Here is a 144,179-nt window from a genome sequence, read left to right on the forward strand (position 1 = left end):
GAAGGTACCCTACTGTTTTCGCAACCGACCCTATATCCATGGTTTACGGAAAAGAAATGAAAGTAGTCGAATTTCTTCCAAGAAATTCTCAATCTTTTCGGTAAGATAATCGAAATCCACTGTATTTTAATTGCTCCAAGAATCCCATAAACGTATGATTGTATTGCTTTTTCATGAAAAATAATTGAAATTCACTATTTTTACAGTTATCAAGAATGAAGAATTTCCGAATTCTACGACACTACATGATCTCCTTGATTAATTTCCGTAATCCAAGACTCCACTGGGAAATGCATTGGAGAAAACATGGATGCTACACCATTTTACCCTTAAGAAGCTATTTTGAAAAGCTTTTGGAGTTATCAATGAATCACATTGACACAATTGACCGAATCTTCAAAAATTTTGGTAATTTTTGTAGTTTTGATTTTTTATGTCTTTTGGTTGATTTAATATGCATTAGAGTAGTTCTGATTTAATATGTATTTTTAAAACATATTATAAAATAAAATTTATATTGTTCACCTATAAATTATGGTATGCTTAGGATTTGTCATTGGGGGTGAAGCTTACCGAATATGGGATTAAAATCTTATTTTGATAAAATCTTGGAAGTTTCAATCAATCGTACTAATGATCTTTATAATTATGATCTTGGACGGTCCATACTTTAATAATTAACGTTGTACGCCGTTTTTAATTTTATTTTCCGGATTTTATCTTAATAATACTTAACAACCTTAGCTTAATTATTATCTCATGAATTACAACTAATCTTATTTTTGATATTATCTATATATTAATATAGATAATTACGTAGAGAGAGATTTGGGGGTATTATATTATAGGCCTCCTAAGTTCCTAGAGAGTTCTACTCTAGAACATTCTAACCTCCTCAAATGGAGGGTCCTAAAATCTTAGTTTTCTAGATATTTCTATACAATTCTGAGTTCCTACTCTTATGTACATCATTCCGGAGTATTCTATACTACTCTAGAGTTACAAGAATGTATAAGAGCAACCTAGAAAGTTCTAGAAGCTTCCGAACGCATCCCGGGACTCCTATCATGTTCTGGAATGTTCCAGACCTCTCCTTGAAAATCTGGCTGCACCATTGTCTTCATTGGGCCCAAAAACGGTGGACCCCTAAGTTTGGGCTCATTTGGAGTTTATTTGGTCCCCAAATGATCCATTATTGTGTTACTGTCAATGTAGTATTCATGCACTCATGGGCATCTCCCTTGACCCAAGTTGCTGCCTACTGCCTATGCGACCGCATTGATGCTATTAAGGGTGTGGGACATGAGTCGTGACAACAGACTTCCTTATAATTTCATAGTGAAATTGTAAATTCTTATTATATCTGAATGTTGATGGTGTTCAGTGGAATTTTTTTGATCTTAACATTGTTTATCTCAAGCTAACTTATACACTCAGCTCCACTGTCAAAAAAAATAAAAAATAAAAAATTAACTTATGTACATCTTTGACTCTATGAGCTGACAATGCCTCTTATATACTCCTATTGTTTCAAAAACTAAGTACATTACAATAAATAGCGGCTTCTTGACAATTATGCTATTTTTTGAGCTTCTTTGACTCTTTGTACACAACAAAATACCGAAAGCGATGGGTAGGGAGAGAATTTTATTGGTTTTATAATGCATCAAATCCTTGCTGTGAACACTTAATACATAAATATGGAAGAAATTAATTCATTGGAGTTGTAATCCTATTGATTAGTGATCAGTTGAGTTGTTGATTTGTGAGGTCGTTATGTTGTTTATGCTGAGGAATTTCATTCCAGCATTGCGATTATAGGATATGGAGTATTATTTGGGGATATGAGAAAAGAAAATTATTTGATGATAGGGGTATAACCGTATAAGTTCTATCAACAAAAAAAAAAAAAAAGGGAATATCTGAACGGTTACCCTCAACTTTTGCTACGCACCAATGGTAACCTCCTCTTTCTTTTATTATACAAAATGACCTTAGTTAAAAATTTCATCTCACTCATAATCTAATTTCATTAAATATTAACTATAGTTAGATTTATATCTTAAAAAAAAAGAAAAATTAAAAAAATTAACCCTAACCACCAAAAACCACTCACAAACTGCCCAGCCACCATCTCCCTTCCGGCACACCACCCCAAGTTCCTCCGATCAGCGGTGATGCAACTCAGACTCCTCCGACCGCCGGTGCGCCAACTCCACCTTAAACACCGCCAAGCCAAATTCCCAAATCCCCTGCCACAACCCTCCTTCCCTCTCCTCCTTCTCACCGTCACCCCATTAGAGCGCCGATCTCGGAACCCCGACCACCCCCACACCGCTGAACCCCATACACGAATTGGATTTTGTAGATCAAATTAGGAGCGACTGCTTCAATGGAATTAGCGCCCGCTCTAAAGGGTCTTGTGGTGGCTCTGATGTGGACTGAGTGCGATGGTGGCTGTTGTGGTCGAATTGGAGGTGCTGGTGGTTAATTCGGCGGCTAACGGTAGAGGTAGGGACGTGGGTTGGTCGCGGGCTGCTGTGCGAGGGAGTTGTTGCCTGGGGTTCGGCGGTTTGGGTGTGAGGTTGGTGTTTCAGACGAGGGGGTTGGGTGGGAGGTGGCTCCGATGAGGGTGGAGGTGGTGGTGCTGGCTAGATCTGGTGGGATGAGGGTGGAAGTGGTGGTTTTTCTTTTTAGTTTTTTTTTTTTCAAAGCTAACATAGTTAATTTTTTTAATTATTTTACTCTCATTAATGTCATATGTGAGATAAAGTTGATAATTGTGGTCATTTTGTATAATTAAAAAAAAGGAGAGGTTACCATTGATGCGTAGCAAAAATTAGGGTTACCGTTGAGAATTTCCCAAAAAAAAATTAATGAACCATGATATTTTCACTCTATTACTCTCCTTCTCACCCTTAATTCTCTCTCTTGCGTCTTAACCCACCTTTCACACCAGTCTGAACCAGCACAGGCGCATGTACCACGGTTGAGACGCATATTACAAAGACCCATTCCGTGGTTTATGCGCTTGTTGTACAATACAGAATCCTCCAACCAAAGGTATACAATAGGTATTGTTTGATATAGCTAAAGGGCCTGCCCACCAACTGTTTGTTAGAAGTCCTCACTGAAAAAACTTGCCTAAATCCCATGAAAAGCAAAAGGGGTTTTAATTCTTGCACTTTGTACTAAATTTTGAGCTGAATTTAGTGTTATTAGTGAGTAAACACCATTCCTAAAGTAGCAACTTCGTGTAGAAGACAGAACTTCAAAGGGGACATTTGCTTATACCAGGGTGTTGTATAGCTTGATTGAAGCCTTGAAGGTATCTTGAGATGTATATAAGAGCCATTATTTTCTGGGGTTTTTAGAGGATTCCCAAGTGGTTAACAGATGATGTACACGGATTTCGAACCGAGTTTCATGGTACATCTCCTAGGGACTTTGCTAGCTGACATTCATAGAATGCATTAAAGTACAATGCAAATGCCAGACTTCAAAGCATGGAGTGAACTTATAAGGGCTCAATCTATTGGTGGGAGACATGATGAGGTTCTATCACTTTTCCTTTCGAAGTTACGATATCCATTTGGTTTTAGGCCTGATCACCTTGTGCTGCAAGCTGCTTTAAAATCATGTGCAATTCTCCCAGCACTTAATGTAGGCAGAGCTATTCATAGTGTTGTTGTTAAGCTGGGTCATCTTTCCTATCTTTCTGTATCTAAGGGACTGCTTAATGTGTATGCTAAGACTAAGGCCTTTGAGGACTGCAAGAAATTGTTTGATCAGATGCCAAAACGCGATACTGTTGTTTGGAACATTGTATTGGCCGGGTTAGCTGGGTCCCATGTTCATGACGATGAAGTGATGAGATTAGTGTATAGTATGCATACTTGTCAAGAAGCTGAACTGAGCCCTGTAAGTATTGCTATCATTCTTCCTGTTTGTGCCCGTTTGAGGAGTTTAGATACTGGTAAAAGCATACATTCTTATGCTGTTAAATCTGGATATGCTTCTGAAACACTTGTGGGAAATTCACTTGTATCTATGTATGCGAAATGTGGGCTGGTTTATGATGGTGCATATGCATCCTTTTGTGAGATATATGATAAAGATGTAGTCTCATGGAATGCACTAATTTCTGGGCTTACTGAGTGTGGGCTCTATAATGATGCTTATTTACTTTTTAGACGTATGTTGTTGGGGCCTGTTGCGCCAAACTATGCCACTCTTGCAAGTATTCTACCTGTATGCACTACTTTAGACAGAGATATTGCTCATAAATTGGGGAGAGAGTTACATGCTTATGCTCTTAAACATAGTGAGCTGCAAAAGGATGTTTTTGTTGTCAATGCTCTTATGAGTTTTTACCTGAGGATGGGTGTGTTGGAAGGTGCAGAAGCTTTGTTTGCTGGGATGACATCACGGGATCTAATTTCCTGGAATGTCATTATTGGCGGATATGCCTCAAACAATGAGAATTCTAAAGCAGTCCACTTGTTTCACAATCTAATTTCAGGGAAGATGCTGGAACCAGACTCTGTTACTCTTATTTCTGTCCTCCCTTCTTGTGGCCAATTGCAAAATCTGCAGATGGTTAAGCAGATTCATGGCTATTCTTTCCAATATCCAACTTTATATACTAACACAGCAGTTAGTAACGCCCTGATAAGTGCGTATGCTAAGTGCGCTGATTTAGATTCATCTTTGAGGACATTTGAATTCATATCTCAGAAGGATTTGATCTCCTGGAACTCGATGCTTGATGCTTTTGCTGACAGTGGATGGGAATCACAGTTAGTCAATATGTTATACCAGATGTTTGAAGAGGGGTTCTTACCTGATTCCATCACTATATTAACCTTGATCCGGTTTTATGGAAGTGTTTCCAGATTATATAAGGTTAAAGAGGCTCATGGTTACTTACTAAGGGCCTGTCTTTGTCAAAATACTACTCAACCTACACTAGGTAATGCTTTACTAGATGCTTATTCTAAATGTGGTTGTGTAGACAATGTTGGTAAGATTTCTAGAATAATATCGAGTGAAGGGAGGCTGAAGTGGGATTTAGCTAAGCCAGGATCTTTGACTTGCAATTTACAAGCTCAAGCTGGACCTTGTAATGTTCTGGAGTGTATGTCTCAAACAGATCTTATGACATATAATTTAATGATCCGAGCCTATGTGGAGAACAATTGTCTTGAACAGGCTGTTGCTCTGTTGTTTGAGTTACAAGTTAAAGGTGTGAAGCCTGATGCTACAACTATTATGAGCATTCTACCCATGTGTGCGAACATGGCTTCTGCCCATTTGTTGAGGCAATGCCATGGATACATGGTCCGAGCTTGTATTGATGATATTCAATTGATAGGAACCATGATAGATGTATACTCAAAATGTGGCAGTTTGAGGTTATCTACAAAGCTTTTCTGGTCAAGCTCCCATAAGGACCTAGTTATGTTCACGGCTCTAATTGGTGGGTATGCCATGCATGGTATGGGAAAAGAAGCACTTGTCGTGTTCAATCACATGCTTGTGTTGGGTGTGAAGCCAGATCATGTAGCTCTCACAGCTATTTTGTCAGCCTGCAGTCATGCTGGACTTGTGGATGAGGGCTTAAAGATTTTTCATTCCATAGAGAAGGATTTTGGAGTTAAACCTACCATGGAGCAATTTGGTTGCATTGTGGATCTTCTTGCTCGAAGAGGCAAAATCAAGGATGCATATACTTTTGTCACTGAGATGCCTATAAAAGCAAATGCAAACATATGGAGCATATTGCTTGGTGCATGCAGGACTTATGATGAGGTGGAACTAGGTCAGATTGTTGCTGATCACCTTTTTAGTTCAGAAGATAGTGATATTGGGAGCTATGTGGCAGTGTCAAATCTTCATGCCACTGATGAAAAGTGGGATGGGGTTTTGGAGATCAGAAAACTGATGAAGACTAGAGATTTGAAGAAGCCTGCTGGATGCAGTTGGATTGAAGTCAATGGAAGGAGAAGAATATTTGTATATGGTGACTCTTCTCATCCCGAGACAGATGCAATATACTGCACATTGATGGCCTTGGATAGAAAAGTTAATGAGCCACTCAATAGTGGTTAGAAGGTATTGCCTTGGAAGCTTGGACCTTGACTGACGAATGATGTTATTCCTTATACTGCTGATCCTCAATCCTATTTCCTTGGATAACCTTGCCTATCATATTCTCTTCTCTAGAAGGGAGACAATCTCAATCAAATTGCTTAGCTTGGATCATCACGGCTTCATGCTGACGTTTGCATATGGCATTGAGAACAATTAGAAGTGAGTAAAAGAAGCTAGCTCATGCATGAATTGAAATACTTTGCATTGGGCTGTTTAATAGAAGTTTATGTTATATGTTGACACGTGACTGTTGCCAAGGCTGGGAAATCTACCCGCTACACTAACACAAGTATCCCACCCCTGCCATACAGGAAGCCATTCCTACTGCGATTTTTGTCTGGAATGTATCCTTTGTTTATACAGTTTTTTGGATGTGGGGATAAAACATGGAGTTTGAAGCTCGATTCTTCCTCATGAAAAAGAGCAATTAAATATTTCACAAGTCAGTTGTAGAAATTGTTCTTTCATTGTGTTGCCATTTCTTTTCAAAGCTATTCATCCCTGAGAACCAAATCTAACGTTCTGTTGAACATATTCATTTTATCATAGATTCCTATCATCTTCAGAGCCTTCTTCTCTTTTTGTCTAGTTTCTGTCTTCCTCTCCATCCTACTAACCCTAGGGTAATGCCTGAGTAAAGAGGGTACCTCACTTGTTCAATTGTCTTGGGAGAAATCTACATGTGGTCTTGCCTGTCTATCCTGTGTTATGTCTTTACTTTTAAAGTAATAATGTGGTCTGCCCCATGATTCATCACTTAATGCTTATTCTTCCATTTGTATTTTCAACTTACATCTCCATCATCAAACAATTTAATAACAAAAATTTAATTAGTAGTTCTTTATGCATACTTGGCATTTACTGATCATAATGGTACTAGCACATGCAATAATGATACAGGATGTGTTGTTCTCTGCAGCAGATAATAGTTTCTACTGAGTACTGATGACACTGTTTTTCTTCACTCGTTGGCATATTTTTTGAAAATGTTCCAAGATTAATATTATGGGTTGTAAATCTTGTAATGTATATTTGCTTAAAATGTCATCAAGATAACCTAAGCCTTTTGTCTATTTGTTTTAAATAAAGTAGCTAGGTTATTCAGTTTGATTTGATATATGCAATAATTTATTTATTGGAAATACTTGGATTGCTAACCTTTTGAGCTCTAATAAATTTAGCTGATTTGACTTGCAGAATAGCTTATGTGGATGATGTGTGAAGACAACAATCAACTGAAGCCCACAACTATCAGCCATGTGTAAAAGGTCATTGGTGATATGATTTGTGGCAGGTAAAGTTTAAATATCAGTTCAATTGTGCAAATGATCCATCAGATACACATGCCACTATTAAGCCTGAATGCTTGTCTATATGTTCTTTCTTACTACAACTAGCTATCGATTTTGGCAAATCAAAGATATAAAGAGATACAGGAAAATACAGGTGCTTTGCTAAAAAAATATACTTGTTACACAAATCTAATACAAAATGAAACAGAGTAAACATTCATAAAAAAATTTAACTCTCAAATATCTCAAAGTTTAATATTGTGTGATTACATAGAGTTGGGTTAAGCAGTGGGTTACAAAAAATATTCAGTTATCTCTATCTGCTGAATTCAATTAGGTGATTGTAGGAAGATCCTCTAGGTTTTGGCCTAACAAGAATGTTAACGAGTCTTTTCCTGGTAGGGTGAGAAAAAGATACAATAAAAGCAGGAAGTCAGAAGGAGGAGATAAGAGGACAGCAGTCTGCCTTTTCATGTCTTACTTGGCTAATTTCTGACTCTTCAGTCTTCACCTGTTTTGGGAGATGTTAGAGGGAACAAGCTGAGTAATTCTGGCTCATTAAACCCAGGTTTTGATCTTGGGGAGGGATGTAGGTAAAATCGTCTCTCTCTGATAGCTTTCTCTTCTTCTTGTGTATTCAGGTCAGAAGCCGCTTGTTCACCTCTGCTTTCTCCTAAAGACAGGCTTGAGAAACATTTGGTTGGGGTGGTCATAGGACTCGTTTGGCGAACTTTGTTCCCTGATGCAGAGGGAGAGAATTTCTGTTGCTCTAACGATTGAAGCTGCTGCTCCTGATAGTATTGCTGCATAACGGCTGCTCCTTGCTTAATACTCAAAGGAGGTTTGATTATCTCCAACTTGGCCTTGTATTGTCTCCTTTCATGGAGCTTAAATTCTGGCTTTTTAACACCAATGTTACCTTTTGCAGTCGTTACTTCATGTGCTGCTGCTTCTGACGACCCTGTAAGCCGTTGGACAACATCCTTGAAAGTCTCGGTGTCAGCTTGCACAAATGTTGTTAACGCCTTTGAATCATTCACAGTCTTTTTTGTTGGCACCTCCATGCCGGTGCATCAAACGCAGAGCAATCCTCTATCTGGTAACCCCGGTTTCTGTAAGCAATAGAACTTTTTAGCACAATTTTAGTTTTGTTGTTGTAGAACTTTTTATTAACCTAAAGTAACTTCTAATATAAGAAATGTCACAGCATTTTGTATTCTTTAGATAACATTTGCTTTAAGCTATTGTGTTTGACTTGACTTGCCTAACTCAATACACAAAAGACCAATCTTTCCTACTCTACTAAGAATGTTTTTGCTTAAAGATATGCCATATTTTATTATTTTGTTACACAAAACCTTATAAGTTCATCCAACTTTTGTGTATATTACAATATGTTTTCCTGGAAATTAATTATTCATTCTTGCCTGTCTTGAATTTAAGGCTTTTGATCTGTTTTCAGTCGGCAGAAAGCCATAAAGTAACTATGGTGGGGTTCATGGAATGATTTAAGAAAAACCCTTTTTTGACTTATAGATAAACCTTCTAAACTTTAAGAATACACCATGTTCTATTGACCTGACATGAATCTGACCTGAATTCTCATTCCTTTCTTCATGGACAGGCAAGAAGTTCTGATTGGGCGTACCTCGAAAACTGCTCGAAAAAAACCGGGAGCCTAGGAAGCCGAAGTTATGCCTGCATTTGGCGGGAATGTATACAATTATCCAAAACCGAGAACGAGGAGGAAGAAGGAAGCAAAGAGATGGAAGAGAGACAGAGGGATAAAAAGGAGAGACAGAAAGATGAAACAGCAAGGGTAGCAACAGAGACGTTGAGAATTCTTATTACAACTCAAGAAGGCAGTTGAGACAAAGCAAATGCAACCGCAAAGCAATGGAACTATTTGCTGTGCCCACATCACATGTTGAAAGAGAGGGAAGCCTTTTTCCGCTTTTTTGGTTATATTTTGGTTGCCATATATAGTTGGTATATTTTTTTTCTTTTTTTTTTTAAAGAAGTATTTCGGTATTTCTTATCAAACAACTACACCAAGCCAACAATGCAACTCTCTTACAAGTTATAATCTCGCGTAAAATAGGGAGATTTGGAAATTGGATTGAGAGAATTTCAAATAAATTTCCAATTGGTAGAAAAATTGGAAAGGTAATTGGTTGCGCCACATAAGATGTGAAACGTGCTGATGGGGTAAATTAGTTGTTGAATATGAAAGTTGCCACCTTAAATTAGCATAGTTGGCAATGAGTTGGTTATGTGTGGTAAAAAGATGGATGGGAACAGCATGGGGTTTCTATTTTCTAAATATGTGAGTAGTTTGAGCCGTTAAGGTTATGATGTTGACTCATTTTGGATCCTTTTTAACCGCAAAAGAGTTCTTGTATGGGGCTAACAATAGTTGACAGACAACTTGCCAACCATCAAGTTTAGCTGTCTAAAAGCAAAGATTTTGGTAAAAAAAATTGTTTAATTTACAATAATGAACTTTTAAAAGATTAATTATTCCTTAAAATCCTTTGTACAATTTGTCAAAGAGGAAGTTGATGGCTCTAAGCATTTACTGGTTCCTATCTATATTAAAGAGAAGATGCCGATAGATATTTGATAGAAAAATGAGATTGCTTAAAGTTTTAAGCTTTTAGAAAGAGTGTATTTCAATTGTAATAATATATACGAATGAGTCGTACGTACAATCAAAACTTTATTTATTTATTGGTTTATAAAATTGCTTGGGCAAGATTTAAATGACCAAAAATACAACGTGTAGTGCAATCATGTTATTCAAATTTGCCAATTTGAATAGCAAATTGTCAAAAGGGATATACCATATACCATACAAAAAGATAGATAAAGATAACAAATAAAAGAAATTCTTTGCATGTTTTTTTTTTTTTTTTTTTTTTTTTTTTTTTTTTTTGAAAAGTAAGATACATGAAGGAGATTAGGTACGTCTTCTCGCAAGACCATGACCTAATCTATCAAGGAGTAAAAAATAAGAAAATTTACTATCTAGAAATGGATCTATATCTTGATGAGTCGGAGTAGAATAGCCGAGAGAGGCAACATAATCTGCTGCCCGATTTCCTTCCCGATAGATATGTCTTGCCTGAAAGCTCGAAAAAGAATCCAAAAGAGTCTTGATATCTGCCATAAGAAGATGTAGTTTCCATGGACAACTGAAATGACCCTGCAAAATATTAATAACTGTTAGATTAGATTATCACCTTCAATATAAATATCGGAAATATTATAATCTTTAGCAAGAAGGAGCCCATTGCGAAGGGCAATGGCTTCTGCAAGGAAAGCCGGACAAGAGCCTAAATTAGCCGGACAAGAGCCTAAATTCTTTGCATGTTACTATGTTAGTATGTTAGCTGTATAATTAGATTTTGTCCACTTTGACATTTTATGGGGTAGACCAATAGTGCCCATATGTAACATACCTATTTCGTTACATTAATTGTCAAATTAACTATTAACTATCAACTATCTAATTCTATATATAGAAAACAAATCTATATCTATACTTCTATATTAAAAAGCATTCCTAATACAAGATATGTGCCACGTGTATTAGAAGTATGTCACATCACCGTAATATGCCACATCATCCATTCATCCATTGTAATATGAATATGAATGAACATGTTTCAATTGCAATAAAAATGTTTATGACAAGGTTTGAACACAAGACCAATAACAAATAAAGTAATGTTATTACCAACTTTCCTATCTTTACATTGTGCTTCATATTCAATAATAATACAATAAATACTTTAATTTGTACTTTACAAGACATCAATTTGAGAGCGTTTATTTAATTTCATTAGTTATTATTGTCCACTTATTTTTTGTAATTATATAGTTTATGATTTTATAGCCCAAATAATATATGTATTGATATTCAAAGCAAAACCCGGTGCATCGCCCGGCGCCTCACACTAGTTATGTATATAAATGTCAGATATTCTCACACGTACACCACATGCAACAATGCAATTTTATTTTATTTTTATCACCTATATAATTAAGAAAATAAATTATAGTCATGGTAAATAGTTAAATATTTTCATTATAAATCAATATATCTATATACTTCGTGTGTAGTTAGATGTGATTGCGTTTGCATTTATTAAAATTAGAAAGTTTACATAAACATATTTAGTTATATTTATTTTGACATCTAAGTGGTTATATAGTGATGAAAATATATGATTGGTAACATAGATTGATAAACTTTTGAAAGTTTATCCGATCCATATGGTGCACGTACATGTGAACAGTGAACGGATTACTGGATTAGACCGGTGTAGACCCCGTACACAAGGTTCTTTGCCACCTTGAGGCGCAAGTACCATAACTGTGTATGCAAGAATACGAAGGCAATGTGAAGAAGAAAGACCAAAGTTGACAAAGAATTTTCAACAATTGTGATAGAGACTTTTACCATTGTGAAAGCGAGTTTTAGTCAAGCAATTATGAATTTGAATTAATTCGAAATTTCAAGATACAAGTCAATTAATCAATGTTGCGTATTACATCGTGAAGCTAAGCTTGCCTTTCAATTATAATGGACAGCAAATGCATTTATTAAGAAGCCTTTGCAACCTCGTTGATTTTTTTTAAGGGCAATGGAGCATCTAGCACGTATATCATGTTAGGGACCATGCATAACCAATCTTTAAGGCAAGGGAGCTCTTTCAATTTGTTTTTTCATATTTATTGAGGGGAAAATGACTAGTGAGTAGGGCCGATTCTTATGAGCTGTGAGTACACCATCGTACGAGACCCTAGTTAAGCCTTCTAATTTTAAAGACCAGATTGTATCCGTGTATTAGCACGAAAAAAAAAAATCTAATTTACAATGAATGATTATTTCGATTGGAAATGTGAAAGTTATATATAGAGAAATATCTTCTTAGGAGGAAAAGGGAGTGTTTAGATCTTGAGGATTACTTATTGCATCTCAAGTTAACTAGCATAATACTCCTTTTTAATTATTATATCAAATTCATTGCAAAATTATTATTACAAACCAAACTAAGGAGATACTACCTCCATTACATATTAGTTGTAACTTTGTAATATTTTATGTCTCACAAATAATACCCCAAAGTTGCAACTAATATGTAACGAAGGTAGTATGTTAATATCTAATACGTGCATATCATCGAAAACATTGAAATTCAGAAGATTTAAAAAAGGAAATTTTGTGTAGAACTACCCTAAAGATAGGGTCATTTGTGAACAACTACTCATTTTTTTTATTTGTTTAGAACTATCCGCAAGTTTAGAAAAGTTTCGGTAGCACTACCCACTAACGTTTTTCATCCAATTAAAATGTTATTTTGGCCCAATTTTCACTTTTATCAATTACAATGGCCAATTATTGCTAAAATAAGCAAAAACCCCAATTCAATTAAATCCCCAAACCTTAGAAATCAAAATCCCCAAATAATATTAAACTCATGAACCCTAAAATGAATTCTAATTAAAACCCTAATTAGGTTATTTAAGGTAAATTAAAACCTTTATACAAATTGGGAGAGTTAATTGGGTGGGAAAAGTGAAAAAAGTGGGCTCCGATAACGTCTTAATTGGACGGAAAATGTTAATGGGTAGTGCTACCCAAACGTTTTCAAATTTGTGGGTAGTTCTAAACAAATAAAAAAAAATAGGTAGTTGTTCACAAATGACCCTATCTTTAGGGTAGTTCTACACAAAATTTTCTTTAAAAAATATAGATTGAATTATGTGTCTCATGTTTCTTGGCATAGACGTCAAGATCCACTTAGGAAGAAAAAAAGAGGAACTAACTAGATACATACTAATTATACTTCAATTATCCCACGACCATATAATACCGTAAATATCTAGCTAGTACAATCGTTGTATATCTGAGTATCTTACTATACTTAGCAATCAAACATCGTTTTAACATTTATTCCATTTAATCGACCCAATTCCTCCATGACCCTAATTTTCTTTTCGTGTTACAGTTAAGTTCCTAAAAATTAAAAGCGCAACCATTACATAGAAAATCTCCCGCTATTAACGCAATTGACTTTAATTTGAATTATCGTTGTTCATAACAAGCACGAAAAATAACATATTTCACGATCGATCAACACATACGCCGCCCGACCTCTCTCCACAAATCCCACATTAATGTATCTTATCTAGAACCTCGAAGGGCAAAGGTACTAGTAGTTGTTATAATAATTTATAGGAAGCATTAACTCCATGGACCGACTAGCTAGAAGTTATACGTTACTTCACAATTTATATCATTCACCCACAATTTTAATTATAACGTCCAAACCTATTCTTTCATACTCGATCTCTCCGACCAATTCGGCGCTAACCAAGTTTAATTTAATCTTCTATTCATATCTTATATTATATATCATCATCATTATATAATTTCCATCAATTTTATTACATATACTTAGCTTAAATTTGCTAAGAAAATAAACATGTTTTCATACCCTAGTACTAATACTAGTAGTAGTAGTATAAGCAACGTTGAAGAGTTTAGTTTTCCTGTTATTTCTAATAATAACCCATTATCAAATTTCATGTTAACTTCTTCCTCATCATCATCGTCTTCATTATGGAGGATTTCGTCGAGGGTTTACCATCATCCAGAAGATTGTTATTATGAATACAATGAAGGGGTGAATAATGTTGTTGTTGATGATTATCGAATGGAAGTTCGTAGTATGTGTGAAGAGATTATGCCTAGTAGGAGAGAAATCGAAAGGAGCGCGAGTAGTGTGAGTTTTCAAAGCAAGGATTTTGATGTTGAAGAAAGCATGGATTATTTGTGGGAAGATTTTAATGAAGAAGAGAGAAAGGAGTTTAATAAAGGAAGAAAAAGTACAAGTGAAGATATGAGTTTTATGCAAGTGAACAAAATTGGTAGGAAAACAAGTAATGGTATACGTAGTAGTGGTACAAAATTGTTGGTGTTAGGGAAGTTGATGAAAGGGCTTGTTTCAATTAGGAAATCAGCTCAACTCAAGCTTTCAAAAGCAAGATTTTGAAAAAAAAAAAAAGGTCCTTCGATGATTTTGAGGCAATGATGTTGGTAAGTTTTCGTGATGGATTTAATTTTAAAGGCGATATGTACTGATAATCTCGAAGTGATTTTAGTTTAACAAAATTTGTTATAGTGATGAAATATTGTGCATTGAAAAAATCATACGTAGTAGTTGTTTGTATTATATAGGTTGGTTAACTTTTGTAATTTTTACTTTTAGGATTAGCTATATACTTTTCACTTATAACCAAATTTTATTATACTTTTTGCTCTTTGATTTCACTTGTGTATTATTAACAAGAACAATAATAACAAAGTTTGTTTCTTTTGGTGAAATTTCAATTCTTCAATGGTTGTATTTTGTATTGGAGGATTTTATAATGATTAATTATGTTGCTGGGTTTTATCTGTTCTTATAGCTGAAGAACAAGCTTTAATTTGCAAAATGTTTGCAAAAAAAAAAAAGGTATGAGGTATCATATATATACAAATACTTTCTTGTTGGAGATTTTAAATCAAGATATAAGGTATAATATATAATTTAGTTTCTTATTGGAGATAAATAATCTAGAGATGAATATTTAAATCTTCGATTATTTATACATTATAATTTTATTTTATTTTTTTTTTTTTTTTTTTACGCAGTATCAGTTATTTTGTACCCATTAGAGATTTACAAGCTAGGGATTAGACCAATTTGAAAATTATTTGATAATGGATGGAGTAACGATCTACACGAGGGGGTTGGCTAATGAAACAATACACGTACATGATACACTTACACAGGTGTGCTATTCTAGTGCAACACCAACACCTATATGATTTATGACTTGGTCATTATACAGCTCTAAGGGGCTTGCTAACTAACCTTGTAATAATGGCAAAATTAGAGGTTTTTGTTAGGCTATTGTTGCTTATTTTGGAGGGGACCAGGGCACCAATTCTATGCAGATCAATGTGGCTAGTGAAACTCTAGTTGTTGATAATATAGTAATCATACGAAGCTTAACCGTTTTTTACATACTCTTTTGGACTTTTTATTGGCACAATGATGAGTGGATAAAAAAAATATTGATTGAAATTATATATATACAGTATAAAATAATAATAAAAAAAAGCGATAATGATAAATTTGGAGTAGATTGGATTATACGTTTATACTGTCTTAAAAAAAGAAGAGTGACTTGTCAGCTAATTTTAAGGTGAATGTTCGTTACACGAATTTCTTCTCACAGATATCAAACTATTCTTTTAATTAATCCTCTTAACTATTGAATCAAGAATCAAAATTCATTTATGGGGTTGGTACAGTATGAGGGGAATAATTACATTACCTTATCGTTTAACTGGCCCAAATTCAATTAAAGATCCCAATTATGAGCTCAGTTTGACTATCATCTATACTTTATTATATATTAAAAAGCGTTCCTAAAAACGTTTATGTTCCATGTAGATATACACTAATATTGTGCCACATCACTGCACTTATGCCACATCACCACTAGCATTGTAGCAATGATTTCATGTCACTATTGAGAAAAAAACATCCCATAAGATTCGAACATGTGACCTCATGTATATGAGATCACATTCTTACCATCTTAACCAATAGTAACTCATGTCATTTATACACACATAAATTACTATATGTTTAAGTAAACACATAAATAATTATAAAGCGTAGAGAAAAATTAATAAAAACGAATAGATTCAACAAAATTAAGACAATGTTAAGTCTTTTTTTTTTTACCAACATTATGTCATTAAAAATATTTAAAAGTAGTAATCCGGTTCAACGCCCGGGCTACACACTAGTTTCATGTCAAATATGAACCATAGGGTGCATGCATGAGGCTTATTGAGTTATTGCTATGCTATAGATCATGATAACTCTACTGTACTATAAGTTGTAATATATTGATATGATTCAAACGTGAAAATGATATCGGACCTTAAAATGTTAAATCCCCCAAAGCCCCAAAAGGTCATTTTTTTTTTTTTTTTTATGGAAAACATGATATATTTACAAACTCGTAATAGCAAGTTACTCCCTCTGTCCTTATTTATTTGCCCATAAGAAAAATGTGCTTTGGTTTAAAAAAAGAAAAAAAAAAAGTGAGCTTGTGGTGGAGATATGTATTTAAGGGGAATTCAAAAATGAAACATAGGCCAGGGCAAACAAATAAGGATATAGGGAATGCCAACTTACTTCTAATCACACACACACAAGGGTGTAATAGTAAACTCGTGACAAATATGTTTGTAACAATTTTATCCTCTATTTCACGTTGTTTGAAATTGTAAATGGGACTATATATGAAAAATCTCCGACGTATTACATATTTTTCGTCCAAGCACACTTGACTATGAAGTTTTGACATATAGAATCCAGTTTATTAGTGTAGGTATGATCGCACCAAGTAGAGAGAACGTAACCACTATTCTAATACGATATCAAATACAAATTGAGTATTGACAACCTTTTTTAATTTAATTTGGCTACACGGATCATGATTCTCCAAGTTTACTAATATTTTATTGTAACAATACAAGTTCCATGGAGTATTATTAACAGTTAGCTAACTATGAGGTTGTAGGATCAAATCTATCAGAAGCATTTTGAGGTGGAAATTCCCTTATCCTTTCCCCTACTTTGAAAGTACCTAGCTCACTAACTCGGATCAGGAGGACTTGTGACTTTGTGAGGGGTTCCGGTAGAGATGTAGGGCCCTTCTCTTTACCAGAAACAGGGAAAAAATAAAAATTAGGCTGATGAGGTGATGAACATGTAGTTTCGCCTAGTCATCACTCATCACTCTCTCAGTGAAAATTCATGAAGATACAGTAGAAGTTTGTTAGAAGGGAAGAAAAAGCTGTCTGAAGAAAGTTGGGAAGAAGATGAGTTTCAGAGCTGCTGCTGCTTCTCTATTCTTCACTCATGGCGGTATTTCTCTCTCTCCTTTTCATTTCTTCAAGTTTTCCCCTTTTCAATTTTATTCCCGATTATATTCCCATCATTACCCTGATCATGCTCATACATTTGATAATCGTCACTTGTTTCTTCAATCAATTACCGAACAATCAAAATTAGGGTTTTCCGATCTTAAATTTCCCCTTTTTCTCTTCGATCAAATGATTAATTTGCGTCCTCTACCTTCTGTTGTGTATTTCAATCAGTTATTTACTGCAATTTCCAAATTGAAACGCCTTGAACCTCATTCCACCATTATATCTCTTTTCCGGAAGATTGAATTACTTGGAATTTCACATGGTATGCATTCTTTAGGTGTTCTTTCTAATTGCTACTGTCATTTGGGAAGAGTTGATTTCGGCTTCTCTCTCCTGGGTAAAAGCCTAAAGCTTGGTTATCCCCCCAATTGTTATACCTTTAACATCTTAATCAATGGCTATATTCACTCTCATAAATTCTCCGAAGCTGTTCATTTGTTTAATAAAATTGTCAAGCTTGGTTTCCAACCCAACGTAATTATGTATAGTACTATTGTCAAAGGCCTTTGTAGGATTGGCGACAATGTGTCTGCTCTCACTTTTCTTAAGAAAATGCAATCTGGTTCTCATTTTAAGCCTGACATTGTTTTATACAGCACTATTATCGATAGTCTTTGTAAGGACAGATTATTAGAAGCGGCCCTAGACCTGTTCTCCTCCATGAAATCTGAGGGTATTGAACCCGATGTTGTCGCTTATACTTCCTTGTTTCGAGGCCTCTACAATTCCGGCTGTGGGGATGAGGTTCAGCGTGTGTTGACTGAGATGTTACAGAGCAACATAGCACCAGATGTTAAGACCTACAGCATGCTGGTTGACATGTTTTGTAAAGATGGCTGTGTTGATCAAGCTCAGTCCATTCTACATCACATGCTTGAGATAGGTGTGACTCCTGACATCATTACTTACAGTCCATTACTCGATGGTTATTGTTTGCGTGGTCAGATGGAAGATGCAGGAAACCTACTTGATCTCATGGCCAAAAATGGCTGTGAGCCTAATCTTTTCAGTTTAAATACTATAATTAATGGATATTGCAAGGCAAAAAACATTGACAAGGCTCTAAACATATTCCATCATATGGTTCGGAGAGGGATAACTCCTAATGTTGTTTCCTATAACATTCTTATTGATGGGCTGTGCAAATCCAATAGACTCCCATTCGCGCGCAAGCTGTTTAAGGAAATGCAGGCTCATGGTATTGCTCCAGATGATGTCACCTATGCCTCCTTGCTTGACTGCCTTTGCAAAAGTACCCGGCGTGATGAGGCAGTGAATTTACTTGAAGATATGGAGGATAATGGTGTTAAGCCTGGAAATTCTATCTACAATATCTTGATGAACAGCTTGTGTGAGACTGGACAACTTGAACATGCAGCAAATCTCTTCTCCGATCTTGTATCAAAGGGTCTGCAACCTAATATTAAAACATACAATATATTGATCAAAGGCTTCTGCAAGAAAGGGCTCATGATTGAAGCTGCTCCAGTGTTGAGGATAATGGAGGAAGATGGTTGCCCACCTGATGATATAACCTATAATACACTAATCAGAGGCTATATACTCAATAATGACATATCAAATGCATTATACCATTACGATCTTATGGTTGGAAAAGGATTTGAAGCTGATGCAAGCACTTTGTCATTGTTTGTTGGCCTCTCTTCTTCTGATAACTTGAGTGACTTAAAGAAGAAGCTGCTACAGAAATTTATCAGCTGAATTCCAGTTAAAATGTATGCAAAGCTTTTGTACCTTGTATATGTTTTCTGCAGAGAAGTTTGAGATGGAGTAGGATGCTCCTAGACAATCTATGAATAACAGACCGCTGTTAGCTCCAATTGACATAATTCTTGTGTGAAGTAGTAGTGGACTTTTATTTTATCTTATTATTTTTTGTTAGGGTGGAGTAGGGGGGGCTACCATATGTTGAGTTTGGTGACAACTATACTTCTGGCTTACACTTAGGTAATAAGTTATAATAGGATAGCTAATGTTTTTATTACTTGGGATATACAGAGATGAGAAGAGGTTACTTCAGATTATGTATACACTTGTTGAATCTAGCTATGACATAAATTATGCAATGATATGTTATTGCTGCAGCTTTACTACTTTTGTTATTTGTTGTATAGTTCAGACTTGGCTGTTGGTGTTTCATTCTCATTTTTTTTTTTTTTTTTTGCTTTGCTTCTGATGTCTGTATCATGGTATCCCTGGCGATTTTACATGAACAACTCTGTAATCTTGGCTTTATGCAGCAGGTGAATTCAAATAATCTCTCCCTTTTTATGTGAATTTTCGTCCATCAGTTTAGTCTACATGTTTGTGCCAATGATGTAGTCTTAATTCGGATACATTGGCGTAGTTTCTTAGCAAATCGTTTTATAGACATTGATGATGAATTACAGATGTCATTTAATGCTATAGTAAATTGTTATACTCCACATCAGTATTCTTATTTTATGGAAAGGGGAAGCTTTCATTGTATTAGACTACAAATGTGCTCAGTACACGCTATTATATGGAGCTTGTTCACTGAGGGCCCTGGTCATTGTGCCCGGTAAGATCATTTATAATGGCAGTAGCAGGGTTCGATTGGATCACTGAATGTCAGAATATTGTTGGCTTGGTTTTGTTTCCCTGGCACTATACGTGTTTGGGGATCTGAAGGGAAGAGCTGTGAGTTCGGGTTATGACTTTGAGTTGGGTTATTTTCGTGAGCTAAAAATAAGCTTCCTCCTTAAGCATGATTGGCATGATTCGAAACACAATACACCATATAGGCGTATATTATGTTGCAGAGCTTGTAGCATATGATGAGTTACTCATGAGCCTTCCAAGTTGTTTGAGGTAGGCTTGTTTAAAACGAGCATGAAGTTTGAACAATATTTTAACTAGCTTTTTGGTTTGTATGTTTGGTGTTCATGAATGTATTGACACATTTGCTAACCTTGTTTTCTTTAACCTCTTTCATTTCCAGATTCTATAAAGAGACTTCAAGGGGAATTGCACATGAAAACTCAAGTACCACAGAAAAACTACTTTATTTCCCTTTTTTGTCTTCACACTTCAGATCACTTGGCTACTTCTGGTGAAGATGCGGTGGTTGGGTTTATCGGCTGAATGTAAATCTGACTCAGATGGTACAGTATCAATAGAAGCTTGTGAGATGGAAAGCAGACTTTAATTCAAACCAACAAGCGAACAACAGCTATAAGCATGTTGATTTGAACATAAATAGCTTTAAAGTGCTACTTGAGCAGGAGATTACTGTTGAAGCTAGCAACTGTAAACTCTCTGATGTGTTGCTGGATCTCACTAGCTTCAGCATGCTTGTAATGAGCTCGCAGACATGCTGGAAGCTCCTGCATCAACTCCATCAACTGGGAAAGAAGCGGCGATTTTTTCATGGACCAGTCATGCATTGCTTTGAACAGATATCCTAACAACTAACAAGATCCTTAGTCTGTCTACTTATAGTCTTGCATTGAATAACTTGTAGTCTTATCGTTGAATAGACTATCTACCACGATCACTGCTTGTGAATTGTGATACGAGTAGTAGCATTGACGTGGAAAATTTAGCTTAAGTTTATGCCACCAGTTTTATTGTACTTGGTAGTTGGTACTAATCGCGATGTATAGTAAAGAAAACAAGGGAGAAGAAATAACTAAATAATGAATAAGGGATTTTGGCTTTATGTTATTATATTAGCTTAGCCATAGCCAAGCCTTGCAAAGTTGCAGAACTTCTTCGTGTTGGCTGAGATTGTAACAAACTAACGACTATTATGATACATAATCATTATTGATACGGGCCATACGGAGTAGACGAGTAGTATCTCTCATTAATTGTTGCGCTGTTTCAAAAGAAAAAAAAATAAAAAAATATTGCGTCTTTTTAGCAAATATGATGGTACTTTGGCTAAATATAAATCAATTTTATGAGTAGTTTACTAATACAAATTATTAAAATTAAAAATGAAATAATAAGACCAAGTTATTAAAATTGAGAAAAAAAATTATTATTGATTAGGTGTGGTAAAAATATTTAAAAGTAGTATACATTATATTAAATAATGAGAGAGTGAGGGATAGCTCAAGTGGTTAGAGCTTTTCTCCCGATTTCAGGAGATCTTGAGATCGATTCTCACCCCCGCCCTCGTGGCTCTCTAAAAGCTAAGGTTTTTTTTTTTTTTTTTTTTTATTTTATGAGGGAATAAAATAAGCTAAGTAGAATAACAAAAATAAGAAAAAAGAGTATAGATGACATTATATATTGTTTTGGCAGAAATTTTTAATAATAGCTTGACATAAAAATGATGTAAACATGTTTTGTTGTAATATTAATTTATAGATACGTCACTCAATATACAAGCAATCAATCAATTGGCTGTTGATGTAGTATGGAGTAGTGAATTAGACTACATTTGGTAGGGAGATTCGTGTTTGATCCTCTACGACAACAATTGGGAGGGTTGGTGGAACCTAACCACTCATAACTGATCCTACGGGACTACGGGTATTGTTTATCGGTGAGATTAATGGGAGACATGGAGACATGCTGAAAATACAGTAAAATGCCATATGTATTTTTTTTGGTAGGTGTAAAATGCCACATTTACCGAGTATTAATTTATCCAAAGAATTGTGTCAAAAGAAATAAAAAAATTTGTCTGAAGAAGATGAATTTCAGAGCTGCTGCTGCTTCTGTATCCTTCTCCCATGGCGGTATTTCTCTCTCTCCTTCTCATTTCTTCAAGTTTCCCCCCTTTCATTTTCATTCCCGATATTATTTTCCTAATCATGTTCATACTTTTGATAATCGTGACTTGTTTCTTCAATCTATTACTGAACGATCCAAATTAGGGTTTCAAGACCTCAAATCCCCCCCTTTCTCTCTTTAATCAAATGATTAATTTGCGCCCTCTTCCTTCTGTTATCTATTTCAACCAGTTATTTACTGCTATTGTCAAATTGAAGCGCTTTAATCCTCATTCCACCGTTATCTCTCTCTTCAACCAGCTTGAATTGTATGGTATTAAACCCAATAAGCATTCTATTGGTATTCTTACTAATTGCTACTGTCATTTGGGTAGAGTTGATTTGGGATTCTCTCTCCTTGCTAAAAGACTTAAGCTTGGTTATCCTCTTAATTTTGTCATTTTTAATACCTTAATTAATGGTTTTATCCACTGTGATAAGCTCCCCCAAGCTGCTCATTTATTGGATAAAATCGTCAAGCTTGGTTTACAACCCGACATTATTGCCTTTAGTACTATTGTCAAAGGGCTTTGTAGGATTGGCGACAATGCATCTGCTCTCACTTTGCTTAACAAAATGCAATCTATATATCATTTTAAGCCTGACATTGTTTCATACAGCACTATTATCGATAGTCTTTGTAAGGACAGGTTGTTACAACAGGCCCTGGACCTGTTCTCCTCCATGAAAACTCAGGGCATTAAACCCGATGTTGTCACTTATACTTCCTTGGTTCGAGGCCTTTATAATTCCGGCTGTGGGGATGAGGCTCAGCGTGTGCTGACTGAGATGTTAGAGAGCAACATAGCACCAAATGTTAAGACCTACAGCATGCTGGTTGACATGTTTTTGTAAAGATGGTTGTGTTGATCAAGCTCAGTCCATTCTAAGGCACATGATTGAGAAAGGTGTGACTCCTAACATCATTACTTATAATGCGTTACTGGATGGATATTGTTTGTGTGGTCAGATGGTAGATGCAGAGAACCTACTCAATATCATGTCCGAAAATGGTTGGGATCCTAATCTTGTCAGTTTTAGTACTATGATTAATGGATATTGCAAGGCTAATAACATTGACAAGGCCCTAAACATATTCCAAGAGATGTTTCAGAAAGGGATAACCCCTAATGTTGTTTCCTATAATACTCTTATCGATGGACTCTGCAAAGCCAATAGACTCCCATCTGCACGTAAGCTGTTTCATGAAATGCGGGCTCTAGGAGTTACTCCAAATGTTGTCACCTATGCCTCCTTGCTTGACAGCCTTTGCAAAAATGCACGGCTTGACGAAGCAGTGAAATTACTTGAAGATATGAGGGATAATGGTGTTATGCCGAATCTTGTTATCTACAACATCCTTATTGACAACTTGTGTGAGGCTGGACAACTTGAAGATGCAGCAAATCTCTTCTCCGATCTCGTATCAAAGGGTCTGCAACCTGATATTATAACATACAATACATTGATCAAAGGCTTCTGCAAGAAAGGGCTTATGAGTGAAGTTCCTCAAGTGTTGAGGATAATGGAGGAAGATGGTTGCCCCCCTACTGATCAAACCTATAGTACGATCATGAGAGGTTATATAATCAATAATGACTTGTCCAATGCTTTATACTATCGTGATCTTATGGTTGGAAAAGGATTTGAAGCTGATGCAGACACTTCCTCATTGTTTGTTGGTCTATTGTCTTCGAACAAGGACCTCACTCATCGTTGTTAGACCTTCAGAAGGTAATATTTTGGTGCTCCTAGTATTTTGTGCATAGAAGTAGTGTTTTTCTGTTATATTCCAGGCTTGGCTGTTGGTGCTTCATTCCCTTATAGTTAATTTTAGCTTTGCTTCTGGCTAGTTAGTGGGTTTTGATGTTGATTATTTGCATTGTATGCTCAACAAATGTGATATATAATTTAGTTTTGTGTATTGAAATAGTTAAAAGGTTGAAGGTAATATGATAATTTTGATGCGACTTAGAAACTTTTAGTGCTAATTGATGTGAATTTAAGTAGAAGATGTTGATTTTAGTGTTGAGGATAATGGAGGAAGATGGTTGCCCCCCTAATGATCGAACCTATAATACGATCATCAGAGGTTATATACTCAATAATGACTTGTCAAATGCTTTATACTATCGTGATCTTATGGTAGGAAAAGGATTTGAAGTTGATGCAGACACTTTCTCATTGTTTGTTGGTCTATTGTCTTCTGATAACTTAAGTGCCTCAAACAAGGACCTGCTTCAGAAGTTTATTAATTAAAATAAATTAATGTGACTGCATAGAATTTACACCTTCATTAATGAATATTCAAGTGTTGTTCTTAATAGATTGATGTACTCTCTCATGTATTTTCGATGGGCACGTGATGCTAGTACCTCATTATCTTGTTGTGACCTCCAGAGTGTAATTTGTTGCTTAAAGTAAGAAGTTGTTAAGCTATGCATTTTGTCTGTCCTTAGATTTAATGATCCTTTTCTTTTTATTACTAATAATTTGTGACTTTGCTTAATGTAATTACTTTTTTTCTTTTTGCTAATCTTACTATGGTAACATCATAAACTCATAACTGGTCATATTTGTTGGTGTATAGCTTGCATGCGGCATACCATTATGTTGTTTTGTTTACTCAGCATGAATCAGAATCGGATGAGCCACTTCCGCTGCAGTCATCACCTCTAAGCTGCTGCTACCCTTCTCTAATCTACTGCTATATCTTCGCTTTATTTTCCTGTTCTCGGCTATGTATGTTGTGGGCTGTAATCTTGTAGCAGTGAATTTTCCTTTAGGTTCCTATCATCCTATGTTTATGTTTGTTGAACGCTTGAACTAATTTACATCCCTCTATGATGTAACATATGCTTTCCTTTGTGTTTTTAAGAAAGTTTTGTTTACTTTATACAACATACTAATACGAAGTATACGGAGTAATGTGCAAAAATGCAATGCTGTAAACCTCATCTACATAGTTGCTCTTCTTGGTTCTTTAACACACATAAAACTAAAGATGGACACGGGCCGTGCCGATGCATGGGCGGCACGAGCCCGACACGACACGACCACCAGCACAGCACGGCGGCCCACTTGTGGGCCGGGGGCCGTGCCGTTAACAAAAAATTTAATTCGGCACGGGCACGGCGGGCGCACGGTCGTCGCCCCGCCGGCACGGCCCGTGGCACGACCTATGCCCAATTATAGCTTATTTAATTAAGTTAATTTATATAAACTTATTTAATTAAATAAACTTATTTAATTAATAAATAAATAAGTTTATTTTTATAAACTTATTTAATTAAGTTTATTTATATTAACTTATTTAATTAAGTTTATATAAAATTAATTAAAGTTGTTCGAAAAAAAATATATTAACATAAACATAAATTAATAACATTATTTATATAAACCTAAGTTGTTCAAAATGAAATATATATATATCGTTTTTTTTTTATATATACATATACATTTTAAAAAAAATAACAATTATAAATTTACGGGTTGGCCCGCAGCCTGGCACGGCACGCCAGGCACGTGGATCGTGCCGTGGGCTGGGGTGAGCCAAAATTTGGCACGGCACGGCCCGCCGCGAAGCCAACCTGTACCCGGACAATGGGGTGAAACTAATGACCTGTAACCCGTCCTGAACGTGACCATATGTTAACCGACAATTGATTTGATCCAATACTTTTTGACCTGAACCCGAACCTACTCCCGACCTGAGAGTAAGCGTCAACCGATTTAATCCGACCCAACAACAATCTGAACCCGAAGTAGTACCCGACCCAATTAGAATCTGTACCCGAGTCATGGAAGGTTTAATAAAATTTATATGCCTTCTGTTCAACTTATAAACTGGTATAAATCTGTAAACCCACAATCCGATTCAGCTTGTATACCTTTTGTTATCTATTACATATATATACGTTCTCAAAAAAAAAAAAAAAAAAAAAAAACTTGAGCACATTGATATTTATTGGAATTAAACCAAAACCTAACAACTCGAACCCGAATGTATCATCTATTAACTCACTCAAACCTGACTCACACACAACCCGAACCTGAAATTGAATCCGATCTGAATTTGGCTCGAATTGAACCCCGACATATATCCGAAAAGGTGAACGACCCAGAACAAACTCAACTGAAATTGACCCGACCTGAACTTGAACCTGATATGAGGTTAGACTGACCCGACATAACCAGATTCTAATTTAACCCGAGACATAATTTAACCCAACTCAAATCCGACTTATATACCCGAATCGACAACTTTTCTAGTATAATCCACGAAATCTGAGCGATTTAGGAGGTATCGGGAACTGAATTTCACATAACACTATGGGATGAATCCCGGGATAATATAATATTGTGTGGACCCATATATGACCATTATCCGGCGACGTAAAGACCCCATGAGTGCTTATAGCCAATATAAGAGGCATGTACGAAAACGGGTAAAATGACCATTTAAAGGCAAATTGGATTATAGCTTGTACTAGAACAATGGGATGGATTATAGCCTTCAATTTTGCCACTTTTCGCCACCGGTCCCCAAAACCTCAAAATTTCCTTAAAAAGCGTGGATTATAGCCTTCAATTTTGTAATTTTTTGACCTTTTTTCGCCCGAAAATAAAAATTTCCGAGATGTTTACCATGGTCCCTAATACCCTCCAAGAGTCCAATTGGGTCGGTGGAACCATCCAATATGCCTTTAAACGGTCATTTTACCCGTTCACAATTTGAAGTGATTTCGAAAACTCAAGCCTACCACGGACGTTTATGACAACATATAATGATCATATGTGGTTTCAAACAGAATTATATGACCCCGAGATGTATCCCTTAGGGTCTCAAGGCTTTTCGACACCAGGCCCCGAAACCTCAAAATTTCCTTAAAAAGCGTGGATTATAGCCTTCAATTTTGTAATTTTTTGACCTTTTTTACCCAGAACTAAATATTGTTAAAGATGTTTACCAGGGTCCCTAATATCCTCCGGGAGTACAATTAGGTTTTTGGAACCATCCAATATGCCCTTAAACGGTCATTTTACCCGTTCACAACATGCAGTGATTTCGTAAACTCAAGCCTACCACGAACGTTTATGACAATATATAATAATCATATGTGCTTTCAAACGACATTATATGACCCTCAGATGCATCCCTTAGGATTTCAAGCCTTTTCGCCTCCGTGCCCAAAACCTCAAAATTTCCTCAAAAGTTGTGGATTATAGCCTTCAATTTTGTAATATATTTGACCTTTTTTCGCCTGGAAATAAAAATTGCCTAGATGTTTTCCATGGTCCCTAATAACCTCCAAGAGTCCAATTGGGTCGAAGGAACCATCCAATATGCCCTTAAACGGTCATTTTACCCGTTCACAACTTGTAGTGATTTCGTAAACTCAAGCCTACCTCGGACGCTTATGACAACATATAATAATCATATGTGGTTTCAAACGGAATTTTATGACACCGAAATGTATCCCTTAGCATCTTAAGGCATTTCGTCACCTAGCCGCGAAACCTCAAAATTCCTCAAAAAGCGTGGATTATATCCTTCATTTTTGTAATTTTTTGACCTTTTTTCGCCCGGAAATAAAAATTGATGAGATGTTTACCATGGTGCCTAATATCCTTCGGGAGTCAAATTGAGTCGGTCGAACCATCCAATATGCCCTTAAACGGTCATTTTACCCGTTCACAACTTAAAGTGATTTTCGTAAACTCAAGCCTACCACGAACGTTTATCACAACATATAATGATCATATGTTATTTCAAACGGAATTATATGACCCCGAGATGTATCCTTTAGGGTCTCAAGGCTTTTTGCCACCGGGCCCGAAACCTCAAAATTTTATCAAAAATCGTGGATTATAGCCTTCAATTTTGTAATTTTTTAGCCTTTTTTCGCCAGGAAATAAAAATTGCCGAGATGTTTACCATGGTTCCTAATACCTTCCGGGAGTCCTATTGGGTCGGTGGAATAATCCAATATATCCTAAAACGGTCATTTAACCCGTTTGCAACTTGCAACGATTTCGTAAAATTAAGGCTACCACAGACGTTTATGACAACATATAATGATCATATATGGTTTCAAATGACATTATATGACTTTGAGATGTATCGTTGAGGGTCTCAAGACTTTTCGCCACCGGGCCCTGAAACCTCAAAATTTTATCAAAAAGCGTGGATTATAGCCTTCAATTTTGTAATTTTTTGACTTTTTTTTCGCCTGGAAATAAAAATTGTCGAGATGTTTACCATGGTTCCTAATACATTCCAGGTGTTCAATTGGGTCGATGGAATCATCCAATATGTCCTGAAACGGTCCTTTTACCCGTTCGCAACTTGCACCGTACCAATTTCGTAAACTCAAGGCTACCATAACGTTTATGACAACATATAATGATCATATATGGTTTCAAACGGCATTATATGACCATGAGATGTATCCCTTAGGGTCTCAAGACTTTTCGATATTGGGCCCCAAAACCTCAAAATTTCCTCATAAAGCGTGGATTATAACCTTCAATTTTGTAATTTTTTGACCTTTTTTCGTCCGGTAATTAAAATTACCAAGATATTTACCATGGTCCCTAATAGCCTCCGTGAGTCCAATTGGGTCGGTAGACCAATATGCCCTCAAACGGTCATTTTACCCGTTCACAACTTGCATTGATTTCGTAAACTCAAGCCTACCACGTACGTTTATGACAACATATAATGATCATATATGGTTTCAAACGACATTATATGACCATGAGATATATCCTCTAGGGTCTTAACACTTTTTGCCACCGGGCCCCGAAACCTCAAAATTTCATTCGAAAGTGTGGATTATAGCTAGAGCTAAACTGACCCGACCCGAGAACCCGACCTTAACGGACAAAGATCTGAACCCAGCCTATACTCGAACAATGGGGTGAAACTAGTGACCAGTAACTTGACCTGAACATGACGTGATCTTAACCGAAAACCCATTTGATCCAACTTTTTATGACTAGAACCCGAACCTGCCCCTGACCTGATATGTTCCGTCAACCGATTTAATCCGACCCGAAAACAATCCGAACTTGAACTAGTACCCGACCCAATTAAAACATGAACACGAGTCATGGAAGGTTCAATAAAATTTAATATACCTTTTGTTTAGCTTATGAACTAGTATAATTTTGTAAACCTGCAATCCGATTTAATAAAATCTTTTGTTCGGCTTATATAACTTTTGTTCTCTATTACTCGTATATAGGTTTTATAAAATCTTGATGATGCTTGATCAAATTATGGAAAGTGGAGCAAGTATTTAAAAACAGAGGGAGTAGAATTGAACTTGAACCAGAACTCGACTCAACACTAACCCAAACCCGAATGTATTATCTTGTTAACCCATCCAAATCCGACTCAACACAACCCGAACCTGAAATTGAACCTGATCTGATTTTAACTCGAATTGAACCCGACCTATCCGAAAAGGTGAACGACCCGTTATAACTTGAACTGAAATTGACCCAGCCTGAACCTGAACCTAGATTGATCCGACCCAAAACCCGACTTGAATACCCGAATTAACAGCTCTATTTCCGTTTAATAATAGTAGTGGTTGTTTGAAGAAGGTCGTATTGGATCAGAACCTCTCACGGGCTAACCCGACCTAGGGACCTAGGTTAGCGGGACCTACACAACTGTTTATCATCATTTCCCCTTAATTTGTTTTTTAACACACATCGGTCCAGTTAATTCGGAATTCTGAGGCTGATAGCATCAAATTGAGGAGAGACTGAGAAATAATGGAGTTTGAGACGATTAGGAATTACTTAGAAAAACCAGGTAAAAAAGATGAACCTACAGAAATCCACAAACTTCCCTTGAGATTTTTCGACGCTTTCATCATTCATGGTGTTCGCATTGATCAAATCGAACATGGTCGTGTTCTCTGCTCCTTCAATGTTCCTCAACGTCTCCTGGTTCGTATTTGTTTCTTCAATTTTTATGATGAATTTTGCTTGAATTTGTAATTAGGGTTTTTTGATTTGGCCTGAATTGCCGAAATTGATTTGGGGATGAAATTGCAGAATACTGCGAATACTCTTCATGGTGGCGCGATTGCGTCATTGGTGGATTTGGTGGGCTCGGCTGTTGTTTTCACTGTTGGAGCTCCGTCTACTGGTGTTTCTGTTGAGATCAATGTTTCCTACCTTGATGCTACACTTCCTGATGTATGTTGAGGGTATTTTTGGGGAAAATTCGTAATTTTGTTGGATTTTATTGCTTAATTGATGTTGATAAGTTGCAATTTGTATGTGTTCTGTATTTTTTGATGTTTTGGCATACTGAATTGTGGGAATGTTGGGGTTGAGCTTGTTGAAGTGATTTCATAATCTACCGATATTGATTTACTGCTCATTTTTCTGAATTTAATGGTGAATTAAGTCCAATAAGGTTATAAGGGTGATCTTAAGGCTTTAATTGTTTCCTGGCTGATAAGATTTAGGGTTTTTGAGTTTTCGTTAATTGTCGGTGCTTGAAGTGATTCATCATTCAATGGAAGATTGAAGAGGGAAAATCCCTTTTAATAAGTTATAATTATAGATATTACAATAGTGAATGAGATTTATTTCTTTCTGTAATTGTAGTCCATTACTAGTAAGAAAGTTGAATTGTTCTGTTGGGTTAGTAAGCAAGGGATGGCTCCTTTTACTTTTGATCAGAAGCAAACTAGGCTAGCTAAAACCTACTGATTGTAGGCTGTGAAAGTGTGTATATGGGGGGTTGATTACTCGAGTTACTAAGAAGGGGTTACAGATTAAGGAGTTCATACTAGGTCTTTTTCGGGTTTTTATAATATGATGGCTTCTACATAGATTTATTACTTATTCTGTGTGGAAAGCATTTGTCAAACTGATGCTTAATTAAATCTCTTGATATGGTGTGTTGCTGGTCAGTGTGAAAATGAGATTTGTTACTTTAATCTTCCTTGTAGGTTTTGAGGGTTATGTGGCTGTTGCTTTGTTACCTGGATATAGAAAGAAAGCGATTATATGGATATAGATTTGAGGGTTAGATATGAATATTCTAAGTATTTATAATTTAGATGTCATATATATTTTAGATTTCTTATGTTGGGCTTGGATGTTCCGGTCCTAGTAAACCTAGCGGCATTGTTTACTTCCATGGATCAAACTATCAAAGATGCCTTTTGTTTTTTGCTGGCCTATGAGTCTACAACTAGCTGCTTTCGTCTCATAATTTTGACAGTGTCCAAAATGTTTTATTCACATGCTCGTGAAAGTTTTGATAAAGTCAGGTTTTGATCTGACTTAGTTTTGGCTTTTATGCATTTCATAAGTCTGTGCTATCTGATTTACTTTTTAATTAAGTGAATGTAGTGATGTATTACTGATACATCTATGTTTGATTTTGATTTATTCAGGAAGAGATTGAAATCGAAGGCAAGGCTCTACGTGTTGGGAAGTCCCTTGCTGTTATTAGTGTAGAATTAAGGAAGAAGGCAAGCGGAAAGATCATAGCTCAGGGACGGCACACCAAGTACCTTCCTGTATCCAGCAAATTGTAGCTCTTTATTTGGAAATGTCCTTATTGTACTAGCTCTTTCTATGTATGTCATCTATTGCGAAATTAAATAACACGTATGTACAGTACATTAAGATCATCTAGTATAATGATGCCCTCAAGTACTTTTATGTAACATTTGTCTTTATTAAGATTGATGCTCATTTACATATATATGTTTAATATGAAGTCTTACATCCATTTTCTATTCTTGTTGAGTGTATATATATATTTTTTCTCTGATCATTTTTTTTTCAAGGCAACATGTACGTCGTATTGAACAGTACTGTGTATTCAGCTAGGTTTTCAGATTTCTGACTCTATCAGATTCAGGACTGACAATAAAGTCGAATACAAAGACACTGTAAATGAAAGTGCAAAATTCAGACATCTTCAGGAGACTGAAAGATCCTATGGTTAGTTTCAGTCAATTTCTGTGATAATAAAAAGTAACTGCTAAACTCCAATGGTGCTAACTGCTAGATTTTTTCTATGAATCCTCAAGAAATTCAGCAGCATCTTCCCAATTTATAATGCTTCTTGTTGATTTCCTCCCACCTTTCCCATTGCCCATCCTCATCATTGCAACAAATTCTGCATAATTTATTTGGCCATCCTGAAAGACATCAGTCTCATGTTAGTACTCAGGTCATTGTTTAGCAGGGAAATACTTTAGCAATTGTATAATATTGTCAAATTTTATATATTTCAATATTTGTACTATAATGATCACTCACATTATCTTGATCAATCTCCTTGATCATTTCCTCTAGGTGATGATCATTGAGTCCAAGATCGATGCAGGCTTGCTGGAGTTCATCAATGGTTATATAACCACTGCCATCTTTGTCAAAGTATGCAAATGCAGATGCCAAATTCTCCTCTCTCTCCAACTTGTTCAGGTGCAGGGTTGCTGCGACAAATTCTCCGTAGTCTATTGTTCCATTGTCATCCACGTCTGCCTGCCAATTGGTAACCCTTACTCAGTAGCCATTAATGAATATGTATGAGAATTATATATGCTTTCTTATGTAGGTAATTGCTCTTACTGCATGCATGAGATCCTCAATTTCAGATTCCTTTATCTTTGAGTCAACCCGTAGTAGGCCATCTTTTAGCTCATCAAATGTTATAGTTCCGCTTTTGTCTTTGTCTATCTTTTTAAATAGCTCCTTCAAACCACCAATTTCTTCTTCAGAGAGTCTCTCAGCTATGACCTGCAAAAGACATAATTATTCTCTCTAAAACTATGATGGTATGCTTGCGCCAGAAAATTCAGTGGTTAAATATTAGTATCTTCTAATTTAGAAATCTATTCTAAATCCAAATCACTTAAGTCTTAAGACCCATTTCCATATATCCTAAAAAATTGGGGTTTGAATGCTATCTATAAGTCTATAACCCAAACCATCTAAGATATCTGTTGTTAAAGGCACAGGGAGTACCATGACTCGGTAAAATTTGCATAAACAAAAAAAAAAGGCAGGCCTCGAACTATAAAGACATGATTTTTAGTAATGTAATATTGGATTGATATGACCTAAAACCAATTTAACCGACTTAATTGTCAATGATGTATAAATGACCTTTAAGTACTGTAACTAAATCCTGCAACGTAGCAGCCCTCCCCCTAATTTTCTAATGGAAAGTGGCACTTGGTTCTTGGGCTTAGTCTAGTATATAGTACAGGAATCTTGAATTTTTTAACAGTATAGATTGAGTTTTACCCGGCAGGCCATCTTCTTAAGCTTGTTCATGGCTGAAAAGTGCTTGAGGCGAGACAAAACAGCTGAATCAAGAGGCCTGTCAGGTACTTTTGTGTCATCAACTATCCACGGATGACCTGTTTCAAACAAACACTATTACTTATTCATCCTTAATTATGCTACATCTTTAAAAGCTTGTTGGAAGAGTTGTCTTACTTAGCACTTGATAGGCTGTGAACCTCTTTCTGGGATCTCTTTGAAGCATATTTCTTATTAAATCTTTGGCATCCTCTGAGATGCTTGGCCATGGTCGCGACTCAAAATCAAGCTTTCCTCTCAATATTTGCCTGAATATTCCTGCATCAGTTTCTGCATAACCACAATTAAGAGTGAGGGATTTAGTTGAGACAGTCTCGCACCTAATTTATTGTGATACAGAAATAAGGTCACTCTGGTTTTACAAGTTATTCCAGACTCTCTCCATACAAGATTTCTCCAAAAATGTGTATAAGCACAATTCAGCCAAAACGGAGAAAAATTTGCAGATGTTGCAGGTTTTTTTTTTTAATAGTTTTTGGCCTCTTGCTGAATTGGCAAATCTTAGTAAATACTGTGGGATGCCCTGAATTTAGGCCTTTGTTTACCTGCCCAAAAAGGTGGAACTCCACTGAGTAAGATGTACAACATAACACCTGCACTCCAAACATCTGCTTCTGGGCCATATAGCTTGTTCAATACTTCTGGTGCAACATAGTAAGGACTCCCCACAACATCACTGAAAGTATCACCTTCAAAACACAAGAGAGTGCAAATAGAGTGGTATTAGACTATTAGCCAGAGGAATGTTTGGAACCTCGGAAAGGGCAAAAGCTTTTAATACCAGATGCAGAAGGTTGGTATAGCGTTATCTTATATGGGTACTTGGAGTGGTGGTATATTGTGGTACCTGAAATGATTGCGGTGGTATTTTTGTTGGTTGTGAACTTGTGATGGTTGCGAGGTAGCAAAATTAGTATCTCATGTAGAGTTTTCTGTCTCTGATCTTATCCGTTTCCCGAGAAGGGAAACGGTATAAAACTAAAATTTATACAGATTACGATATATTCAGTTAATGTGAACACAGAACAGAATGTGAAATAGTGCTAGTTTTATGCAACTTGCCTATTGGAACTTTGTTGAAGACATTATTTTATTTTCATATGTTAAAACACAATTTTTTACTTGGGACGTGCTTTTAAGTTGGGAAACTCAAGAAGATGTCTTTGAGTTCAAACCACTAAAATTCAAGCTTGATCTATGATGTTGTATAGTATTACCAATTTAGTTCCTTTCACTTTGATTTGATCTTCCTATGCTAAGGTAAACAGGGAAAAAAAAAAAAAAAAAATTGTTAAGTACTTGTTTGAAAACCAAATTTGCTATTTTTCAAGCCCTTTGATTAACTCTGATACATTGTTTTTTTCTGGTCAAAAAGTTTATTGCAGTTATCAACCTTCAGCAAAACAGAGCAAAGAAGTAAAAATGCTAGGAAAGCTGTTAACACACCTGGCTGATAAAACACAGAAAGGCCGAAATCAGTAGCTTTAAGAGAAGAATCCTCTGCAGTACTTTCAAACAAGAAGTTCTCAGGCTTGAGATCTCTATGAATAACCCCCAATGAATGGCAAGCTTCAACTACACCAATGATAGTCTTCATCAACTTAGCAGCCCCTCTCTCGGTATATTGCCCTCTCTGAACGATTCGATCAAACAGTTCTCCACCTTCACACAACTCCATGACCAAATGAACATTAGTCGAGTCCTCATAAGTACCCTTAATGGTTACTACATTCGGGTGCTCGACTAAGTGGTGCATTATCTGAATCTCATTCCAAACATCGTCGCAATCTTCCCTACACAATAGCTTCCTCTTGGGGATTGACTTACAAGCATATTTATCTCCTGTGGAGTTTTCTGTGCAAAGGTATGTTGTTCCATATTGACCTTGGCCTAGTTTTTTGCCTAGGGTGTAAAGCTCATTAAGATTTTTGGTTTCGTATGGAAGAATCGATGTCGGTTTCGAAAATTTTACCGAGTTGGTCTTGTTGAATGTCATGGTGATAGTTAAGAAATTGTGCTCTTTAGGAAAAAAAAAAAAAAAAAAGATGTTAAACCCAGAAAAAAGAAGGGTAGAAGAGATTAGTACAGGTTTGAAATTATACTAGTCATATGTTTGAAGATTTTGTTAATAAACAACTTGATGCAGCAAGTTGGCCCATTGTCAGAAAGTGTTAGTGGAAGAACATATCTTATTGTATAAATTTGATTTAAATAAACTTTATGGTATATTTATTGAAGCAATTAATAATTAATTTTCATTTGAAATATGAAGTGTGTTGATATGAACATGGACTGTTTCTCCATACTCTCTTTTACGTGGAATATTAAATGCAAGTCATGACCCATTCACGTGTCCACTAACCTTATTGATAACTTGCTATGAGCCTATTACTAGTTGGATGATTATAAAATGTAGACTTTTTTTTTTTTTTTGGGGAATAATAATAATAATAATAATAATAATTATTATTATTATTTTAATCTTTATGTTAATTTTTCACATTTCTATTTCGTTAAGATACATAATGTAATTTCCATCAAAGAAAAAAAAACTTTCACCATTTATATGGTCTAGTACTCTAATTCTAATGTCTATTGTCTTCGAATCTTCTAGAAGACATAAAACCAACATTAAAATACTTTTTTTTTTTAAAGACCACCAGTAAATACTACTCCCTCCGTCTCTTTATTAATGTCTAGTTGTCCACTTTCTATCATTTATTACTCACATAATAAAAAGAAAGTGGACTGTAAAGAGATAGAGGGAGTAATATTTGTATTTGAAATGACCTTGGATTAAAACTACTTGTAAAATGACATGTTACACAAATGTACATTATAATAGATGACATGGTGCAATTTGATTTGTGTAAACCACAATATTATGATTTGAGAGTAAACAAAATCAGTTTTTTATTTTTTTAATTATTTTTTTTTTAAAAAAAATACACACCAAAAAACACAGAAAGAATGAAAGATAATAAGATGGTAAATATCAGGATGGACATTTAAAACCAAAAATTAATTTTGTCCTCATTTTCTCTCAAATCATTACTACACGTCTACGTCAATTATTTATATACTTTTGTTATTTTTTAAAAATGCTACGGAGTACCTAGACAAGTAGCCAAATGTGTTCTAATCAGTAATCAGTTGTTGTTCATTGACTAGATCGTTTTAAAGTATTGATAACTTAACTTACTCAACATTTACCAAATAAAGGCTTTGCTTTTTCCTGAATTAGGTATACGGCTTAAGAAAATTTCAAATCTTGAAGGAGTAATAATGCACTAATTATCAGACTCTCTGTTTTTAACAAAACACTAGCGAACTAACTATAAGTGTATAAATACTTGATATTCTCTCTGTTTCAAAATAATCTTGTTTTGACAGTGATCCTAAAAAATAAAAGCAAAAAAAAGAAGATCATTATGTGATGGGGAATATTAATAATTTAGAAAAAAATATTGCAAATAAATATTTGTATGCTATTGCTAAAGCATGTTTAGATGTCGGTAATATGGAGATTTCAAAAAAGGAGCTAGTTTGGTACTCGCACTGTGGTTTAAAAAATCCATCCAATTATTTTATTATTATAAATAAATAAATAACTTTCACAAAATTCTTTGATATGAATGGTCGTAGTCACAAAAATACTAATTCTCACGTTATTATGATTTATACAAGTATTAATTTTGATTTCTTTGATAGTAAATCTATAAAATTGTCAATCATTACCAAAACTACAAATCAAAAATTCAGTCCTTGACATGCAAAGCTTACGCTTCCTATCTTTATTTCTTTGTCCTTTGCATGTAGAGGCACAAAGGGAGGTAGATTTTACATTAAAATTCGTCAAATATTTTACCAACTAATTTAATTGATTAATTCTTTACGAAAAGGTAATCCACATTATAAACACAAGTTTTCATAGTATTGTTTCTTTGTTTATCACCAAATGCTTGAAAGAGAATCTAAGGGTCAATCATTTCAAGTTAAAAATTGATTAATTGAAAAAATAGTTAGAATAAATTGAAAGTTACAGAGAGTTTCATTGATAGGGTGCATCGCCACCTCAATTGATTTGTTGCGATCGCCTCCTATCTCTCCCTCCCTTTCCCCTCTAAAGAAGAAATATCTGCATTTGTAAAAATCATGCACAATGGGTGATCATCTAATGGAAATGCTTGTTCTTGACTTTGATCTTGATCCTGTAACAAAAAAGGCATTAGTATTTAGTTATTACGCGTCATAGACTGAATTACAAAGTTTGGTAAGTATGGGGGTTACAACGTTGGTAAATTCAACTATGACTGCAACAATTTGTTACTCGTAATTTTCAAACTAGCAAATGCAAGAAGACTGTATCAAGAGCAAGAGTAAACGAACCTTTACGAGTCTTAAATCGACATGATGAACTTCCACATCGACAACGAAATGCCTTGATGGGATGACGATCATCATCAAAGTCAATCCCATAATCCTATAGAGGCCAAAAAAGGAAACAGTCAATATGAATCTCATTTCATATCTATAAAGGTTAACTTTTAAAGACGAGTAAATTTCTTATCCCTATATAAGATCATTAGCAAGTCACTTCAATTCTGAACAATGTAACAATTAATAAGTCACTCCTTAACAATAAGTCAAGGTTAGAGTTTATGCAAGTCACTCTTCCAAGTGGTACAATTTGCTAAACACATAAATCACCATATTAATACATAATGGCATTTCTGATAAAGCTGAAATTTCACATCACAGTCATCTGCTGGATCAATGTAATCAGTTGCATATTAATATTTATTAGACAGCTGAGGCGCATCAAGTCACCCTTCAACAATATCATAAATTAATTCTCGACAATATACAAGTCACCCTCAATAATTTCAAAACTACCCACTAATAGATACAAAGGGTGACCCCTTAAGACTCTAAACAAGCTGACCATCAAAAGAATAACAAGTCATCCTATAGGACAAGTCAAATGTAGTAAAAATATCAGTTCACTTATATAAGCTCTAAACAATATATTGGAAATCTCCATGCAAAATGAACTTACCCAGGTTAGCTCTTCATATGCTTTCACCTCTCGTGTGGTGAAAAAAGCAAGCTGCCAGATTATAGAATACGAACAAATCTATGTAAGATGTGCTTCAACCCAAAAGAAAAGGTATGTATTATGATTCCTTTAGGAAAGTAAGAAATGACATATATGATAATAATGATGATCTGCAGTCTCCACTTCAACTGGAATTTCAAACAAGTTGGCATCATGGCATCTGAGTCCAAAGTCGAGTATTTCCAAGTAAGCACATATATAAAAGAAAATTTGCAAAATTACTACATCGAATCTCTCACTCTAATTGTTAAGGCAGTAGTATAACATTGTTGATTACCATAAACTTAATTAGTAGGGATAAGAATAATACCTGTGGTTTACAAATCGACCAACGTTCCCATAAGTTGTAGCATCCAAACATAGTGCAAAATCATCATCCAAAATACTTTCAGAACCCCAGTCTGCATCAAGGTGAACTGGATATGTATGCCTCTCATTTGCTCTACTTTGTTTATTCCTCTCATCTAATTCTGTATTTGTTACAACCTCACCAACATACTCACATACAAATGCACCCTTAGGTAAGTCTTCCAGGGTCCGCAGGCCCCATCCTTTCGCGTCAGATGTCCAGAAAACCTGAAAGATAGAGCACTAAAATAAGCAATGGAGATACAAGGGAAAAGTAAAGTGTGACACTTCCAACTGATGAACAACTGGGGGTGCAGGTTTTCCATATGAAATCCTCAAAGATTGTACAGATCTTGTTTCCACATAAAGGGTATGTCTATCAATCAGTTAGTAATTAGCTTGTTCAATTGGCTAGATACGATTAGCTACCGAGTCTATTACAAGGATGTTTGTTAAAATTAGTTATTCAATGTCAATTTTTTTTGTACAAAAAATCCAATTTTTTTAGAAAAAAAAAAGCAGATTTGACATGCTGGTCCTGCTCTCCATTAACTTTCCAAGGGCAGAAAAGCTATTAGTAGTTTTTAAAAAATTGAATGTTTGACAACATGGGGAAAAAAGGGGGAAAAAAAATAAAACAAAGAGTCGCAAGAAGCAAAGGACAGCTTGGCACTTATAAGATATTTGATTTAAAAAATCTTTGTTGAAGCAGCCACTAAATACGAAGTGTCAAATATGGCACTTCTCTTTGGTGTGTGTACATGAGTAATTTTATGTTTTTTAGAACCAAAGTTGTAAGCCACTACTTCTTTATACTTTATATACTTCATACTAAAGGGAAAATTTTAAACTTAGATCTCAGGCATTACTTCAGATTGCAACATTCTGATCCAACATAAAATTTGTTCAATATGTAAACAAATCAATTAATACAAACCTGTTAGATTAAAGTTAAGTTTTACCTGCAAGCTGCGAGTGATCCCTTGTTGCACTACTCGATTACCACATTGCGTGCTGCAACCACATTTACTCCAACATTCTTTAATAAATTTCTTCACAGAATGACCCTTGCATTTTTCAGGCTTACTCTCATCCTTAGCCCTCTCGATTGGGCAATCTTGGCAATAGACGTACTTATTCTCAGAAAAGCAAGCTTTTAAGAACTCTGGATTAAGAAGCCCGTCCTCTGTGTAGGCAAACTCACCATTAGTTACTCGTGCACAAGCACAAGGTACTGGTGAAGAGAGACAATCCCCTGAACAGGCAGGACAACAATCCTCATCTGAGATCCGAGCCAATGAGATATTGACTATTGCTTTTTGGTAAATAATATTTCTTGGTATGTAAAAAAATTTAGGAGGTTCCCTGTTGCCACGCTCATCAACTAATGAGATCTTCACATTCTCTTCACCCTTTGTAATATCATCAACATAGAGTTGGGCCGGCCGCTTCCTACCATTTCGGAATACCTGTGAGGTATCAATTTCGGGCTCCTTCTCATCATCAACTTGATGGTTAATAGTTTCCTTTATGTCTTGTACAGGAGATGTTGACCTAAGTAATGATTGATTTGTACTATCATTAGCTAATTCACAATATCTCTTACAAACATCTTCCAGTAAGGATTTCAATGAAAAAGGAGGGCCCGTGATCTTATGTGATCTTAGAAACTCCTCTTCCACTAATTTCAGAACTGCATCCATATCTGGTGTATGAGAAGAAATTTTTCCAAGAGCCAAGACACAGCAGAGTTTCACATCTCCAGAGGGCAATGAAACAATGTCAAATTTGTGTTCAATTCTCTGAATATTACAAGCAGTAGCACTTTCTTTAGTATTGTCATGATCCAAACAACCAGATAACTTTGCAGATATGTTTCCTGTTGAAGAACCCTCCATTAAATCAGGAAGCACTACAAGAAAATAGCAGCATCAGATAGATTACCCTGTCTTTTCAAATTATATGAATCAATTCATGCAATAGTAAATACCTGAATGAATCGTTGAGGTACTTCCGCTAACAGGTATCAGACACTTTGCAGAAACCTCTTCTATTTCCACTGGAAGAGAGGCAGTTCCATCTATGGGAAATTTAGAGCATGATAAACTTAAGGCTCTTTCAGACGCAATTTTCTCAGAAGTAGGGACCTTGAACGATGAAAGATGGCCTTTTCCTTTGTGCTTAGCAGAGCAGGAACCAAATTCAACTTGTTTGTTTTCTACACATGATATTGAAGTGTTCGGTCCTTTACTTGAGGAAGAAGTCGGAAGAATGTTTCCTTCTTTAAAATCTCCCAACATCTCATCACTATCAAATGTTGATGATGCCTCATCCTCATCCTCCTCTGGATCCTCATCCAACTTTTTACATGCAGACTCAGACCCATTACAATCCACTGGTTCCTGCTTCACTTCAACTCTCTATCAAAAGGTGTGCATTACAAGAAGCATATATAAGAAACTTAAATGATATAGGTTATAGAATCAAAACCAATATGAAATTAAAGAAAAAAATCTAAATTCATACGGATTACAGAATGAAATAATAAATGAACCATGTCTTCCTTTTTTTCTTCGTACTCAAATATAGCATCTACAAGAGCACGATAGTTTTCTGCTTCGATAAATTCCCAGTTCTTGTCATACAATTTTAAAAGTTGCTTAAGTACAGGTTTCACTGTCTCTGGTGATATTCCTATGGACCTCATTGCATGAAAAGCCTTACCAACTTTTGGATTCTTCATATTTGTACTGAATACTTGACAAATTGGGTGACAGGAATATTGTGCCTTCGTCTTCTAAGCATCCATCAGATCTATACCTGTATTCACAGGATGTTATTTAAGTCTCGCAGGATGTTATTTAAGTCATTATCTTCTCTTCCTTTCCTATGCAGAATCTTCTAAAAACCAGGCACAAACGGTCAACAAGCATCATAATTATGTGATCAATTTAAAAATCTATGCAAGGAATACATATTAAAAGGTCAAGGATACATGCTGACTATCCATAAACATCATACGTAAGAGGGATGTGGTCAAGCGCCTGCTAAACACAATGTACCACGTGTCTAGACTTCATTATCACTAAATTGAGAGAAATAGAAATACATATAGATTCAACTCAATTTGGTACCCGAAGCTAAAAGACACACTTCACATGAGCTTCATAAATTGTCTAGGTAAATAAATTTTGGTTAACACTGAATGGGGAAGCAAAGCTTCTTCAGTGGAAGATCTTGTTAGTAATGCAACCCACAAATTGGGGGTCAGCCTTGCTGAAAGTGCTACATTGTTCCACAACCCAACAGAAACAGAAAGTTAAAAGTTTACACCACAAAATTGAGAGGAGACCCTGGCAAAAATATAGAGAAACGATTGCCAAAACCATGACTCTAAAGTGTAGGATGATGTGCTGAAAAAGATTGGGAAATTATGAAATTATGAAAAATATAGAGAAATGATTGCCAAAACAATAACTGATTTATTGGTAAAAAACTGTATATTCAGCTTAATAGAGGATGGATCTTTTCCAAAGGGCTAAAGCTAGCATTTAAAGTGACTCAGGACAGCTGGACGGGAAACTAACAAGAGATGGTAGGAAGTTGCAAATTGACATGTATGGTACGTATCTTCTTCATCTAATAAAAGCAAAACTCACCTTTGCTGCATGATAAACAAATTATCCCATAACCTCGTCATTGATGGCCTCTATCCCTCCCCTGCCTCACAACAATTTTGTATGAAAAAAACTCATGTTGCATGCAAAGACAAAGAACACTTAGAAGTCCAAGCTAATAAAAGCATTTGCTGTATTCTGGAGACAGCTTCTTTCAGTAGAACTTCAAAGTTTAAAAAGGCATTTGCTGAATTCCGGAGATAAGTGCCCTCAGTAAACCTTTGAAGTTTAACGTCCCTTGAATAAATACTCAAGTAGACTATCTAATAGATGTATCATAAATTTGGAAAAGCTCTGAAATCCATACACATGGAGGTAAATTTCTCCCATCCAGTCAAGTATTACACACTTACCCCAACTATTCTTTATATAATTTTACAGCATGCAAGGTGATAGACATAAGAAAACTGGGGAATGGGTAAGGAGAAATGATCAAAGAAAAAGGGACAAATTCTCCCCATTGAGTCAACAGCTTGTGAACAACATACAGGGAATTGAATAAGTAAAGAAGAGGATCCAAAAGATAATTTACCGGAGTTGCCATCAATAAATGCGACTCCAATAACTTCCATTAAAAGGAAAAAATTAGTCACTTGACTCTTAAAATACAGTATTTAAGACCAGTAACACAGGTCTTAAGACAAGAAATTTTGATGTCAAACATCAAAAATTTCCAGTAACCAACGTGAGCCCCAGTACGAGAACAAAACTTCTGTATACAAAATGAAACATCATTGGGAAACAAAGTAATGCAGCATCTTTTATATGGTAATCAGATTATTATTATTATTTTTACTAGGAAATATTACAGGATGTTAGTTCAAACTATTAAATATATACTACACAACAAAAACACGTAAAATATGCTTAAAATTCTCAACTCATCCATAGATACTGAGAGAGCTAATATATGATTTCTTTAATTCCCTTAGGGTTTAAGATTCAAAAAAATTGAGCCTATCCAAAGCAAAATAGCACAGAAAAACAAGAATCAAACTTTCAATGTAAACAAATTTGTGAAATGCTTTCCTAGATACCATAACGACGGTAAAGCAGCTGGATAAAGCATTTTTAAGGGTTTGAGTAACCTGCCCCAGATGTCAAAGAAACGGGAAGCCTTGGAAACCTTGTTAAGCATATCGGGAAGGAAAAGAGTAAAAGAGTCAAAGGTTACAAATCTGCTACAGCTCAGAAGAACAGCTCAGAAGAAAGCAAAGGAGCTAAGCTATATGGCAGTTTACTAACTGCTCCACTCTACTAAATTCTCCCTCATCACAGAATCAGTTATGTACTACCAAGATGGCTTTATACCAGGAAATGCACAGATAAATTGCAACATAGTTTTAAAATTTTGACATACAAATTGAGTGATGGTTCTCGCCTTCAGGTGATGATGTGCTGAGTTCAGGTTAGTTAGTGAACAAATCTCTAGTCAAGTTTGACTAATTATAGGTCAAAAGCTCCTCTGTATCATCAATCACCCATAACTTGATCTAATTTTGGCAACAAAATAACACATAAGAAACAATTTATGAGTTTCATACTTTTATTAATCAAAAGGTTAAAATACTCACACTTGTGTCCTTAAGTTTTTTTCTATTATTCCGACACTTGCAGAATTTGGTGCTTAAAATATATATCTAGTTTTTCAACTTTCTACTCTATAATTTGATAAGCCAAGCTTTTTCAAAACCTGCAATGAACTCTAGCACAGTTGCATGGACTAAGTTAGCTCGGCTTAAATCAAGTTGTCACTAATCAAACCTATAGTGCCATGCAAAATGTCTCATCTCATCATAACCCCTAGCCATTACATGGTGGTTGTGACTCCATTTCAAATGTAAACGTAAAAGGTTAAATAAAATGCTACTTGAATATATCAAACATCAAATTCACACAAGGGCTAGTAACATTCCCATTTGATACGAATGCTCAGTAATCCTTTCATTATTAACACCAAAACCTGTTAAAGAAAACTCTCATAAAAGAGGAAGTACACTGGCAAGAAGATTATATACTTATACCCTTTCGTGAATTCATTTGTAATTAACTCATATCTCATTCTTCCCTCTTATTATATACTTAAACCCTTTTCGTGTACTCATTTGTCTCGTGGGACAGAATATATAAACTCAATATCCATTACCCAACTCAAATACACTCAAACTCCTATAAGACCTGGTTACTCCAAAGACACATAACTCGACGTCTCTAATTTGCAACCACATCAAAAATAACTATCATCCATAACTAAATACTCCCCTTAGCTGTTAACTGTTTGAAATCCAGGGAATAAAGACAATTTCAAGGCTTTTTCAACCCTATAATCCTATATTGGAACAAAAGAGCTTCAAGTCTCGTTTTTCTGAGATATTAAACCTTATTACCTTACTGTATATGGTATGGTTTTTGCCAATTTCTTAATGGTCCACCACAAAAAAATGTATTCTTGAAAAGCTGACTATTCAACTTCACATGAAAATTAGATGTTTGGCATAGCTTTTGGTCAAACAAATAAGATGGCTAATTCCACATATTGACTTCTAAGTTATAAACACAGTAACAACTATTTATACTCGACTTTAAGTTGTAAACAAGATAACAACTGATTATACCAAACACCGCGATTAACACTATCCAACATTACAACAAATCAACAATAGATAGTTATGCTACCAGCTAACTAAACAAAACAAGTAATCCAATATCCAACAATCACAACATCATTGTCAAAATGCCAAAGTAATAATTAAGAAAATCAACATAAAAAGTGATCACACACCAAAATAAGGAGCACTCAACTCCAATTATAGTGGGACCATACAAGGAGCTCTGATTCTTGGTCCCTATATCCAACAAAAAAGAGTAGTATTAATTTCAACAAAATCTCCTGCAAATTTACCCAAAAAATAAAATTAAAAAAAAAAAAAAATCAACACCAAACCATAAAAAGTTTTAAAAACTCACAATTAATTACAAATTCCAAAACAAATCAACAAAACAAAAGTTGGGAAACTCTAAGTTTCAGTCACATTCTTCCATTTAAATTTAAACAAAACAAAAGGAACCATCTATAATTCGAACCAAAGTGGATGTCAACTAGGTTATTTGGTAAAATTACGTAGGGTGTTATTTATGACCTAAATTAAAATCTCGTCTACATCACGGCCCTTGTTTCCACAAATTGACCCATACCCCACAAAAATTAACAATTCAATCTTTCAAAAACAGGGGAGTAAAAACACAACCCACATGTTAAATTCAACCCATATATTAATTTCACGAGAAATTTTGAAAATTGACATGGAAAACATCATGTAATTAACCCCATTGCATGTACACTGTATACATTATCAAAAAAAATTACCGAAAATTAGAGGAACAATTTCCCAGTAACAGTAGCAAATATCAGTGTTGTTGATCGTATCCCGAAAAACTCGAAATTTGGCGACTGATAAACAAAGGAGAGAGAAAGTGCAACGAAGAATCTATGGAAAACAAAAAATAGTTGATGAATTTGGCTACAATGAAGAAATTGTTGGGGTTTTGTAGATTTTTGTGATCATGAATTTTGTGTGATACTCTAAAGTAAAAGTCTGAGGTTTTGAAACTTATGGTTTGGTGGCTTTAAAAAATAAAAAAATTTGCACACAAAACAAGGTTAAAAGAGTACATAGACCTATATAGAGGTCTACACAACATCTCATATGCTTTATTTGTACCTTTCTTTTGATGATGGAAGATCTAATTTGACACTTATGGTTACTAATTTTGTAACTATGAAATTGGCTCTATTTATGTATCGGAATATGTCACCAGACTCACCACGGCTTTATGAGTTACTAAAAGATTGTTAGAAACGCTGGGGTTTTGAAATCTTCTAGTGTCGTGGTAGGAGTTAGGGTTCAAAATTGTGGGGTTACAATCGCATTTATTACTTCTAACTAAACTATATGAAGTACGGAATGGTATATATGATAAGTACCATTGACTATTGTACGCCTTTGTAATGTTGTGGAATTTTAACTTTATTTTATTATCTTATATCGCATGATTTGCATCTATAAATTTGGCTCTATTATTACTAACAATCAAACATATAGTCAATTAATTATCAATAGTTAATCATCGTCATCATCAAGAACAACAAAGGGCATACCATCACTTACACTTGCCATCTTCTAGTTTTTTGGTAAGAAAATAAATTATTGACCTAGCAATAAATAGTATCAATTGTAACAATCCTAAATTCCTAATAGATCAAATATAGCCTAATTTCAATATCTAAAAAAAGAAGGGTAAAAAAAAAAAAAAAAAACCTACATTAGATTAAAAATAACCTAGATGTGATTACCACCCATTTTTGTTTGTGTATCAAAGGGTGATTAGATTACCCAGTACAGTAATATATAATTAACAAAATTAATGATTTATCTTGATTGTTTTTATAAAGGATATTTGATTGAATATTATACTAGAAGACACATCAGCGATAACACATTGATCATGGTGTGTTTTAAGAAAACACTTCAAAAGAAAAAAAATTTGACTCGGCGTTAAGTAGTCATAATTGTAACAAATCAATTACAGTCTAAGGCTATATTCAGTTCACATAATTTGATTTAATTTGACCTAATTTGCAAATTAATTCATAAGATTAAAATATCAAATGAAATATCATTAGACATATAAATATGCACTCAGATTTGAAAGTTTTAATTTTTTAAATTACAAAAATAGTGATATTCGACAATATATGAACCATTAAAAAGATAAGCTCTGATTTGATCCATTCAAATCTGATCTGATCTGATTATTTCTAAAATAAGATGATATCAACTTAAATAAGTTGAATTGAACATAGCCTTAATCCTACATCTTCAAAAGAATACAAAAAGAAATCACCTACATCAGGAAAAGATTGCCTAAATTATGAATTCAATTTTTATATGATATATTTCAATTAATTGTATGAGATATTTGACTGAATTTCTAAGGCTATGTTGAATATGATGATCTGATCTGCTCTGATCTGATGATTTTCAAATCTAACCAAACTTTGACCGAATCTAAATTATTAAATGAGATTTCATTAAATTGGTATTAATTTGCAATTTCTTAATATAAATTTTTATAATTCTTTATAAATGTAAGGTAAAATAAGATTTGATCTTATTATGTCTGCTTTGATTTGATTTTTTCTTAAATAAGTTGAATTGAACTTAGCCTTATTTAAGGATTAATCAACCACCTTTAATTATTTATTACTCCCTTCATTTTATAATGTTAGTCTCATATGGAATCAATCGCATAAAATAAGAAAAGAAATATATTTGGAATCTAACGTTAAATTACAAAATGATTCATAATCAATTGACCTTACTTAAGTTTTTTTTTTCTTTTCTTTTTTTTTCCTTGGGGAAGCATAAGTCATAATGCATAATTCAATGTAGAGATTTTCTTACGTTATTAAAGTCATGTCATCAATCCACAACCAATTAATTCTAAAAAAAAATAAGATAAAATAGAACACATAAAAATATGGGTATAGATCTAACGCTCAAAATAGTATATGAGACTGATATTATGAAACTGAGTGAGTAGCCTTTTATGTACATAATGTGCGCACGATCTATATTATAAGTTGATGGAGATGTCAATAGTCGAAAAGTGAAAAACAATATACTAGTACATGACTTCAATAAGATAATTATATGGGAGGTGTTTTGAGAATGTTTTGTAGCTTCCCTTAACGAAAATGTTTGACATGTGGGAATAATGGGGCGTTAGAGAATTAATGTAGGATATGGATAGAAATAGAAATTGGGAATTGGTTATTAGGTTTTAGAGGAGGATGCTAGGATATGATTTCCATAAGAGGGAAGTACATTCCAAACAAAGAAAAAGAGCAAAAACAAAAGCACACTAAAAAATAAAAAAGATACTACTGAGGGACTAGGCGTGGTAAGGCCACACTCCTAGCATCCCTCCTCTGAAATCCTACTAAGTTCTTCGGTAATCGAACGAATTAAACAAAATCTAGGTCATTAACAACTCAGTGGTAAAATCAGTAGACCACATACCTAGCATCCTCCTCTAAATCCACCTTTTTTGCAATCCTCCTCAATTTTTTGATTTGGTCAATTCTCTTTTCCAGTTAAATTCTTTTCTCCAATAACTCCCAGGCAGTAATTGAAATGTGGGAATTAAAGGCTCGCTTGGTTCACCTTATTTTTGCTTATTTAATCTGGTCTGATCTGGTTTGGTCTGGTCTGATCTGATCTAATCTAATTTGAATGTCAGATTTGACCAAACTTTGACCTTAAATATACGATAATCTATACAGAAAAAATATAAGGCGAATTGTTAGATTCGTAATATTGTGTATTTTATTAATATGTGATTTTCATAATTTTTTTCATTATGAAATTAAAAATATTTGGCGAAAAACTGCACATAAAACGATGATCCGATCTGAACTTATTTTTTCTGATCTAAACTTATTTTTTCTAAAATAAGTGAAAATAAGGTGAACTAAACAAGGCCTAAGTGAAGTTCATTTCTTATTCTGTTAAAACAAACAAGGAAACATGTCATGCATGCCCGAATATAAATTCCTATACTCATCCTATAATCCCATATACCAAATGTCCTGTAAATAATTTACTACTTTCCTCGTTTCTTTATAGTTTAGCACTTTTCTAAATGGAAATGTCACAATAGTTACAACACACTAATAATTAGAAAGTATTTTATGTCAAAAGTTGTATTATTATTACCTTATTATAATCTCATGACCCACTAAATTATACGGAGTACTCTCTTAACAATCTCTCTCCTTCATTTTAAGTGTTTTAAATCACATGAGACTCACTTTTCTTAAATATCGTAAAAAACATGTGTTGCAAGTATTAAGAAGTAGTATAGGAGTACATTTCCCTTTAGATTTCAGTTCACTCGTGTGAATCTCGAGGATAGTAAGCCTGACTGCCTGACCCATGATCTAATAAAGGGGTTTTTTTTTTTTTTTTTTTTTTTTTTGGATGGATGGATTGGATATGTGCATATGTCAAAGCGAAACCTTGCTAGCATTTGCGCGGGCAATTAATAAAATGAAAGTGCAACAAGCTTAATATGGTACCTTGGAGCAATAATAAGCCAATAACATATGTTATCCGTGCAAAGTATGTTTTACTATATACAAGTAATCAATTAGTTTTAGTAATTGATTAATCAGATGTAATTGTCATCACCTTAATATTTTTATCTTTTGTCTTCTATTTCTTTTTTTTTTTTTAAGTGAGGTAAGGTAGATCGCATTAGAGTTCACTCGCCGCATCAACCTTCAATTATAACTTCTTCAAATCTACTTTGTATTTTATTTTAACTGTTTAAGCTCATGTAAAAAAAAAAAAAAAAAAAAAGTTTAATGAAACATTACATGATTAAATTAGATGTCATTATATTGCTATAATTTTTGCACATATGTTATGTGAAGAATTCATTTAAGTTACAATAAGGATATTAGGATATGTCTTGAATAAGCTCATTAGAGACAAATGTACTCCTAATTGCCAAAGAGTTCTCTTAAATCTATTTTAAAATGAAAAATCTCCTAGTTTTTTTTTTCTTATCATTTAGAAATAAGATCTATACATAAAACGTCATAAAAAGTCAGGATCCGTCCGTTTTAAGTACTTAACTCCTTAGCCAAAAGAAAATTCAAAATATTTGCATATATAGCTCGGCACTCCGATCCCATGCAATGAAATGAATTACTCGTAGTTCTTCTTCATATATCTGCATGAAATAACGTACAATATAGCACATAGTTAATTTAAACTCATTTGGAGGATGAATATTCAACCCAAATGGAAAATATTTTTGTGGAAGCTCTTTCATGACGGAATCGCGGTCAAGGGCAATTTAGTGAAGAGAGGGATACATGTTGAGGCAACATGTGAGTTTTGCGGAATGGATGAGGAAGATAGCCAACATCTTTTTAGGCTATGTGATCTAGCAAGGGATGTCTGGGAGAATGGCTCCTTGGCAATTTGCTCTGACACTTCTGGGTTCAACTCTTTGAGATTATGGATCCAGCACTATATCCTGCTGTTTTATAGTGAGGATGGTAGGTATGGTACCCGCAGCATTAAGTTTATTGCTACTTTATGGGGTTTATGGAAGACTAGGAATGCTCGGTGTTTCAAGGGTACGAATGGGGAACAAGCCTTGTGACGGAATTTTACAACTTGGCAATGCAAGACCACGATATTTTCTGCCAAAACAGTGAGAGCAGTAATAATGGTAATGTTGTTGAAAGACCTGGGGATGACCCCTCCATTCCCCCGGGATTCAATGCGGTGCAATTGGGTAAAGAGAGGCATGGGTACGACAAGTTTATTGTAAGTGTGGATGGCTCGTGGGATAAGACTACAACAAGGGCGGGGATTGGTTGGACAGTCATAGGGTGCAATCCTGGGAATGAGAATAGTGAGGGGGGCAAGCATGGAGTGGCGACCTCGGCTCTGCATTGTGAAGCTTGGGCTTGCTTGGAAGCTATGAAGTGGGCCAGGGCGAAAGGTAAGCAGGGGATCCTCATACTCTCGGACTCTATTGTACTCATTAATAATCTTCAAGGCGATTCAGGTAAGGATGTCTTGATTACTTGGATTGTCAAAGAAATTAAGGAAGTGGGTTCCTCATTTCAGAGGTGCACCATCTTAAAAGTCCAAAGGGACCAAGTGCAAAGGGCAGATGTTATTGCCAAAAAATGCCGCACTAGTGGTTCGGACATAGTATAATTTCTTGTTGTAATTTGCTCTTGTCAAAAAAAAAAAAAAAAAAAAAGTTAATTTAATTTTCAAATGATATAATAAAATGTGTGCATATCCCTATTATTATTTATTAGCTTGCTAGTTTCTATCATACATATATACAAAAGACTTTGAAGGATATCATCATATAAGACTTTACCAAACTAACAACTATCCACTACATAAACCATACTTTACTCTAGATTTTAATTTTAGGTATGAATTTGATGTTATTCTAGTTAATAATTTGTGTGAGATCGATATTTAAAATTATAAATTATAAATAGGAAATGATGTAGCCGAGTTTGTTAATTGTTAATTTACCAAAGATATTAATAAAGTGAACCATATCATACTCACCATCATCTTTCTTCTTTAGGCATCGAAATAACATAAACACAATGAACAAGGCGCCCACTCCTCCAATTGCGATTGCCGCTATTTTCCCTAAACCATTCTGATTGTTTTGCTCTGTCACAAAAAAATAAATGCAATATGTAATAAACTATTTTACTTCTATTCTATAAAATTCGACTCACTTAGCTTTTGCGCAGTTGTATTGTTTTATTAAATTACGAAAAAGTTCTAGCAAAGTTGCATGAATTTTACCTCCATCCCCATGAAATTCATGTGGGTTAAATTCATAGCTCAAGTAACACAATCCCAAGAAAACTTGTCCAAAAATTGAATTCACACACTCTTTCTCAACAACATCAACACCTTCAACAATACATTTTGCACAATCACACCCATTCAACCCCACCTCACATTGAGCCATGGCATGGAATCCCTCATGGTTATTCATGGAGTAAAACCCATTTTTACCCTCATCTTCGGCCGCCTCGGTTTCTAACACCTCAAATGCATGGCTCCTCATTTGTTTAAAATACCCACTTGACACTACAGCTTGGTTTTCACCACACTTAGTGTGATGGTTTAATTCATCATCTAGGCTTAAAATGCCGGTATACCCGTCCGCCTCGTATTGTACATGGCACCCTGAGAGTTGGATCCTAGCTGCCATGGAACTACCTTAAGATGAAATTTTCATAGTGATGTTAGATACTAGTATATGATATTAGCCTCATAATGAAAATGATTTAAGTTGCCAAAAATCTATAAAATGACTTAGATTATATATATCATACATAAATTTGTATGTAAAACATTATTATTATTATTATTATTATTATTATTATTATTATTGACATCATTTTAATATATATATATATATATATATATATATATATATATATATATATATATATATATATATATATATATGTATATGTATATATATACATATATATAGATATTAACTTTCATGATAACTTTTTTTTGAACGGTAATTTTCATTATAACTTATGTTTAGTACGTAGTAAATTTATAAATTTAAAAAGATTATCAAAGTAATTAAGTTGTTGATAACCAAAAATGATGTTAAAACTATTATGACAATGCAATATAGATGAAATCTTACTCTAGTATTACCACATAAGCCGTTTGTGACATTTTGGAAGGTTTTCATGCACTCGTTACATTTGTGATCATCTAAATCTTGACGACATTGAAATCTGCCCGAAAGGGAAGCTTCTTCATAGCGATCCTCAACCATGACAAAAGTTCTATGAAATTTAGATTGAGAAGACTGTGATTGTAGCTTCTCGAAAAGAGACTTTCGTGCATTCAAGTATTCCCCATGAGGATCGTCGAGTTTTTGAGATGAACAACGGTGGAAAATCAAGGTATTATGGTCTTCTATAATCCCATTCACAAATGATACCAAAACTACAAAGAAAATCAATGAATAAAAAGTAAATTTTGTTAGAATTATAGACATGGGATTTCATTTGTTTTGTTATAATAGGTTCTTAAGTACAAGATTTGGTATATATATTAGTCTAAGGAGATTTGGCATGGTAGTTTAAGACTTTAATGAAAATTGGTACAATGCATGCATATTTCTTGCCTACCCACAACTAATCTTGGATTACAATAATCTAAGGTACACATTATATTTTATGAGATACATACCTTTAATTAAATTTAATTTATAGAATTGAACTAAGCTACAATAAGTGAATAACTGCCCATATCTAGTACTATCTTTTGAGTGGAGCATTAGTGACGCAAAGTTCATGTTAGTCAAAACTCAAAGGAACTAGAATAATTTCTAAAGTTTGGATAAACTTCCATTTACTAAAATTTTAACTTATGCAAAGTAAGCTAGTTTTGCTCTTTTTAAATGCATGAAATATTGCTTACGTTTGTGTTATTTAAGTACAAGTTACATTTGATTTAAGGTAGAGTAGTTAGGTGGTAGTGTTTTGGGTAATAGTTGAAATATGTGATGAAATTTCATTCAGGTCGCTACATCTAATAGAGAAAAATTGTCAAAAACAAATAATTATGCCGCAAAAAAAGAAAATAGAAATATTAACAAGAACAATAAATAAAGTGCAAAGACCAATTGTAAATAGTATATGACGAAAATAATTTCTATAATTACTGATAGATATTATATCAGGCTGCGTGCAGGGATTATATCTCAGTTACAAACTGAGTTCCCTATGACTGACTTGGGTCCTCTGAGTTATTTTTTGGGTATTGCAGTAACCCGAAAACCTTCTTATTTGCTACTTTCACAGGAGAAGTATGCACAGGAGATTTTAGAGCGTGCAGGTATGGGCTCTTGTAAACCTGCAGCCACTCCAGTTGACACTAAGTCCAAACTTAGTGCGGATGCAGGGCCACCTTTTTGGGATCCTACTTTGTATCGCAGTTTAGCAGGTGCTCTTCAGTATCTCACTTTTACAAGACCAGATATTGCATATGCGGTACAACAGCACTACAAGAAAATAACCTTTTCGTAGCGATTATTTTAACCTTTAGTATCGATTGTAATTGTGACAAAAAGCTTTCCCAACGAATGGTCATTCGATACAATATCCCCCGTTGCCTTAGCCTTTAGTAGTGGTTTTCAATATCGCTGGGGTTGGCCTCAATAATCGATACGAAAAACTACATCCAATCGTGGTGATTATTGTAGCGATTACAATCGCTATAAATGATGAACTCATTTTCTTCAAAAAAAAAAAACATGCATATGATCTTTACAAGATTCGAACATGCAACCTCAAACTCTTATATTAAATGTTTCACCAATAAGTTATGACATATTTTATGTATTCTTTGTCAAACAATATTTATATATCTAGTGTTGAAAAGGCTTTTCGTATCGATTTTTGGGATTTAGTGGCGATTGTAAATGATACGATTTCTCAAAATTATATAAATGTGTAAAAATAGTGTGGATATGTATTACTATGTTTTCCGTATCGATTTTATATGGAAAAACCATGGCGATTGTAAAATGATACGACTTCCTTAATTATTTCTCAAACATACTTGCATATTGTAGCGAATGTACAATCGCTACGAAATAATCGCTACGAAAAGCTATTTTTTTTGTAGTGCAGGTGTGTCTTTTTATGCATGATCCCCGGGAACCTCACTATGAGGCATTGAAACGCATTCTGCGTTATGTTCAGGGTACCATTGATCACGGCTTACATTTATATCCGACAGCTTCTCATCGACTTATTACTTACACTGACGCTGACTGGGGAGGTTGTCCCGATACCCGACGTTCCACATCGGGCTATTGTTGTTTTCTTGGGGACAACCTCATATCTTGGTCATCTAAGCGTCAACATACTTTGTCAAAGTCGAGTTCAGAAGCAGAATATCGAGGCGTCGCAAATGTTGTCTCAGAGGCATGTTGGCTTCGTAATCTTTTACTTGAGTTACATTGTCCTCTACGGCAGGCTACTATTGTTTATTGTGATAATGTCAGTGCAATCTACCTTTCTGGCAACCCAGTACAACACCAACGCACCAAACATGTGGAGATGGATATTCATTTTGTTCGAGAAAAGGTTGCTTTGGGTGAAGTTCGGGTTCTGCATGTCCCTTCAAGATATCAGTTTGCAGACATTTTCACTAAAGGCCTACCACGAGATTTATTTTTGGATTTTAGATCCAGTCTTAGCGTACGCCCTCCTCCCGCTACGACTGCGGGGGTGTGATAGATATTATAAGATTATTATAATATTTGTCGCAGAGTAGGATATATTTGTATATATTTGTGATATAGTTTGTATTCTTATCGTACTAGGTTTCCTAACATGATTAGGACTAGTATTGTAACACTATATATATGATTCAATGGTACACACTCCAACCCAAGGAGTTTTCCCGAAATCTAACAATTACCAATATGATAATATGTGTTAAAAAGAAATATCACCTATTAGTCTTTTACAAGTGTCAAAATTATAGACATTGTCATATGCTAATTGGTAATGTAACAACGTTGAATTCCACATTTTTAACCAATATAATTAAGATCCGTAAGATATTAGGTACAATTGTCCCATTTTAGAATTTGAATCCTATTATGGGATAAAAATAAATTCCTTTTACTTTCATCCAGTCAAAAAATTCTAATAATGAGAAAAATAAGGATGAAATTCAAAGAACAAAACTCTTGCATCTTCTTGCCTATGATTTTTTTGTTTTCTTTCTTTTACCCGCCTAAAAAAATTCTTTTCATTTCTCATCTCGTCGTCCTTTGATCTTCAATCAAAAGATCGATAACAGGACGACGAGAGGGAAATAAAGAAAAAGTAAGGAAAAAATATCAATAATCTATCAAAAAATTCAACTTCTTCACATTCATTTTAATCATTCAAATTGAATGTTAAATTCAAATCATTTTCAATATAGAAGCAATGACAGAAGCTATTCAATTACTACAAATCAACATTATTTCAGCTCAAGATCTAGCAACGGTAGCAAGATCAATGAACACTTATGTTGTGGGGTGGGTTAACCCGAACCGAAAACTAACAACCCGAGTCGACCACAAGGGAAATAACTCCCCCGAATGGAATGATAGGTTTGTCTTTCGGGTCTCACCAGAGTTCCTTGAATCCAACACTTCAACAGTTGAGTTAGAAATATACTGCCAAACTTGGCTACGTGACACTCTTGTCGGGTTCGTTCGAGTAGCTGTGCCTAACCTACTCCCTACAGATAGCCCAAACGGGCTAACCCGTCGATCAGTCGCTCTGCAAATTCGTCGTCCTTCAGGACGGCCTCAAGGTATCCTTAATGTCATTGTCTCGGTCGTTGACGGGGCTAGACGAAGCATGCCATTATCCGGGTTCGGGACCACGAACGACAAGGGGAATCACACAATCTCACACAAACAAAATCCAGAAGATAGTATCATCTTACGTCGGGAAAAGAGTGAGCGCTCCTGGGCGGCAATGGCCGACCAAGAGCCTCGTGCTGCTAAGTCCCCCTTTAAGGGCCATGACCCAGGACCAGGACCAGGTCATGGACAGGGGCCGCGTTCAAGTATAGGCGGGGGGTCATCTATCTGTAACTCTGATGTAGGACCATCAGCATCGGTGGTGGCGGCGGCTGTGGCAAAGGGGCTATACATGCCGCCAGCGCAACGGGGTCGTGGTCGTGGACGTGGTAAGGAGATGATAACTACTAATAATGATGATGATGGGAGCTCTATTTTGCAATGGGCAGATGAGCAAAGTGAGGATGGAATAGTGACAAAGATTGAGAGATGGAAAATGGAGATGCAAAAGTCATTGCACGGTAGCGGGGGAGGAAGAAAAGGCGGTGGTGGCCAAGGTGATGGTGCAAGGCACAAACATAAGCACCGACGATCAAAAACAGAAGGCGGGAGATTATTTAGGTGCTTTGGTAAGGCGTATGGTTTTGAATTTACAATTGTTTGTGGGTCCAACAATGGGAATGATAAACAAAATATCAAAAGTGGTAAGAAAAAAGTGCATCATAATAACAACACATCGGACGATGAGAGTAACAGTCAATCCTACATTATCGTATGATTTATTTTAATCGGGTCGATGGCCGGTCAAGTGTAGTTATTATAAAGGTAGAGTGTATATGATTTTTTAAAAACTCTCCTTTAATTTTCTCCCCCACCCCTAAGAATCCTTTTGTATAAATTTTTGATTTTTTCCTTTACTTTTTCTTGTGTAAATTCATGTTTTTTTGGGTAAATAGTTAAATACTACCTTATTTTTTTCAGCTTAGTCATTATTTGTTTTGACTTCATTGACATGTTATAATCTCACCGTCTTTTGAATAAATGTTTGATTTTTGCCCTTCATTCACTTTTTCCATATAGTTACTTTGTGTAAATTCTTTTTTTTTTTTTTTTGGTACGTACATTATTACCTTTTAGTTTTTTTTTTTCTTTTTTTTTTCTTGTTTAATCACCATTTATTTTCACATTATTGGCACATCATGTTTCTATTATGTTTTGTGATTTTTATGTAAAAGAAAATTGTAATCATGTTGAATGTCATTTATTTTTCCATTTATTCTCTTCAATATATGATTTCGAAATACAATTTTTCAAAATTTATATATATGCTCCGTGATAATTATATATATATATATATATATATATATATATATATATATATATATATATATATATATATATATATATATATATATATATATATATATATGTTTTGTGTTTAATTTGCACATGTAGTAATAGCTACAGTGGGAAAAGAAATAGATAGTTGATAAACAATTGGTTTTACATAGCATCATTGGAAAAATAATTTATAAAAATACATACAGTTCAAGAAAATATATATTATTTTACTTTCCTCTATTTATTAGTATTATATTTTTGTTTTGGTCGATGTACACACAGGCCTTGGTTGAACACACCTGCTATCTGATCAGGTAAACAAGTTTAACTCATCAACATTAGAAGACCGTAACCCCTAGCCAACTTGAATCGTTGCTATAACTAATATGAGTGAAAGGTGAGAGATGTTACCACTTTATTGTTCGTTGATTCTTTTTTCTTTTTCTTTTTTTAAATCCCCATCAGAAAGTTCTTATTAGTTTTTGTAATAAGATATTTTGTCAAATTGCGTTAAGATTTGATGCTTATATATGTGAGTTTAGGGGTTGCATTAAGAAGTGATGATGCATGGGCAGCTCGTTTTTGCAACAAAGAAGATGAATGTGCATTGGGTAGTTGAGTATGCTAGCTGAGGCCAATCTTGCTAGGCGCAACGTTATAATGTCTTAGAGATTAATGTTGTGTAGACGATTGAGGCTAAGGATTATGCTCCTTTTTTCCTATACTTATTAGTGGTCAATAGTGGATATTTGAAAACTTTAAATCAGATTGGCTTCTTTTTTGATGTTAGTATATCTAACAATGCAAGGGGATAATATTGTAGCATATATTGTAGCTAGGAAAGATAACTTGCCTTGTTTATTTTGAGTTTATGTGTACAAACTCATCCCCCATAGCACTTTGCCATGGCAGATTCTAAAAATACTATATTAATATTCTCTCATAAAATATTCATTTAAACTCTATTTAGTTCAGTTCAGTTCCAATCAGTTCAGTTCAGCTTCAATCAGTAAATATGAACAAGCCTTAAATCAGTTTTTACGATATGCAAACTTGCAAAGTATGTATAAAGAGAAGTTCTATATTAAGAGAACTTTTCAAGAGTAAAAAAAAAAGTGTCACATGCATATACATGACATTGCAAAAGACTAATTAGCATATGAAATTCGAGGCAAAGCTATTATTGAGGCCGGGGTTATTTTTTTATTGCGTGTATCACAAAATTTTCAGAGTCTAATAAATAAAAAAAATAAAAAATAAATAAAAAATTGGACAGTTGAATTGAGCCACCCTTGTCTCTATCTTTGTAGCTTTGTTTCATATTAATTGCAAATTTGCAATAAAGGGGTATTATTTGTGAGAGTGAAAAATTCCTCTATTGCAATTAATATGAAATGGAGGTAGTATAAGAAAATGGAGTTGAGTTTGATATTTTAATTTAAAAAGGCTTTAAGTCCAGAGAAGACTAGAATTTGATTTTGAATAAGCTGATAAAAACAATCAAATTATGTGAATTGACTTATTAGTAATTAATTATTCAAAACCGTGAAGAAATAAAAATTTAATTTCAAGCCATTGTTTAACCAATCTATCAAATAGTTACAATGTTACATACATCAATTTCAAAAAAACTTAAAGTTCACTTATCTATCCCCTCGGACATTGAAGAATAAAATATTTAAGCAAAAAATTAAGAGTACGTTGTGCCCAGTTAATCAGGGTATATACAATCGTCTTTTCAAGTACCAGTGGAGGGGTACATGCGTCTTTTCATGTTTTAGTTGAGGGGTACATGTGTAATTTCCTCACCAAACAGTAAATACAAGTTGCAAACAGTAATTGGACAGCTCACCAAAAGTACTGAATAAATGACCACGCTTTTTCAATATATTTACATAAATGCCACCAATTAACAAAAATTCGTTTATATGGCAGATAAACTTGTATTTGCCGAAAAATTAATCAACTACCAACCGGTTCTATGCAGTTCATAGTTTAAGCTCCTCCATTTCTCCATGTGCGGAGTTTTAGGAGAAAGTAATAAAATATAGAGGTAGTGGGGTAGGTGGAAGAATAAAAATTTGTAACAAAAGTTTTGGAGGAGAAAAATATGAAATTAATAAATTATTTATGTTGGGTCTACTAGTTGAGAGTTTTGAATAAAATAATGCAAAAGCTTTCCAAATAAAGAATTGAAGCAAGTATTTAAAAACGACCAAAAATGAAAAATGAAGCAAGTATTTAAAAACGGAGGAAGCATTTATTATGCGAACTAATTTAAACTTATTATTTTCATTATTTTGTTGTGGTGCGTGGATTACTGGATTGTTAATTTCACAGTAAGATTAAATCTTTTGGCTATTAGAAAGAATTTTTTCAAAAAAAAAAAGGCTATTAGAAAGAATAAACGATAATGAAAAGCAGGCTAATTTTAAATATATTGATTTTAAAGGACCAATGATCATTCAAATCCGATGTCGTCCAGCGGTTAGGATATCTGGCTTTCACCCAGGAGACCCGGGTTCGATTCCCGGCATCGGAACTTTTTTGCTTTCAACCTTTTCTACTGCTAAAATTGGCCTTAAGTGGGCCAGTAAAATCATTGGCTAGCATATTCCTAGTTTCCTACCAAGCTACACAACCCAAGACTAGTTTACCAATTTTTTTTTTTTTTTTTTTTTTTTTTTTTTTCGAGTTTTAGTATTTGAACCATAATAAAATGTTTAAGTAGGAGTACTTCTTACCAGGTACAAGTATATGATTAGCATTTTATTATCATCCTTTTTTTTATATATATATATAAAAAAAATTGATTAATGCCAAAGCTTGAATCTTGTGTACTAGAAAATCTCATTTGTGAAAGACTTAAAAACATTAACAAACCGTTCATAAATATTACTTCGTATAACTTTTTAAGAAACTTCAAAAAAAAAAAAAAAAAAAAACAAAAAAAAAAACTTTTTAAGAAAACTAAAATTGAACACTATTTAACCTCAATTTTAAAGAATTAACGCAAGCAAAAGCTTAAGCTAATGGTTGATGCCCAATATTATGTTATTACTCTAATCGATACCTCTACTATACGTATATGGTTTCATCTTGTTTAGACATTAATGTTTCTATGGCTATCTTCTCCAACTTCCAAGTTGGCCGGCTTGCTTTGAATATTTGAGTACATGCTTGATGCATGTATGTACCCTTCAACAAATTAAATTGAATTGACCAACGATATTTACTACATTTTGTACATGTTGCCGATGTTGGCCATGCTTGTTAGTAAAGATGGGCACGGGCCGTGCCCGTGCCGCCGCGGGCCGTGCCTGGCCGTGCCGGGGTGGTGCCCGTGCCGTGCCGTGCCGTGCCGGCTCCGCGGCGTGCCGTGCCGTGCCGTGCCTGGGATTGGCACACCCCAGCCCACGGCACGGCACGGCCCACGTGCCTAGCGGGCCGTGCCGTGCCGGGCCGCGGGCCAAACCGTGCCGTTTTTAATTTTTTTTTTTTTTTTTTCTTAAAAAAAAAAATAAATGTTAAAAAAAAACGAATTAAAAACAAAAATGCATATAATAAAAAAAAAAAATACTAGTGCGATAATCCGAAAACACAAAAAATTGAAGAATAACTTATTTTATTATATGACGGTAGCCGGTACGACCGTACGAATGTACGATAATTCAATAATACAAAATTACAAAATAAGTAATGATAATTAAAAATCGTACAACAGTGTATGAATATTGAATAACTTCATTTATTATACGGAATACGAAGTTCGATAATACAAAAAGAATACAATAGTGTATAATGTAAATATGTAATCATGTAATTATTATTGGTCGTCTTCGTCTTCGCCTTCGTCTTCGCCTTCGTCTTCATCTTCGTCTTCGTCTCCTAGAGGTTCAAGTTCATCCGCCAATTGAGTGGATTGAGAACTAAAAGAAGTCGACGTTCCTTCATCGTCGTCGTTTTGTGCATAAGTACGATCTTGAGAACGAGTTTCGGCATCCAACCAATCCTTGAAGCAAACACACATTTCAAGTGTTTCGGGTTTTAGTCTTGTTCTTCTATCGTCTAGAACTCTTCCCGACGCACTAAAAGCTCTTTCGGAAGCAACGGAGGAGACTTGGATAGCAAAAATATCACGAGCCATTGCCGACAAAATTGGATGTTTCACGGCTTGTGATTTCCACCAATCGAGGATGTCGAGGCCAAACTTCTCTTCATCGTCCATGCCTTTCATGAAGTCGTAACTTAAGTACATTTGCAACTCCGAAACATCGCTTTGAGTTCTCCTAGATGATGATGATTCTGTACCTGAATACTTAGACATCAAGTTAGCAGCTTGTGCAAATAAACCTTTGGCCCGTTTACTTACATTTTTGGATGTTTGAGAAGGGGCAAATCGAGACACGGTTCCATATTTACTTTCATAAACATTATATAAATTAAAAAACTCATCCGTCACCTTATTCTTAAAAGTTTCAACATCATCTTCAAAATTCATGTTACTATAATAAATATCAATTAATAAAAAGGTGCCATCATATTTTTGTCTAGGATCTAAAATGGAAGCAAAAATATAAATCTTAGGAATATCGGTGTAATATTTACGCCATTTATCCTCCATGGATGGAAGATATCCACGATAAACATGTTCTGATCGGTGTTCCGCAAAAAGTTGTGCAAGTAAACATGCATTGCTAAGAAAAGAATGAGCACAAGGATTATATACAGAAGAAAAACAATGTGTCATACCATATAGTAATTGTAAAAACTGCATATATTTTTCACAATTAGCCCAATCATCTTCAAGTAAAGCATTTTGTGGATATTTCATATTATAAAAAAGTGTTAAATGAACCTTGTACTCGATTGCCCGACTCAACATTTCATAGGTGGAGTTCCACCTAGTTGGACAATCCGGTGCTATTTTTATGGTTTTAATCCGTTGTTGCCTGCAAAAACCTTTCCATTCTTGATATCTCATGTTAGAGCTATTAATAGTGCAAATAGCACTCCGTATTTTGTGATAAAATGGACCAATTGCTTGTGTTCCATCCTTCACACACAAGTTAAGAACATGACAAATGCATCTAACATGAAGTGCTTCTCCATCTAATACTAAATCGGTTAATTGGGGTTTAACCAAATTCGCACTATATGTCATAGAAGTTGCGTTATCGAAAGTCATAGACATGATTTTATCCCTAAGACTATATGCATCAATAGCTTCCATTAAATGATGTGAAATGTTAAGACCGGTATGAGGGTATTCAAGCATTTTGAAATGAATGATGCGTTTTTGTAACATCCACTCATTATCTAACCAATGACAAGTAACACATAAATAGTGAAGTCCGTACCCACCATCCCATGCATCGGCGGTTAAAGAAACTCTACAAGGAAGATTAGCTAATTCATTTACTAATTTCAATTTGTACTCTAGATAAGTCTTCATGGCAGCAGATCGAACGGTTTTTCGGGACATTTTTTTGTGTTTTGGTTGTAGTGCTCGGTTAATATAGTTGTTGAAGGCATCATTTTCGGCGAAAAGAAAAGGTTGTTCTGCATGTACAAGCATTCTCCCAAGTTCATCCCTATCTCTCTCGTAATTGTAAATGAAACCTTGTGGATGGAATTGAGAAATTTTAGGTTGGGTTGGATCACTAGATGGTCCACCACATTTTTTTGTATGCCTAGTAAGGTGTCCCGTCCCTCCCTTGGTATCGGCCGAGAAAATTTTACCACAAGTCCGACACTTGCATTTTTTTCCATCTTTACTTAATTGATAATGTACCCAACATCCACTCTTTCTTTTGGTTTGAGCAAAATCCTCTTCGGTACACCACTCTAATATGTTAGGATTATGGGTGGATGGTTCACTCGACCCGCAAGCTTGTGTTTGGCTACCTTGGGAAGGAGGAGGAGGAGGAAAAGGAAATTCATATTGTTGAAATTGGGTTTGTTGAAATTGGGTCCAAGGAGCCATATCATCCATTTGTTCTTGCCCTCCCGTGTTTTGGGGATGAAAGAAAGGGGTGGAAGTGTTTGGAAAGGGCATGTTAGGAGAGGGAAAGGGCATGTTAGGGGGGGGCATAGACATTGAAGTGTTTGGGTTTGGTGATTCCCTACGTGTTGACTTGGCTTTTCTAGAGGAGGAGGAAACGTTCGGGTTTGATGCCATGATTAATTAATAATAATAACACAACTAACAATAACAAAGTAACAATTAACAACAATGAGATCAATGAGAATAAATTAGTAAGTAGTTTTTATATAAATTAAATTTTCAAAAATAATTATAATAATAGTAGATTACTTGGATCAATGAGATCCCAGGTAGGAGAGGTTAGGAGCGACGTTGTCCAGAGCCCAAATCCCGCCTTAGACAGATTTCAACAATCCAAATAACCCACAATTAAAATAGAAAGTAGTTTTTATATAATTAAGTAGTTCCAATAATAATAATAATAATAATAATAATAATAATAATAATAATAATAATAATAATAATAATAATAATAATAATAATAATAATAATAATAATAATAATAATAATAATAATAATAATGATAATAAATTAATAATAATAACAATAATAGTAACAATAACAATAACAATAACAATAACAAATTAAAATAAAGTTGAGTTAGATCTTACAATGACGCTTCAATGCTTTCCCAAATTTATAATTTCCCGAATTTTTAATTTCCCGAATGTAAATATAACAATTTTTTTTTTTTTTTTTTTTTTGTAGTAGACTAGTACAAGTAATAATAGTAAAAATGTAAAATTTATAAGAGAGTAGGAATTTTTTTTTTCTTTTCACAAAAGAGAGGAAGATTGTATGTTTTTTAGGAATTTGAGAATTGAGAATTTGGGAGTAAGAAAATTAGAGAATAAGAGAGAAGAGATGAGTTGATGAATTGTGAAAATTTTGGAGGAAAATATGAGGTATTTATAGGGGATTTGGGTGGGAAATGGGGTGGAAAATATGGCCGTTTATAGCTGTTGGAAAACGGCCATAAACGGCCATATTCCAACGGCTAGTGGCACGGGCCGTGCCGTGCCGTGCCGTGCCTGGCCGTGCCTGGCCGTGCCGGGCCGTGCCTGGCCGTGCCGGGCCGTGCCACGTGCCGTGCCGGCGGGTCGTGCCGGCGTGCCGGCCCACGTGCCGGCCACCGTGCCGCCCGCCGTGCCACGGGCCGTGCTCGTGCCGGTCCCAAAAAAATTGTTCACGGCACGGCCCACGGCACGCCGGCGTGCCGCCGTGCCGTGCCGTGCCGGCCACCGTGCCCGTGCCGGGCCGTGCCGGAGTCGTGCCGGGCCCGTGCCGCCCGCGTGCCGGCACGGCCCGTGCCCATCTTTACTTGTTAGCCTGTATTGAGATCTGAGAGTATCGTATTTACCTCTATTTCTTACTCCATATAATTTATAATAAAGGGATGTTATTTGTGAGATATTAAATATTTATAAGGATATGATGTGGCTACTAACATAACTATTGAGAGAGAAGTTTTTCATTTAAAGTGGCTATTGACGTGTCGCAACAAAAGAAGAGTGCACTAGGTGTTTGGAGGTTTTTTATATATGCATTAACTTCTAAATATGGAGTAATAATACAGATTCTACTATATTTTCTTACACTTTTTAAATACTTAACTACCATATTTACATCTTTAAAGTCCATCTATATATTGGTCAAAGTATAATATTTAAAAAATGAAGAGATTATAAGCTTTTAAACATTTCATACAAGTTATTGAACTCGGTAAAATTGACTCGTCTAATACTTTGTAGTAAGAGGATATAAAGTATTTCTTTAAAATTAAAATACGAGTGCAAACAGAGCAGCATGCAATAAAATTTACAAAAACATCGTCAAAACTGCAAATACAATTTAATAATTTTTTATTATTTTTGAGGCACATTTTAATAATATTTTGAGCAGCATGAATCGCCAAGCTAATCTTAAATTCTTCATAATTCCGTACTTAAATCACTTTGCAAAAACCATATTGAATGGAACAAAAGTTTATGATCTTATTTTTAGTAAGAGTGACCTTTAATACTTAATAATCCATATGATAATGACTGGATTAGGTTGTGTAAAAGCCTTTTAAGTTAAATTAATTCATAGGATGACTGCTACTCCAAGAGCATATGCAATTTTAAGAAGAATATTCTAAGTACTACTTGTATTTATCATTCCAACATCTTCGGTTAACATCACCATGCAAGGCTGCTAGCTAACTAGTTAAGCCATATCCATCGTTTAAATTTCACGCATATTTAGGGCCTGAAACTTTAGATGATTTTCAGTTTAGTTCTTAATTTCCTTCTCTCATAAATATTCAGCTCAGTTCTTAATTTCCTTCTCTCATAAATATTCAGTTCAACTCAATACAGTCAATCAGAACAGACCCTTAGTGTCTACATTTTCTAATTTAATTTCAGGAAACTTTGTTATCAACACATATTATCGTTTGCATGACTTTAATTTGTAGAATAAGAGTTGAGTCGATCATTGTTTCGAAGGAAAAATAAATATAAATCGGTTTTTAAATATTCTAAATTATATTGATTGAATTGCTAACAAACCCTTTATTTTCTCAACCAAGTTGCTTGTAACTTTGAATTCAAAGTATGTACTTTTCAGCAAAGTTTTCTAAATCCAAAATACAATACGTAACCTTTATATTCCTAGCTACATCTTTCTTTTGTGCAAAAATTCTTACGAGTAGTATTTTTACAAATGTAAATGCATATAAAGCTCATCACAAATTCTACTACTCGTATGTAATTAGCATTAGCCACACCATTAGTTGATGGAGTAATTAATTCACATAAGATAATTAATTGAGTAATGGTGTTACGATAAGGTTACTCCAATGATAATGAGGTTGTGATCATAAATGAGTCAATGAGATTGTTTTTATTAGTCAAATGAAAAGAATAGAAGTTATTCGAATAAACAATTAAGATTACTTTTTCTTGTTATTTTTTAAAAAACTGATATTGCTCGTTTAATGAATTTGGATTACTCTTAGATACAAACCATCGTTACTCTTATAGTCTTATGTATAAATGATGTTATACATACAAACAATACGGATTATTCTTATAACCTAATGTGGCCACAAACAAGGCTAATTGATACAATCTACAATTTGTCATAATATTTTTTTTTAGAAGACGTAATAGATATTAATATATTATTGCATGCTTAATTAATGTCCAAATAATCACAAAACACACAATGATTAGATTAATTTACACAAGGGTAGCGTACCTAATCCTACTATAACAAAAAATATCATTAATGTACCCAAAGTGGTATAGGACTCAACTAGCACTAATAATCCCGTAATTAATAGTAGAACACTAGAACTAAATCACTCTTATTATCTTATATGAGCTCTTAACCTCCGGATTAAGACACTTGATTAAAAATCATATCGAATCAATCGTAACACATCAATCTTACCACATAATCTGGGACCCTCTTGATAATTTTTTTTAATATATTTTTTTTTTTTTATTTGAATAGTCTTGATACTTAATTTAAGTAATCTCCACTTCAAAAATTAAATAATTAGATAAATAAATAATGGCAAAATAGATTATCCAAAACCCAAGCAACCAATGTTACCAAACCTTCTTTTTTCTTTTCTTGCCTCTTTATTTTTATTTTTTTTTTGGATGAAATTTAATCTTTCTATTAGGACTAGTTGTTTTACTCTTCTTTTAATTCAAAACCTAACCAAAATATCAACCCACTTTTATAAATAAATAAAAATATTTTCCAACTTTATTTGAATTTTTTTTTTCTCTCTCTCTAGCTCTCCTTCCCCACCCACTTGAGGAGAGTAGAGGGGGTCAACAATGGTAGTCTAATTTTTACGATTTTCCTATTAAAAATTGCAAAATTTTTCAATTCTCTCTTAAAAGAATGTAATTTCTTGCTAATTTTCAAAAAAAATTGAAAATTTACAAAAATATTGAGTATTAATAAAATAAAAAAAAAAAAAAGAATTTGGTAACATTTGCAAATTGGGAAAGTAAAAAGATGTTTGGGTGTGATTGTTTTCATTGGAACAAAAGATTAGAGTATTTTGAAGTTGAACAATCACCTGAGCCCTTTTCTTTGCCTGCTCCTCTGCCTCAGTGGCCTCAAGGTATGTGCTTCTAAGTTTCTAATTCTAATTTTTTTTTTTTTTTTTTTTGGAATTTTTTGAGTGTGTGATCACTGGAATTTGATTAAAGACTTGATCTTTTATTGTTTTTCTTTCAATTTTTTTGATAAATAAGATTTTTTTTTTGGTTCTGGTTTGATTTAATTTGATTATGAAGTTAGTGAAAATAGGCTAAAAAAAAAAAACTGAAATTTGATGATAATGTTTGAACCTTTTTGTGGGTTTTGCTGCATGTGTTCTTGTCTCCTTGAATTTGGGCAATTACCCAAAACCAAAGTTTGTAATTAATATAAAATTAAAAAAAAAAAAAAAAAAAGAAGAAAAAGCTAATTTTAGTAGTTTTTCTTTCCAATAAAGATTATTCTGGATAAAGTATTTCATAAATTGCCCGTTAATTGATGAGTCTTATATCATAAATCATTAATGGTCCATTAATTGGAGTAATTTCTATATTTTTTTACTCCATAAATTGGATAATTGTTGCTTAGAAATGTAATTTGGTAACTTGTTATCAATTGCTGGATACAAGAAAATTGAAATTAGTTCAATTTTGTGAGGTTGATGAATTTAAAAGTGTTAATTACTTCTTACCATGTAATTGAAATAGTTGATGCAATGATATAGACGAGATTTGATCCGAGGTGTTGGGTACTTACTTGCACGACTTTACCAATTAGGCTAGCAAAATTTCACATAAAACTAAAATCTGTTGTTTGTACATCACTCCCTTTATCAGTTTGATTGATGATTGTTTTATCTTGTCATCCACAATTTCAAGATTAAAGAATTTGTCTTTTTTTCCCCAAGGTGAAAGGGAAATCTTTGTCTTTCAAGAAGTTGTTTGTTTTTCTTCCTATGTTAATTATTAGGCACAGAAAAGCCAAATTAATGTACGTTTGTTTCTTAGTATAAATTAACAATTTTAGAAGTTTAAAGACTTTTTTTGTTTCTTCACATGTTCTTAGGATGCTATATATATTGTTTTGAAGAGGTAAAACTCAGATTTGGTGTGAAGTGATGCTTACTTAATAACTTACTCCGTATCTTGGTACACGCCATTTTTTGCTGGTTTCATGGTTTGGTCATCTACTGCATACATACTTAAAGATGCCTATTGTATTGTGATAATGTAACTGCTGTATTATGATTTTGGGATGCGATTTGCTAATGATCTTTATGACAAATCTGTCTTAGGTGATGGTTTTGCTACGGGAAGGATATGCCTCGGGGAGTTGGAGGTTGCCAAGATCACCAAGTTTGAAAGTGTATGGAGTTGCAACCCATCTCGTAGAAATAAAAGTGCAAAAGGTGTAACATTTTATAGGCCTGTGGGAATTCCGGATGGTTTTTTTTGTCTCGGTCATTATTGCCAATCAAATGACCATCCTTTGTGGGGTTTTGTCCTGGTTGCTAGGGAGGTTAAAGAATCGTCAGATCTTCCTGCTCTACAAAGACCACTTAACTATTCGTTGGTTTGGAGCTCAGATTGTGGTTTTATTTGGTTGCCTAATGCTCCAATAGGCTATAGAGCCCTGGGACTTCTGGTTACAGATACACCAGTTGAGCCTTCGGTTGATAGCATTCGTTGTGTTAGACTAGATTTGACAGAAAGTTGTGAAGCTTGTGATATGATACTTGATGACGATTTTACAATTTGGGAGACGAGACCTTGCAAAAGGGGTTTGTATGGAAGAGGTGTCTGTGTAGGTACATTCTTTAGCAGTACGTATGGGATAATAAATGAAGATATGGTAACTACAGCATGTCTGAAGAACCGCGATCCTGCCCTACACGCAATGCCTAATTTGGAGCAAATTCATGCCCTTATCAAGCACTATGGACCCACAGTGTATTTCCACCCTGATGAAATCTATATGCCCTCATCAGTGCAGTGGTTTTTCGACAATGGGGCACTCTTGTACAAGAGTGGTAAAAGTGATGGCGAGAGAATTGATTCAAAAGGTTCACAATTGCCTAAGGATGGCTGTAATGATGGGGAATTTTGGATAGATTTGCCAAAGGATGAAGTGAAAAGGGATTATGTCAAGCGCGGGAACTTAGAGAGTGCAGAATTGTATGTTCATGTGAAACCAGCTTTTGGTGGTACATTTACTGACATTGTAATGTGGGTCTTTGCCCCCTTCAACGGGCCTGCAACCCTTAAAGTCGGATTAGCCAATATCCCACTGGCTAGAGTAGGAGAGCATGTAGGTGATTGGGAGCATTATACTCTTCGCGTCAGCAATTTCACAGGGGAGCTGTGGAGCATATACTTCTCAGAACACAGCGGCGGTAAGTGGGTTGATGCTACTAATTTGGAGTACATAAATGGAAACAAGGCGATTGTTTATTCATCCAAATGTGGTCATGCTAGTTATGCACATTCCGGAACATATCTCTTAGGGCCTTCTAAGCTTGGGATAGGGGTGAGGAATGATGTTGCTAAAAGCAAATATTACGTGGACTCGAGTACCAAATACAAGATTGTTGCTGCTGAGTATCTTGGAGACAGCGTTGAAGAACCTTGTTGGCTTCAGTACATGAGAGAATGGGGGCCAACATTGATGTACGATGCACGTTCTGAGATAGACAAACTAATGAATCATCTTCCCATATTTGTACGATTCTCAATGGAAAACTTGCTGGATATATTCCCCACTGAGCTTTATGGCGAGGAAGGGCCAACAGGACCCAAAGAGAAGGATAACTGGTTCGGCGATGAAAGATGGTGATCACTTTCAAAGAAGGCTAAGGGAAACTAGAAAAACAATCGTTTTCCTTCAATACCGGTTAGATGGATATAGCTCCGCCCCTGAATATATACATCAGTTTGAGTGGTGTGACGAAAATTGAGTTAGTTGAGTATGTACATATTTGTCTCTCGGTCACCCTGATATCCTTTCTAAAGTAGCTTCCGAGAAGGGCCAGGGGTGTTGCAGAGGCTAAACTCTTGACATAAACTGTGAAATGGTTAATTGTCTGTTTAGAGTGGGATTACCCGATAATTCGTATACTTAAATGTTGTATTATAGCTTGCCCATATTTCCATTTTTCAGTTCATTCAATTGTTAATCCAGCATAGTTTATAGATGCAATGTTTTCCAATGTACATGTGAAATACGAATTATATTATTCCTGCTTCAATGATGCAGGATCTCACTCGAGAAGAAACCTTTTAAGTTTACATAGTAATGTCTAGATAAAATGATTAGATTTTTTTGCTTTGGGTAACTTATAATTTGTTGCAATTTCAATTTTATGTAAAGAGATTTTTAAAAGGATAAGTTTCATTAAACATAATATTACACTAAAAATTTGGTAAAAATTACCCTATAATTAGACAATAAGTCACGATATAGTGTAAAGTTGTACATTTGGTGCTAACATTACACCAACCCAATTGGATTCCGGGAGGGTATTAGTAACCATAATAAACATCTCAATAATTTTTTATTTAGGACAAAAAAAGCTCAAAAATTTACAAAATTGAAGGGTATAATCCATCTTTTTTGAGGAAATTTCGAGGTTTTGGGGTCCGGTGGCGAAAAATCTTGAGACCTAGGGGATGAATCTTGGGAGTCACATATTGCCGTTTGAAACCACATATGATCATTGTATGTTGTCATAACGTCCGCGGTAGGCTTGAGTTTATTAAATTGGTGCAAGTTACGAACAAGTAAATTGACTATTTAAGGGCATATTGGATGGTTCCACTGACTCAATTGGACACCCAGAGGGTATTAGGGACCATGGTAAACATCTCGGCAATTTTTATTTCAGTGTGAAAAAAGGTTTTTAATCGTATTGGCTGAATTCCAGATCAATAGAATAGAAGGTATCCCGGAGGGTATTAGGGACCATGGTAAACACCTCGGCAATTTTTATTTCAGTGCGAAAAAAGGTCAAAAACTACAAAATTGAAGGCTTATAATCCACGCTTTTTGCGGAAATAGGGAGGTTTGGGGGGCTTGGTGGCGAAAAGTCTTGTGACCTTAAGGGATACATCTTGGGGTCATATAATGCCGTTTGAAACCATGTATGATCATTATATGTTGTCATAAACGTCCGTGGTAGGCTTGAGTTACGAAATCAGTGCAAGTTGCGAACGGGTAAATTGACTGTTTAAGGGCATATTGGTGGTTCCACCTACCCAATTGGACTCCTAGAGGGTATTAGGGACTAAAGCAAACATCTCGACAATTTTTATTTCAGGGCGAAAAAAGGTCAAAAAATTACAAAATTGAAGGATATAATCCACGCTTTTTGAGGAAATTTGGAGGTTTCGGGGTCCGGTGGAGAAAAATCTTGACAACAATTGGAGGTTTCGTTGTCATATAATGTCATTTGAAACTATATATGATCATTATATGTTTTCATAATAAACGTCCGTGGTAGCTTGAGTTTACGAAATCGGTGCAAGTTGCGAACGGGTAAATTGACTGTTTAAGGGCATATTAGATGGTTCCACCGACCCTATTAGACTCCTTGAGGGTATTAAGGACAATGGTAAACATCTCGGAAATTTTTATTTCCGGGCGAAAAAAAGGCCAAAAATTACAAAATTGAAGGGTATAATCCACGTTTTTTGAGGAAATTTGGAGGTTTTTGGGCCTGGTGGAAAAAAGTCTAGAGACCCTAATAGATACATCTTGGGGTCATATAATGCCGTTTGAAACCATATATGATCGTTATATGTTGTCATAAACGTCCGTGGTAAGCTTGAGTTTACGAATTCACTACAAGTTGTGAACGGGGTATTTAAGGGTATATTGGATGGTTCCACCGACCCAATTGGACTCCCGGAGGGTATTACGGACCATGGTAAACATCTCGACAATTTTATTTCCAAGCGAAAAAAGGTCAATAAATTACAAAATGAAGGCTTATATCCATGTTTTTTAAGGAAATTTTGAGTTTTCAGGCTCAGTGGCTAAAAGTCTTGAGACCCTAGGGGATGAATCTTGGAGTCATATATTGTTGTTTGAAACCATATATGATCATTATATGTTTTCATAAATGTCCGTGGTAGGTTTGAGTTTATGAAATCGGTGCAAGTTGCGAACAGGTAAATTGACTATTTAAGGGCATATTGGATGGTTCCACTGACCCAATTGGACTCCCGGAGGGTATTAGGGACCATGGTAAACATCTCGACAATTTTTAATTTAGGGCGGAAAAAGATAAAAAAAATTAAGAAATTGAAGGCTATAATCCAAGCTTTTTGCGAAAATATGAAGTTTTGGGGGCCTGATGGTGGAAAGTCTTGTGACCCTAAGGATACATCTCGGGGTCATATAATATCGTTTAAAACCATGTATGATCATTATATGTTGTCATAAAGGTCCGTGGTAGGCTTGAGTTTACGAATTCGGTGCAAGTTGCGAATAGGTAAATTGACTGTTTAAGGGCATATTGGATGGTTCCATCGACCCAATTGGACGGGAGGGTATTAGGGTCCATAGTAAAATCTCGGCAATTTTTTATTTCAGGGCGAAAAAGGTAAAATATTTACAAAATTAAAGGCTATAATCCACGATTTTAGAGGGAATTTGGTGGTGTCGGGGTCCGGTGGCGAAACGTTTTGAGACCCTAAGGGATACATCTCATTGCCATATATTAACGTTTGAAACCATATATGATCATTATATTTTGTCATAAATGTCATTGGTAGGCTTGAGTTTACGAAATCACTGCAAGTCGGGAACGGGTGATTGACTGTTTAAGGGCATATTGGATGGTTCCACCGAACCAGTTGGACTCCTGGAGGGTATTAGGGACCATGGTAAAAATCTCGGCAAATTTTATTTCAGGGCGAAAAAAGGTCAAAAAAATTACAAAATTGAAGGCTATAAATCACGCTTTTTGAGGAAATTGGGAGGTTTCGGGACCCGGTGGCGAAAAGTTTTGTAACCCTAAGGGATACATCTCGAAGTCATATAATGTCGTTTGAAACCATATATGATCATTATATGTTGTTATAAACGTCTCTGGTAGACTTGAGTTTACGAAATTACTACAAGTTGCGAACGGGGTAAATTGACTGTTTAAGGGCATATTGGATGGTTCCATTGACCCAATTGGACTCCTGGAGGGTACTAGGGATCATAGTAAACATCTCGGCAATTTTTATTTCCGGGCGAAAAAAAAGTCAAAAATTACAAAATTGAAGGCTATAATCCACACTTATTCAGGAAATTTGGAGGTTTCGGTCTTTCGAAGCCCGGTGGCGAAAAGTTTTGAGACCATAGAGGATACATTTTGGGGTCATATAATGCCGTTTGAAACCATATATGATCATTATATGTTGTCATAAACTTCCGTGGTAGCCGTGCACCTAAATTTTTTGATATTTTCCCCACAACTTTGTACATGAAGCTACAGAAAGCTTTATGGACATTTTATAATTGTGGACCCTTGCTTCCATTGGCATACAAATCCATTTCCAAACTATTATATGCAATCTTTTCTTTGAAGAAAAAATAGACATAATTATTCCTTATTTACTTAAAGATAACCCTATGTTATGCTCCCCAAATTAATGCTTGTATGAATCTATTTGACTTAAGTTATACACAACATAAAAGACTTGATAAATATACTCCCTCTATCTCTATAAGTTTTTCCTATTTAGACAGTGATTGTCTTACAAAAAAAGTTAAAAGAGTTTTTAGAAACAGAGAAAATTTTAAAAAATTTATAATGAGGTTCCCAATAACAAGGGGGTTGTTGACTTAGGTTGCACTAATTTGTTCAATTTAATTTTAATCCCAAGGCACAATTTTAGGTTGTTTTCTTTTTCTTTTTCTTTTTCTTTTGTTTGAGTTGGGGGAGGGGGGAGGGAGGGATAAAATTTATGTTAAGAGCTAGAATCTAGAGAATAGGGTTGGCTCGCTTAGATCTCAAGCCAAGTCTGCTCAATCCGAGTTTTGACCGAGCCTAAATTAGTTCATATGCAAGCTCAGCTTGTTAACAACTTAACCATAATCATTTTTTTTTTTATATATAGCAATACCATACAACAATACTATATCATCTATATGTATTTATTTTTCATATTAAATACAGGTTTAAGGTATTAAAATCATACTGTACTATATTCATTCCATAATAACAGAACCACTGGACAGAGTGGGCACACTGAATACTTCAGTCTATACAAACTAGTAGACTTAACTACTTAAGAACCACCCTTCACCATTAACACAAGGACTACAATTACAGAACCAAACAAGGGAAAGAAAAGAAGAAGAAAAAAAAAAAAAAAACCAGAAAATTATGAAAAACCAAACAAAACCACATCACTTCATTTTATAAGCATATAACATCAGAAAACCAGGTGAAGGAAACCACTGCCTGAAAAGCTATGTATCTTACATCACTCTAATCTTAGTGACTCTTGATGCCATTGCCATGACCAGAATTTGCCCCGGAGTTGTGCACATTCCTAGGACAGTAGCTAATAGAAGGTGCAGGGGGTTCGGTTTTAACCATTTCAGCAATTTTACCGATGATCATAGTCTTAACATGCCCTCGCCTTGGTGGCAGAGTTGGGATTCCTCCGTTTTCCATCATAACTGCTTTCGTTATGAGGCGAATAGAAGAACAATAAGATGGAGAAGATTACTTGTGTTTTTAGGAGAAGAATGTGTAATGTGTTGAAGAAAAATGGCTGAAGCCCTCCTTAAGTAGTGGTGAAGTGGTATAATAATGCAAATATAAAAATATTAAATTGTTAAGATTTTGACATGCATGATAAATATGCACATCAGCTTATTTATCAAGCTTTTAGACTTACGAAAAGAGTGAATTGCAAGGTTTTGAAAATGAGTAAAAAAGATAAGAAAAAGGAGGGAACGAATATATTTATTCTAGATACGTGGGCATGTATTTTATGTTATTCTGATGCACCCTTAATTAATTGGATATAATGCTATTCAAAAAATAAATTAATTGGATATAATAAGTGAGTGTGATTTTAGAAAATTCTAGCAGAATATGTACTCCTACAGTCCTACAGTGCTGCAGGAAGTGCGCATATCTTCGAAGATTTGAGGGGACTCATCGAAGTTTTAACTTTTGATCTCTTAGGGTGTGTTCCATTCTGCTTTTTTTGAATTCATTATCTTTTCTAAACTTAGTAGAACTTATTTTAATTGTAAATTAATATTGGGTAATCTTTAATTTTTCTAAAATAAATAGAAATAAGGTGAACTACATAGGGCCTCAAGAATACTCGATCATTAAATTCGAACATAGTATTTACTTGCTTTGTTCTCATATAAACACAACAAAAAGATACAATTATGTTAAAAAAATAAAAATAAAAAAAATCTCGTGTGATGCCTCTGATGAGTAGAATGAGAGAGCAATAAAAAAAAGTGCCTAAGTGAGTAAGTTACTGCATGAATTTCAAAACATCCAAAAATAAGTGTTAAAACCTTGCACCACTGCACCTCACAGCCAAAATATATGCTCAATTGCCCCCAAACATACGCTCTTAGATTCATCGCATATGTTCAAACAATTATAATACTAACATGAATCATTATAGAGCTTTAAAAATGTACTAGTGCTTACAGAGATGGCACACACAATATCTCGAAGAAATGTCTCAGTGAGCTTATGACTTTTTTTTTTTTTGGTGCTTAGAGACCATAAGGATAGGATTGATGAGAATCGGTCCCAGAATCTTCTGGAATCGGGAGGGAAACTTTAACCACTTAAGTTATCCCTCTCTCTTTCTCTGAGCTAATGACTTGTAAATGGCTGCTGACTTGCTGAGATTATGACTTGCAAATGGCTGCTTACCACATACGTAGTATATAACAATTTTCATCACCATACCCCCACTAATTTGTGGTAAAAATGAACTGAAATAAGAAAGAACAAATCACAAGTTTCAAGCTTGAACAAAATAATGCTTTTATATCATATTGTGATCCCAAAAAATGGCTAATCATTGTTTGCTTTACATTGTAACTATTTGATCCTAATTCGGATTTTGGAGCAGGATCAGGGGTTAGAGGCCTACGGCTGCCTACCAATGTCAAAAAGGTAGTATAGGGAAAGAATCATCATGGCATCTAAAGGGGCATAGCTAGCAAGATACTATACAAAAATCAAAAAAATTACTAACAAGGATCAAGCTATATGCAAAATGGGCTATCACCCTAACAAGATCCTTGACCACTAACCTTTTCACTTGTTATCCCTATTGAGGTTTTCCCAACTAATATGCTTGCCACATTCCCCACAAACAGTACTGCAACCCACTTTTGTTCCTTGGAACCTCAGAGTATACATATGGGAAATATAGGTGCATTTCCGTACCTGCATACTGTACTTTGTAGGAATATTAGCCAAAGGATTGGAATCGCAAGTTCTCTTCTGTGAACTGCATGATGTGTTGAGGGTGTTCTGATTTTGCTCAAATGTTGACACGTCAACTGGAACTCTACTCACTTCCTGCCACTCAATGTCAACTGGAGCTCTTTGCACTCCCTGACACTCCATACTTCTTCTGAATACTTCCCACGCTAAATCTTGTTCTTCTTTTGTAAGCTTTTCCTCTTCATTTTCCTGCAGCAGCGTCTCATGCTCATGGAAATTCATTATCCATCTGAACCAAGAAGGCAAATTAGCATGTAGGCAGGGTAGTAATAGACTTAACAAATAGGATAGGGTAGAACTAGACAGCTGGAGATGAATTCAATCCATACATAGACGCACAAGGGGAGAGCTAAGCAGATCTAGACAGTGTAGACTTTAAGCGGTTATGAACTAAATTCCGTTCTTTCTAGTTGACACGTTTCTTTTACTATGGTTGCCAATACAAAAGTTCAACGAATAATATCTTTAATTATTAATAAGTAAAAAAGTATAAATATTTGATATTATGAAAATATGCGTTGATAGTTTGATACAATTCAAACAAGATCCCGCATGACTATGTATTATCACAATTATAAATCACTAATTTTTTTTTTTTTTTTTTTTTGAAAATTAAACCACTAAATTCCCTTAATAATTAGAAGAATTGTTGTGTTAAGGAATACCTTAGGCGATGCCGATCAAGTAGCTTTTCCATTAGCGTATCAGAAGAGCAGCTACTGGGACATGCAGATGAATTCAGTTTCAACGAATCCTCAGCCTTTCTGCAGTTCATACGCTCATTATTCACTTCCAAATCAGGTAGCACATCAAGGTTCTCATCATCACCAAAGTCAAAGAGATCTGAAATCTCTTCTTTAGACATGCTCCTCAGGACTTGTTGTCTATCAACCACCCTTGCAGCAAGACCCTCCTTTTTCACCTGCAAAACTTGCACTCTTTAGGAGACCAACTCATAAAAGAGAGGCAAGAAATCTCTTGAAGCTAAAATCTTTAAGTAATACCTGACGTTTGTAGATCTTTTCTTCCAAAGTCCCATGTGCCACCAATCGATAAGCATATACAGGCTTTTTCTGGCCATATCTGCATGAGTGTTTGGAGGGAGGAGCATAAGATAAGGAGACTTCAGAGAAATAAATCAGTCAGAATCAGCAATAAAAATAACATCACACCTCCATGCACGGTATATAGCCTGGAGATCATGTGTTGGATTCCAGGAACCATCGATAATGATTACGCGATTGGCAGCAAAAAGATTGATCCCCAAAGCTCCAGCTCTTGTTGATATAAGAGTACATTTCACTCTTCCATTCTGAGGATTGTTAAATGCATCAACAAGCTTCTGTCTTTCAGAACCTTCTGTCTTTCCATCAATCCTGGCGCATACAGGACATCAGAAATACCACTTAAATGCTAACTCAACATGGCAATTAAGACAGACACAAAGAAACATATTTAAGCAAGTGCACAAGCACACCCACACAAAAAGGAGGAGAAAGAAGATAGTCATTGGAAAGCATGCTCTTTTGAGCAGAAGGGACAAGTTTGGCATGATTCTGTAAGGGCCATCTTACAGGTCAGAAATACATAAATTATACTCCCTCCGTCCCTTTATTACATGCCTGTATTCCTTTTTGGGGTGACCAAAATTAAGTGCCTGTTTCTATTTATAGGTTGTACTTTTTGCCAATATTATTCTTGTTTTGATGAGTTGTTATCATTTTTCTTTTTCTTTTTTGTACTTTACATCAATTCCCAATACTTTCTCTCTCCTAATTCTCAACCACCTTTTTCTTTCTCTCTATCTCTCTCTAACCCCACATGCATATTTGTACTCCCAATTTTTAGTTTTAAGGAATCTTTAACTTTCTTAATTCCCGTGCAAAATGAGAAATAGGCATATAATAAAGGGACGGAGGGAGTACATAGAAACATCAGCCAAACACTTTCAAAAGCATCACTCACTACCCATAACATAGGGTCTGAGATTTTCGCAGAACATTTCCTGAATGGAAAATAAAGTGCAACAGTGAACTATTCCATTGCTGAACCATAAGCAATTAACTCATTTTTAAACATAATTAGTTGGAAGCGTAACATAAAATCAGCTATACAAAATTAGGGAAAATCCTTTTAGTAGATACACACCTATACCAGTCCTTTCCTCGTTTCCAATGTTTCCCCTTCTTACCCAGCCGGGGAAATTTTGATAAATAGGATTCGATCAGATCCAGAGTTGCTATACTCTGACTAAAAACTAATGCTTTATCACCAATTTCGGTGCACACGGTAAGAATATCCAGCAACAAAACCATTTTGCCACTATAGTCAATCTCTTGATAATTATACTGATTAAGAATATTGTTCCACCAACCCTGCAAAGAAAGAAAAAGCCTTAAAATAGATATCTAAATAAAATTGAGTGGAAGGTGATGCTTATACATAAGTCTTTGTATCCCCCCCTCTTTCTCAAACAAACGTGTTCTTTGGTTTATTAATCCATTGTTTATTCACCTTAAGTTACACTTCGTATTATTTTCTGGAAGAAAGAAAAAACAACATTTTATTTTCTAGACACCTTGGTGGAATTTAGACAAAAAAAGTGTCATCATTTGTTAATTAGCCAAGCAAAATTTTCCTCTGTAACTCTACTAAATAAAACAAAAAACAGAAAGATCAACCCTTTCCTTTCTGTAATCCTTTGCCTATTCTTTCCCATTCTCTTCCAATCACCATACAGAACCAAACAAATTACAAGAAAAAAGGTGACTAAGAAGAGCAATACTTACCTCTTGAAGGAAGCCTTTATCAGCTTTCGTCTTTGCCTTTTCTGTCAAGAAGTTCAAGTATACCAGATGAAGGGAAAAAATGTCAGCAAAAAGTCCAAAGCATTATAAAATGATTCAGCCTTCATATTCATATCTACTAACGAGCATAGGAATGGACATGAAAATATGAAGTCCAATAACATAACTGGCCAGAAAATACATGTAATGCAATAGGGTTTCCAGAGAAGCAATATATTTAAAAGTGGCCCATGCTTAATTTGGCAGAATGTTGTGAATTGATTATTCTTTGACATGCTTACCAAATCCAATACTCTCTGTATATATATTTATGGAAGCAGGTTCAATCAAGTCATATTGTAAACAGATGAGTCTAATCACAGAGAAATTATAACTATAAATAATTTTCTATTATAACAGTGATTTTTATTTTTTTATTTTTTTTATCAAAAGTGTGAATTTGTCATAATTTGCAAACAATTACTTCCCCCGTTCTCTGTATACCGGTTACCGATACATACTTTACTGATACATACTTGGTGTCACAGATATTAAGGAATAGAAGAGAAATAGAGAGAGATTAGAACACAAAGCACGTGATGAAGAGAGGGATAGAGATAAGCAGATAGCACATTGCCAAAATAGGTTATGTAGCAATCAATAATGGAGCTTTTATCAAGGAGATGTCGCAATTTTTATATAGCCCTCTGGGCTGTTTATAGCAAAACCAATAAATAAAACCAAAGTGCTTCACCCATAAAGGAAACAGTGCATTCAGCTTGCAGTTTGTTGCTAAAGGAACACCTCCACAATGCAAGAATCTAATATAATCAGCTTCAATACATTAATCTATGAGCAGTATATTGACCATAGCTTGCTAACAAAGACAGTGCTTTACACCTTTACTTGCTTTTTGGTAAAATTTTAAGTGTCCAGAGTTTTGATAAATAATACATGCATCTAATAACCATGAGAGTCTAGCATCTCTAATTATAACATGGCGCATGACAACTGCACTGACCCTTCCCAAATTGCCTGCTATAAACATTTCTAATGTCCTATTAATCTGGGCAAGTGTAGATATCTTCTTTTGCAATCTCATCTACCAGCTAAATTTATTTAGATGTAGACAAATCCCATAAAATTAAGTTCTCCTTTTGTGAAACATTGAATGAGAAATGAATAACATATTTCTGCAAGCTAGTCAAGGGAAAATCTCTGCTATTAACAGGTGACGACTGACAAGTGCACTTTGATAAGGATAAAAAAACTTCTTTAAGACAATTCATAATCCAACAAGGAACTATAAAGTATAAACAACCATGTGCAATACACAGCACAACTACGTTTGCTATTCAGCTATTTAAATCCAAAGTTTAGAGGGCATCAACAACACATATTATGACCATATTTTTGCAGAAATGGCTAGACATTTGAGAGTTAAAAGGAAGGTCGTCATATATGAGACAATGTTTAAATCATTAAAGTCTGGAACATTGCAGCAGAGATAAGTACCTCCAATCACCAAATTGGCATCCATATTTTCATCACTAGAGCTATCATCTGGATTGTCTTCTCGTTTTGCATACCTTCTGTCTTTCATCATTTGCAGAATACAGGGATGATTGCATATCTATCAATTTTAAGGCAGTTATGAGAATTTAAGAGAACAAGCATAAAAATAAATATTCCAGCCCACTAGCACAAGTAAAATATTCCACAGTTAAACTTAAGTCATGTGACCCTTGCTATAATACCTTCAAGTTGGCCACGTTTTGAAAACATTCAGCACGTGCACATTATTTCAGGACAGCAATTAATCTTTCTCTTTAGGGGAAGGGGAGCAAAGAACACTAACAACACTCTTATGTACACTACTTACAACATTTTTTATATTAATGCCAATTGCAGATTGGAGAAAAAATTGTTCAGCAGGAAAAGTGGCTAAATTCTAAAATTTTAAATGTTAGCTGTCCATGTTGCCCCCTCTGAGAAACATTTTTCAGTCCTCTTCTTTGTCCAGCAATAAGGAATCATTTAGTAGTTACACCTTTACTCAATAGTTGGCTGTTTTATTTTGTTGAAAAAGTAATAGTGTACCTGGGCTAAGGTTTGGTAAGCAGCAAAAAAATTCTTCCTTATTCCTTCAGAAGAAGCCTTGTTACCAGTTAATCCATGAACATCAAGAAACCTTTTGTATAATTTTTTCTGCAGTGAAGAAGCCTTCACAGCGACAACAAACACAGTCTTAGGAGGCAAGTCCTTTTTCACCACACTCATGTCCATTCTTTGAACAAACCCTTTTAGTTGTTCATATAGTATGTGTGACCTCTGATTCATTATTCTCACATCTTCAGCAGTAGAATTTGCATGTTGGCCATACTCTATAGGATTCTGAAACCTGTATAGGCAATGTATGTCAGCAAGAACCATGAAAAAACATTTAAAAAGAACAAACAAGAACAGCAGAGACCCACCGATTGCGAAATTCATGCATGCTTCCAAGAAATCCTTCTCTCACAAAATCAACCATCTGTCACAAGATATATATCATTATTTCAAAGATACTAAAGCATCCAGACAGAATATTAGTACAAGCTAGAACACTGACACAGTAATATTCCATAAGATTATTCTGAAGAGGGGATCCTGTCAAAGCAATCCTTCTCTGGCATTTAACTAGCTTTAAAGCTTGAGTGATTTCGGCCTTGGTGTTCTTGATGATATGAGCTTCATCACAAACAAGTATGTCAGGCCCTACCTGAAATGGACAAAGGAAAGGTGAATTACAATGACAAAGAGAAGTCATGAGAAAAATATATTTATGTGAGCAATAAATGGCAGATAACCAGTCTTCAACTGTGCATAATTGCTTCGGCTAGGCAGAGATTATACCAGGAAGCACAGGATCATAACAAATATATGAAGGCATCAGGACACTCCAAATTAGATCAGACCATATGTTAAGTATAAAAGGTCTTACATGTTATATACCTGCCAATAATTTTCAATTTCATATTTTGACACAATGGTTGATGTAAATATCACAAGTAGCCCAAGTTAATATTGCATGACAGAAAGAGAAAATTGTCACAGCCTAGATGAGTTTCTTCATGTTCTAACTACATTTCCATAACTAGCCAGTATTTAATCAGTCAGATAATTAAGGGGAAAACAGGATAGTATCCAATACATAACAGCATCAATAGAAAGAAGATTACAAATTTTCAAACGAGAGGATATAACAAAACTAGGAATGATGTTTATGTAGAACTCGAAACATTAAAATAAAATTAACGCAAAAGAACACCATAATATCATAATAACTGATTAGTGCATGATGTTAAGGAGAGACAAATTATTTTGTCAACCAACTGCCATGTAAATAAGGTAAAGCATAAGTCCTTAAAATTAGATTGCATTTTTTTGTTGTACCCCTTACAAAAAATACCTAGCCTTAATAGAGCCACAAATGATGACACCAAAGGTTTGAAACCTGATTAAATTTAACAATAAAGAGTCCATACTCTTACTAGTTGAAAAAAAATGTCATATCATATGATATTATGATGTTAGCGTAAATATCAAATTTTAATACTAGGGGGAAAAAAAAAAAAAAAAAAAAAAAGACGTTATTGCACCGAGAGATAATGAAAAAGGCAGCTGACCTGAAGTGCGTGGCATATTTCTTTGGCTGACTGACGATCTTTCATGTTCTTTCCAAGGGATAAGTTTCTAAATGACGAATAGCCAATCAAGAATACCCCACCCTTTCTTCTCCACTTCATTAGTAACTCAGCTCTTTGTTGCTCCCTGACCATTGCACATATCAGAACTTGTATAATTAAATGACATGGTGAGTATAAAATAATCAATATTGAACCAAGGTCAGTTTTGATCTCTTAAGCAGTATGAACAATGCATTGTGTCCCATACTCCCACTAGTTAATCAGCATAACTTAGTTTGGTATCCAACTTAAAAGATGAAATTATCGATAAAGACAATGGGGCAAGTAATTTGGGAAAATCCAAAACAGGAAATGGTGCAAGTGAATTGATACAAAGGGAGTACTTTTTTTTTTTTTTTTGGATAAGAACAAAGGGAGTACTGCTGACTTAAATTATTAAAGTTGCACAGTCAAAATCTACTCATTTTGGGTGATATTAAGATTACCTTCCAGCTAGCAAAAAATAAACAGCAGATTAAAATATATATAACACTCCAACTGCAACTGAAAGTTAGTAAATGAAAAACCTTGATTTATCTTCCAGCATGTAAACACGAAGAGGCTTGAATTCTTCAGGCTCCCACTTTTTAAACTCCTGCCGCCAATTATGCAGCACATTCACTGGTGTGACGATCAATGCTGTTTTTAGACCTAAATCAACACTTCGCATAGCAGTGTATAAGAAGGCTATGACCTGAGAGAACAGGAAAGTCAAAGAATAAGCGACCAAAACAGCATGGAGACAGGTTATGCCAATTACTCACTATAGTGGGCATTGATTAACCAACATTGAGGCACTTGAAAAGGAATAAATGCCCAAAAGAAAGTGATGAGTAAACTACAAGCTAGAACACCTCAAGAATTGAAGTAAAATTGAGAAAAGGAATCTACCTGGAACGTTTTACCAAGACCCATGGTATGAGCTAAGATGCAACCAAGGCCTTTATCCCCAGCTTTCACATTTCTGATAGACTGAATGATGTTTTCCCACATAAAACGAATCCCTGCAACCTGCAACAATAGCTTTATAATAATGCTACAGAAGCATAATGCATTTTAAAAACTAAGTTACAGAATGGCAACACTGTGACTAGTTTTCAATGCAATAAGCAGTGACATGTAAAAGGACAAGCTAACAGAGATCAAATGAGCACAAGTCTTCGAAAAAATAACCATGTAGATAAGTAGGAAGGAGAGAAGTTACAAAGAAATGCAATCCAAATTTTTAAAGCTTTATTACCGACAAGCTCAAATTAAGCTCCCTAGCCCTCACATCACTTAGCACTATAACTTGCAAAACCGACCGAACTGAAAGCCTAATCAGAATCGAAAAGTACCTCAAAACCAAAAACTAATTTGATGAAGGAAAACTCGACAGATAAATCCCAAGTTTGGGGCATCTGCCCTTTGTTTTCTCTACTCTCAAGTTTGGATGTAAAAGAGCACCTAGACACCCTCTAGTCCTCTACAGACAAGTGGTCTTATTCCCTGTATTGGAACAACACCTGTCTCAGACACTGAACCTGGACGCTTTTATAGGAGCCTCCCTCCATCCAACATAGTTTAAAACCTCATCAATGCATAAAATTTTAGGTGATACAGTGTGATAGGAATTAGTAAACATTCCTCCATGACACAACACAAAGGCACAACCTCAAGAAAAGCGTTCCTCCACGACACAACACAAAGGCACAAACCTCCACTTCTGTGATGATAGCTTCATGCCTAACCAAAAAATACACTAAACAACCTTGTATGCTATTTCAATACAAAGTAGAGATACTAAATGACCGTATCTACCAAACCCTATGGGTACTCCCTACAATTTTTTAATTAACCTTCATAGCAACACTTATCAGAGGTTCTTTTTAATGTAGCACTAGGTATATCAAAAATGGAGTAATATGAGCAGGACTAACAAAAAAACAGCAACTAGGAATATAAAAATTTGGCAATAATTCAAATTTTAAAAAATAAATAAATAGAAAAATAAAAATAAAAATAAAAAAACAACTATACATAAAGTATATACCTGGTGAGTTTTTAACTTGGCAGAAATGCTTGGAGGAATCCTGACAGCACCCTCACCTTCCTCCCTCACAACATTCACTATAAAACCAGTTGAGGGATCACCAAGAGCTTCAGAGCTAGCACCTTCAGGTAAATCATTACAGGTAGAAGTATTCATCATCATGGGCATGGCTGGGAGCTGTGCTTTGAGAGACTTGAGCCGTTCTTGACGTTCCTGTAATCATCCGACACATATAAAAAAGAATATAGCACCAAATTAAGTTCCCACAATCTGATTTTTATCTATTCAACATATACGACTATACGAGTAATAATACATAGAATGCAAAGTGCATATTTGATGCCAATTGTACCTTTTCTATAGCAATTTTTCTCTTTGTCTCCTCTCCTAACTCAGTATCATCCAAAATCCTTCGAATTTTCTTTTTCCCAGACTTGTTTTTGCTGAGTGGTATAAAACTTTATTAAAGACAACACTTAAGATAACAATTAACAAAAACAGCATTGAGATTGCCTGGTAAAAAATTTATTAGAATAGAAAACAAAAATGCTGAAACACCATAGAACTTGACACAAGGGTTGTTCTGAAACAGCATTGTTCCATACTTCCATTACATAAGGGTTGTCTGCAGCAGCATATGAACTTGACATTTCGTTAAATAAATCTCTTTATGAGTTTTATAATTATTACTAGTCCACAACATCCACTAAAACACCATATTAGCCATTATAATCCATCGTTAAAACCCTGAAGCATAATTATACAGTTTGATCCACGTATAAGATAAATTATAGTCATATGATGACCACTATAAAATTTAAGTAATTACATTCTAAATACTATAATATGATAAGGTTGTAAAAGCATATTAATTATATGCAGAATTCTTATAAAAACTCTTGAACCACAATCATTAAGTGGATCTTTTTCGAATCGTCAATTCATTGTGATAGCCACAACACATTAACACCTGCAAGATGTTGCTTCTGCAGCACCAAAGCCATTATAGTGTCCCAGCAGTACAAGAACATTCCTCTGCTTAAACCTCAAAGTGCATATTTTTTTAAACTACATAAATCATAGCTAGTAATTTTTGCAAAATAGGCATACAATCTTTTTTACTTGATTTGGAATTTTGTACTGCCAACCTAACAAAAAATATGCAATGCACCTTAAAAATGATGTACCGATAGTTCAGAACACCATATGCATGTACTCGTTAATTCCCTCCCATATTAACCGACGTGAACCCATGTGCACACAACATTAGAGATTTTTTAGTAGTTTCAAAACCTATAAAGTTTATTAAGCTTCACAAAAACTAATTATTTTAATATGCTGAGACTAAAATTTTGGTAGCTTCTGGGACAGATGATTAACTAGTACAAAGACTCATTTTGCATTCAACAAAAAGATTAAGGCGCTATTGTCCTCGCCTTCTATTTACTGATAATAACTTAATTTTGCAGCTCATTTTTTTACTGACTTTTTGCTGGAAAAAAAAATTTGCTAAAACTTATTTAAATAAGCTACGCAGACCAGAGGCTAATTAAATGAACCAATGAAATTACGTAAATTTCCGGTTGTCAAAATATGTTCAAAAACTCACTAACAGCTCTGAATACCTGATCGAGTCGTCAATCTCATCATCTGAACTATCTGTATCACTATCAGAACTAGAAACTGTTGATTCCTTTGAGCCAACAGCTTTCTCAAGGTCCAAAGTTAATTGCTGCAGGAGCTCTGGAGAACAGGAACAGCATTTCCATGTACCTTCTGGAAAGCATTCTACTCTGATATTCCTTTTTATACATGATAAACAAAATAAAAGTTTACATGATGTACAGCTTAGTAAGTCATTACTTCTTCCACACCATACACAATAGCGCTCCGAGCACTGGAGATCCTACCAATATATAGAGCCATCAAGCATTAGAAAGAGCCTCCCATATTCTTCATCCAGCAAAAAGAAAAAAGGGCTAAACATATTTGAGGAATTAAGAGAATAAAAAACTGTAAAGGGCAGTGAATAAGTTAAGACTAATTTCATTAGGAAAGCTAAAGAATAGACAGGCATTTCTCATTAAATTTAGAACAACACATAAAAATACACACTGCACGCTTAAGGAGCAGAGACAGGCCAGACAGCTTGCCCACATGGAACTGCCATGGCCCTGATGAGGTGGCCTAAAGCTTAAAGATGCCTCAGACAAGGCCCTGGGTTCTAAATTAAGCAATGTTACTTAATTCTCTCTCATAAGATTAAACCGTGAATCTTATAGCGGTTTTGTACAATATGATATCATGGTGTCTTAGTGCACAAGTTCAATAGTACTTAGTAACATACAGAGTATACAACAATTTTGAATGTAACTTTATACAATTGAATGAATGAATGACTATAATTTTAATTATGAAGATGTGCACCTCACTTTACCTAGGCACGCCTTTGACTCTTTACTCTTGACTCTTGACTCTTGACTCTTGCCTAGACAACAGCAACACCTATCATCTAAAGTGTATAAAAAGCCATTGATACAAAAAAAGGTTCTGAGAAAAGTTTTATAATGGACTGTGGACACATGAATATAAGGCCACATATATAAAATTAACTTTAAAAAATAATCAACTGGCCCAGCTTGAATTCCCATACGAAAAAAGGAAAAAAAAAAAAAAAAAAAAAAAAAAAAAAAAAACCAGAAAGCAATTCAGATCTAGGACCTACCTTCGTTTTTGCCTCAATGACAGATTTGCAAATCCCACAAACAATTACTTTCAGAAGAGGATGTTCATGAATCTCCTTTGTAACATTACCACAGGCAGTGCAGCAAACTTTTCCAAACTCATCAGCAATTTCTTGAGCAATGGGATCTTCTAATGCCTCACGGAAACCAATAAATTGAGCTTCATTATCACTCTCCAGAACACCAGTCCGACTTCTCTTAGCTTCATGGTCCAGAGCCTCATCATCACATGAACGCTTGGAGCCACAAGAAGGTTCGACTGACTTAGCCAATGAAAGCTCAGAAGAATCACCGTTAGACGTTTTTTCTTCCTCTACAGCATCAGCCGAAAGTCCACAATTATCGAGCTTTGCAACTTTCCGATCTTGGCAGATGACATCCTCATTATCACTCAATAAACCTTCAGCAAGGTTGGAGTTCTGTAAAAAGGAATTAAAAAATAAAATCAGCTAGACAAAACAGAGTTAGACAAGCACTACAGGCTCTCAAATGCAGGTTAAGTTTGAAACTCCACTATTGGAATGAAAGCAAGCAGCTATACCAGAATATACTCATCAGGAAGAGCTATCAATCAAATATTAAGATCATTACAGGTCACATCAAAGAATCTAATAGCTGATGAACCATGATATTAGTTTTTTAGAAGAATATGGATACTAATAAATTCATAATAACACACAAACAGCATAATCTACAATTTACTCACTAAAAGTAGACTAGCAGAAAAGGCCACAGTTTACTCAACAATTCAAAAAAATTTACCCAAAAAAAAAAAAAAAAAAAAAGAAGCTTTCCTACACAATTTACAGACACAAACCATAAAACTGGTATTCAAACTTCTAAAAAGGAAGCAAGCCAAATTCACCTGTTTCCTTTTTCTGTTTCTCCTTTGCTTCAAATGAAGCTGATGCTTTTGATCATAACTCATATCATCTTCCTCTTTGATCTGCCAACCACAGATAATACCATAACATCAAAAAGAATACACCATATATCCCAAAATTACAGTATTCGCTTAATAGTCTTCGTATTTATTTGACTAACACTATTACACTACTCAATTTACCTTTTCTTGATTCTTTTCAGTCCTTATCATCCCCCTAAAACATCCTTATAGACTTATAGTAAAAAACATTAGCTTGCACACTTGAACTAATGATAACTTCATTTTTTTTCACAAGCACAAACATCATTAGATTAAAATATCCTTCTTACAGTTTATAATTATACTAATCTAAGTAATTAAGCACAGAAAAACTTAAGCAAAGCACACGATACGGACCTTCCTCTGTAAGATCATATGACATATGGTACGCTAATAATTAAATCGGTTGCAATATACAGCAATATAAAAAGCTGAGCCAACCTTTTTGTAGTTTTTCCTTTGCTCCTGTGAGAGATACAGCTCCTTTTCATTTGCTACAGCATCAGCAAAAAATGGATCATTTGGATCATCATCAATGTCATCAATTTCCTCAACCTAACAGAGCCCAAAATATCAGAAGCTGTGTAGAATGCCAAGCAAAGAAAATACAGATGAAATACAGGCTCTTTTCAAGCCAATAACCATCAATCATAAAAGTTCACCAAGGAAACAGATATAATCTTCCCTTTTCCCAACCAATATACAATGAATTCTTTTCATTTAATTTGCTAATGAACATATTTTCACTCCTACAGAGCCTAACAGTTAAATACATGTCAAAAAAAAATTATACTCGCCTTATATTCCATAAGATATTTCAATGCAATCAGGCCATCAACAATGCAACACAAAAAAGAGGTCACCGGAAATTTAGAGCTCTAATAGATGGCCTATTTATGTTGAGTTAAGGATATAAAATTCATTCAATAGGTGGTATTCAAGTCTAGATAGTGATCAAGAAGTCACCTCAATTGTCCTGCTATAAAACATTAGGTGTCTAGGACCACAATAGGTGAGAAAAGAAAAGGAAAAGAAAATTGGAAGATATATGATTTGATACATTAGGAATTGCTGGAATAGTCTATTAGACATATTATTCTGAATAATTGAAATTGTAGAGCAATCTATAGTTGATAAGAAACGAGGGATTCATAAAAAAGTACCTCATCCACCCCAGGAAATGTAAGCCCCATAGCTGCAGCTTGCTGAGGAGTACTTGCCAAGTATACTGAAGCCCACTGCTTGTTACCAAAGGCCATATCCTCCTTGGATGGTTTTTCTGAGAATATTTTGTGAATAGAGCTCCATTCCACTCCAGGGTTTTCAGTCGAACTCTCACCAACACTGTTAGCACACATTTTTTTGGCAAGAAATCCACTAGCACCCTCCTCCAGAGTTTTACCATGTCGACTGAGATTCATTAATAGATCAGCTACTTACCAAAAAAAATTTGTCATCCTTGATGTGTAAGAATTCAGAATGACATAGACATGCACATACCTCTTTACGGGCCTAAGGGCTTGAAGATCCTTTTCAGCATCCTTAATGGATTCTACAGCATCACTGCCAGCCTCAGTTCCAACCCAATGAGTCCTTTTCTTCCAAGCTTCAGTACGACAAACATTTGGAGCATTGCTTTCAATCCATTTATAGATCCTTGGTAGATCAATATCAGCACCATCCAGTTGCTCCTATAGAAAAAACCAATGACGAAAAGCGGTCTGGTGAATACAAAATGCAACAGCATCATTTCAAATCTACAGAATAGAGAGGAATGCATGTTTTCCTTTTGTTAATTATTGACTTCATGAAACCTTAACCGATATTTTTAAGGTAATAATCATTAACACAAAGCTATAATAATAACATTAAACAGGTCACTAGCAAACAAAAGTTTCTTTGCCTAGTGTTACCTAAGTTGTGGTACACTTTGGTACACGGGTGGATACAAGACACAATTCGCTTCCTATTTTGACAAACTAATCTAAAAGTGTACTGTGCAACACAAGTTGCACGACCATAACACAATTTGGGTCGTGGTTCATGGGGAGTATTAGTGAATTCAGTTACATTGCTTGTATGACAATGAAATACTACATCATTAAAAAAAATAAAAATAAAAATAAAAAAAAGATATGGTTGTGCAAGTAGCCAAGTATCCAGTAAGTCGATGATTATTCAAAATCTTTTATGTAGCAACAAATTCATCAAAAATCAAATCCCATAATTTTGCAAAAGATTAACGCAAAATTAACTACAGCATCTACTAATAACTTAGACAATTAAAGCTTAAAAAAATTAAATGTGCGCAGACTATTAGTTTACTTGCAAAGAAGATAGGTGCAAACCAGTAAGTGAGCACTCTCTGTCTCAAGCTCGTCAAGAGTTTCCTCCCACTGTTCTCTTAATGCTTCCATTTCCTCTGCCACAGCCTTGTCTAACTACCATATCAAAAAAGGACCATAAGCAGACAATTAACAAACTAAAGATAGGTAATAACACCTTTAAGACAGCAGCAATTTACTGACATCATTGCCTTTTAGATTTACAGCCAACTCTACTCTCACTTCCTTCTCAACATTCAACAAAGACTCTTCTTCAAGCGCTTCTTGTGCCTCTGCTGCCTAAAAGCCATAGGAAATACGATTAAGGTGGCCAGTAGTTAAATCAAATCTCTGAGGACACTAGCATTATCGATACGAGTGATACCTTACTCTCTACTTCAAGAAAATCATCAACCAAATCTTGTATCTCGGCTTCTGTCAGAGGCCCCTGAAAAAGATAATCGATACTGAAATGAAAGAAAATAAATATAGTCAGCATCTCATCAAATCTTTATAGTGAAGTTAGGGTAACCTCAGGTTGTGATCCACTTCCTTCCAATGCCACTTCACCATCCTCTTCACTGAATTCCTCTGAAGAAAATTCCTCATAAACCCCGGCATCCTCATCTACATCCCCATCTACATCCTCGTCCACTTTCTCATCTACATCCTCATCAACATCCCCATCTACATCCTCGTCCACTTTCTCATCTACATCCTCGTCCACTTTCTTGTCCACATCCTCATCTACATCCTCGTCCATTTTCTCATTGTCATCTTCCATCCCATTAGGTTTGCCCTCCATCAGTACATATGCGTTAAAATTAGCTGAAAATTAAGCACCCCCAAGCGAATTTGATTACTCCGTATTATCGAAGACATAAAATGAACACATGTAAAAAAGGTCAAATTGAGCATAATACTTCGTATATGGCTTTCAGCAAAAATATACTTCGTATGAATTACAGTACAACATTAATCATAATAACACAAGGTTCCGAATTCCGAGTTTACGAAAGAAGAGAGCAATTCCCCTAAAGCTTATATGATCCGACATTCACAAAATTTTACACAGTAACAAATATAAGTACACACCAACATTCAATAATTGAGCAATGTTCAAAACAACTTATTTCTAACAAATAATCCTCAAAACAACTTATTTCTAACAAATAATCCTCAAAACTACACACAATTTAATACGAGTAATAATTCTTAGGTTTATCCAGTAACGTATAATTTGAAATAACATTTGAGCTGTCCTATGAAAAAAATAAAAATTAATAATAAAAAATAAATGATAAATGTAAGTAAATTCAATATAATTAACATTGAACAAGTAAAATCAATGAATAATTGAATAACAATAACAAAGTTTCGATTTAAGCTGGTAAAGCATAAGCAGAGTTCGATTTTCAATTCAGCTAAAATATGCATAAAACCACATTCAAACACAAATATTATACAGTAGACATTGCAATTTAAATTCGATGAAGAGCTTACTTTGAAAATGTTAGGGTTTAGTGGAAAATTTGAGAAGAAGGAGGAGAGAGAGGGAGGATTTTGGGGGGAAAATACAGGTGTAAAAGAAGATGGAAAGACAAAGAAAATGGAAGAAATTCGAATTTTATGTAGTCAGGACGTGTGATCAGTGAACGTATTATTGGGTTTCGACTTTCGAGATGGTTTCTCACTTTCTTGTACTCCGTATTAGTCAGTCTTCCTAAATTCAAATCCGGCCACCTTCACAAAGGTTTGCCTGAAAGACCGGTAAAATTGACTCGACTTGAAATTGATCATGTATTCCGTATTATAGAGTATTGGGTTTAAAATTTGAAATTAAGGGCATGTTTTCTTTAACTTAAGTTTAGTTCAGTTCAGTTCAATTTTTAATATTCTCCTATTATAAAATATTCAGTTCAATTTAATTTAGTTCAATTCAGCAAATCAGAACATGGCCTAATTAATACTCCGTAAACTATAAATATGAGAGTTGTCTAGTCTAGCAAAAAAAAAATAAAGAAAAAAGGTTATGTTCTCATTTACTGAACTGAACTAAATTTTTTATGAGAGAAGTAAATTAGAAACTAAATTGAACTACACTGAACTGAATTGAGCTTAATTTAACCGAAATTAAGCTGAAGAGAACAGGCCTGAGTGGGTCAAATTCAATTGAACCTGAGATTAACTTGGTCGATTTTGTGACAGTTTTTTGATAAAGAGATGTTTTTTCCAAAAAACAAGCTAGTTCAACTAATCATGGTGGATACTCCGTATAAAGTTATTTATGTCGAACAATGATACTCATGTATGTGTTCAACTCCAAACGTAATTGTCTAAGCAAGATGATGGTTTGATGGATTGATGGACGACGATATTTTAATCCCATGTAAGTAGCTTTTTTAGAAAGATAAATGATTTGTAGAATTATTGAAATTCAATAAGATGCTGTTTGGATACAAGCATTTCATTTCAAATTAATCATTTCAAAATTCACTATGGAAAACAGTGAGAAAAATTCAATTTGGTCCTAAAAAAGAAAACATAAAGAGAAGATTGATATAATTAATCAAATGGCTAAGGACTCAAACTTCAGTTACTCTAATGCATTTCAGAAGATAAGATTAAAGCTCAATATTTTAATGGTGGCAGTCTTTTACCCTAATTCATTCAATTCCCCCTTTTTCGATTTTGTTCACATTTTCTAGTAAAATAAATATTGTCATTCACGATCAGTTGATCGTCATTTGTTTATTGATTCAGTTAGGTTAGAATTCATAATACCCTTTCAAATATTCAATGGTGAGAAAGCTCAAAAGCAAGACCACTTTAATCGAAATTTTATAGTACGCTTCAATGGCGGAGAAAGAATTTAGAGTGCTTGGATATGCAATGATGATGATGATGAAATGAATGTTTTTTTTTAATTTTTTTTATTTTGAGATCTGATGAGTTGAACAACCCAACCAGTTACAAAATCATGTAGAGAGAAAACCTAGAAATGTGAAGTCGTGGAATTTGAAATGACTTGTTTTACCTTGTCATTTCAGTATTTAACTTATAAACTTGTTTAACACTAGGGTGGCTAACGCGTGCATCATAATTAACGATGTTCCGTAAGCTCTTTTAGTTGTTGGCCACATAATAAAGGAAAATATATAAACAAATATTTTTAGGCTATAAATATAAAAAAAGACTAATATTAATGAAGGCGACTAAGTAACTAAACATTTTAATAGGTACGATCATCCAAATACAAATAATTATATGCTTAAAATATTGTTTACCTATATACACGTATATTAAATTTTTTTTTTTTTTGTATATATCCGATTTACACTAATATAAGTGTACATCGAGCAGTATAAGGGTAACTTTTAGTCAATTTTAGGATAACTTTTTGCCTTTTTTTGGGTAACTTTAAACATAATACAATTTTTATATAAATAGACTAGAGGTGATCATTGGGCGAGTCGGGCCGAAGCTAAAAAATTACACCCACTTCTCGGGCCAGGTCGGGCCAACTTTTGGGCCGAAATGTTTGTGCCCAAACCCGTCCAAAATGGTGGGGCCGTGCGGGCTTTTCGAGCCGGACCTAAAAATCAACTAAATATGCGTAAAAACGTATTCCCAAATCCGCCCCAAAAAATTAATTTTTTGGGCCAAATTATGCCCAAAACCCGCCCAAAATCGGGCCAGGCCAACGGGTTGGGCTAACCTTGATCACCTCTAACATAAACAATAAGAAAAGTTTTATAAAGGTAATTTAATTACATTCAATCATTAATAATTGGTTTTTAGTCATTTAAAATTGATTCTTTACTAATAAAGTGTAGATAATGTTTTTTTTTTTAAAAAAAAAGTGTAGATAATTTTTATTTGAATTGGGTTATTTTTACGCATATTGGGGTAACTTTTATTAATTTCAGGGGTAACTTTTAATCACTTTAGGCTATTTTTATAATAGATGTACAATAATTATTGTACACCCGATTTTTTTAAGATTTTGTGCCTATATATTTTTTTTTTGACAGGGAAGTTTGTGCCTATATTAATATTATGTTAATTACCATGTCAAAATATTTGAAGCTATTCACCTCACTTGTTAATCGCAACCCGAATACAAATCAACTTGACCTATATCGCAAAACCCACCGGCTAAGTCGGCGAACCTATCCTCGGCACGACCACAATCACTTTGAACTCGACCCCAGACCCTTTTCTGATAAACCCCAGTATCTGTCATCCTTCCCCAAATTACTCTACACTTCTTCACTCTTTCACAAACACTGCAAAATCCCCCCAAAACCTCAATAATCTCCATGAAATCTTGACCTTTCTCTCACTTTCTCTCCCATTCTCCCAATTTCCCACTAAAATTCTCCATTTCCACATGTTTTCAACATGCCCACCTTCTTCAAACTCCATTGTTACTCCTCTTCATTCAATCCCACATCACACTCTCCCCCATTTCACTCACCACCCCCGTAAACGAAAATTTCGAGCTTCTTCTTCCAAAATTGTAGCAAAAAATCAATACCCATGTCGTTCAATCCTCTTTTTTAGGAAAAAATCATCTGGGGTTTGCTTCTCCAGTAATTTTGAAGCTTCCCAAGTGGTTAATTCTAGTGTAATTTCGAATAACTGTGAAAAAACTGATGTGAAAGATGGTTTGTTTAGTTGTATTTCAAAGTCAATTGTGTTTACATTGTTTTGGATTGTGATTGGGATGTGCCCAATTCGTGGGCATCAACCTAATGCTATTGCTTTGCCTGTGATTAGTAGTTTGTTGTGGGGAAAGAAGGGGAAAATTGTGAAGGAAGAGCCTGCATTGGTTTCATGGAAGGAGCACGAGTTTTCGGGTTATACACAGAGGTTGTTAGAGGGTGTTTCGGGTGTGTTGAAGGTGATGAAGGAGGTTAGGGAAGGGGAGAGTAGTATAGAGGCTTTAGAGGCTGCTTTGAAGGGGGTTAAGTCAAAGAAAAATGAGCTACAAGGTGAGATAATGAGTTCACTTTACGCCGATTTGAGAGTTCTTAAGAATGAGAAGGAAGGGTTGGCTAATAGGGCTGACAAGATACTTATTAAGGTATTGAGGGCGAAAAGGGAGCAGGATAAATTGTTGATTGAGTTGAAAGAGAGTCGCAGAGATGAGGAGGTGAGAGAGAGGATAGATAAGTTGGTGGAGGAGTTGGATAGGGGTGAGAAGAAGTACAATGAGCTGCAGAAGAGGATTGGGGAGATTGAGGATAAGATATCGAGAAGGGAAACGATGGTGTTTAGTATCGGTGTCAGGGAGCTTTCGTTTGTTGAGAAGGAATGTGAGCTCTTGGTGAAGAAATTTACTCGCGAGATTAGGCAAAATGCTAGGTAAATTGGTGAAGTTTGCTATTGATTATTGCTTTTTTACAGTTAAAGTATGCTAATTATAAGTTTCAATGATGTATAAACTGTATATCATAATTGATTAGTACCTTGAGATGGATTAGTTTTCAGTTACATTGGCCTTCAACTACCCTGTGAATTGACAAATTGGAGAATTCCGTTCATCATTGCAATTCCAAGATTTTTGGAACAAATTCTTGTAGATAATGTTTGAAGATGTGTTCTTTAGCACCTCTCTTGTTATTTTTTGAAGATATTAGAGGTTTTGAACATTCAATGTAGCTAAAATATGAGCCTAGTGCTATCTCTTGTATGTAGATTTGCAATCATATCAGCATGTATAAGTCCTTAATAAAAGATTATAATGGTGGTAATGTAATGGTCTGTAACTACGTCACAGAAGAGGCTTTATTTGGTTACTGTTGTACATTGGGCAAACAAGTGATTCCCATGTGAGGACTTTCGTATGGGAAAAAATTGGTCCATAAGCAAATCAAAGAGAAGAGTATTATGTATGGGAGCAACCAATCTTCGTTTTTTTTTCTCTGGCCTTACAGATTATTTATTATTTGTGACGCTGCCTCTTCTCCCTTTTTTTGGGGGTGGTGGTGATTGGGGTGGGGGGAGGGGAGGGGAGGGGAGGTTATTTGAATTTGTTGTTTTGTTAATTGTTACTCTGAGAGAAATTATTGAGATTGGGAATCAGTTTAAGTCACTAGTTTTCTTGGCCTGCTTCACATTGTTCTTTTTTTTTTGGGTCGTTTTTGGGGGGGGGGGGGGTCATTCGGGTGTAGGAGTCTGTTCAGAAGATTCTGTGGGCATCTAATATAATCAATAAGGATAGGGGAAAAAAAGTGCAGGAGAAGGTGGAGCTCCATTTTCATTCCAAATCTCCCCAATTTTATAGGGATGTTTATTAAATAGAAGGAAATTGGATCTCTCCCTTGCCCTCTTTTTTCTTCCCCAATCTATTATCCAAGTAGGGAGCTTGTTCTGCCCCTCACCCGCCGCTCGCGCGCACGTGCGTAAGTGCGTTGTTCCCATTTCCCCCTTTCTCTCCGTATCTTCTTGTCTAAACAAAGTGTAAGTCACCTATTTTCCCCATTGAGGTGCTGGGTGGCTTCTTGATTGTTGCTTATGTTGGGTGATTGCTTTTCTGCAATTTTGCGGATTTTGTAGTTGGAAAAGAATGATAAATCTTTTAAGAAGTTGCAGCTACTACATAGTAATATTTTACGTGATTTAGTAATTTTGTGCCTTGCTATTGGCAAATGCACCTGGATGTTGCCCATAAGCTCATTTCTCAGTAGACTGCTAGTCCTTTTAAATCATATTACTACCTCCGTTTCATATTATTTGCAACAATTTGACATAAAGTAGAGAGGAAAAATGTCTAATCATTGCAAATAATATGAAATGGAGGTAATATTTAGTTTCTAAATCTTACATCTAGCAAAAGGAGAAATAATTAATATTAAGTAGTGTGGTCATCCATGGCTTTCCTATTAAAGCCAATGCCAGTTTAATTTTGTGCTACATCAGTCTTTTCCATTTAATTGGGTAGGGTCGTAGGGACACATCGAATGGTGAATGTTAAGAACAAATGCACCTCATTTGCTGATTTTTGATGTTAATACCTGGCTGCTTGTGCTTGTATCTTTATCTCTCTGTTGCAGTCGTTCCTGTAAGTAAGAAGTCCATCAGAATTTTTTTTAAGCAAATTTGTTTTATCTTACACTATTATGGCTGTATCATTGCAGTCCGCGTGAAATGCCTTCTGTAGCATATTCTAGAAATGATATACAGAAAGGCTTAGAAGCTGCTCAAAGAGAACACTTAAAACAGATGGTATTGCCTGGCGTGGTGGATTTGGATGATGCACTCGGACCACTCTTTGAAGGGGAGCTAACAAACTTTGCACAGCGTGTAAAGCAAGCGCTTGAAGAATCCAAGAGTCTGCAAAGAGAACTAGAGGCTCGTATTCGTAAAGATATGAGAAAACACGGGGAGGAAAAGCGTATTCTAGTGAATACACCAGAGGATGAGATTGTGAAAGGTTTTCCAGAAGCTGAATTGAAATGGATGTTTGGCAATAAAGAGGTCACTGTCCCTAAGGCTGTAAGCATCCACTTGTATCATGGATGGAAGAGATGGCGTGAAGATGCAAAAGCAAAGTTAAAAAAAAGTGTATTGGAGGATGTTGATCTTGGTAAACAATATGTGTCTAAGAGACAGGTAATTTCCCATGCATACTGTTTGTTATAAAGCATGCTCTCTGAGTCCACACACACACCTGTCAAGTAATTGACATGTATGAGTAATTCATGCACGAATGTGTACAAGGTTGCGCATTTTTATGCAGGAGAGAAATATCACTTGCTTGGAAAGAAACAATTTGTGATTCTTAGAAATATAGTCTGCTGAAGGTTTTGCTTACATATATTTCCCAGGAGCGCATTATATTGGATCGCGATAGAGTGGTGTCGAAGACATTTTACAATGAGGAGAAGAATCGGTGGGAAATGGAGTCCATTGCAGTTCCATGTGCTGTCTCCAAGAACCTTGTGCAGTATGCTCGAATAAGGCACGATTGGGGTGCCATGTACATTGGACTAAAGGGGGAGGAAGATAAGGAATATTATGTCGACTTAAAGGTCATACTTTGTAAACAACAGTTAATCTTTAGTGGGTATGGTTTTTGGTGTTTCTTACAAGAACTTATTATTACAGGAATATGAACTTATTTTCGAAGATCTTGGAGGGTTTGATGAATTGTATCTCAAAATGCTTGCATCTGGTGTTCCGACTGCTGTACACGTTATGTGGATTCCACTGTCAGAGTTGAATATCTATCAGCAAGCTCTTTTGGTGGCAAGACTGTCTCATCAATTATTTAATGGGATATGGAACAACCAATATGTCTCTCGTGGGAGAGAGTTGTTGTTGGACGAAATAAAATACATTAATGATGATGTGTTGATGGTGTTTGTGTTTCCGATTGTGGAGTTCCTAATACCTTATCCGGTATTCTTGTTTGTCACATTTTATTTTGTCTGTTTAATTAATTATTTTATTCATTTACTCTTTGATAGTCATTCCAGATTGTTTCCACTCTGTAGTTGAGGATAAGGTTGGGAATGGCTTGGCCTGAGGAATACGATGAGACTATTGGATCAACATGGTATTTGGAATTGCAATCTGAAGCAGAGTATAGTTTCAAATCAAGAAAATCAAATACGCTCCGTTATTACTTTTTCTTTCTCGTCAGAAGTGCTATATATGGATTTGTGTTGTACCATACGTTCCAGTTTATGAGGAAAAAGCTCCCTAGAATACTTGGTTTTGGGCCTTACCGCCGAGATCCAAATTTTCGGAAGCTTGGGAGATTGGTATGTCTTCAGCTTCAGCTTCAGCTTCGTAATGATCTATCCTCTAGTTACAGTTATTGTAACTGCCACCCGATATAGAACTTGAGATGTTAGTTCTTTACTTCTTAATCACTACTACCATGGTATAACAGTATGTTATCACATAATCCTATTTGCTTGCAATAGAAATTTCAAGTGCTCCCAACATTTTATTTTTCTTGAACTTGCAATTCTTTCCTACATGACTAAACCTTTCGCACTCCCAACATTGTGGCTTTCCTTTGTTCCAATAATTTGCAGTGTCATGGTTAGTCTCTGTACGTATTTAGCAAGAAGATTTAGTTTAATACACTTTACTACTATATTTTCCTATACTAATCTATATCAAAAATATTTTAACAGATATTTGTTTCTTGCTATGTGCTGAAAGTAGTATGTGGACTAATTTTAACACCTCTTGTTTTTTAGACCCTTTACTTATTGCATAATATCATTCACATTCAATGAGCTGGTGAGTTAGTTTTATCTTTCATTCCCCTCCCCCTCCCCTGATCTCTCTCTCTCTCTCTCTCTCTCTCTCTCAATCTCTCTCTGATTTGAATGCCTTAAAGCAATTGTAACCTATCTCTCTGATTTGAATGCCTTAAAGCAATTATCTTCTGCGTTTTTTACTGCCCTCTTTTCAGCTGTTTTTTGATGTATAAATAGTGTGATGTATTGGGTGTTTATTTCAGCAAAGGTACGTGAAATTTAAGAGGCGGAGGATATTAAGAAAAAGGAGAGCTGGGGTTGATCCAATCAGAACAGTGTTTGATAACATGAAGGTAAAAGCTTGTATGCTGATTGCTGAGTATATTTTTAAATTACTTCTTGTTGGATACTGATGGCTCTCTGTTCTTCAGAGAGTGAAAAATCCACCAATTCCACTGAGAGATTTTGCAAGCGTGGATTCTATGAGGGAGGAGATTAATGAAGTTGTGGCTTTTTTACAAAATCCAAGTGCATTCCAGAAGCTTGGAGCTCGTGCACCTCGGGTATGTTCATTTTTAAGAATTAACTTTACAGAAAAGTTTGTTGTTTTTGGTGATTGTTATTTTAAGAACTTTGCTATACAGAAAACTAAGTAATAATTCTGTTTTGTCAATAACTCTGAAACCAACTACAATTGAAGAATCATAATAGAATAGATGATAAGAGATATTCTGAACAAACCATGCTCTCTTATGTGGCTTGAGATGGTGTAACTAACCAAGCATTTAGAAATTTTTATCCAAATTATAAGTAGATTGCTATCTGGAAGGGTTTCTGTTGGAAACCACATCATGTTTATAGATGATATCACATTCAAACCACAGCAATAGGCTGAAAGTAACTCTTTCCAGAAACAGAGAACAACAAATATTACTACTTCCATGAATGACTTTGGGGACCTATCAGCTCTATGAAAAGCTCTTGGGGGCTGTTTGGTCAAGGGTTTCAAGAAACAAAATTGAAAGCAACACCCCTAATTCCCTATAATGATGTTTGGTAACTATGGTTGGCCATTCTCTTATTTTTAATTTCCCTTTTTCCCCCTTTTCGCCTTTTTCATTTTTGGAGTTCCCTAAAAGCCCTGTCATGATTTTTTACCCTCCTTTGGTACCCATTTACCTCTACACCATAGCCATATTTGACCTATTTTGACTAACACCACATATAGTCATATACACTATGACCATCTTGACCAACAACCCATGACGACCCCACCACGGCACCGGCTGCCACAAGCCCCAACGGCTCCAGATCCTGATATGCCACACCCACAAGAGCCGCAAACAGCCACTAACTCCCAGCCTCACCACTTAAATCTCCACCTCCACAACCTTTTCCCATAGTTCCAATGCCTTCAACACCTCTTTTAAGTTTTAAATACAAACCCTCCAAGGCACCAAGTCAACAACCAACCAAAAATTCATTTGGTTACTGCCACAAGCCCACAACTACTGACTATGACATGAGACCAATTGGCAAGCATCAGTCACAAAAAACAAGTTGTTTGAATTAGGTATGAATCGGGCCCATTTTGGGTCAGTCCCACTTTCATATTGGATCTGTATCAGGTTGGTTCTGGTTCAAATTTGGGCTGATTCAAATAGGGTCCGGTCCATATTGGGTCTGATTAAATTTAGATTTAGTTTTAATGATGACATCAACGTAATGTCGTAATTTAATTTAGTTATTCTAAGCATATTTTCATTTCTCTTGGGCACTTAGCTTTCGGGACAGTAAACGAGCTTTCTGATTTCGAATAATTTTCAATATAATTTGTGCTATTCGTTTCATTAATAATTTACCAGCTTTGGCAAGCTTAATTGCTATTGAACTGATGTCTTGTTACTTGCAGGGTGTTCTTATAGTTGGTGAGAGGGGGACTGGAAAAACCTCCCTAGCACTGGCTATTGCTGCAGAAGCCAGGGTGCCTCTTGTTGAGGTCAAAGCACAGCAGTTGGAAGCTGGACTCTGGGTTGGGCAAAGTGCATCCAATGTCAGAGAATTGTTCCAGACAGCAAGAGACTTGGTAGATCTCTATAGACATAACTTTTGTTTCCTTTATCTGTATGCTCAAGTAATAAAGAATCTCTTTTCAAAAAAAAAAAAAAAAAAATGCAGAATCCGAGTTCAAGATCTTAAGCAGTGGTGTTAATTTTAACAACTAGAGGAGTATGTTTTGTAGTCTTTGTTACTTACCATCGCCCCCAATGCTTTGGTTTAGAAGGGGGTTCTGATGAATATAGGCTTTAGCTGTACAATTGTGAAGGAAAAAATTTCATCTAATTGCTGATGTAAGAGACAACTTACCAGTCTTCTTCTATCCACAATTCTCATGTCAAATAATTAGCAAAGTATAGTTTTACTCGGACATTTTGATTTAGATCATTTTAATCCAAAGTTGGTAAATTGCTCATTATAGGCTCAATCAACTTTGTTGCAAATATTCAGAGTTATCTCAGTCAGTTCTGTTCAGAAATCATTATGGGGGATAAGAGCAAGTCTTGGAGGCCTTGTTCTGAAGAAGTAGATGATATTCTTCTATTTTTTTTTTTTGAAAGCATATTCTTCTATCTTTTCTAATTTCATAATGGCTTTCCAAGGGAAAGTATCATATTTGTTAAAAATCTCAGCTGTTAATGAAAAACATGGTTAACCGTATACTTTCATTGTAAACCTAAGTAGTTTTGTTTGCTGAATTTGGTTTTATTGCTATGAAGTATCTTGATGCTTTCTTTTTGTGTGTATTCCTCATGAAAGCTGAAGGTGAAAGAAGAAAAAAAAATTCCCTAGCATGTTAAGGCATGGCTACACATGATATTTATCTTCTCAATTATATCTTATTGTACCCTTTAAAAAGAAATTCATCATATACTCCATAGTTACTTTGTCTCTTTTGTATGTGTTTATTTCACTCCAAAAGTTGGGAAGGTCTTTATGGTTTACTAATAATGTTATATGATTCTATCCTTAGGCACCTGTTATAATATTTGTGGAAGATTTTGATCTGTTTGCTGGTGTCCGTGGAAAGTTTATCCATACGAAAAAGCAGGATCACGAGGCTTTTATCAATCAAATGCTTGTGGAGCTTGATGGGTATTCTTCCTTCTATGACCAATTTCTTAGTGTGCTTATTATATTAAATCACTCGTATTAGCTAATTGAATATATGAGGTTGGGAAATTGGATCCAAATTGTGCAGGTTTGAAAAACAAGATGGTGTGGTTGTGATGGCTACTACAAGAAATTTGAAGCAAATTGATCAAGCTTTATGTCGTCCTGGTCGAATGGATAGAATATTTAATCTGCAGCGTCCAACTCAAGCAGAAAGAGAGAAGATATTGCGCGTTGCAGCAAAAGGAACTATGGATCCTGATGTTATTGATTTTGTGGATTGGAAAAAGGTGATCTGAAACACTAATTTAATGTGTTCTATCTTTTGTGAGCCATAGATTTTTTTTCTTGTAGTGCTTTCCTATTATTCCTTACTCTAATTGGAATACTGAAGACCAATATATCTTGTTCTGGTGCTGTACATTTTTTTATTAGTGCATGTAATTATATTTTATGATTTGAACCCATCTTTAGTTGTTTTCCCTGGATTTTATATATTTATTTTTTTTTTTTTATCTGGAAAACAAATAAGAGCTAAAAGAGGCATGTATTCTTTGTCTACTGACTTTACTCTAATACTCTTGCATCCATTTACCCCCCTGGTGGATAAATCGCCGAACAACTGAACAAGTTGTACAGGCAGTGCAGCCTAGCTTCTATAACTATTGATTTATGGTTTTGAGTTGGAAATTGTACTTTCAGAGTTTCAGTGATCACTTATCTAGTTCTATTTTATACTTATGTCAATTCTGAAACAGTTGGTTCTAACTTCCTTGTTATAGGTAGCTGAAAAGACATCCCTTCTGCGCCCTATTGAGCTGAAACTCGTCCCTGTGGCTCTGGAAGGTAGTGCTTTCAGAAGTAAATATCTTGACACAGATGAGCTGATGAGCTACTGTAGTTGGTTTGCGGTTAGTGGCCAATTTTACTAATTTCTCAACTACACTGCTTTTACCTAGGTCAAATCCTTAACATGGAATTTCAGCCATAGGCCTACTTCATCTCTTTTCATGATAATAACCATATAACTTATGATCCTGCTGTTTACATGTAGACTTTCAGTGCTTGTATCCCTAACTGGTTAAGGAAAACAAAAGCCACGAGAAAGATAAGCAGTGTGGTTGTGAACCATCTGGGACTGACATTGACAAGAGAGGATCTACAGAGCCTTGTTGATCAAATGGAACCTTATGGTCAAATTAGCAATGGAATTGAATTATATACTCCTCCACTTGATGTAAGATTTTTCCGTCTATCAACTTATTTTTGTTTTGAGCCATTTGTCCATTACGTATGTCTGGCAAGTTTTAATTGTATACATAGTATAATTTGGCACTTAAATAGTGTCTCTGTTTTGTTGGTCTTAGTATTGCTAATTGATCCAGTGATCCAACCTTGTTTTCCTAAAGATATACAATGCTCTAGATCAATCATATAAGCCTTACATATATATATTGACAGTGGACAAGGGAGACAAAGTTTCTGCATGCTGTATGGGCTGCTGGTCGTGGTCTAATTGCTCTTCTTTTGCCAAATTTTGACGTTGTTGATAATATATGGCTTGAGCCCCTGGCCTGGGAGGTTAGTAATTTTGTAATCTTTTGCCTTTTTATGTTGATTTATTTTTGTACATAAAATATGAGAAAGCTTGCCAAACTGCAATCTGTTAGAAGAATATTCTAAGCAAAGGTGAAAATTAGAACTTGGACGCATTTGTCTCTATGAATAAAATTGATGAGCGCTCCTATTATTATACAATTGAGTTGCTTTTCAAAATTTTCTCATCTCAGTAATGCGTTCATCAGCCTACCATATAACTGCACGCTTTTGAATAATGCTTAAACTTACATTCTTTAATCGTATTGAAAGGTTGAGTTTGATAGCAGAACTCTGTTATTTTCTAGGTCAATTGGCCATATTGGATGTGAAATTTGCTAGAAAGGAGAGATATTTTGCTCTCTGGTTATATCTGTCTTGCTATCCTTATCATATCCATTCTTCTCCTCTCTTTTTTGTTGAGAATCTGATTTATTTTCTGATATATATGTCTGAGTGTTCCTACTTGGAGTAGTAATAAAAGAGAGGAAAACTGGATTGATATGACTATGTGAGGTAATCATGATAAATGGCAGTTCTTTTGTTGAGAATTGTCTCTTGTGCTATACAATCTGAGCTATAAATCTACTTAAAATAAAAACAAAAAAAAGGAATACTGGATTGATATTACCATTTGAAGTAGTCTTGGTAGTTCTTTTTTCTTTTCATGCCCAAGCTCAGGAAGGCAGCTCTATATGTAGTTAGATTGGCTGTTAGTTCTGCTTTGGTTTCCCAAATTTATACTTTATATTTTCCTTTCCCAATTTTAGTTGTTAGTGATTAGTGATTACATATTAACAATGCAGGCCAATAACTTGTCTGGCTGTACTAGTCAAAGTTTTATGGTCAAGCAGTGTAATTTTTTGTGATACCTGTGCAGGGAATTGGATGTACCAAGATCACTAAAGCTAAAAATGAAGGCTCTATGAACGAAAATGTAGAAACTATATCATATCTGGAGAAAAGGCTGGTGTTTTGCTTTGGATCACATGTTGCAGCACAATTGCTACTTCCTTTTGGGGAAGAAAATTTGCTGTCTGCTTCAGAACTGAAGCAGGCACAGGAGGTGGGTTGTATGTTGGGACTTCACATGCTAAATCTTGTGTAGAATTTATAAATACTGCATCGTCGCACTTTTGCTTCTCTTTCATCTTTTCTCAACCTCAAATCAATTAAATAGTGATGCTTTGATGTGAACCTTGTAAATTGTTATTTGCCACAGATAGCTACTAGGATGGTGATTCAGTATGGATGGGGGCCTGATGACAGTCCTACAGTTTACTATCATGGAAATGCGGTATTGTTCTTATACTCAATCTTTGATATCTATTATTGTCATAATTACGGGCAGGAAAGTTAAACTGGTGTTTGATCTTTAAATATCATTAGTGGCAAATCAAGAGGGAGAACTGCTAGATACCTCACTTGAGAGCGCCAGTTGCATTCTTGATCATTTGACAAGTGTCCACCTTCTTTTTTCTCCAACCCCCCCCCCCCCCCCCCCCCCCCCCCCCCCCCTTTTTTTTTTTTTGGTACTACCTTTGTCCATATAACTTCCCATTTGATTACTGGTCAATTAAGAAAACTTGTATTGCCCTCATTTAGCATTAGGGTGAAACTGTGGGCACTTGAAGAAAGAATTTAGAGATGATTTACCTTTTTGGGATTTAACTAGATTTACATCAGCCGATGCATTAAAAGAAGAGTAAAATTATAAGCAGCGCTGATGCTTCACCCATCTTTCTCATTTATTGGTATCCCTTTTTTATATATAATTTAAAATATAACTTTGAATTCTATAAAATCTACTTATTATCTTTAGTTCTGCTGCTTTCTATTATCCTCTATTTTAAATCTTTTACAGGCTACCGCTCTAAGCATGGGAAACAAGCATGAATTTGAGATGGCAGCTAAAGTTGAGAAGGTTTGTACACCATTCAGTTTTTCTAATATATTAGGCACTTCTACTAAGGCTTTCATAAATTTGTTGATGCACCATCCATGATTCAGAAACTGAAACCTTGCGTTTCTTTGGCAGATGTACTATCTTGCATATGACAAAGCTAAAGATATGCTACTGAAAAATCGATCAGTGCTGGAAAAAATTGTTGATGAATTGCTTGATTTTGAAATCTTGACAGGAAAGGTATGACCTGTTCTGCTATTGAAATGATAGCTTGTTTCACTAAGTCGTAAATATGCATAGTCATTATTTCTTAAACTATGTGCCCTAGGTAGCTTACCAATTGTTCCGAAATGGAGTACTTTTCTTATCACCCTGTACTAGATTTAAAGAATTTAGTTAACTTGGATGAATTTGGAAAATTGCCTGTGTTTTTAGCTACCCCCTTGATTTTAGAAGTGACACTATCTCTCTTCACTATATAATCAAGCTTTCTTGATGGTTTTCGTATTTTCTGTTTCCCTGAATAGGATTTGGACAGAATTCTTGAAAGTAATGGTGGAATTCGAGAGATTGAGCCTTTCTCCCTGTCAAGAGTTTATGAGAGTGAGGTAACACTGTTACAACTATGAATAAATTACTCATATTAGCCTACTTATTCTTAGAATTGATAGTTTGGTGCTCTATTTGTTTCTGCAGTCCTTGTCTGTTAGGTATCTCGATGATGATGGCAGTGCATCAGAAACTGCTCTTCTAGGTGCAGCAACTTAGAAATTGTCAAAGGTATGCAGTTGATCACTTTAGGACACAACTGAATGCCTCTATTTCTTCTGAGGCTCAAATCTCTTTCATCCTGGAGGATGATGATTTTGAGTGGGAGTGAGAAATTGCACGAAGACTGGTACACTCACTAATACATGTTTTTTGCACATGACTGGAGATCATTTGTACATACATAGCATGACATGTAAGAAACTGCCGTTTTTTCTTGTTTTTTTTCTTCACCTGACAATTGTGTACAGAAATTAGCCTGAGCTGTTTTGACCTCGAGATTTTGTAAGCAGTTAAGCCTCATGCTTGTAAAATTTTGATCTTTAAAGTAAAAGGTAAATGAAAAATGAGTTTGACCTCTTTTTTTTGTTCTCCATATTACTCTGTCGTCTGCATTGATCATGGATTGTTGTCTCTTTCACCTGCTATTCTTTAAATCTGGCTTTCTCTTTTAATTTCCGTGACGAGGTAAGGAAAGCTGGCGGAGCTCAACAAAGAAGCTCCCGCCTAATCTTATAATACAGATTTCAATGTACATAACTTATAAACGACTACCAAGTGTAGTCTAATAATCTTTCAACTATATCTGTGCTAGAAGTTTATACTAAGAATAAAAAAATGGAAGCAGAAATAGAAAAGTAGGAATCTACATGAGAAAAATAAAAGAAGAGGGGGGGGGGGGGGGGGGGGGGGGGTGGGTGGAAGAATTACAAGCAATGCTGGTAAATACATGAAATTCTCTACAACAGGCCTGTAACTGGGGATGTGCTAAAGACTGGTTTGTCAATGTTAGGTTGATACTCTTGATATCCATTGTTGTTACAAATGCTCTTCCTCCGAGGCTTCGCTTCTTTGAGCATTGATATAACATCTCTCATTGAAGGCCTCTCCTTTGGTAGTTTAGCTGTGCAAAGAAGGGCGATCCTCAAGACCAGTAACATCTCTTCCTGTATGTACTTGCATTGGCCTGATACTTCGGGATCAAGTACTTCCTCTAATCCTCCGTTCTTTCTAATCTTTTCTCGCACCCACCCGACTGAGTCGATTGATTCTCCAAACATTGGATCTAATGGCTTTTTGCCAGTGATGAGCTCTAGGAGTACGACTCCATAACTATAGATGTCGCTCTTCTCATCAACTTTTAAGCTGTAACCATATTCTGTGACAGAAAATTTCATAGATTCAGTTTCTAGGTGTAGAAAATATTAAAAGAATCTCAAGAATTCAAGTTCAACTATAAATGTAAATGATCAATTAATGCACTCCATATTTGTATCAGTTATATACTTCTTCTATTTTTTTTTCTATATTATTTTTTTTTACAGGAATATACTTCTTCTATTTGAATATGGAAAGATCATTATGTGTTATAGGATGTCCGGAAAAAGTTGTCACATTTTCTAAAATTGTAACAGTTCATGATTGGATTCTATAATGTCCATTTTAAATCAAATGATCTGGTTTGGAGGGGATATTTTGTTAGAAACATCTTTGCACAATCATTTCACATGTTTAATTTGCATCAAATAAAAAAACTTCACATGTTTAATCATATGAACGTTTGGGACAATTTTGCAAAGTTACTCAGGAACAGTCTATTTGGGCATCACTTCTGAATTTCCTGGTTTTTGGTTTTCAAGTGCCTAAGTTTTTATGTGGATGTTCATGATATAAAAAATAACTATGTAAAGAATCAAAATGATACTGACCAATATAAGCAAGATTAACAGGCAAGAAAATGGATATGAATACTCACCGGGAGCAATGTATCCATAAGATCCCGCAACCATGGAGATTGTCTTATCCTTGTCAAGCATCATCTTTGCAAGCCCAAAATCAGCAATTCGAGCATCAAAGTTCTCATCTAGCAAGATGTTGTTTGACTTGACATCGCGATGGATCACTGAAGGATGACAATCATGGTGGAGATAGGACAGGCCTTGAGCTACTCCTAGTGCTATATTATACCTAGACACCCAATCGACTAGCATATTGTTCTTTGGACTTTGCTTACTACCGTGCAATGCTGTTCCCAAATTCCCATTAGGCATAAACTCGTAAACCATCATCACATCATTCTCATTATGCAAGTATCCTATCAATCTAACTATGTTCCTATGCCTCAATCTTCCTAGAAGTTCAACCTCTGCTAGCAAGTTTTCCCCTGCTTCAGCGTCACCTGCTGATCTCCACAACTTCTTCACTGCTATGATCGAGTGTGGCTTTTGGATCTCGGCCTTGTAAACAATCCCGGTTCCACCCATTCCGATCACATTTGATTCCTTCAAGCATGCTAATATGTCGGGAGAGGTGAAGTTCAGCCTTTGGAATGCTACAAGTCTCCAAGGCCATTCTTTGTTGCTGCTTGTAAACCACTCTTCTACTCTACTGCTATACAAATACCATCTTCTATACACCATCCTTCCTGCAAAAAATGCTAGCCCGACAGCTAGAATGGCCGATATTCCTACTGCAAACCCTATGATTACATGGTTAATGTGCTTATGTTTTGGCCGACCTGAATATTTTTCATAGCTCCTAGAGCATGGGGGAAGTACGCCACCACAAAGTCCGGCATTGCCTCTGACTTCATTCGGGTTAATAACAGAAAACATGCCATTTGTGGGTACAGGACCTACAAGTTTGTTGTAGGACAAATTGAGCATTTCCAAAGCAGGTGAGTTCCCAAAGTTTTCAGGTATTTGACCAGTTAAAGAATTGTTAGAAAGGTCAAGTTTAGATAAAGTGGGCATTCCTGCAACTGAGTGAGGAATTTCACCTGAGAGTTGGTTTTCCTTAAGGTTCAAAATGACCAGCTTTTCACATGAAGCAATACTCTTTGGGATCACACCGGAGATATGATTGTAGGAAAGATCAAGGACAGCAAGGGAAGGGCAATTTTGCAACTGGTTAGGAATATGACCATCTAAGTTATTCTTAGAAGCTATGAAATTCTGTAAGTTTTGAATGGAGAGGATCCCTGAAGGCAGAGATGAATAGAGAATGTTGTATGAAACGTCGATGAAGGAAAGCGACAATGAGAGGGAAAGATCATCCGGGATTGCTCCGGTTAGATTGTTGTTTCCTAACTCTAGCCTCTCAAGGTTAGGTAAGGTACCTAAACCAGCAGGAATACTACCAGAAAACTGGTTGTTCTGTATTCTGACTCTGACCAATGAAGCACATTTCGAAAGGCTTACAGGTATAGGACCAGAGAAAGAATTGTTAAAGAGTATAAGTTTTGTGAGATTGCCAGAATCACAAAGATTAGGAGGAATTTCACCTGACAAAGAATTTGATGAAACATCAAGAAATTTCATAGGAGAATTTTTACCTAAATTCACAGGCAAATGACCTATCAGAGAGTTTTTCCACAATGAAAGAGCCTGTAAGTTGGTTAAATTACCAATCTCACTTGGTACTTCACCTGTCAGCTTATTGCACATCAAATTCAGAAGCTGCAGATTCTTCAACCTCCCAAAACTCCTTGGAATTTCCCCGGAAATTCGATTATCTGAAACATCCAAGAACAGCAATGATGAAAGATTTCCCAATTCCCATGGAAGCGCCCCCTCAAACTCATTCATGTACAGATAAACTGTATCAAGCTTCTGTAACTTCCCAAGTTGTGCAGGAATTTTCCCACTTAAACTTCCAACAGCTAAGTCTAAGTACTGCAGATTACTCAAGTTCCCGAATTCTGAAGGTATAGACCCATTAAACTCATTATACCCAAGAATCATAGTCTCTAAAGATGACAGAAAACCAAGTTCAGCAGGAAGTTCCCCTGTAAGATTATTTCCTGACAGGCCTAAAAACTTCAACTTCTGAAGGTTTTGAAATGAAGTAGGGATCGATCCCTCGAAGAAACTCCCTCGAAAGTCTAGCACCTCGAGGGAGTTACAGAAGCCGAGATCATCAGGCAATCCACCTTCAAAGTTGTTACTAGAAGCATTGAGTGTAACAAGCCCTTTTGCTTCACTGAAACCTGCAGGAAACCTACCAATGAAGTCATTTTGGCTAAGATCAAGGCTAACTAATGAGGTAAGATTAGAAAGGGATTTAGGCAAAGACGAAGCAAATGCATTGCAACAAAGATTAAGAACTGTCAAACTCTTAAGGTTTTGTATGTTATCTGGTATCTTCCCACTTATGTTCATGTTGGAAAGATCAAGTTTATCTACAAAACCTTGAGAGTTGCACCAAACACCCTTCCATTCACAATGCGAAGCCGGGTTTTTAGTGTTGTTAGTCCAATCTTTGAGCTGATTCAAGGGATCAATGAAGGAGTCCTTCATTGATAACAAAGTTAAGAGTTCATCATTTGGTGTTGCTAAAACAAGAGAAACACAAAATGAACAAAAACATAAAAAGATCAAAACTTTGTTTATAATTTGCATTTTGCTCAATCAAATCTTTCTTCCCCTTTATTTTTCTTGTTATGAAGACATTTTTTGTGATTTTTTTGGATAAAATGGGAGTGTTTTTTGGAGGTTATGATCAGAGATTATGGAAGAAAAGTGGCAGGTTCTATTCTATAAGAAAGAAATAAAGTTAGATTAAAATGATTGATTAGTGAGTAAATTAATTGATTAGTGAGATGATTAAATTAAGTTAATTCGTGAGGTCTTGGGAATCTAAAACAGCTAAGTAATGTTATGAATGTAAAAGTTTTTTGGAGTTATATTCCGACATTAAAACATGGAGAGAATGTGTTTTGTGGTCATTTACTGACATGCTTCTAGTTTGCATGATTAGGATCATGGTCAACCCAAATTATTTTTCTAATTATAATTATGTTATTAATTTATAGTCTTTTGCCTCTAGTTGATTAAATTACATAAATTAACTTCTTTTTTTTTTAGTGATGTTATCTGTTTTGTGCAGTTTTTTCTTCTTAAAAGCCGTAAGTTTTGTACTTGATAGTTGTTGCACATTAGAACTAAGATTATTGGTCAGAGAATTAGAGAAATTTAACATGCTAATTAAGTAATCTGTATCAGTTTATTTTATCCCTCTATGGCCTCTACATAAAGGTCACTCATAAAAATCAATTGATATCTCGTATAAAGTAACTCTTATCTTAATGTACAAATAACACATTTTAAACCTTCTAACTGACTTGCATTATTAATGCATTAGATTTTTTAATTGGTCTTCCATTAAAGTCACTATTTACAGGTTCAAAAGTCACGAATATGATGATTCCTCTCTGTTTCTTTTACGGTATATGACAACTAATTTGAATTTCGAAACCTTACAAGTTCACCGGGATCCTAGACCAATGAACTTTCATCATCATCAACTCCGGTTCCATACTAGACAAGTCTTGATTATTGAAATTGAATGAAAATTCATTATCAATGTGATTTGAGATCAGAAATGTCATTTTCTAATAGAATTTTTGATATGGATGTTTGCTATTTATGCAACTTAAAGCCCCACAAAATCTGATAACCCCACTATAAAGTTTTTTTTTTGACAAACCACTATAAAGTTTGGTATAAGGACATGCACAAAATATGTTTTTTTGTAATATGTGGTTTGCAAAAATGAATAACAGTTGGTTTTTAATTGTAATTATTCCCAAACTTGTCGTCTGACCTTAATTTTGCCTAGAGAAATTTGCATGCTAATTCAAGAATCTTTGCACCTTATCAGGTGGCAAAAAGTTGCCTATTAACGTCCGACATCTTTAATTTTACCTGTGCCAATTCTCTGACTTGATAAGAATAGGAATTACTTCTGAATTTAAGTTAGGTTTATGATTTTTGTACAAAATTTATACCACCTCCGTTACCATTTAGGGTATGTTCTCTTACGTTAAAATTCAGTTCAGTTCAGTTCAACTCCTAATTTCCTTCTCTTATAAAATATTCAGTTCAGTTCAGTTTAGCTCAATTCAGTTGAGCTCAGTTCAGTTCAGTTTAGTTTAGTTCAGCTGAGTTCAGTCAATGAGAACAGGCCAACTTTGGAATATTTTATGTCTCTCAAATAATACCCCAAAGTTGCAACTAGATGTTAACGGAGGTAATATATATATATATATATATTTTGAATGTCCAAAGAGTTACAAAAGACAATAATATAGATGAGATTTGATAACAGATCTTACGTATAACTAAGTAATCATTATAAGGTGAATCAATAAATTATCGAAAGTGATTTTAAACAAAGAAATTTTGCACACTAGATTAGGCACTACTAAATACTAACCCGTCTTAAGGATAGATAAACCTATTACACAACATGTTACATGTCACGTTAACACACTGTTTATAGATGTATCGGTGTTAACATAATATCGAAGATAATCACAACATTTTAGATATTGGCATATTTGCTATACTCATTCAAAAGTCTAAGTAATATGAAATTAATCAAAAGCAAGGAAGGAATATATTTTTTTCTCAATCATAGATTCAAGGTATGTTCTACTGTGGAGTTCCATTCCTTGCCCATTGAACCCCAATACCTTTCACTGATAGCTCATTCACATGCACTTCTCTGTCTTTAATCAACTTCATTTTATTTTTATTTATTTTAATTACTAGAAAAAATCCAAAATAATTAAACGGTGCATTTCCAAATAAATAAAAATATAATTAAATAAAAATTATATAAATAAAAATTGAGATTTAATATTTAAATTAATAAATTATAAGAGCAATCATTTAAGGGACTTGAATGAAAAAGTTGGAAATTGCTGGAGACCATGTGAAGAAGGGCAGCTTCCCAGGCAACATTGCAAAGATAAAAGGACTACTGTACTATCCCATTATTTGTGGGACACCCCTTTAAATTACCTTTTTACCCTTTTCTTCTTAATTATTTATTTGTTACAATAACTATTCAATTAATTGTATGATTATTTGATTTTGGCATTAAACTTTATGAAATCTTTGTGATTTGTGTAAAATTGTAATTGTGCCCATGTTTTGAGAATCCAAGCTTGTGAGAATTAGTTGCCCCACATGGGATTATGCTACACCACCTTCCTTTTTTCATCATTTATAAGATGATTAACTTGCTCTATTATGCTAAATTATCTATTTTAGATTCCACTCTTTTTTATTTTTATTATCTTTGTCTTTGTGTACTTTTCTCCATGCACTTAATCATGATTATTTTTAGGAAGTAACTTATTAACTCACATGTATTCTTTTTAAGAAAATATAGATATCTTAATGAAAATTAAAGAAGGGAAAATTATCGAAAAATGAAATTGTACATTCATCAATTTTATGCATAAGATTACAATCCGAGGCATTGTCTCGGTGCAAAAACTAGTATCATTTACTAGCATTTATTTTATTTTTCTGATTTCTATTCAATTACTATAGCAATGTAAATTAAGGAGAACACAAGAAGGGATCCCGCATTTGGATGGATACATTCACTTTTATGATGAGAGAAATAATGAGTAAAAAATTATTTTAAGATGTTAGAGTGTTCCAAGTTGGGGTATGAGATCATATTAGTATAAAAAAATTAAATATCACTTCAATTAACTAATAAAAAATACTAGTATAAAATAGAGAAGAAATCATTGATGAAAAATTAAGTTTTTGATAAGTTTATGAAAATAAGTGTAATTATAGTCAAACACAAAATCTTATATGTGGCTGACCATACGGTGTGACCATCAATCATGAGGGTTACTTCGTTAGTGACCTTAGTGTTATAAGGGTTACTCGTTCAGTTTTACAGGGGTTACTTTGTCCGTGTTATAGGGATTACGTAAGGGTTACTTGGTCAGTATTACAGAGGTTACCGGTTTAGTGTTATAGGAGTTACTTTGTTATTTTATAAGTGACCACGTGGTGTGGCTAGCCGCACACAAGACGCACTGTCAATTAAATAAGTTCTTTTTGACGAAAAAAAATCATTTAAGTTAACAAAACATTCTCCGGCGGAAATTTCACCGTATAACTCTTGGACTCTTTATCCCTCGATTAATCGAAAATCTGGTGTTCCCCTCAAAAAAAGTTTTGGATAAGCAAATTAAGCATTTGTCAACGACGAATTTGTTGCAGACAAGATACAATTTTTTTTCAACTTAACTTTGGGCCAAAAAGCTATCTGGGCCGAGAAGTTTCAATGAAATGTTGGAAATCAGGTCCATTGGGTACAAGAACATTTGGGTTTGTACCCAGCCTTTGAGCCATCTAAAATTGGGCCCAGCTTTATGCATGGACCGAACTTTATGGGCTTTTATTAAGTTTGGCCTAATAATAAGTATTCTTCTTCTTCGGCAGCTTACTACACAATCATGTAATCCACCAAATGAAGAAGCATTACACAAGTATAAACCTATACTTCTATATTGAATGGGATTACAAAGAAAATCTTTATTTTCCTAACCCAAATACTAGTTAAATAGTTTAACACGAATGATGGATGTAGTCTGTCATGTAGCCATGGTAAGGTGATTAACTAATCGTTAGATTCATTTGTAGCGATTTGGCATTCATTCGAGTCATATGAATTTTGTTATAATGTCAATTACTATAAGAAATATTTGTAGATGAATTTTAGTCCCTATCAATTTTGAATCTTGCACTGGTTCGATTCAAGTCAATATCAGGTCACAAGTCGTCTAGGTTTTTATTTTTATTTATTTGTGAAAGTGACAAAAAAGTAATTCAATTCAAGTTTTGTAAATTGAACCAAGAACAATTTGGGTTAAGTCCACTTGGATTTGGTGTAGTTATTGACTTGTGGTCCATGAGGATTGGGTTGGATAGATTTTTGTGCAAGTTTAAGTTAGGATTTTGGATCAAGTTTATTTTGCCAGGAATGAAATGCGAGTGAAATTAAATCCTATGTATCTCTAATGCCTTATCCAAAATCACAAATTATAAGATGCACCTGCACCACGCCTATACTTTTGAACATTTAGTAAAAAATTCTGAACAATTGCAAATTTTGAACATGTAGTAAAAACATCTGAACATCGCAAATTTTGAACATTTAGTTAAAAAATCTGAACAATCGCAATGCATCATGCCTATAATTTTGAACATTTATTAAAAAAAAATCTAAACAATTGCAAATTTTAAACATTTAGTAAAAAAAATATGAACAATCGCAATGCACCACGCCTCTACTTTTGAACATTTAGTAAAAAAAATGAACAATAACAAATTTAAACGTTTAGTAAAAAATTATGAACAATTGCAAATTTTGAATTATTACGTGTCACACAAATTTTGAAAGAAGTTTGTCTGACTCGTAATAATTCTACAGTTTTGTAATATAAACTGAACATTTACTGTAAACAAAATGAACATTTCTTTATAAAATATGAACATAAAAATTGCATGTTCATGTTCAGTTTTTGTAATGTGTCCATATTTTTTTACTAAATGTTCATTTTTTTGTAAAATGTTCAATTTTTTTTTTTTTACAAAATGTTCAAAAATATAGACGTGGTGCACCTATTTCTAGGTACACATAATACTAACAAAGCTAAATTTTAGTGAAAATATTTATTTCTATAATGTATGAATGGAAAATAATAATCTAAGCACAACAATTTCTTTATTTCATGTTTGGCCCAATTCGTGTAATGCTCAGTTAGTCAATTTTTTCATGGATAGTGACTAATGAGCAACTTATGACTTTAGTGTTAGTGGGTGATAAATACTCATTATTTTTCAATTAATAAACACACTAATCTTCCCCCACCCCACACTAAACACACACACCAAAAAAATTAAAAAAAAAAAAAAAAAAAATCTAATATATATATATATAAAGGGGAGTTTTTTCCCGAGTTTTTAGAGAGTCACATACGATCTAATTTTCTCAGCGCACCATGTAGGATTATAAATCTTATTAGTAGCCAATTAAATAAGAGATTATTAATTTCTTTTAGAATTAAATATTTCAAATGCCACGTAAGCAAAATTGGCGAATGAGATTTTTAAGTTTAAATTAATTAGATATTAAATGTTATCTTTTAATATTATGAATTTTATCTAAATATATAACAAATTTTAGCACATTAATACAAAAAAAAAAAATCAAACAAACCGTGCATCGCACGGGCTTCATCTAGTTAATAAATAAAATTGAATCTTATTAAAAATGCTAATTACTCGTAATATTTAGAGGTGCCAAAAGTTGACATGACCAGACTTAAGGCTTATTCTGATTGACTGAACTGAACTGAACTTATTAGAGCTGAACTGAATTGAATATTTAATGAGAGAAGGAAATTAAAAACTGAACTGAACCGAACTGAAAATAATCTGAAGAGTATAGGCCCTTAATTCGATCTAATCCAAAAGTAACCCGATTCATATTTCAATTTACATGGAGACAATGATTAAGCATGATTCAAACTCGACCAAAACCTGACCCGACTAGACCTAACAAAACCAAACCTAAAGGCCTGTTCACATTTACTGAACTGAGCTGAAATGAATATTTTATTAGAGAAGGAAATTAAGAGTTGAACTGATTTGAACTAATTGGAGTTGAACTGAACTGAACTGATTGGAACTGAACTGAATTGAACTGAAATTAAGTAAATGTGACCAGACCCTAACTCAGTGACTCAAAATGAGTAATGACACCTCTTTATAGATAATCTTACGAAAATTTGAGTTATGTTATCAAAAAAGAAAAAATGATAGATTTATTTTAGTTGTAAAGTGAAAAAGTCATCATAATCTTTAATTTGTGAGCTTGAATTAATTTTGATAAAAATCATTTTTCATGCATACTACTCGTACAGTAGTCGTATCTTATAATATACTCCGTAATCTTCGTATTAATTTAATTTGTTCCCACTTTATTGGAAACTACTCGTATATGCTCATAATGATTGCGGTTGAACAAGTTGCATTGCGTTGATGATCGAAGGTTGTTGAGGGGGAAGAATTAAAGTAGCAAAATATGAGCTAGTTCATGCTATTATTAATTTTCTAATTTAAAAAAAAAAAAGAAATTTTTTTTTTCTAATTCCTCTTAAATGAAAGAAAACTTTTAATAAAAAAATAAAAATTCTCATCCTTTATCTGATTAAAGGATCAAATAATCAAAGTTCAATTGGCTAATTATGGTCCCAACTCATCAACTTGCATCATCATGTGTTTTATGTGGGATATAAGAAATATATGTATGGCATGGTAGGGTTAGCTAAACGGACCATAAATGCATAATTAACTTGACATTTTTTATTGGAGCTTTAACCATTTTAAGATCTTAACTTATTTTAAGTTTAATCCGATAAGATTAGATATAAACTACTAATAAGTTTAAATTAGTTCACGGTTAAAAATGATCGAAGGGGTAATACATTTATATTTTAAATTTAAACGAACACAGAATGTTGCATGAATATCCACTTTGAAAGATACGTGAGTGGTGCAAAAAAGTATTGTTAGGTGATCTTAATGCAAATTTAGGGCCTAAATTAATGGCTAGGTTGATTTAAGACTATTAGGGCATGTTCTGATTAACTGAATTGAGCTGAACTGAATTAAATAGAACTTATTGGAGCTGAATTGAACTGAACTGAACTGAATATTTTATGAGAGAAGGAAATTAAGAACTGAACTGAACTTATTAGAAATGAACTGAAAATAATCTGAAGAGAACATGTTAGACCCTTATTTTCCAGCCAAAATTAGTACTCCCTCCGTCCTTTTATTAGAGACTCATTTCTCTTTATTATGTGAGTAATAAATGTTTGAAATGAGACTCTAATAAAAGGACGGAGGGATATTGAAGTTCATGTGTGCAATTTGGCAATTTAACATCCAATGCAAGAAGAGACATGAAAACAATGTCCTATTTAGGGCCTATTTTGATTGACTGAACTGAGCTGAGCTGAATTGAACTGAACTGAATTGAACTAAATATTTTATGAGAGAAGGTAATTAAGAACTGAATTTATTGGATTTGAATTTAATTAAACTTAAGCTGTAGAGAACAGACCCTTAGTTGTCAGATTAGCTTTGTGTAATATTACACTTTAATTACACATATCAAAATCAATTCAACTTAAACTATTCAATCGCGTGTACTGAAAATTGTTTGACTAGAAACTACTTATTTAAACCAATCCCCTTCAAGAAATAATATGACTTAAATCGATTCGTAGTTATACGTTGGGTCTATGTATATCATCGTTAGACCATTAAATCAGAGTAAATAATTGAACCATTGGATCGGAGTAAGTGAAAGAGTGTGTTGTGTGCCATTGGGCGTGTGGCTTGTGTGTGGTTGGAACTAGTACGTGTTAATAAGATTATTGGTTTAGCTAACTAAAGAGTGTTGCCTAAGGTTGTTAAAGTTGATACGACATGATAAACCGATACGAAATAAGCGGGTTTGGTGATTGAGTATAAAATATATTCCTGGGCCTCAACCATCAGCTTAAGCTTTTGGTTGAGTTGGTCTTTTAACATGGTATCAGAGCCAATGTGACACAAAGGTCACGGGTTCGAATCTCATCCACCCCTCCGGCCTTCAAAGTGGAATTAATTCGCACCAGGCATGGGTGGGTCTGTGTTGCATCCACATTTCAAGCCCAAAGGGCCTTTCACGTGAGGGGGAGTGATTGAGTATAAAACATATTCCTGGGCCTCAACCATCAGCTTAAGCTTTTGGTTGAGTTGATCATTTTAACATTTGGGTCAAGAATTCTCAATCCATTTAAATAATTGGGTCGACACGAACTCGACACGTAATTAAATGGATTAGGTTGGGTTAAAATTTTCAACCCAAACCGACACGCATAACCTGATTATGTTAATGGATTGAACGTCAACCCGTTAAACTGAATCTGACATGACTTGTCTATTGAAATGATCAAAATAATTGAATTTTTTTATGCCAATCTTACTAACCCTTCAAAGTAGGGATGTTAATGGGGCGGGGCGGGGCGGATGTTGGCCTTCCCATCCCCATCCCCACCTAATATCTTCATCCCCATCCCCATCCCCATCCCCATCCCCGCAGCGGGTTTAATTTTCATCCCCATCCCCGTCCCACCAGGTACAACTCCAAAACCATCCCCGCCCCACCCCCCACTTGGATATCAATCCCCACCTAATCCCCACCAAAGACCCGCCTAATCCCCACCCAAGATCCACCTAATCTCCGTATCTCAAATACAAAATCCTACATAATTGATACGAATTATAAAATAAAACATTCTACACACATTTTTGTGTTATAATATAAGTGTCGTACAAAGTATTATAATTAATATTGTATTTCACGTAATTATTTTATAAATAGCATAAAAGTATGTAATTTTGCTTTAAAAAATATATAAATGTGGGTATGAGGTGAGGATGGGGCGGGTACAAAGTGGGGCGGGGCGGGGATGGGGCGGGTACAATTTAAAATCCACCCCCGCCCCATCACCCATGGCGGGTATGGTTATTATCCCCATCCCCGCCCCACCACCCGCCAAACCGAGACCCATCCCCGCCCCACTGGGGCGGGGATGGGGCGGGTCTCTTACTTGACCCGCCCCACTAACATCCCTACTTCAAACTACCATACATAACTTGGTTGTATAAATATTTTAGTAAAAAAATTTAAGGGGCAAATTTTTTGGTTTGGGCGGACTAAGGGCCTGTTCACATTTACTTAATTTCAGTTCAGTTCAGTTCAGTTCAGTTCAGCTCCAATCAGTTCAGTTCAGTTCAGTTTAGCTCCTAATTTTCCTCTCTCATAAAATATTAATTTCAGCTCGGTTCAGTTCAGTTCAGTTCAGCTCCAATCAGTTCAGTGCAGCTCAGTTCAGCTCTAATCAGTTCAGTTCAATTTAGTTCAGTAAATATGAACAGGCCCTAAATTTACTACTAATTCACTTTAAAGTATTCTATTCTCTTGAAGTAATTAAGTGGGTAAAAGGTTACCCGTGTAACCCGTTTAATAAGCGGGTTAGGTTTGGGTCAAAGGTTTTCAACCTGTTTAATAAATGTGTTAGGTTTGGGTCAAGAATTTATCAACCCGTTTAATGTTGACACAAACACGAACCCGATACGACCTATTTGACAACCCTAGTGTTGTGATGACAAGCTCACAAACTCCGGCCTAATTGTGATGGTTAATTATTTGTGAATAGCTAATCAAACTCTACTTTGTGGATCAAACGACACAATCAAAATGTGTGATCATATAGAATGAAATAAAGTGAGCCGAATGTTAGTTGGATTAGTTGGATAGGTTAAAGGTTTGGAGGTGGTATCTAGAACGGGTTTTGATCGAACTCAATTAAATAAATACTTCGTTCGTACATATATCTTAACACGGAAGGAGTACTATAATTTTCCGTCATAAAGTGGGATATAAGTATATAACTATGTGACTAACTATGTCCCTTAGCTTTACAGCAACTAGATAGAATAAAATTGTGCGTGGTTTGAAGTACGTTGTATAATTTTTGTTGACTGTGTCGAGCTGAGACCTGAGCACGTATTCACGTAATTACATTTGTACTGAATTTACCGATTTGAATGTCATTTGCTTTTGTATCAACTTTTGAAATCTATGCCAGTTTATTTATTTATTTATTTTTTTAATGTAGAATAAAAGAACAGAATAACCACGGAATTGAACATCAAATTAATATCCTTTGAACATCAAGTTAATGGCCATGTTTGGTAATTGGCTTTTTAATGGCTTTTTGGTTAGCTTTTGGCTTTTGGCTTTTTTAGGTGGTCAAACAGCCAAAAAATGTGTTTAGTAATTGGCTTTTTAGTCAGCGAAAAAGCTGGCTTTTAAGTCAAAATGAAAAAGCTGCTTTGAGTAGCTTTTTTGTTGGCTTTTGGCTTGTTGGCCCACAAATTATCTAATATACAGCCAACAACCAACAATTAATTTACCAAACACTTTTATAAACAGCCAGCTTAAACAACCAATTTCAAAAGCCATTATAAACGGCCAAACATTTTAGCTGGTCAAACAAGCCAAGTGAACCAACCAACAACCAACCGCCAACAGCCATTTGCCAAACAAGGTCAATATCTTTAATGGGTTATAAATTTATAATTGATAGATGACCTAAGTCTTCACATATATTCTAAACCAAATCATTGAAGAAAGTATCCTATTAAATTGTTATTAGTTGTTTAATATACTTTCTAATACTATACGGACTGCAACCTTTATCATCGTGATAATTGGCTATGAATATTCCATCTTACTAAGGAAATAGCAAGAATCTCAATCTCCTTATTTTTAATTTTCATTTTTATTCTGTTTGGAAAGAAAAAGTCTATATACAGATGTACACTACACCGGTACTTTTATTTTATTTTTAATTTTTTATTACACAATATTTTGCGGAGAGATTGATTATGGTTAGTTAATCATTGTTTTGGTGCTAATAAATTTTATTATTCATTATCACTATGATTGTGGTTGATCACTGTCTATGCACATCCTGGTCAATTTATTATACACTGCACGTATATAGTACGAATATTTAACTATCGTGTATGAAAAATTTGATACTGTATTAATATTTGCTACATTTAAATTTAATCGTCAATATTTCTAATTATACGAAGTAAACTTCTGTTTTATAATATTATTAATAGGATTTTTCTATAATTTGGCAATGAAGCCGCAAATGACATACGAGTAATATTTTTTGAGCTTAACAAAATACAGTAACAACTAACAAGTGTTTTATAGGCACTCATTAGAACGATCAATTAATTATCTCCTTAAGATATCAATCATATTACGTGTCAACATTAATTAATACAGTAATTGGATGGTAATGATGAATACAGACAATTGCGTTGCTTAATTATGGATTAATACATACTTTATATTATTAGCCATTAGCCTATCAGGTGGACCAATTCTCCCAAAACTGGATAATTACAATAATGCAAGGTCTACAATTAGTTCTTAATATAATTTGTCAATGACTTTAGAGTGTTTCCCGGAATGCAACTTCATATTTCCTCAGATTAGGGGTACTGTCGGATGTTCCAAATACTATGTACTAAAGTATGTGTTGAATAAATTTTTCCTTTTGGACTTTATCTAAAAAAACCTCGTGTTTTACTCGTAAGAAGGATCTCATAAATAAATTTTAGTAAGATGATTTACAACAAACTCTCTTTCCATTCATGAATCATGATCCACCCTTTATACATTTGCAATCGATTGATTACTTAATGACTAAAATTTATCTACAAATTAAATAACAAAATCCTTAAAATTTGCTTGTTTTATTTGGGGTGTTAAAGAGAATTATCATGGATAAAAAAATTTGTAGGAATTAGCTCAAACTTTATTAGAAAATAGAAATGCATAGTATAAGTCATAACTAGTGCATTTACGATATATGAATGGTCAATGGTCCATCATATAACAAACGTGTTATGTGCGCAACATGTCAATTATGATGACGAGAAACAATGATATACTGTTACGTATCCCTTATGAACTAAGAAAAGCGTGATTAGAGAATGAAAAGGAAAGAGGAATCTCATTTTTCATGTAAAAATTACACTCACCACGCAAATTAAATTGGAAAAAGTAATCATTTTCAATAAAAAGAAGATAATTGCAAAACATATATTATAACTTCGATCAATTTATACAACATTTATTTGCAGTGAAATACTCCATATTTAGGGCAATTTGTGGTCGTGGATGGTAAAGAAAACATTATGCTAATCTGTGCATGGATGTTCTTATTTATTTTTTTCTTGTTGGAAACCTCGATCGATACTAATTGTATTATATATCGTAATTTTAAATGACACTACCTACAGTCCTACCATAGAGGTGTCAATATAAATATATATATATAGGGGAGGGATCCGGTGAGAATAGCTTCATATGTGAGAATTCATACTTATATGAGAACTGATTTAAAATTTAGAACATGTGAGTAAAAATTTAGAACATGTGAATAAAAATTTAGAACATGCGAGTTAAAATTTAGAATATGTGACTCAAATTAAAATTTTGAACATATGAGTAATAATTTAGAACATTTGTGTGAGTAATAAGTTTTGAACATCTGATTTAAGAATTAGGATAAGTGATTAAAAATTTATAAAATTTGCCTTATGAAATTTTAAACATACTAGTAAAATTTAGAACATCTGATTTAAGATTATGAACATGTGAATAAAAATTTAGAACATCTTATTTAAGATTATAAACATGTGAATAAAAATTTAGAACAAACTAATATAGAATATAGAAAGTGTGAGTAAAGTATTTAGAACATACGAGTAAAAAAATAGAACATATGCTTTGAAATCTGAAACATATAATTAAAATTCTTAGAACTTACGTTTTAAAATTTAGAACATATAAGTTAAAATTTTGGAACAAGTTATTTAAAATTTATGATATCAAACTTAACTAATTTATGGTTTAGAACATGTGAGTACTAAATTGGAAAATTTGATTTAATTTAGAACACCTAAGAAAAAGTTTAGAACATCAGATTTAAAATTTAGAACATATGAGTAAAAATTTAGAACATAAAGAGTGTTATCACATATGAAAAATTCTCACGAGAGCCTTCTCCTATATATATATATATATATATATATATATATATATATATATATATATATATATATATATATATATATTTATATATATATATATATATATATATATATATATATATATATATAATTCGGGTACTTGGGTAGGGTTTGACGAAGTCGATTTGGGTAGGGTCTATTTCAAAGTTAAGTCATGCTAAATTATTGTGTTTATATGAGACGAAATCTGAAAAGGATATATCCAAATACACTGTCATTGGGTTAGATATATTTTCATGTTATAAGCTTATAGCAATCTGATCTCAATTTCGCTGTCACCCAAAAATAACAAACCGTACATATTTTAATTGTATGGAGCTATTAGAAGACACAATCTGTTGTTGGCAATAGGGACATAATCATAACATCAGAGAGCAACTCCAATGGTTGCTATTAGGGACTAGCTTGCAATTTTAATAATTTTCAAGCTAATAGCCAAACCATTGGAGGATATTTTAATAGCTAGCTTGGCCAAGCTAATGCCAAGCAAATTAGCTTAGCTAGGCTAATTAGCCTGGAAATTAATTATATCTAATAAAATACTAATTATTTAAAAAATAAAGCTGAAAAATCCAAATACTAATTAGCTTAACCATTGTAGTATAAATTAGCTAGAAGGAAGAATAGCTTTGCAATTCTAGGTGGCATAGCAAGCTAATATGGGAATTAGCTTGCTATTGGAGTTGCTCTTATTGCTATAATTTCATCTAAAATTAATTAAACGTTAGGTTATCTTGCTCACTCTTTCATAATTAAGGATGTAACGTTATGTTACTCAAAATAGTCTTTCTATGACTAAATTAACGAGGGCAACTAGTACAAGTAAGAAGTGACTAATACTTCAATTATATGAATGTCTAGTTTCTATATTTTCCTCCACCCCCCCCCCCTCTTTTTTTTTTCTTTTTTTTTTTTTTTAACTTTTTGATAAGACGAGTGACATGAGACAATCAATTCAAGTCTTAATCTTTGTGCTGCCTAAACTTTATTCATCACTTGTCGGCCAAATAAATTGAAGTACTTACTTATCATAAATAATAAACAATACAGTAATTTTAAATTTTAGTTTTTTATGGTGGATCATATTATTCATTTCCCACTTTAAACCAACTACCCTAATTATATTAGGAGCGAGTACTAAACTAATTAAAGTGATTTGACCCTTCTCTCCCCATGTTCTACAATTTTTAAGGATTGAATTTACTAAATCAGAATAGTCATTGTTCAATACAGATTAAAAAGTACGGAGTAATATTTAAGGGTTTTCGTATAGTACTGTAACATTTTAGAAAGAATGCATATGGAATTTGATTTACTTATGGAATAACAAATACTGTACGTATTATAACTTTGATCATATTCATCAATTCATGTATGTAGTACAACGTATATTCATATACAGTAATAAGCAAATTGCTGATTTTTATAAGTGATCCAAGTTGTCGGAAAAGGTTAAAAGCCCTACTATTTGTATGAAATAACTAGGGCCTACGAGTAACAATGATTGTGCACAAATGCACAATTGATAAGGTACTAATTTAAGCTAGGTGTTCTTCACAAAAAAAAATAATAATAATAATAAAATTAAAAAAAATAAAAAAATTAAATTTCTAGGTGTATTTTGGAGAACTAAAATTTTTGCATATACTGTATATCTTAAATCTTAATTAAGGATGTAATTACACTTTGTAAAATTTTCTTAATTAAAAAAATAAAAATTGCTAGGTGTCTTTTCCTATACTTTTTTCTCTTCTAGAATGCAAACTTGAGTATCCTCATCCACCATAGACTTTTCTTCCTTGTTTAACCCCCTTCTCCTCCAATTAATCACCTTGCCACTTATAACAATTTAAATTATGTACAACACAAAATTGAACTATACTATGTAAATTAAAGATATTTTCAATGGAATCTTTAACTTACCCACATGTATTTGTTTATCACATTTTATTTATATAGAATGGATCGGAAAATTATTAAATTGTTTTGCAAACAAAGATACTCCATGTTTAAAAAGATTGTTTTTTTTTTTTTTTCCCTTTTAGCTCACACGATTTTGGATTTAGATTCCAAGTTAAAATTATGTGCTAGCTAGAATCAAAATCAAACCATTGACTTTTGATAAGGGGTATATATAGTTTATTGGATTCCCCTAATTGATGGGTACAATGAAATCAAACCAATATTTAAGGAATCATGCGCCTAGAAATAACCAATGAGAAATCACTTTATATAAATAAATCACTTAGTATGAAGAAGGCTACAAGAACCAAGATTGAAGACATAAAGACCGAGTTAAAAGATGAGCCTTTTGGGAGGATCCAAATAACACTCGATATTGCATTAGGAGTTTTTCTCACGAAAAGAGTCTTCTGATACAATGTATAATTACTTTTAACCTTTACAAAATAAAACAACAAAGTAGACAAATACAATCAAAATATAAAAATGAAGTGGAAATTAATTAATTAGCAAGTTTATGTAATCAAATCAAGCTTAATTAATCAATCACATAAGAAGAAAAGAGAAATTAAAGAGTCTAAAATCTTACAAACTAATATACTATAATTATAAGATCAAAAATTCCCATTTTTATCAATTCTCTCAATTTCTCACAACAATCAAACAAAAAAAGAGATTAAAAACAAGAAGGAATTTTGATCAAGAGAGAGAAAAAGAGAGAAAAGATGTAGAGAGAAAGCCAAGCATCAGACTTGCCTAGAGGTCAACATTCCCTCCAAGATCATGCATTTACCACCATCATCATCAACATCATCATACATAACATGCTTTTAAAGCTTTATTCTTTGATGAAATTTCTTCTTCACATCATCATTATCGTACATAACATGATCATCAACACCCATAACTTTTCGCTTCATCCTGCTATGATGTATTGATGAGATTTGAACTCGTAACCTTTTTTCTAAACTTGAACTTAACTTGTACACCATCTTTATTTCTTCTTCTTTGATCTTCTTCTTTTTCTTTTTCTTCTTCTTGTTCTTCTTCTTTGTCTTAGTGGATTATTAAGATGTAGCAATTTATATAATGGATGATTAAGATGATAAAGAAGAGATTAAATTGTAACTACAAGGTAGAGATGAGAAATATGAGAGATGTAGAAGTTTAGAACTAACCGAGTAGGAGGGTTTTAAATATAGTAGCATTCATGTATTGGTTAATGCTAAATAAAATAATAGTATGTTTCTATAAATAATTTAAAATCTCCAAAGAAGGTGGGGTTATTAAAATACAAGAAAGAATAAAAGCTCCTTTGCCTAAAAAAAAGAGAAAAAAAAAATATGAAAGAATTATGTTATGAGACTACTACATAAATAAAGGGCCTACTTTCACATGTTTTTGCAGTACATGAATAGAGATGGGGAGATGAATTGAAGAATATCTCTCTAAAGTTTGAGGTTGGCATGGGATCAAAGTGGGAATCTTAGATGAACCAATTAGTGAATTCAAATATAGGTTGGGTCCATCCTAACAAATAGTAAAAAGTATAAAAAAAAAATTACAAAAAAAAAAAAAAAAAAAAAAAAAGTTTTTTTTAAAAAATAAAAAATTTAACATCTATGGTGTAATAATTGGTCGTACCATACCTATAAAATTACTGTACATATAATAACATGGTATAAGTCAGGTTATTTCTTGACTATTTTAATCATTTAGGGAGATGGGAGAATAAATGGGAAAAAAAAAAATCTTGATTAAACATACAATAATTAGTTGTACAACAAAGTTCACCATATTTGGACATATACTCAAGAAAGTTGTTATTAAAGAAAAGGTAAAATGATGAAGGTTCAAGACTTGAAATATAAGTTTATAATTTGTTAGTTAATTTATTAAGGTGGTAAGGTTAAATCGTGAAAGAAGTTTAGATCCACCAAAATGTTGAAAACAAGATACTCAATTGTGCTCCCTACCTCAACAAAATACACGAGATATAGAGAGATGACACCCTCTACTCCACGTCTCCACCACCTCAATGTCATCTTAAATTTACTAGTAACAGAATGAGTATTGAATGTTTAAATTTTTGTTGCATACATTATTCTTACTCAACATACAAGATTTAATTGTATGTACTTACCCTCGGTTATAAGAAAATTACTCTTGAGCAAAAACTCTAAAAGATGAGAATTTGAGAAAGTGGAAATTAGACACGCGTACAATGTTTGGGTGACAAAAGATGAGTTGAAAGGTCAATTTGTAACCTACTAATTGCACTGTAAACAAAGCTACAAAAGAAAGCTTGTTAGTCTAAACTATATGCATTTGTATTATTATTTCTTATTGTTTGTAATTATAGTACACTATTAGTATGTTGTTTAATCATACTTTTTGACATTATTGACATATTAGTTACATCACTTTAGTTGGAGTATTTGGATGTATGCATGCCACGTATGTAGGGTCCAACGTTATTAATAAAACGGATACTAATTACTAAACATATTATGGACAAAACAATTATTAGTTCTTGTCTAATTATTATTAAATAAATCCAAATGTAAGAGGTGTAGTCGTATCACTCCAAGATTAGCTCGAATGGCCAACATTTAGCTAGCTAAAGAGTACGGAAGTCCTATTTGACTTTTTACCGTTTTTAAAATATGTTTTAAATCATAATTATTTTCATTTTTATAGACGTAAAAACTATAAAAATTCAATTCTAAAATGATCATAGATATTGAATTGGACTCAACAAAATTTCACATGATGATTGTACTATTATAAATTTCTTATAGATTAGTTAGAAGTTTGGTTTTAAAAAAATAACTTTATATGACAATCTTTAAGGGACTTAGGACTCGATCAAGAAATTATATATTACTCCATATCATTACATTGTTACTAATTAAAACAAGTACCGAGTGGATATATTACACAATTAATCCAACATATATTCTTAGTTCCATAAGCTAACATCATTTGATCGAATTGCTTTCATCAAAATCAAGACACACATTCTATTTCGATAAACGAACATAGATATAAGCCACTTACTTGCATTAGTTTAACTGTTAGTCTTAATTTGTCGGCAGAACAACTTGAAAAGTATAATTAAAATAGTATGGACAATATAATATAATAAAAAATAATTAGGGTAAATTATTACTATCAATGCAATTACCATTGGGTTGCCTTTTCTTGTGTACTAGACTAATTACTATATTGAAACAGACAAAAGTTCATGGCCTGATGATGATCAAACTGATTTAATCTAGGCCTAAATTAAAGAGTTTCACATTATTTCAAAAAAAAAAAAAATAATAATAAAATTAAAGAGCTCATTTGTTAAAATTAAGAGTAATTTATATTTCATATCATATATATCCTACCTTAATTGAATGCGTTCTATTTGCTTGATTTTCTACTTATCTAAACTTATTCTAGTTTAATTAAACGTAATTGTCTTAAATTTAATATAAAAATTCATTAACCATAAAATAAGTAAAAATAAGGTGAAGTAAATGTGTTTTTCGGACAAAATTTCATTTCGGTAATCTTTGGGGGGTATTTTTTTATGAACCTAAAATTCACAAAGTGTTTGATTTCATCTTGGGTACCTCAACCTAGATAATAACTACTCCAATAAATTATTGAGGGGACAATACTTTATGAGTCAAGTGGATTCACGATAGTTGGCTTGGGAAAAAAAAAGTGTAGATAAATAACTTTAATGTGTTAAATTTTAATCTAAAAGGTACTATTTTAAACGCATTGTCAAGTCCATTCAGTTGTGTGAAAAAAGTATTAAGAGAATTAATACTTCATCCTAACTTAGGGTCTGTTCTATTCAGCTTAAGTTCAGTTCAGTTATGTTCAGTTCAGCTCTTAATATCCTTCTCTCATAAAATGTTCAGTTCAGTTCAGCTTCAATTAGTTCAGTTCAGTAAATTAGAACAGACCCTTAATCAAAGTGATATCCACCTTAATTAATTGATGTATCTATAAACTTTGTACTCCAATCATGAGATTAGCGCTAAGTAAAACTTTAGATTAAACAATTTACATACTTGTCAATATATATATATATATATATATATATATATATATATATATATATATATATATATATATATATATATATATATATATATTAAATTAAAAAAAATACAAAGTATTAAAAGGTGAGATTGTTAGATCACTAAAATGAAATTTTATTGAATCAAGCCTTAATTCTCTAATCTTCAATAACTTTCATCATCTACTAAACCTAGATTGTCAAAATTAGACGTGAGTTATTTTTTTAGATTTATTATGTAATTATGAGGATAGATTTACTTTTTTTTTAAACTAATAATAATTTGGTTGCTTTTTAATATTATTTTTCTTTTCTTTTAAAGGTGACTTTTGTGGAAAAAAAGGGAGATAACCCCATCCAATGACAGAACTCACGTGACCTAAATTCGTACAAGCATAAATACTACAAACGTACATGCATCTCTTACTCTTATCCACCAAACTATAAAACCATTGGTGAATGGTGAATACATAGAAAGAGGCTTTTGCATTGGTCCAAAAGCTCACTACAAATAAAAACATAACTTCTCATCATTTTCAATGAAATGGCGGTTCTTGCGGATGAGAAAAAGGAAAGTATTCCTTAAATTGAATGTGGATAACACTCTCAACTAATGGCCCAATGGGAACTTGTTCAATGATTTGATCAACTACCCATTACAATAGTGCTCAAATTTAGGTATTACCGGTGAAATTTAACCGATTAAGAGTGTATTCTGTTCGCCTTATGTCCTTATAAGAAAAAGTTTAAAGGTAATCAAAACTGACAAATTGACAATAGCATAGTTAGGAGTAAACTAAAGGTGAAATAATTTTTTTTTGGGTGGGGGGAGGGGGGGGGGGGTGAAGGAGAATTTGAGTTGTATTTTATTGAATCAACACAACTTAGCTAAATTAATAGATTGAACTTGATATCTTGGATCAATACATATATTGTTAAATCATAATCCATGAAAATTTAGAATTTGTATAAAGTGTTTGATTTGTGATTAAATTTCTCAAATCTCTCCCATTAGGTGTCATCAATGTTTTTTAGTTTAAGTCTATCTAGCATATTAACAAAATATATAGCAATTGAACTTGGGTTTTTTTAATTTTTTTATTTTATTTTTTATATATACATATTGTGCTTTTTTAATTACGATAAATGATCAATTAATGTAATGTAAATCAAATTAATAGGTCTGACCCAATTTTGCCAAAAGTTTGTTTTGATACCTACTCTTGGGCTACCTCTTGAATTGGACTTTAATTTAGAGTATGTGATATTCTTCATATATAAATAAAGTAAATCACATATTAAGATTTTCAATAATAATAATAATTATATAATAAAATAAAATAAAATAAAAACAAAACAAATTTTGTTCACGAGACTTTCATAACAAAATCACAAATTAACCATTATCATAATATCATTACCATTAGCTTCTTTATGGTTATACTGATAGAAATTTATGCTAGAGTAGAAAACTTAACTGGAAAGAAATTAAAGGACGAGGAAATATAAATTTCTTTTTATTTTTTAATTTATTTTTGTAAATACAAGTTTTTTTTATTTTTTTTTTTTTTTTGTGTGTGTGTACTTACTTACATAGTTACATCACCTATTCACGTCATCCCACATAATCACCAACTTTCAACATAGAGTCATCTTGATGCTTCTTCAGTTCTTCCCCACCACCCCCATACCAAAAAAATAAAAAAAAATAAAAAATAAATAAATAAAAGACCATTAATTTGGGAGTACTATTTTGCAGAGAAAATTACAATAACTAAAACCATTATTTATAATACTCGTAATAATAATATTATTAATAATAATGTGATTACATCATTACATACGATTAATACACGAAGTACAAGTATATAGTAATACGCCAAGGTGGTCCAATAATGCTAACCCATGTACGTTAATTCCAAGCTGAATCACATCATACGCAAAAAAAACATTAAAACAATGCAACATTAATTTATAAATATTAGTAGTATTAATCAATAAACAGTTTTCATCCAACAAAAAAAAAAAAAAAGGGGGCACCAATGAGGGAACAACAGCTGGAATTTCCCTAATAGGGGGACCATAATCCGTACGAGATTGCATGCCCTACGATCGACTATACTATAAAGGGAATAGCTAGTAGTAGTTTACCATTAAAAAAAAAAAAAAAAAAAAAAAAAAAAAAAAAAAAAAAAAAAAAAAAAAGAGGAATATGAAAACTGTCAAAAAGAAAAATGTTACTGTTGTTGGAAAAGATTAAAAGAGGAAAAAAGATGGTGGATATTATTAGGGCTTAAAATGGTTTTCATTCATCATTAATGATTTAATGATGAGAATCAACCATGGAAGGAAGTAGAAAGGAGTTGTGATTTAATCATTTAACTAGCCTTTTGACCCGTTCGATGCACGGGTTCTTACCTAAGTTATTTCATATGTAGGTATGTTTTTCAATAGTTGAAACTTTTGATATGAAATACGAAGTAATTGTTTCACTGCTAAAACTTAAAGGGGAAAAAAAATGAGGGTAGAACTATGGAAAAAGATAATGAAATTTAGTTACGTATATATACATGAAGATTGTAGGATATGAAATGACATATTAGTTTAAGTTATGTTTTAAGTCTAGGAATTAAAAAGACAATTTTTATATAATTCAATTCATATGTTTATGTGAAGTATATTAATTGGTTCAACTTTATTTTATTATGAGGGAAATGAAACACTTCATTTTCTTAATTGAATTTGCAAGTTATGGAATACATTAAGACTTAAACAAAAAAATTAAAAGGGGTGACATGTGTCATATGTGGTATTGAGTGACTTGTGATGACATGTGTCATATGAAAAATTATGGTTTGTGTTTTTAAATACTAAGTATAGATATAGATATAGATTATTCACATACACACTTGTGACCACATATTTCATTACGAGTATGTTCTTTGGTACAATAATTGGTATATATATGTCTATAATTTTTTTTTTCTTAATCGCGATATATATGATTTCTGGACACATATTATGAATAAATTTATTTAAAAGGTAGAAGACTAAATTTAAAAGTTTAAAATAACTTGAATAATGTTGAAAATCAAAATTTAGTGGTTGTTTCACAATTCACAGACTATCATTATAGTTATGTCAACGAGCCGCTGTCACCAACAATGGTGGGACACTGGGACTTGGGTAGCTATTTAAAAAGAAGTAACGTAAATTTAAACATGACCTAAGCTATTTACCTCTTAAATGTTTTGAAATATGTTCGGGTTTCTCTCTATCATTCTTTTAAATTAGAATGTTACATTATCATCCATTTGACAGGTACAAGGTACAGTTTGCAACTTTCATTCTCAAAATAATTTAAGGTACGGAGAATACTGCATGCATATAAAAGTAAACCATATGCGAACATCAATAAAACGTGGGATAAGTTTCTTCTAAGGGTCATCATCTAATAATGGTACAACGCCTTTGTTGTGCATTTAAATTTCAAATTAAGAACTATGAAAATTCAACACAAAACCAAAGCCAAAAAATTAATCTAGAAAAAAAAAATAAAAACCTAGGAAATCATTATCTTCTTATATTTTTTTTGGAGAAGGAAGATAGATGTGAGGGGAATGGGCCTCCACATTTCCCATATTATAAATATAGTCACATGCTTAATTATCTTTTGGCCCCATGTATAGAATGGAAATGTTCGAGATTAAATTGTGGTTATCTGATCCAAAAAATTTAAATAAAAGAAAGTGAAGGATAGCTCAAGTGGTTAGAGCTTTATTCTTGGTTTCAGGGGATTATGAGCTGAGAGCCTGAGATCGATTCTCATCATCCGCCCTTACAGCTCTCTAAACAATAACAACAAAAAAAACAAATAAATAAAATAAAATAAAAATAAATATAACTCTTAAATCACATTTGCCTACAAAGTTTTCCTGTACGTAGTATATATTTAGAATATAGAAGTAAAAATCTATACCTAACTACAAATTATTTAACTGGACTGAACTCTAATACCAAACTACACACTAAATGTGATACAAGTATTAAATCCATACTATTTCTTCAATATCATCGTACGTAAATCCTAAGAGAATGAGTCAATGAGACACAACTATTTAAAAACTTCATTCTCAGAATTTTATCTCCTTAATTTATTGTTGTTCTATGAACAATACATGAAATTTCCCCTAATAGTCTGTTTTTCATTTGCAAATACAATTAGATATAATATGCAAGTATTTAATTTTCTTACAATATCAAAATTGAATCACAAGTTTACAACTTCTCTACTTTTGAAAATTAAGCTCAAACCAAAAGTTGATTTTAAATTTTTGAGAAATTGAATATTAGAAATTTATGACCAATAAAAAGTAGCCAAGTTTGCAACTTTACAAGATACAAAGTTGAAATTAAAACCTTAATATTCAAACTAGTACTCCTAATAACATAGGACAGATTAATGACAAAATCAAGATTACTACAGAATTTGGTCCACCAAGAGTTGACTAAGCTTGTGATTGGCATTCTTTGAAGATAAAAGACTTCAAAAGAGTATCAATTCATAATCAAGTGATTCAATACAAGTCTCCAAAAAAATTACTAGACATTCCTTCCTTTGCTGTTATTATTACTTTTTTTTTTTGAACGGGTGCGTGATGATATTATTACTTTACTTTTCCTGTTTGTAGATATTTTTTTAATCTAGCCTTAGGGCCTGTTCACATTTACTTAATTTCAGTTCAGTTCAATTCAGCTCTTAATTTCCCTCTCTCATAAAATATTAATTTTAGCTCAATTCAGTTCAGTTCAGCTCCAATCAGTTCAGTCCAGTTCAGCTCCAATCAGTTCGGTTCAGTTCATTCAGTAAATGTGAACAGACCCTTAATCAATTAATTTGATATAAATTTAAAACCGATGTATCAATTCAAAATGAACCATATGGGTTCAAGTCAAATTTGACACGGCCACAATTATTGAATACAAGATTTAAAAGTTTATACGAAGTATGTATAACCTACAAGCAAAGAACTCCTTTTCAATGCAACTGCATTTTAGCAAATAGCAATCATAAATTTACAAGAATGAAGAAATACTTGGTGATCAATAATCTAATTGTGAACAAAATTTCACTTTCAAGAGCATTTTTTGCTATTTTACTTGTAACCATTAATACACTAAATTATTTTTGCAAGTAAACTATTTAGAGAAAAGTGGTCCAATTTTCATTACCAATTTTGTAATGGCTATCAAATATAACAACCTTCAAATAATCAAAATTTTTAAATATAAAAATAATACTACTATTAGAAATATAGTGGTCTTGAAAATGATAAGTGAAGACAAGAAGAAAATGACAATTTGTTGCCAAGTGCAAATGGACCGACTACCGGCGGCTAGCCAGTTGCCTACTGCTCAAAGTAAATATTATTAATTTTTTTTTTGTTGGGGTAACAATGTAACATTTGCTTTCATTGGCCTCTAACACAGTAACACCTAATATTAGCTTTTAACCACTAATAAATCTAAAATTAAATATTCAAAAAAAAAAAATCATTTATATATAGAGTACTTTGACTTTGTTCTTTTCACGTGATATAAAATATTTCAGATTAGAATTTTTCTGATCTACTCCGTATGATTTAATCCGAATTACTTAAATAAGCTGATTTGATTGTCTGATTTAATTGAACTTTGATCTTAGTTAGTTGTACATTAATGCAATAACGCATAAGTAAAAATATTATCAAATTGAAATTTGTTAAATTTGTCTTAATATGAAAATAAGCAAACATAATTTGGTTATAATTTTTTATTTGTCTGATTTTAAACAATTAGTAATAATTTTTTATTTGGTGTTTATTAAGCATGTGATGTTCGTCATTATGCTTTTCTTGCCTCTCGGTTACGATCTATTGGGTTGCAGACAAAGCTTTTACGGCATGCTGGCGTTGTTGGCCTTGGTCGAGCCTAATAAGCGGATGCGTTGAGTCTGTTTAATGAAATGGTTGAGTATGAGTCTGACATTTTGAGTAATCCTAGTGAGTTCGTTGCCCCTAAACTCATGAAGAAATTGGCAAATATATGCTTCACAAAGGTTATCGCTTCTGCAGAATCCACCTTCTCTTTATCTCCTCAACAATCAGCATTGTGGAAATCGCAGCAAGGGGATCACACCTCTACTTGGCTTCGGGCAGAGCCTATTTCAAGGTTGGGTCAGACGATGAACACAAAGACTTACCGATGTGTGTTGTGCTACCGCTTGGGTGTTCCAATATTCTCTGTCTCGACGTCGTGCTCTGATTGTTTAAGGGTTTTCACTGAGGATATTTTCAGTGATCACACGGTGTCGTGCGCTGGTATGATGGGTATTGAACATCGGCATAATGTTGTTCGGGATACTCTTGTTGATGTTTGTTATCGATCTGGGATTTCAGCTAGAAAGAAAGTTGACATTGGATTGTCTGGAGGGAACAACGGGGCCATCAGACTTGCAGATGTGTTACTTTATTCTTGGATCGTGGTCGTGATGTTTGTGTTGACTTGACAGGGTCTCCTCCTTTGACACATTCGGGGTTATTTGACTTTGTTCATGGGCGGGTTGTGGTTGATGCGACTCATCGAAAGTGGGTTGAGTACGAAGCCAGTTGTCGAGCAAATTGGATATGGCTTTTTTCCTTCCTTTCTCTATCTCTTCACTTGGGGAATTAGAAAAGGAGCGTGGTTGCATTGCTAAAACGGATCCAAAAGTTCTCGAATACTCAAGACATTGGGGTTCGTGCTGCTGCTCATATCTTCAGTACGATATGATTTTCTAGCTCGAAGAGTGAGGGCCCAAATTGTATCTCGGCTTCCCATTAATTTTTTTTGTAGGTTATATGACATTGTATGTTTTGAGAATTAATAATAATAATAATAATAATAATAATAATAATAATAATAATAATAAACTCCTTCCATCCCTTAATACAAAGCCTCTTTCTAGTAATTATTATTCACATTTTTTTTTTTTTTGAAAACAATTATTATTCACATAATAAAGAGAGAAAGAAGTTTTGTATTAAGGGAAGGAGGGAGTAATAAAAATATAAAAATTTTGGTTAAGATTGTAAAAAATTTAAGCTCAAAAAGCAAATATTGCAATCAAAAGCGATTGAAAATGTAAGTGAGATTGTGAGAATATTATTTTCTTTCGTAAGAAAAATAACGTTAATAAAAAAATACTCCAAGGTCCGTACAATCGAACTACTAACTACATGAGTCCCCACTAGCACTGTCAAAACGGTTTGACAGTTCGGTTTCGGTTCGGTTTGAAATCGGTTCGGTATTTAATCGGGTCGGTTTGGAATCGGTTTAATTGTCTCACGGGTCGGTTTTGGTTCGATTAAATAGTTATCGGTTCGATTCGGTTTTGGTTTATTCTTAAGCGGTTTTAATTCGGTTCGGGTTGTAAACAGTCCGGGTAGTAAACGGTTCGGTGCAGATGGGTTGCGGTTTGTTAACGGTGCGGTGTAAACGGTTTTTATCCCGGTTCAAACAGTTTCGGATTGGAAACGGTTTCGGGTTAGAAACAGTTCGGTTCTTTTTTGGTTCAGTTTATAATTGGTTCGGTTCTTTTTCGGTTCAGTTTATAACTGGTTCGGTTCTTCGATGGTTTAACCACTTTAACGTTATTCATATCGGTTCCATTTCAAGTTTACTAAAACACGGTTCGGGTCAGTTTCAAAAAATAAATTGTTTATCGAGTTGTTTGGATTCGGGCAGTTAAATGGTTTTGGTTTGAAATTTGATAGTACTTGCTAACCTCTTGCGTTCACAAGTTTTATATAAAGTCGGCAAGTCGCGAATCATTTCATATTTAGGCATCATATTATAAACAAATTCTCATTGATTTTATAAATACATATTATGTTCTGTTTCAAGTTTAGTCATACTAATCTTACTAGTTTATTACGAAGTAGATTATAAGAGTTAGTGTATTAATGTATTATTGTTTTACAATTAGGTTATTATATGCTTCTTATTTAATCATTTAATCCATTTAATTATATTCCCGCCAAAAAAAAAATCCAAATAATTATATAAAAAAGTTTGTAAACGGTTCGATTTAGAAGCGGTTTGGTTCATAAACGGTTCGGTTTGTAACCAGTTCGGTTTACAATCAATTCGGTTTTTAAATGGTTCGGTGCAAACGGGTAGCAGTTTGCTAACGTTTCGGTGTAATCGGTTTTTTTGCCAGTTTAAACGGTTTCGGGTTGGAACCGGTTTCGGGTTAGATACGGTTCGGTTCTTTTTCGGTTCGGTTTTCTTTCAGTTCGGTTTATATTTGGTTCGGTTTGTTAACGAGTTCGGTTCTTATACGGTTTAACATTATTCGGGTCGATTCGGTTTCGGGTTTACTAACATACGGTTCGGGTCGGTTTTTGATTTCAAAAAAACTGGTTTTTAATCGGTTCGGTTCTCATTTGGGTCGGCCGGTTTCGGGCAGTTAAACGGTTTCGGTTTGAAATTTGACAGCACTAGTCCCCACAAATCCACAATATCATGACATCCACCAAGCATAAATCTTCATTCGACAAACCTAACTTCCTTTTCCTTTTATTTTTATTTTTTACATGAATCTTTGAGAAATAAACTTTATTGTGGTGGCCCATAGCAATTCATGAGTCGTGCCAACCTAGTCACTAGTTCTTGTTTCAAATATTAGAAAAGTGAAATTAAATAAATAAATTAGTTTAATATGAGTAATGTCAAAAAAACAAATAAAGCTATGTGTAAGCTCAATTATTATAGCGTTACCTAATTGTTGGATGCAATATAAAAAGTTGATTGTGTTTAATGAATGGACCAAGTGCATTCAACTTTTAACACCCCTCTCTCAACCTTATTTAATAAACAACCTTTGGTTTCATCAAAATCAAACTTTACAAGGTTCGCAAATCTTATAGCATTATCATTTGAAAATGGATAATTGGATATTGGATATGCAATATGTATAATTTATGTATAGTGGATGTATACATATCAACGAGGTTAAACATATTAAATTTAACTAGCCTTCTAGCCCGTGCAATGCACGGATTATTCATATAAAATTGTATTGAGAGATAAGTGAGGAAATATTAGTAAGTCATTATAGGGTATAATATGTAATTGGAAAAATTGTATTGAGAGATAAGTGAGGAAATATCAGTAAGTCATTATAGGGTATAATATGTAATCGAAAACATGATTAAAGAAATAAAAATTTTGTAACTTTAATCGAAAAAAGAGGCTTAAATACAAGGTGGAAGGGCTAAAATTAAAGAGAGAATAGGAAAAGGTTGAATTAAAGGGGGGAGATGAAGGGTGTATGAAAGATGAAGTATAAGTTTAGTGAAAGAATTAAAAAAAATGGTGTAATAAAAAATTAATAGTGTAAGATGACATGTGACACTATGATTAGAGAAGTGTAATAGAATGAATGAGGACATGTGTCTTTCTTAGTTTCTTGGTTATAGTTTTTAAATACTAAGTATAGATACATTATTATAAATTTCAATTTTATAAATTTCATTTCAAATCATTTTAAAGTCGGGATCGTAAACTTATTTCAAGTATATGCAACTCAATTCATGAAGAGGTTAATTTCAACTAACTTATTTAAAGTCTTAAACTGCAGTACTCAAAATATAAGATTGAATCATGTACAAACACAACAAAAAGAATAAACTAAAAAAAAAAAGACAACTTTATATAAAAAGAAATCAAATCACATAAAAGTCAACTTCATATAGGGGTTATTAAGTCATTGACCAAGGTTTTGTTCTCTAAAAACTAAGGTGTTCAAACTTCAAAGATAATGACCAATGTGACAACTATTAGCAGCACCACCTCTCCCCTTGAAGGAAAAAAAAAAAAAAAAAAAAAAGAGTAAATTAGGATAAACAGCTTAAACTAACATGCTGATTAATTCCAACAACTACAGAAATTGGGAGCGATAACCCTGAACACACCAAACTGGAAAACAGTAAGTAAACTGAAGTAATGATAATTAACTTACCAAGTTCTGTTGACAAAAAGTAATTGTTATAGAAAACTAGATTGGAGATGAAGAGGATGTCCTCATTTCCACATAGTAATAGCAAATTAGCAACATAATACAAAGCAATAATACTGAACGAAGATGTTCAAAAAACTTGGACCTGAATCAAGCAGCAATGAATACTACTGAACGAAGACGTTCAAAAAGCTTGGACCTGAATCAAACAACACCAACTCTAAGCAACAATTCAGAAAACACACAATTTAAATGCCCCAAACCTGCTTCATATCCACAAAAGTCATTCCAAGAATATATCAGAAATAGAATCGAAGTTTTGATTATCAGCAATACAGTTATGGGAATACAACAATTATATGTTCTATTTGAGCTTCCAGGTTCCAATATTATGTTCCTAGTTCCTATATAACCCCAAATATTGAACAGAAATGCCATAACAGAACAAAGACGTCATTACAAGATGTGGCTGCAGTAACTCGTACTCTGAAACCACCAAGGATCTTGTTGCTCCTGCGGAAGAATACTTAACCACACCATATGACAGTTCAGAAATTGCATTACCAATGTCAAGGAATTGAATGGGGAAGTCTAGATAGCAGCTTTTGTAGGTATCATTTCTTAACAGCATGCACAGCTGAAAATGGCAGAAAACTAAGTCTTCAAAATGACGATGACGCTATGCCTGTAGACAAAAAAGGCAAAAAAAAACAATAGCTCATCCGTGGCCCATAATAAAACTAGCCACCAATTTTGTATGGATATCCTATGATATATGGCAGTTGCTTCAATCCTAAACTAATATGAAAATTGGATTATCAAAGGCAAGAATCTATCCTAACACCCCAAAATGAATGCATGTAACTCGGACCAGCTAGAGGCTGTGTAAAGAACACCGGGCTTGGTCTTCCAATTGAAAGAATTTTCTTCAACACACTCCCTTTGTTTCTTCACCAAACCTTCAAACAATGGGACAAATGAAACCCCAAAGTGACTCCCAAGTCTCCTCAAACTTGAACTCGATCCAACAACAATTCCTATGTCCGCCTTGAGTAAGCAAAGCAAGTCACCAACAGAATCCCCAATATATACACTTAAATTCTTCTTGTCATCACCACAACTGACCAAAATCTCATCAAATGCTTGAAGTTTGTCAATGGGAGATTCAACCTTCCTGATAATTTCACCAGTTGATATAGATTCTTCATAGCTGAACTCATTTGCATGTATGTTTAATGCATCCAAACCACCTGGTATACAAAAATATTTAGCAACTTCTCATTCATTTGAAATAATATTGCAGGTAAACCACATAAATGCCGAAACTCGGTGAACAATAAACATAGATAAAATAAAAACACATTTGAATCATTAGATATGCTATTTCGGGTAGCAGCATAGGAGACAAAAAGATGTTTCTGGCAAATTGTAACTTTTCCTTTCTGTTTGAACCTAGAATCTGGTTTCAGAGCAAGCCTAAAGCTATGCATTACAACAGGACAGCAGTGCACATACCATTAGCTTACCACAGGCACAATTACGAGGCAACAAAAAGTTTTGAACATACTGCTTTCATTTCTCTTTTCCGTAAAACTACTTTCAGTTCAGGGCAATAGAAAAACAAACAATTGGCCAGA

The 144,179-nt window shown here is 34.2% G+C and overlaps 12 protein-coding genes, 1 non-coding gene and 3 pseudogenes across 17 annotated transcripts in view; 9 read left to right on the forward strand and 7 right to left on the reverse strand.

Moving 5' to 3' along the window:
- Positions 1-2,088: 2,088 nt before the first annotated feature.
- On the forward strand, positions 2,089-8,506 carry LOC145605275 (putative pentatricopeptide repeat-containing protein At5g08490 pseudogene; annotated as a pseudogene). The gene is made up of 5 exons (XR_014105022.1): positions 2,089-6,114; positions 6,226-6,312; positions 7,351-7,447; positions 7,848-8,286; positions 8,374-8,506. The product of XR_014105022.1 is annotated as a putative pentatricopeptide repeat-containing protein At5g08490 pseudogene (transcript).
- Positions 7,581-9,227, reverse strand: LOC145605277 (VQ motif-containing protein 31 pseudogene; annotated as a pseudogene). 2 transcript variants are annotated; one of them, XR_014105024.1, is made up of 2 exons: positions 9,094-9,227; positions 7,581-8,557 (listed from the first exon to the last, which is right to left on the reverse strand). The product of XR_014105024.1 is annotated as a VQ motif-containing protein 31 pseudogene, transcript variant X2 (transcript). The 2 variants fall into 2 exon arrangements; XR_014105023.1 differs by having other exon boundaries at positions 9,040-9,179.
- Positions 9,228-17,314: 8,087 nt separating this feature from the next.
- On the forward strand, positions 17,315-19,773 carry LOC145605645 (uncharacterized). The gene has a single exon (XM_081661717.1). It carries the CDS (start codon positions 17,404-17,406, stop codon positions 19,234-19,236), a length of 1,833 nt encoding a protein of 610 aa, XP_081517843.1. The 5' UTR covers positions 17,315-17,403; the 3' UTR covers positions 19,237-19,773.
- A 2,630-nt stretch (positions 19,774-22,403) lies between these two features.
- Positions 22,404-24,853, forward strand: LOC145605291 (uncharacterized; annotated as a pseudogene).
- A 5,142-nt stretch (positions 24,854-29,995) lies between these two features.
- LOC145606002 (uncharacterized) lies at positions 29,996-32,052 on the forward strand. The gene is made up of 3 exons (XM_081662066.1): positions 29,996-30,245; positions 30,354-30,497; positions 31,712-32,052. The coding sequence occupies exons 1-3, from the start codon at positions 30,069-30,071 to the stop codon at positions 31,853-31,855; spliced, it is 465 nt and encodes a 154-aa protein (XP_081518192.1). The 5' UTR covers positions 29,996-30,068; the 3' UTR covers positions 31,856-32,052.
- A 70-nt stretch (positions 32,053-32,122) lies between these two features.
- Positions 32,123-35,652, reverse strand: LOC145606001 (calcium-dependent protein kinase SK5-like). Its single transcript, XM_081662065.1, has 7 exons — positions 35,103-35,652; positions 34,202-34,345; positions 33,774-33,926; positions 33,579-33,694; positions 32,901-33,068; positions 32,589-32,813; positions 32,123-32,467 (listed from the first exon to the last, which is right to left on the reverse strand). Exons 1-7 carry the CDS (start codon positions 35,650-35,652, stop codon positions 32,342-32,344), a joined length of 1,482 nt encoding a protein of 493 aa, XP_081518191.1. The 3' UTR covers positions 32,123-32,341.
- A 2,104-nt stretch (positions 35,653-37,756) lies between these two features.
- Positions 37,757-41,866, reverse strand: LOC145603810 (putative inactive histone-lysine N-methyltransferase SUVR2). The gene is made up of 8 exons (XM_081659797.1): positions 41,678-41,866; positions 41,114-41,543; positions 40,086-41,035; positions 39,086-39,351; positions 38,869-38,935; positions 38,716-38,766; positions 38,020-38,139; positions 37,757-37,867 (listed from the first exon to the last, which is right to left on the reverse strand). The coding sequence occupies exons 1-8, from the start codon at positions 41,864-41,866 to the stop codon at positions 37,757-37,759; spliced, it is 2,184 nt and encodes a 727-aa protein (XP_081515923.1).
- Positions 41,867-50,654: 8,788 nt separating this feature from the next.
- Positions 50,655-51,038, forward strand: LOC145603811 (uncharacterized). The gene has a single exon (XM_081659798.1). The coding sequence runs from the start codon at positions 50,655-50,657 to the stop codon at positions 51,036-51,038; it is 384 nt and encodes a 127-aa protein (XP_081515924.1).
- An 853-nt stretch (positions 51,039-51,891) lies between these two features.
- Positions 51,892-53,456, reverse strand: LOC145603580 (plasmodesmata-located protein 3-like). The gene is made up of 3 exons (XM_081659505.1): positions 53,108-53,456; positions 52,226-52,648; positions 51,892-52,087 (listed from the first exon to the last, which is right to left on the reverse strand). The coding sequence occupies exons 1-3, from the start codon at positions 53,454-53,456 to the stop codon at positions 51,894-51,896; spliced, it is 966 nt and encodes a 321-aa protein (XP_081515631.1). The 3' UTR covers positions 51,892-51,893.
- Positions 53,457-56,409: 2,953 nt separating this feature from the next.
- On the forward strand, positions 56,410-57,607 carry LOC145603555 (uncharacterized). The gene is made up of 2 exons (XM_081659480.1): positions 56,410-56,817; positions 56,935-57,607. The coding sequence occupies exons 1-2, from the start codon at positions 56,410-56,412 to the stop codon at positions 57,550-57,552; spliced, it is 1,026 nt and encodes a 341-aa protein (XP_081515606.1). The 3' UTR covers positions 57,553-57,607.
- A 2,978-nt stretch (positions 57,608-60,585) lies between these two features.
- TRNAE-UUC (transfer RNA glutamic acid (anticodon UUC)) lies at positions 60,586-60,657 on the forward strand. Its single transcript has one exon. It is a non-coding gene; the product is annotated as a tRNA-Glu (tRNA).
- Positions 60,658-67,845: 7,188 nt separating this feature from the next.
- On the forward strand, positions 67,846-71,398 carry LOC145605943 (hypothetical protein At1g04090-like). The gene is made up of 2 exons (XM_081662011.1): positions 67,846-68,290; positions 69,503-71,398. The coding sequence occupies exons 1-2, from the start codon at positions 68,182-68,184 to the stop codon at positions 71,038-71,040; spliced, it is 1,647 nt and encodes a 548-aa protein (XP_081518137.1). The 5' UTR covers positions 67,846-68,181; the 3' UTR covers positions 71,041-71,398.
- Positions 71,399-77,213: 5,815 nt separating this feature from the next.
- On the reverse strand, positions 77,214-93,923 carry LOC145603729 (protein CHROMATIN REMODELING 20-like). Of its 2 annotated transcripts, XM_081659696.1 has the most exons (26): positions 93,741-93,923; positions 92,770-93,065; positions 92,623-92,685; positions 92,442-92,537; positions 92,262-92,354; positions 91,414-91,604; positions 91,077-91,323; positions 90,355-90,468; positions 89,854-89,934; positions 88,970-89,407; positions 87,870-88,150; positions 86,597-86,687; positions 86,245-86,457; positions 85,104-85,223; positions 84,740-84,906; positions 84,153-84,297; positions 83,096-83,245; positions 82,962-83,017; positions 82,585-82,885; positions 82,000-82,117; positions 80,488-80,528; positions 79,847-80,073; positions 78,871-79,074; positions 78,703-78,781; positions 78,364-78,620; positions 77,214-77,927 (listed from the first exon to the last, which is right to left on the reverse strand). In XM_081659696.1, exons 2-26 carry the CDS (start codon positions 93,040-93,042, stop codon positions 77,507-77,509), a joined length of 4,467 nt encoding a protein of 1,488 aa, XP_081515822.1. In that variant the 5' UTR covers positions 93,043-93,065; positions 93,741-93,923; the 3' UTR covers positions 77,214-77,506. The 2 variants fall into 2 exon arrangements, with proteins under 2 accessions (XP_081515822.1, XP_081515823.1); XM_081659697.1 differs by lacking the exons at positions 92,770-93,065; positions 93,741-93,923 and having other exon boundaries at positions 92,262-92,350; positions 92,623-92,665.
- A 2,527-nt stretch (positions 93,924-96,450) lies between these two features.
- On the forward strand, positions 96,451-109,278 carry LOC145605018 (putative inactive ATP-dependent zinc metalloprotease FTSHI 5, chloroplastic). The gene is made up of 19 exons (XM_081661028.1): positions 96,451-97,607; positions 99,383-99,857; positions 100,073-100,276; positions 100,353-100,646; positions 100,742-101,011; positions 101,725-101,814; positions 101,893-102,024; positions 103,374-103,547; positions 104,493-104,614; positions 104,721-104,922; positions 105,415-105,543; positions 105,687-105,869; positions 106,094-106,213; positions 107,109-107,294; positions 107,451-107,525; positions 108,093-108,152; positions 108,267-108,374; positions 108,662-108,742; positions 108,831-109,278. The coding sequence occupies exons 1-19, from the start codon at positions 96,631-96,633 to the stop codon at positions 108,900-108,902; spliced, it is 3,954 nt and encodes a 1,317-aa protein (XP_081517154.1). The 5' UTR covers positions 96,451-96,630; the 3' UTR covers positions 108,903-109,278.
- Positions 109,279-109,610: 332 nt separating this feature from the next.
- On the reverse strand, positions 109,611-113,302 carry LOC145605942 (uncharacterized). The gene is made up of 2 exons (XM_081662010.1): positions 110,659-113,302; positions 109,611-110,061 (listed from the first exon to the last, which is right to left on the reverse strand). Exons 1-2 carry the CDS (start codon positions 113,300-113,302, stop codon positions 109,643-109,645), a joined length of 3,063 nt encoding a protein of 1,020 aa, XP_081518136.1. The 3' UTR covers positions 109,611-109,642.
- Positions 113,303-142,839: 29,537 nt separating this feature from the next.
- LOC145605815 (bifunctional TH2 protein, mitochondrial-like) overlaps positions 142,840-144,179 on the reverse strand; it is a 7,613-nt gene continuing 6,273 nt past the window's right edge. Inside the window, exon 6 of the mRNA XM_081661878.1 lies at positions 142,840-143,792. Coding sequence (XP_081518004.1) covers positions 143,380-143,792 — 413 coding nt within the window. The 3' untranslated portion in view covers positions 142,840-143,379. The remainder of the gene's footprint in view (positions 143,793-144,179) is intronic.

This window comes from Chenopodium album, chromosome 22 (assembly GCF_948465745.1).
Source record: "Chenopodium album chromosome 22, dcCheAlbu1.1, whole genome shotgun sequence".
NCBI classification, from domain to species: Eukaryota; Viridiplantae; Streptophyta; class Magnoliopsida; order Caryophyllales; family Amaranthaceae; genus Chenopodium; species Chenopodium album.

Coding starts and splice junctions, on each gene's coding strand:
- LOC145605645 (XM_081661717.1), top strand. CDS start 17,404: ATGAGTTTCAGAGCTGCTGCTGCTTCTCTATTCTTCACTCATGGCGGT.
- LOC145606002 (XM_081662066.1), top strand. CDS start 30,069: ATGGAGTTTGAGACGATTAGGAATTACTTAGAAAAACCAGGTAAAAAA. Junction 30,246..30,353: donor ATGTTCCTCAACGTCTCCTG/GTTCGTATTTGT, acceptor ATGAAATTGCAG/AATACTGCGAATACTCTTCA. Junction 30,498..31,711: donor TTGATGCTACACTTCCTGAT/GTATGTTGAGGG, acceptor TGATTTATTCAG/GAAGAGATTGAAATCGAAGG.
- LOC145606001 (XM_081662065.1), bottom strand. CDS start 35,652: ATGACATTCAACAAGACCAACTCGGTAAAATTTTCGAAACCGACATCG. Junction 34,346..35,102: donor TTCTGTGTTTTATCAGCCAG/GTGTGTTAACAG, acceptor TGTGTTTTGAAG/GTGATACTTTCAGTGATGTT. Junction 33,695..33,773: donor CACAGCCTATCAAGTGCTAA/GTAAGACAACTC, acceptor TGTTTGAAACAG/GTCATCCGTGGATAGTTGAT.
- LOC145603810 (XM_081659797.1), bottom strand. CDS start 41,866: ATGAAGAATCCAAAAGTTGGTAAGGCTTTTCATGCAATGAGGTCCATA. Junction 39,352..40,085: donor GGATCACTCGCAGCTTGCAG/GTAAAACTTAAC, acceptor TCTATCTTTCAG/GTTTTCTGGACATCTGACGC. Junction 38,140..38,715: donor CATATGAAGAGCTAACCTGG/GTAAGTTCATTT, acceptor TGGCCTCTATAG/GATTATGGGATTGACTTTGA.
- LOC145603811 (XM_081659798.1), top strand. CDS start 50,655: ATGAATATTCAACCCAAATGGAAAATATTTTTGTGGAAGCTCTTTCAT.
- LOC145603580 (XM_081659505.1), bottom strand. CDS start 53,456: ATGTCTATAATTCTAACAAAATTTACTTTTTATTCATTGATTTTCTTT. Junction 52,649..53,107: donor TGTCACAAACGGCTTATGTG/GTAATACTAGAG, acceptor TTTCATCTTAAG/GTAGTTCCATGGCAGCTAGG. Junction 52,088..52,225: donor TGAATTTCATGGGGATGGAG/GTAAAATTCATG, acceptor TTTTTGTGACAG/AGCAAAACAATCAGAATGGT.
- LOC145603555 (XM_081659480.1), top strand. CDS start 56,410: ATGACAGAAGCTATTCAATTACTACAAATCAACATTATTTCAGCTCAA. Junction 56,818..56,934: donor TTGTCTCGGTCGTTGACGGG/GCTAGACGAAGC, acceptor GAAAAGAGTGAG/CGCTCCTGGGCGGCAATGGC.
- LOC145605943 (XM_081662011.1), top strand. CDS start 68,182: ATGTTTGGGTGTGATTGTTTTCATTGGAACAAAAGATTAGAGTATTTT. Junction 68,291..69,502: donor TCTGCCTCAGTGGCCTCAAG/GTATGTGCTTCT, acceptor AATCTGTCTTAG/GTGATGGTTTTGCTACGGGA.
- LOC145603729 (XM_081659696.1), bottom strand. CDS start 93,042: ATGGAGGGCAAACCTAATGGGATGGAAGATGACAATGAGAAAATGGAC. Junction 90,469..91,076: donor CATTTCCTGGGGTGGATGAG/GTACTTTTTTAT, acceptor GGGCTCTGTTAG/GTTGAGGAAATTGATGACAT. Junction 77,928..78,363: donor CTTGATCGGCATCGCCTAAG/GTATTCCTTAAC, acceptor TTCTTGGTTCAG/ATGGATAATGAATTTCCATG.
- LOC145605018 (XM_081661028.1), top strand. CDS start 96,631: ATGTTTTCAACATGCCCACCTTCTTCAAACTCCATTGTTACTCCTCTT. Junction 100,647..100,741: donor AGTTCCTAATACCTTATCCG/GTATTCTTGTTT, acceptor TCCACTCTGTAG/TTGAGGATAAGGTTGGGAAT. Junction 101,815..101,892: donor CAGTGTTTGATAACATGAAG/GTAAAAGCTTGT, acceptor TCTGTTCTTCAG/AGAGTGAAAAATCCACCAAT.
- LOC145605942 (XM_081662010.1), bottom strand. CDS start 113,302: ATGCAAATTATAAACAAAGTTTTGATCTTTTTATGTTTTTGTTCATTT. Junction 110,062..110,658: donor TTATGGATACATTGCTCCCG/GTGAGTATTCAT, acceptor TTTCTGTCACAG/AATATGGTTACAGCTTAAAA.